The following is a 139,887-nucleotide window of genomic DNA, read 5'->3' as shown; positions in this document are numbered from 1 at the left end:
CTAAATTGAAATAAAGATTATAAATTTGATGATAACAATTGGTGAAAATTCTTCACAATTTTTTTTTATCTATAAGCGAATAGAGTTTCGTGTTTAATAGAAGAAACATGACTTTGATGAACGCTAAATATGAAAGAATATAATAACTTATTTTTTGTGCTTCGTGCTTCTGTTTTATTTTTTGTTTTTTATTTTTATTATCAAAATTTTGAGCTTTGATTTTAATTATAGATTTGATTATTTTATTAGATGATAGAAACATTTTTTATTTTTGTTCTTTTATTTAAACTTATAATATTTTTTAATAAATGAATGTGTTGACAACAAGACTCTAAAATTCATATAATATGATCCCAAAATAAAGAATTATGTTTTTTTTGGTATAAAACCGAATAAACCGAAAACCGACGGTATATAAACCGAACCGAACCGAAGTAAATATGGATTTAGAATGGTAGTTATATTTTACAAACCGAAATACCGAAAAAACCGAACCGAAACCGAACCGATATCCGGATTGAACACCCCTTGCACATTTACGAAAGAGCCAACCATCAACCAAAAATGCCGATTGTTCACCCAAATAAAACCAAATTGACTTGTTTTAAAAATAATATTATCATTGGTTTTTGAATGACGATTGATTTGCCATTAATGGGCCTTCACCAATCTCAACTTCAAGCTCTCCATGACAATGGCATGCCACCTAATTGAAAAGATGTTCCGATATTTTGTGCTGCACTCTTTAAAACTTTAGTTTATAAGGTTTATTTTTCTGGTTGTAGTTTCATACACTTTCAAGCTCCCGGAAGAGAAGAAAGAGACCGATCCTAATTTACAATGTCAGCCAACATAATCTACTTAGTTACTTATATTAACCTAGGGATATTATTTACGTGTCACTCTTTTCAACTACAATCTTATTACTAGTTACTCATATTAACCTAGGGATATTAACTTGTACATTGCAAATAACAACTAGTACAATCTTTTTTTTAATATTAGGAGGTTCAGGGCCGAAGCCTGTAATCTCCTAAATCCGAAATCACAGCATGTTATATTAATTTTGTCTCAGCGGTCATTCGAACTAGTGACTTCTGACACAATGATCAATAAACTACGGCATGTATTTCAGTAAACCGAGAAGAAAATAAATAACATTGGTTTGATTATAAATTCGTGTAGTTTCGGACCATAAACTTTGTATAAATGCAATTTTTTCTCAAGATACTTGGCAAAGTAATTAATTAAATTTATTTGAATAATAATCCTACCTTTCATTTTTACTCAAGCCAATATATAAAAATGAATACAGTTCAAAATTTCTGGAGATTCACGATACGCTCTAGCTAAAAAAGTAGGAATATAAAACTCTTTTGAATTCAAACTATAGTAATAACAATAATTAAACTAACATTGTCTTTTCCAACAAATTCGAGTGGCCACTTAGATGATGCTAAAAGCAGCCAATACAACATTTTTTATTCACAAAACCAAATCTTTTCTTTTCATGGCCATATTGATTTACATTAATATTTTATTGTAGTTGCTTCGGCCTCTTATTTCGATTTTTTTTATTTAACTAATTAGACAAAAAAACACACAAGGTGGTGGTGAATAGTGATCTAGTGGTAGGCGGACTTCGAGTGCTAAGCAATCTGAGTTTGAAGGCACTCCATTACAGTTTACCATGTGATCACACGGATATGAAGTTATACTTTAGACCTCATTTGAATATCCAGAGTGTAGTATTTTTAAAACCGGACCGGATATTTATTTGGGTTATGGTTAAATATGGTTCGATAAGATCAAATCTGGTTCAATAATATGATTTAATATATTATTAGTGTGTAATCAAATTTAAAAGTAATATTAGTATATATAATACATTATCAAAATATAAATGAATATAGAACATAAAATATTATAAATATAAACTATTTGTTTACATGGATGATTTATAGATTTTGATAGTTTTAATGATTTTTATCAGTTTAATAATTTTGAGATCCATTTTGTGACCGGTTTATGGTCGAACCAGTTATTAGACTCAACCCAACTATGTAACCGATTCATGATCGAATCCGATCCAACCATCGGATCGGTCCGATTTTGAAAACATTGCCGGAGTAAAAATCCATGGACCGCACTATTTATCTGGAGATTAGTTTTTATCTGAGATGCCCCCCCCAAAAAAAAAACTAATTAGGCAAAAACCATTAACCTAGACGATAAGCGAACATGATCCGATATGTGGACCGTCTGCGATACAAAAGAGATTGCGTACACTATTCTACAAAGAGACACGTAATAATATAACATTAGTGGAATTAGATTCAGCCAACTATGGCATCATCAGCATCCTCAAATTTCTAACTCAATTAGTCTCTCATTTTTTATTGGTCTTTATACATACTAGATGATTCTAGAATGCATTTTAAAATTTTAAATATACAACATTTTTTGTAAATTACATGTAAGACAATGGTTAACGGTTTATATATTAATTGACACTTCCTGAAACTTAATTGAATGGAAATATCTTATGTTATATATACATTAATTTTCGTTGTAAGAAACTATATATACATTTTCAAGTTTAAGCAATTTTTAATCACACGTTCAAGCTTCTATCAGAGGTTCAATTATATTCAAAGAAAAAAAGAAGAGAGAAGGCTACAGGCATGTATTGGAAGTTGTACTCGAACTATAAAACCATGTTCTGAACTAAATAAGAGGCATCCTTTACAAATTATCTCATATATCGTGTGATGTACTGACATATGCTTCTTGCCTGTTATATACTGACTTGCGATCCTATAGTTAAGCTCAACGACGATGAAATAAATAAATCCGATAACATTCTCCTAATTATAAAACAATTATAGTTTCGATCAGATATAACTTTTAATCAGTATAATATCGCACATGTATTACTCATTCGTATGAAGTTCATATCACGAACCATATAAAAATCCAAAAGCTAAATTTGTAAAATAAATTAACTATTGTTTACATCACAAACAGATATGTACAATATTTTTAAAATACATACAGACCGGTAGTATGTGAGCTGTGGATATACACATCGATAACCATTTACAAATATATATATCACTTCACCTTTAAAAATCAATCGATAAAATCCAAATCACAGAAAAATAAAAAAGTTGAATCATCGAAAAATCAAGCGTTAGGTGGAGAATACTCACAAACAACCTCCGTGTTGACCTCCTTCCGGTGAAAATTCCGGTGACAACCACAAGCGGCACATCTCAAAGAATCATCGGTTCCTTCAACGCCGGCGGCCATAAACTCACGGCAACCGTCGACGGCGTAACCTCCGATGTTAGCAGCGTGATTCTTCTGACACTCCACGTAACGGATGCTACTGGTCGCCGATGAAGAAGTAGTAGTCCAAGACGACGAGGTGTTGGAATTTCTTGATCTTTGCTTTATTACCACTTGTCTCTTCTTCATCACGATCTGTGAAACCCTAGTTTTTTCGATTTATTATTCTTGAAATTGGAAGTGGCTCCTTTATGAAAACGAAGTGAAGACTAGATGGTGTGTACCTGCCCCTTTTATAAACTAGTTAGGCCTGTTATATTATCTTAACCCTAGAGGGAGTGAAGACTCCAAGTCATTTTGCAATTATATTTATAATACAATTATATACAACTAATAAATATATTAATATATTTTTAGTGATTAGAAGAAGGTTATAAACTAATAAATATATTAATATATTTTTAGTGATTAGAAGAAGGTTATAAAATGTGGAATCCCCTTGGTCTAGTTCGAGTAAGGGTTCATTTATGCTTCTACATTAGGATGCCTGAGTTTCGAATCCCATCAAAGGCGGATTATGCAGATTTATGGAAAAAAACATACAGGAGATCTTCGGCATGGCGCAATGAGTACCGTCAGACATGGATATCATAAGACGGCTCAAGATGATGCAGTCAGACGTGAATCTTCATAAAACGGGTAAAATTGCTGGTGATAAAATCGTCCTGTAATATTTCATAGTTTGTAATAACATAATTAACCATCGACGAAAAAAGAAGAAGGTTATACACTTTTAGGCCAGACATTATAGGGCAAAGTTAAAACCACAAAAATTAACTTTTTAGAAGAAGAAAAAAAAAACATTTAAACGCGATTTAAGCTTATTGACTTTCAAGATTCATATAAAATAATATATGTTTTAACCAATCGACCAACTTGCGTTAGTTATATAGAAATCTATATAAGAGATTATATGTAAGACTTTTAAATTGGTTGAGAAAATCATTTATTGCACACTGTAGTGTATTGCTGTATAATTTTTGAAGCTATGTTTTATATTGAAATAAATGACATCGTATATGGTTAAGCCTACAGCGTACACTGTTACGATATTCTTTCTCTTCCATTATTTTCACCCAACTGACATGTACAAACGCGACATAATTTACATTGGTCTTCGTTGTCCGAATAATTGAAAACAATATTAACAGTGCTGGTGACATAGTGAGATATAAAAACAGGTGAAATAACACATTGATGTTCAAGTCCAAAATGATAATATCTGGAGTTGATTCATACACCACACAAGAAATCCTAAATGGAACAAAATATAACAAATTTAGTAGCCAGCCTTGATTTACCGTCAAGATCACGTGCAATGCATTATATATAGATAATTGATTAAATTATTCGAGTAAATAGAATTAAATGCGAATCCGACTCAGTCCAACGGACTTGCTCCCAGCAAGAGACAATGACAGGTTAACATTGGAATGCAATCACATTTCCCATCACCTTTTCTTTTATTCCAAACTTGCTGTATATGTATATTATGTTTGTAAATTACATGAATAAAAGAATAAATACTACGTCTATAGATATACATTGTTTAACACCATACACATACGATATCTAATGTTACCAGACTGTTTATTCTCTTTAGGAATTTGTTAAATTAATAAGACATATTCCAGAATTCTGACTACTATCCCTCCTGTGCTATGTTGAATTTTGTAAGAAAATATAGAAAATGGCTATTCAATTAAAAATGAACTAAATAATTAAGTAGCTTCGATTATGTAGACAAGTAAACGAAAAAATGTAAAATAAGAGATATTAGACCTTGATCTGCGCGCCAGCGCGGATATGAATATTCAATTTTTAATTATTTATTTTATTAAATGATATATTTGTAATATTCGTTCATATTATATTCATTATGTAAATATTTTTTTTTGCATCTTAAACTATCTATTTTTTTAAGAATGTGTGATATCATATAAAAAATAAAAAAAATAAGTATAGAGTTAATTAGAAAATTTTTAAAACAGAAATTTTTCTTTCGTGTGCGATATCATATAAATAATGATCCACCCAGTTAACAAAAATCATGATTATTTTATGTGTAATTTTTTTTATTTTGACAATTTTCTTAAAACTATATTTAATTTTACATATTTTAATTAGAATATTTTAAATATCTTTACCTATTTATTTGAAATGCAACTCAATATTTTTTTAACAATTATAAAAAAATATTTTAAAAATATTTTTAGAATTTGTTTGAAAAATATGAAAATTACATTTTAAATTAAAATTATCCTAAAATATGATAAGTTTTGATGTAAACGAAAACTCAAATTATGTCAATAATAATGATATTCAATGATAATAACAATTTTTAATTGATTATTTTTAAAAAAATACATTTACAAAAATATTGTTTGAAAGAAAATTCATTTATCTTTCAAATATAAAATGAAAATATTATAATTAAATAATAAAAAATATAAATAAAAAACCATAAATTTAGCAAATGACAACTGAGTTATATTATGCTAAAAATTTTCTTTCTAACAATTTATCAAATGACAAATGAGTTATGAGCAAATAATACCGTATAGTTTTTAAAAACATAGCCTTTCTTAAATATTTTTTGAATAAATAATTATTTTTAAATTTAATCAACTGAAAATAATATCCGTACAATTGTGTGAGTCAAATTCTAGTTTTATTGATGCATGTTATATATTAGTGCTGCATGTTATATATTAGTGCTGCATGTTTTAGGTAACATTTTAATGATGCACGTTTTTAAAAATCTCCATTATTAAAATTATGCACGTAAGGATAACTCATGAGTTTTTTTGGTTGATTAAATGACATTATGTCCAAATTTATTTAACGATATTTCATTAAGGTAACTGAAAAAAACAAACAATAAAATAGGAAGTTTAAATTCATTTAAGCATATTTCATTAATGTAACTGAAAAGACAAGTAATAAATTAGGCAGTTTTATTCGTTTTAGGATATTTCATAAATGCAAATGAAAAAGACAAACAAAAAAAAAAGGTTTAATTAATGAAGTAAGAACATTTTTAAATGGGTACTTCTCTTTTAATAATATAGATGATTTCCAAGACATATTTATGGTTTCTAATTGAATATTAAAACTTACTTAATTGGTCAAATTGACTTCTTTACAACGTGAGCCAACAAATATGGTTCCCACTTGACACACAAAAGTCAGTCGAGTGTGAGCATCACCTTTTGTTATTGGGCTTTTTGCAGAATTGACCTATAACTTAAAGTCAAACACAAAACTAACCAATTTTTTTTTTGAAAATTGGTTTTCCCCTATTCACCCCATAAGTTCATATAATTTACGAAAATGCCATCAATTTTTTTTTTCTTTTTTTCTTCGAAAATGACATTTTTACTCTCTCACCCTCATCATCTTCAAGTAATTACAAGATTGCCATTGTCATCAATACCACAACCACCATGAACAACCAATTTGAAGCTCTTAATGCTCCCAAAATCGATTTACCCTTCTTCTTTTTCCATTCTTGGGAACTAAACACAACATATCTCTCACTTTCTCTCCATAATGAGCTAAAAAAACCCAAGATTTTGATTCTACATTTTTTATGGTTCATAGAGTCATAGAAGCTAACGATTCTGGGTGGGTTACTTTCCTTTGTGATTCTGTGTGCTTGGAGAAGCCTTATGTATGCTAAGGAACTTATCTCACCAATTTAAGGTATGACATCGAATTTTTTTCAAGATCTGTTCGTCAGACGACTTACTTGGGAAGTCGTCTGGCTGTAGACAACTTACCTGGAAGTCGTCTGGTCAACGCAGAGGTTATTTTTGCAATTGACTTTGAAATCTGTAACCTGAGACGACTGAAAGTTAAGTCGTCTGTTTTTGTTTGGTTTCAAAAAAAATTCCAAAGAACCTAGACGACTTACATTTCAGTCGTCATAGGTTAGTTTTGCATTTGACTGGATAATTTCAGAAGTTTGACTTCCCCAGACGACTTACATTTCAGTCGTCTGGCGAAAATTAAAAAATAATAATATTTTTTAAAAGTAGACGACTTACAGTTAAGTCGTCATAGGTTAGTTTTGCAATTGAAAAAAAAAAAACTTCAAAATTTAATTATACACAGACGACTTATAATTCAGTCGTCCACGAGACGACTTACTTGTAAGTCGTCCAGGATTTTTTTCCGAGATTCTGGTCAAACCTCGTAAATCCTGGACGACTTACATTTCAGTCGTCTCGTGGACGACTGAATTATAAGTCGTCTGCATATAATTAAATCTTGAAGTTTTTTTTTTCAATTGAAAAACTAACCTATGACGACTTAACTGTAAGTCGTCTACTTTTAAAAAAATATTATTATTTTAATTTTCACTAGACGACTGAAATGTAAGTCGTCCAGAAAAGTCAAACTTCTGAAATAATCCAGTCAAATGCAAAACTAACCTATGACGACTGAAATGTAAGTCGTCTAGCTTTTTTGGAGTTTTTTTTTAGCCAAACAATAGTAGACGACTTATTTTTCAGTTGTCCGAAATAACAGATTTCAAAGTCAATTGCAAAAATAACCTCTGCGTTGACCAGACGACGTATAGTTTAGTCGTCTGGACAACTTAGATTGAAGTCGTCCGCGTCTTCTCCGCTAGTTTTTAAGTCTTCTACGTTAGTTTTTGAATAACTTGTATTTTTAAGAGTGATAAGTAACTTTAAGATATGTAAAACTCATATTTACAAAATATGTTCTCTCCCTTAGTTTTAGTAAATTTGACTAAGTTTTTCAACGCAAACTTATAATAAAATATGATATGCTTTGACTAGTTACTATTGTTTGTTTCCATCTCTTAAGTATTATTGTTATAGACAATAATGATGACTATTGTTATGAGTTGGAAGAAGGGTTAAAATGCTTCTTAAAATGTTGTATCAATATAAAGCTACCAACATTCTTGTTTATTAAGATGAGAAAAAGGCCATTGGAGTTTATTATTGCATATGAGAGATCCAAAGATAAGAAAAAGGCTACTGAAGTCTATGATTTCATTGATTTGTAAATGTGTAAACACATTGTTAGCACATTTAATACATCTTGGAAAACATTATTACTGATTTTACAAAAAATTCACAACTAAAAGAGTAGACATGCAATTCACAAAACAGACCATAAACAAAACTATTATAGATCATTCCTCTACAAAGACAAGCTTGGATTCCACTTGAGTAGACAAGACCACACGACTTTTAAGAAGTCCAGACGACTTCTAAGAAGTCCAGACGACTTCTAAGAAGTCCAGACGACTTCCAGGAAGTTCAGACGACTTCCAGGAAGTTCAGACGACTTTGTCAGAAGACTTTTAGGAAGTTCAGACGACTTCCAGACGACTTTACAGGAAGTCCAGACGACTTTACAGGAAGTCCAGACGACTTTGTCAGAAGACTTCCAAGAAGTCCAGACGACTTCCAGACGAGTTCCAGACGACTAACAGGTAAGTCGTCCCAGAAGTCTTCCAGATCTGAAAAACCTGCATATTAAATCCATATCTGAAAAACCTGCATATCCAAAAACGTTCAAATGGCTTAAAAACAGAAAAAATGAGTGAAAGATTAGATAAATCTACCTTTACAGAACACACAAAAATACATATCTAAAAATAATAGATCTACCTTTAAATTAGTGGAAGATGAGTACCATCTAATTAAAAATCTGCAAAAAAAATAGATTAGTAAGAAAGACATGAGACAAAACTGGAAAATTCATATAAAGTTTGGTGTTTTCAAGTCAAAGAGATTAAAGTAGGTTTGGAGAGTTTTAGTTTGGGAAAAAAAGTAAGAACTTTATACAACAAGAAGTTACCAAATGAAGAAAAATCAGACATAAGAACTTACCAAAACGCTCAGATCTATTATGAAAGGGAGACTTCGTCAGAAGACTTTCATGAAGTCCAGACGACTTCCTGGAAGTCCAGACGACTTCCTGGAAGTCCAGACGACTTCCTGGAAGTCCAGACGACTTTGTCAGAAGACTTCCAAGAAGTCCAGACGACTTCCAGACGACTTCCAGACGACTAACAGGTAAGTCGTCCAAGAAGTCTTCCAGATCTGAAAAACCTGCATATCAAATCCAGATCTGAAAAACTTGCATATTCAGAAACGTTCAAATGACTTAAAAATAGAGAAAATGAGTGGAAGAATAGATAAATCTACATTTATAGAACACACAAAAATACATATCTAAAATTAATAGATTTACCTTTAAATTAGTGGAATATGAGTACCATTTGATTTAAAACCTGCAAAAGAGATAGATTAGTAAGAAATACATGAGACAAAACTGAAAAATTCATATAAAGTTTGGTGTTTTCAAGTCAAAGAGATTAGAGAGAGGTTGGAGAGTTTTAGAATGATGAACATTATTTTTTTGTTGCAGCCATTTGAGAGGAGGAGAGAGAATGTGTAAATTTTTCTTTATATATGGAGACAAAAAATCCAATTAGGTTAAATATTTTTGACTCAGACGACTTCCTGGACGACTTACATTTCAGTCGTCTGGTGAAGAAATTAAAACAGACGACTTACATGTAAGTCGTCCAGAAGAGTTTAATATTTTTAGCGGGAAATTAAATATTTTTAGCGGAAAACTAAAATAGAAGACTTTCCAGACGACTTACTTGTAAGTCGTCTGGTTTAAATTATTTAAGCGGAAAAATAATTTTTAAAAAAAAAATTAGGCGGGAATATTTGGACGACTTACATGTAAGTCGTCTGTTTTAATTTCTTCACCAGATGACTGAAATGTAAATCGTCCGAGTAAATTATTCAACAGACGACTGAAATATACGTCGTCCGAGTAAATTATTCAACAGACGACTGAAATATAAGTCGTCCACACCCTAAACATAACCCCTAAACTTAATTATCTAATTAAAGACTTCATAAAATCAAATCAAACTTGAAAAGTGTTTACTATACACATAAATAAACACATATAGGTGAAACTAATTTTTGAAAAAAACATTTTAGTTTTCCAAAATCTAACCCTAACAATACATACAATACTACAACATATGTTTGCCAAACTCCTTAACCAAAGTATTTCATGATTCACTACTTCCACTCATCTATCTTCAAAACAAATCAATTTTATCATATCTTAATTTATATCACTTAAAACTGTTTATAATTACTTGATTTTTATTTTTCACACATCAAAATATTTTTTTACAAGATTTATAAATTATTTTTAAAATAAACCGGTACCAGACGACTTACACTTCAGTCGTCCAGACGACTTCCAACATCTCAGACGACTCAGACGATTTACTAGGGCTATATTCGTAAAAATGGCTTCTGTTTTTTTGTTTGGTCACAAGGGGCTGAGCTGTAATTTCACTAGGTTTTTAGGTTAGTTTTGCATTTGATTCAAGTTTGGGTATAGGTTTGGGGTTAAAATCAAGTTGTGGGTTAGTTTTGGCAAAAACCCCTTTGTTATTCCTCTTGCTCGTATTACAATATAAATATAGGTGAAAGTGTTACAATCTGAACAAATTACAAACTAAAAATAACAGAGACTTGAATCAAAATATTAGCTAAGAATCGAAAATGATATAACAAAAAATACAAATGAAATAGAAATTTTATTAATGATAACTGGTTATAATAATTTTAATTTATTAAAAGTTTCTGTAATAAATTTTATACAAATTTATGTGAGAGTATCCCATTAAAAAAAAACTGATTTCTCAAGAGGTGCACATAATCATTCTAGATGTCTTAAGTACAAATAAAAAAACAGATTTTCATTAATTTGGAGATTAATCTTGATTTCAGCTTGGAATTCATCCAACTAAATAGTTGGAATACGTATATACCTAAATTCAAGTCAATGTACAGTATTTTAGTTTGATAAGCTAGGAATTATAGTAAATTTTACTTAGTGACTTAAGAATTTTTTTTGCCACAATATGCTTTACAAATGCAGAAAAATATACCATAGAATTAATTCAACTGTAAGTAGTAAGTAACTATCGGAAACAAGTCGACAAAGATACTATCGGAATAATCTATTCAACTAGTTGTAGTGGATTATATGTGTAATGTGCCTAGTGTTAAATAATACAATTGAAAACGTAAAAGATGAATTAATTATAATTGTACACAGAATTATAGCTCAGTATACCTGATTTTTACCGTTAGAAATTTGGTTTCTACGTACCTTTGAATTATACCGTTAGTGTAAAACCATTTATCGCCCTGTACTCACCGACCACAGAAAACACAACAAGTATTAGATCAAGAAAATGTCATAATTACCGATTTATGCTACAAAGAAAAACATAATTGAGGTTGATTTGTGTTAAAAGCCGAAGATCACGGAAGAATGTCACGAAGTTGATTTGCCAAATGAATAGATAAAGTAAACAGTTCTTAATCAATCTTTGACGACCATTTTGGTGTTATTTTTCGCCTATTAATCAGGAAAATGTTTTTCATACTTCTACTATATTTCTGTATGAGGAAAAATAAACTATTGTGTAGTAAATTAATGCGAGAAAGAGATTGTTTATATCTCATAATTATGGAGCCCTTTATATATATAGGTAATTACAATAGACCGTCATAGGTAAGTGGAAAGTATACAAATCCTAAAGTGATTAGAAAAATAAAATTCTAAGCATACAAGGAAAATGAAATTGTCTAAGTAGAAAGAAAATATGTCTATTTGGTTATGACATTCACAAATCGGTTCATAACACTCCCCCTTGAATGTTATAACCATAAGAGCTCGTAATACGCTTTGGATGTTGCCTCATTAAAACTTTTCCAGGAAAACCTAGTGGGACAAAACCATGGATAAGGAAAAAGAGTACAACACGTATTACTCCCCCTGATTTGAACCTCACTGAAAGGTTGATGTTGGAAGGTTCTTGACGAATAGATCTTCTGACAGTTCTGAACTGTCACTTGAATGAACATGAAGTACTTGGACCCTTCTCGTCTTCTAGAACTCGTTGGTGAAGAAAACTTGGGTAGAATATGTTACTTAGCCGTCGATCATCCTATACTCTGATCGAATGGACCTTGACTACACGCGCCTATGGCTTGCCCCATGATAGTTGGTCTTTCTTTACCATCAGCCACAATCTGATCGAACATATTGAGTTATGGACCTCCAACCCTGCGGCCAAATATACTCACGAATTTCTTGGTTAATGTTGTTGTGATGGTTTGTTTCATAACCTGTCTGAGATCTGATAGATAACATGTATCAACAAAACCAATTAACCATTCTTTGGGCTGGTTAGTATAAAATAAATCAAAATATATGTCTAATCTCGTCCCAGTGCCTTTAGGTCAGATATGAGCTAAGTTTAGATAGTAAATACTCTGCAAAACATGTATCTGGCCTAGTGTAGCTTGCCAGATACATCAAAACTCCTATGGCACTGAGATATGGCATTTCGGGACCAAGAACTTCTTCATCCTCTCTCATTGGACCATGCACACAAATTTGTTCTTTATCAAATCTCTTGAGTACCTTTTCTGTATATGCCATTTGATGCACAAGGATTTCATTATTAATGTACTCAAACTGTAAACCCAAACAGAATTTCGTTCTGCCTAGGTTTTTCATCTCAAATCTTTCTTAAGATATTCCGTTGTTTGGGACATGTATCCAGAGGTTCAGATTATCAACATACACTGATATTTTCGAATTTCTTTATGCAATGTTGTTCGCGAGAACTTGTTTTACCTTTGAGCTCAATAACCTCTGGTACTTCTATCTTTTTATCCAGTGGACCATCTAATTTCCTTTCTTATATATATAGCCAGACTTATTAGAAATCTAAAAGTATTTGTATCCACCACAAGGGAGTATATTTCTTCATAACCTACTCCTGGTCTATTGTGAGAATCCTTGTGCAATAAGCCGTACTTTATATCTCACGATTTCTCATATTCATTTCTCTTACTCACAAAGACCCATTTTTATCCACTGGTTTATATCATAGCGTCTATATTATATGACCAAATACGCCTCTCTTCTTTAAATAGTCTAACTACACGTTTCCATTTAATCCAATCTATTCTTACGAGTGCGCACTCTTATATTGATGTGAGTTTGTGATCCTCGCTTATATCCATTAGTTCAAGTAGGGGTGGGTGTTCGGGTACCCGTTCGGGTTCGGGTCGGGTATTTTGGATTTTCAGGTATTTCGGTATAGAGGTATAGAACCCGTTCGGGTATTTCTGTACTTCTTGTCGGGTTCGGGTATTTCTTGTATTTAAAAAAAAATCAATTTTTCATTTCTCAAATTTCTTGTATTTAAAAATATAACTTTCACTTAACTATTTTTTTTATTTTTAATAGATTGAATGGTTAATAGATTTGGACATAACATTTTGAAACTAATAAAGATATTAATTTGGTTATTGTTTTTAAATTTTGGATGTAACTTTTTGTTAATTTTTGAAATAAAAAGTTTGACATGCAATTTTAAGTGTGTAGTAAATCATTTTCCCCGTAATTCTATATATATCATATGAACTTAAAGTATGTGTAGTATCAATGTAAATATTTTATATAAAATGAGAGATGTAAACTAGAAGTATATGGTTAATTATACATATGTTCGGTTATCTTCGGATATCCATTCGGGTTCGGATATTACCCGTTCGGGTTCGGATATCCAATCTCTCCTAATTCAATACCCGTTCGGATATTTTGCTACTTCGGTTCGGATTTCGGTTCGGATTTTTTGGATCGGGTTCGGGTGCGGCTTCGGATATCGGATAAAGTGCCCACCCCTAAGTTCAAGTGCTACCTTGTGTATAAATATATCATCTATGTGTCGACATTCTTATGTGTTCCATTATGTTCCAGACATGATATAATCAATTACAAACTCATTATTATCAGGACCATTAGTACCCTGAAGCGTGGCGTCCCAAGCCTCAGTGTTTGGTACCTTAGAGCTGGCCGGCTTTGTTTTCATGTCTAGGATGGTTTCCTCGACCTCGGATTTGTTTATCATTCTCTGCACCTTTCTTTTGTTTCCGAGGATTCTTATCTTTGGAACATATCGGTATACCACGTTTCAAACGTTGTCTAAACTCTGTAGCAACTTGATTATGTCCTTCTTGGACTTCATTTCGAATTGGTGCATTATAAGCTGGTATATATGACTTAGTCACTCTCTTTCGGGTCAGCAAATGAGTCTGGCAATTGATTAGCTAGCTTCTGTAAATGTATTATCTTTTGGACGTCTAATTCACATTATTTAGTCTGAGGATCTTGCCAAGACAATGATGGTTGATTCCATGTAATCTCTTTTACTCTTTTACCAGCTTATTACTTTCTCCCCCTAATCCGTATACCTGGCCTCAAACTGATCACCCATATTTGGCTCAAGGTACTTAATAATCGTGGGAGAATCATATCCAACATATATCCCCATCCTCCTTTGAGGTCTCATCTTAGTTCTCTGTGGTGGAGTAATTTATATATAGACGTCACATCCAAATGTCTTACGATGGGATATGTCTGGCTCTTGACCCGTTATCTAATCGATGGGGATATCTATGCTCACTAAATGGCCTCGTGCGTATTAACTTAGATGCATGTAAATTTCGCGTGGCCCAAGCTGTGACTGAGAGTTTTGACCTCATAAGTAATGGTCTAGCAATCTGCTGTATGCGTTTAATAAAAGATTTCGGCCAAGCCGTTCTTGGTATGGACATGTATCACAGAATTGTCCACACTTACCCCCATGGACATACCATAATCATTTAAATACTTGAGACATGTATTTACCAGTTTATTATTTACTTAGTCTCTTTGACTGGTGATGGCCTATCAATGAGTTTCCATTGTGTACATGCTACACACATGAGATTCTTTGGGATAACTCTTTCTTTCTTTCAATGTGTGCCCATTTGTATATCAATTTCGTATTATGTTTGAACCAGGATGGTCAATCCGGTTATGCCATAAAATGAATATTTTTCGCAGGCATTTAGCCTCTATCATCCTGATCTTGACATAGTAAAGACCAGTAGAGAATGCATATATAGTCTCGACCATTTTTCTATGGTCTTGGGCGAATTTTATATATCTAAATGGAAATTTTTATTTCCTTTGCCCATTGTTTCAATATGGAAACCACTCTTATATTTTTTAAACTCAATGGGCTTCTATGAGTGAATATAAATCATTAGATCTCTTTAGTCTGGCCATAGCCTATCATGAGAATGGCTATACCCGCAACTATATTTCTTATAAACTTATATATTTGAAAAATCATTCATTCCTTTTATTAAGTTCAGAGCAAACAAAGCAATAAAATAAATTCAAAGTGATAAAACAAAGAAAGTATAAAAGCCAAACAAACACAGAAGTCGAAATCAACATTATTCTTTTAGGCAATCATAAGTTTCATATTCCGTAGGATCATCTCTTTCATGATCAAAAATCATCTTTACCATCTTTATATACCAAGTGGGCTTCAGGATTCTTCCCTTTCAGACTCTCTTGATAGAGGTCACAAAGATGTTTGGGAGTCCTACATATCTTAGCCCAATGGCTCCCCTTTCCACATCTATGACCCACTGATTTGGTTGAGCTTTGTGGTTTAAAGGATATACCATGGTCTCTGCCTCGACCATGGCTCAAATTAGGTTGATACCCAGGGCCTTTTCCATAGTGGTTCCCGCGACCAAATGTATAATAGTGGCCATGCCACGTCCTTTCTACCCTCCACGGCCATGGCCGTGTGGTCTATCATCCTAGACGTGGTTAGATTCTTTGGATTCTTTCTTTTTCTTTGCGGCCTTATTGGCTTCAGGTAATGGGGTTGATCCAGAAGGTTTCAATTCATTGTTTCTTATTAGCTAGCAAGGCTCATCCACGGACTTGTAGTCCTGGATTCTAAGATTCCTCCATAGCTTTTGGTAATAACGCATTTCTTTGGTGATCATATCTCGATTTGAATTATGTCCAAAGGTCTAGAAGATTCTCAATTGTCAAATACTGATCTTTGAGACTCTCAATAAGATGATGGTGGATAATTATTATTGCCATGCATCAATTTTTCTCATTGGCATTATTGCCTTCTATGATACATTCACCAAGTCTTTTTGACTTTAGGATAATCTTTGTATCCAATGACCACCATAAATAATTATCTCCGGAGAGATTTAGGGCAGTAAAATCCAGGTTGATTTTCGACATTTTAAATCATATATCACTCAATATTTAGGTATAATTTTCATGCAGCCTTGCTCTTAAAAACAATCAATTCGGATTTCAATCTTGTGAGGACAATGAAAATATCAATTTTAAAGACATTTAATCAATCAGTCAATTTCTAGCAAGTATCAACAATACTATTTCTATGTGCTCATAATATTATGGTTTATCAAGACGAACAAAAACGGATTCAATTAATCATGAAATTAGGGTTTAACAATCAATGGATTTTAGCAAGACTAGTAAAAAGATTTTCTAATCACTCAATCAGTTTCAAGGCTGATTTTAGCAATACTATAATATAAATTTCAAGTATGAATTTCAATGAATCAGTTTCAAGGCTGATTGTTATTTACCATAAACCGTGTGTAAATAATCTATCTAGTATCTGAATTTATCAAACCTCAAAAACATATAATCAGATCAATCAATTTAATAGAACTCATAAGCATAATGAATTTAGGGTTTCAAGTTTCAGATATACGGATTAAGGTTAGGACTAGAATTAGGGTTTCATGATTTCTAATCAGATCAATCAATAAAATCGAACCTATCATACAATCTTAAACCTTAAGACATTAGATTTTATCGTGAATCTATCAACCTAGCATACGGATTCTCTATTCTCAAAGACATCCAAATTAGATCAATATAACCTATCATACGGATTATTTAGAGTTTCTATTTAAAACAGATCAAATTACAAAACTATCAATCCTAGCAGATGATATTAAACCTCAAGAATCATGCAATCAGATCATTCGGATTTTAAACAAGTAAACCTCAATCAATCTATCAACCTATCGGATTCAATCAATGTTTAACAGGTTGGTCGGTTTAAACAACTTTAAATCAGATGAACAATTAACCAAGTAGGATGAGAAAATAAATCTAGCAACTTAACGGTCAAACAATTCTAGCAACATAGCATCAGATTTAAAACCTCAATGATCAAAACCGAAAACAGTTTTGATTTCAAAAATATTCGATTAGAGTTTTAATATGTGATTTGATAATTATAATATAATTAATTTTGATACTTATAATATTTAAGGTTTATAGATATAAGGTTAGAGTTTATCGGATTTTAACTTGTAAAATCCGATTTGGGGTTTTAGTCATGTAGGAACATGATTTAGGGTTTATCGGATTATTAGAATCCGATTTGGAGTTTTAAAGTTTTAGGGTTTAGATGTTTACCTTAACCTCCAAACAGGTTGAACGGACCACCGAGAATCGAGAAGAACTTTGCGAGCTAGTACGTGCTGGATCGGATCGTCGGGTCGCGAAGAGCAGTCGGGATCGTCAGTCGGATCGTCAGTCGGATGCGCTATTGGAAACTCTTGGTCGTTGGTACGTCAGGATGCGAACAGATCGTCTAGTCGGGTACTTATCGGATCCACTGAGCTTCTATCGGGTCGTCGGATTGACTGGTCGTATCGGATGGTTTTATCGGATGAGAGGGTAACCGCCGAGAGAGAAAGAAAAATTAGGGTTTATGATGATCAAGGTTTCAAAACGAGAAAGAAAAGGAAAATAGTTTCTGGTCGATTTTAGAACTCAGGGAATTAGGGAGCTTCGTGCTGATAACGTGTTGTAAATTAATGGGAGAAAGAGATTGTCTATATCTCATAATTATGAAGCCCTTTATATATATAGGGAATTACAATAGACCGTCATAGATAAATAGAAAGTATACAAATCCTAAAGTGATTAGGAAAAGGAAATCCTAAACATACAAGGAAAAAGAAACTGTCTAAATAGAAAGGAAATATGCATATTTGGTTATGGCATTCACGAATCGGTTCATGACGTATTGTCTTTAGAGAAATCTTTATTAACCAGTACTAGACCTTGACCCGCGCGTCAGTGCGGGTATGAATTTTCAGTTTTTAATTATTTATTTTATTAAATGATGTATTTGTAATATTCTTTCATATTATATTCATTAAGTAAATATTTTTTTTTTTGCATCTTAAACTATCTATTTTTTTACGAATGTGTGATATCATATAAAAAATATAAAAAATGAGTATAGAGTTAATTAGATAATTTTAAAAACAGAAATTTTTCTTTCGTGTGCGATATCAAATTTTACCATTTCCTTAAAACTATATTAAATTTTACATATTTTAATTTGAATATTTTTAATATCTTTACCTTTTTATTTGAAATGCAACTCAATTATTTTTTAACAATTATAACAAAATATTTAAAAAATATTTTTAGAATTTTTTTGAAAAATATGAAAATTACATTTTAAATTAAAATTATCCTAAAATCTGATAAGTTTTGATGTAAACGAAAACTCAAATTATGTCAAAAATAATAATATTCAATGATACTAACAATTTTAATTGATTATTTTTTAAAAAATACATTTACAAAAATATTGTTTGAAAGAAAATTCATTTATCTTTCAAATATAAAATGAAAATATTATAATTAAATAATAAAAAATATAAATAAAAACCATAAATATAGCAAATGAGTTATATTATGCTAAAATTTTATTTCTAACAATTTATCTAATGACAAATGAGTTATGAGCAAATAATACCATATAATTTTTAAAAACATAGACATTCTTAAATATTTTTTGAATAAATAATTATTTTTAAATTTAATCAACTGAAAATAATATCCGTACAATTGTGTGAGTCAAATTCTAGTTTTATTGATGCATGTTATATATTAGTGTTGCATGTTTTAGGTAACATTTTAATGATGCACGTTTTTAAAAATCTCTGTTATTAAAATTATGCACGTAAGGATAACTCATGAGTTTTTTTGGTTGATTAAATGACATTATGTCCAAATTTATTTAAGGATATTTCATTATGGTAACTGAAAAAAACAAACAATAAAATAGGAAGTTTAATTCATTTAAGCATATTTCATTAATGTAACTGAAACGACAACTAATAAATTATGCAGTTTTATTCGTTTTAGGATATTTCATAAATGCAACTGTAAAAAACAAGCAAAAAAAATAGCAAGTTTAATTAATGAAATAATAACATTTTGAAATGAGTACTTTTCTTTTAATAATATAGATGAATTGAAGTTATGGTAACAATTAAAGTATGAAAATGATGTTTCCGCTATTCATTAAGTCAGGATCGTCCCGTGGAGCTGATTTAATAAATTAATTTGGAATTAGGATTTAGGACTGCCTTTTAAAAATGGAGTCATATAGATGAATTCAAGATAGAGAGGTGTTTGGGTTACGTTGAAAAGACTTTATGTTTCTCACCAACCGTGCCCTACTCGTGAAGTTAAGAATCATATAAACCCATAAAACCAGCTTATTTGATTAAACATCTTGTCTTTTTCTTCATAAGATTTTGATTAGTATCAAAGTGAGACTAACAAGTTATCTACACTTTTATGTTGGTTTTAGACTGCTTTTATTTTTCTCCGTATGTCACAATAGTTAACTACCAGCATCAATAAAACTTGAAAAACTATAAAACAAAAACCAATGAGTGTTATAAGAGTGTTAATGGTCAATATTCCCGCATATAAAATTGTATCACAATGTTTAGAGAATCTCAAATTTTATTATATTTTCTATTCTGAATGAAGTTTGGAGTAAAATGTTCTCTAACTCTATTTTATTTTTATTTTACAAAAAAGTACAAGCACAATTACTTTTAAAATATTTTTAATGTTTTATTTCTATATTATTGTTTTTTATTTTCAAATAGAATATAATTAAATAAATTCAACAATTATATTGATTATTTGATTTTAAAACAAAAAAAGAGTAATACATTAGCATTTTTTTAAGAATATGAATATTAAAGACAAATACATATAGGCTGCAACCGAATAGTATTTTTTGGAATGAAATCATGTGAAATACTTTGTTTCAGTAATTCGATAAAAAAAATACAATTTGTCTCTAATGAAATAGAATGTTTGTACCATCAATTCCATAAGAAAATAAATAAAATGCAAAAGAAATTATTTATTACTTTTTCCGTTTTGCAAAGAGTGTCAATTTGATACTTTTTACACATTAAAAATGATTTAAATGTATTTCTGTTTTTATTAATTATATCTTTTTAACTAATAATATTTAAGATAAATAAAATTATTTATAACATTAATATATTTTGTAAATAATATTAAGTTTAAAATAAATATAAATTGCATTGGACTTTTAAAATGATATTTTTTTATATAATACAAAGTATCAAAATAATGCTCTTTATAAAACAGAAAAAGTTACAATTTTGATCATAAATGAATAGAATAGACATATTTCATTTTTTATCTCACTAATTTTTTAATAGTGTTTTTTAACTAAAATTACTTACATTTAGAAACAGATGGAGTGTATACTATTTACAGCCATAATTCAAATTATGAATTGCTTCGATGTAATGTTAAAACTAGCTTCAGCAATGAAAAAATATCAGAAATTTAAAACGAATCAAAGAGAAGGCACACAATGATTATTAAACAACAAATTACGATTATTTAAAAACTAATTCTTATTTGGGAAACTAAACATCAAATCTACTTTTTCAGTGTCTCTTTGTCTGTCACTTGCTTCTATAGTCCCTTTCCTTAAAAATATAACAACCGTCTCTACAAGACAACCTATTCGATAGTCATTATTATATTCAAGAATAGCCTTATTTAATTCAAGAAAGAAAAAAGACTGTAACAACTATATCTTATCGAAATAAAATATGAAAAATCGCAAAACATCAAAATTTATTTAGTTGATTGTGTCACTTACGTTTTCCATGTCCTTCTGGTGGTGATATGGAATATGTTAGTCATGAGTTCAATTCACATTAGACACTAAACTATTGCTATTCGGCTAGTTTTGATTTGAGTTTCGGCTTAAGTAATTAATATGATAGGTTATAACAGACAATCGATCCACTCTTTAGTATTAGTCAGAAAATATTTAAACTTGAATCAAATAGTATTAAATGTGTTCCATAGTTAATAGGTTTATAAGAAAAATTGAAATAATGTTAAATGAGTATTGGGCTCTTAATGTTCTCTGACTATTCTTTCGGGCTTTTCCTTCAGAATTATGAACTTCTTGAAGTTGAACTTCGTATCACTTTGAGCTTGAGGCCTTGCCCATTCATTTGAGTGAAATTTGTATTAATTTTCTTGGTCATATATTTGGATATATATATACTATTATTGAAAGAATACATATATATTTTAAAAAGAGTTATAAACATTTCATACGCAAGAGAAATATCCAAATTAACACATACTTTTTATTTTTATTTTTGTTAAAGAACACATACTTTTTATAAACCCATATAGTTAGTTAATAAACAAATCCCAACAAGCCATATACGGCTCCATAATGTGATTGGTAAGTTCCACTAAATCTTTTATATTTTCTAAGCCATTCATACTTTTAAGTCGCACTCATATATGTGTGTGAATTATGCTAATATACTCATAATATTTGTGGTCTTTCTTTTCATAATTTTTCCTATAAAAGGTTTCATGGCCGGGACCACCGATTTTTTCTATTAAATCGATAGTCACGGTCCTGCCAAACAATGTGATGTCTGTTTATCGGTTACCAAACGTTATAGTGAAAAAGCTAACGAGTGCAGTAGTTCAGTTTTGGTGGAGCCCAGAAGGAAGCACAAAAGGTATGCATTGGAAATCATGGGATTATGTGTACATAAGGATAATGGTGGATTGGGCTTTAAGGATCTTACTAATTTTAACATGGTGATGCTTGGAAAGCAATTATGGCGGCTGATCGAGAAGCCAAATACTTTTTTTTCTAGAGTTTTCAAAAGAAGGTACTATAGGAATGCTTCACCTCTGGAACCAATCCGCTCATACTCCCCATCATATGGCTGGAGGAGTATTATATATGCTAGATCTCTTGTTTGTAAAGGACTAATTAAAAGGGTGGGAACATGGTCATCTATTTCGGTATGGAATGACCTTTGGATCTCATCCACTCGCCCGAGACTAGCAAACAAAAACCTTCATAATAGTTACCCGGACCTTACAGTAGATTCTCTCATTAACTCGGAATCCTGAACATGGAATCTGCCGGCAATTAGGACTTTGGTGGATCCCCACGATGTCAAAATTATTGAAAGTATCCCGTTGAATAGAAATCAGATGGAAGATAGGTATGGATGGCATTTCACTAATAATGGGAAATATACGGTACAATCATGGTATCAGGTGGAACAGGTCTATCCTGATAAGGAAAAACCACCAGAATTTTATGGACCCACAGTAGATATACTCAAAGCTTTTGCTGGAAAATGAGGTGTCCTCCAAAGTTAAGGCATTTCTTATGGCAGTTGCTCTCAGGTTGTATAGCGGTAATGAAAAATCTAAAAGCGAGAGGAATACAAGGAGATACATGTTGTGCACGGTGCGGAGATCCGGAGGAATCAATAAACCATGTGTTCTTTGAATATCCTCCAGCACGTCAAGTGTGGGCACTATCTAAGATACCATCGAATCTCAATATTTTTCCTATCAGTTCTTTTTTTGCCAATATGGACCATCTTTTTTTGTAGAGTCAACCCAAAGATGGATGACCTTCAGTTTGCATGGATATTATGGTATATTTGGAAAGGTCGGAATAACAAAGTGTTTAGCAACCTCGATATTAATCCGAGTGAAATGCTCAAACTAGCAGAATTGGAATCAACACTTTGGGCCGAGGCACATGTAATACATAAACAGAGGTTGGTACATGAAGTACAGACCAGACCCATCTTAGCGACTCCAGGAAGATGGTGCTTCACAGTCGGTTCCTGGAAAGACAAGGACCTATTTTCAGGGCAAAGCTTGTTAGCACTTTACCAGGTTTTGATTGTTTATTAGGGGCAAGGAATGTAAGAGCATGTCTATCACCTCTTCATTCGGAGATGGAGGCGTTAATTTGGGCAATGGAATGCATGAATAATTTAAGACAGTTTCAGGTTACATTTGCAATGGATTATTCTCAACTGGTGAAGATGGTTTCGGCACCAGAAGAATGGCCAACATTTGAAAGCTACCTGGAAAATATTAAGCTTTTGAGAAGAAGCTTCCTCAACTCAGAAATCGTTCATGTACCTAGGACGGAGAACCTAAGGACGGATAGCTTAGCACGCAGTGTTCGGAAATAAACGTCATACACATTGATGCAGAGTTACCGATCTGGTTAACAAAATCAACAATGAATCTGTGAATGTTTTTGCTGTCAAAAAAAAATTACATACAAAATTTTACAATTATAATTGCCCTATATGCCCATAAATGTCTCATAATTGCAGCTTTAAATCATAGAACGATAACATCTAATTATACACACCGCTACTAAAATTTCAAAACAAGGGCTATAGATACAATAATTATATCAGAAAATGAAAACATGTGAGAAAAGTCGTTAAAATTTGTTGTATGCATTAGATAGATTTGCCTCCAATGTGTGCACAACTGCTCATGGAATTTTTTTTTTTTTTTGCTAAAACGTAAATATCATTACGTTGTTAATGAAAAGTCTGATTCAAAGGACTTGCAATCTCTTCTGCTCTAAAACTAATCAGATACAAAGGCCGCAAAAAATATAAAAACCCGAAGTATCAACCTAAGATCAAAGCATTGATCAACAAGAACAACACTTCAATCTACAAAAATTGCCACAAGCGTCAGCAAAACCTCCCTACAAGAACTGCACATGGAGTTATACACAAAAGCTGCGTCTACCCTCCGTCCCTCTCAGTTTCTCCAATTAATGTCCACCTCTTAACCTGCATCATCTATATATCCACCTCTGAGATTCAGACACGTCACTCCTGCTCTACATCAAACGGGTTTCCTTGATGTCCTTGCTAATAGATAAGGCCTAAGGGGAAAGTTGGCATGAAGAGCCAAGCCGATATTTCTCATAGAGATCTCTTGTTGGTTGGTCCCAATCACTAGCAATGTAGATACAATTGCTCCTCCATGTTACCTCCTCTTTCTTTCACCTTTATAGCTTTCCTTTTCTTCAATTTAGCCTGTCACCAAATTTGACTTAGTCTGGACTCTGGAGTAATCTGATATGTCATGGAGAACTTATACAAGGAGGGAAAGGAAGAGGGTTCAGGACCAGGAGGTTGAGATTGATAGTTCAAGCCGTTAAACACGGTTTAGAGATGAGGCGCAGCAACACCAAGTATCATAAACCATGCATGTTCTTCTGCCAAAAGTGTTGTACTAAATGTCTTTGTGTTTATCCAGGCACTTTCGGCAACAAACAAGGTGGATCCATAAACAGAGAAAAACCAATCTATTATTTTAATTAATAACTTGAGCTTGACCCGCGCGGATATTTCTTTTTTATTTTATAATATATATTTGTTTTATATAAATGTAAATATATATTTTTAAATTTTAACTGTATTAAATAAATTTTAGCATTTTTAAACAAAATATTTTTATAATTAATAATTTTATTTTATTTTTTGGTCAGTCATTAGAATATGACCCATGTGTTCGTACTAATGTATTTTTTATGCATCAAAATTTTAATGTAAAAGAAAGTTGTTATCTAATTATATTTGATTTATACGATATAAAATTTATATCATTTACATTTTGTGTTTTATATTATGTATTTTATAATATAAACTTGTCTTTTGACATAGTTAATTATACCAAAATTAAAATTAACCAATCCATAATAACGTACATTTTTTATATTTTTGGCATTGATTAAATATAATTTAATGTTTAGCTAGATTATAAGAAGTATTTCAGAAATAAATGACATTTAATTTATTGTACTTCAATTTAGGAAAATGCATTAATAAAACAAAAAAGACAAATATTAAAATATATAATTTAATAATTAGTTAGTGGCATAAAAATGTAAATAAGTTTGAAAACTAAAGGACGATTTTAAATGATACTTCTCTTTTAATAATATAGATAGATAGTAGACCCTAAACAATAGTATGTTTTCCTTGTGACGCTAATGAGATTATAGTATTATCTGTTTGTATTATCTAATATATTAAAACAGAAATCACAACCTTGATTCATGTGTGATTTTTTAAAAAATGGATCTAATGGACCTATTCCTATAAAGTCATGTTTTAATATCTAATCTTATCATTTAAATTTTGGGTCTACCAGAAAATTTTATTGGGCTATCAATAATTGAATTTAAACAATAGATGATTCATTGGATATATAGATAGTATAAATGAAATAGATATAATATAATGTTATAATATTATACCTCTATATGCTAAATATTTAAATATTTGTCGATGTTAACTTTTAAAATTATAAAGATTTTTTTTAAATAACAAAAACCATATTATCTAACAATGATTAATCTTTATTACCTTAAACCAATGAAAACAAATTTTAAACTATATAGTTTATTTTAAAACTTATTCATCTTATATATTAAAACAGAAGTCACAACCTTGATTAATGTGTGGTTTTTTAAAAAATGGACCTAATAGGCCTATTACTAGAAAGTCATGTTACATTTGATATCTAACCTTATCATTTAAATTTTGGGCATACCAGAAATTTTTATTGGGCAATCAATAATTGGATTTAAACAATAGATGATCCATTGTATTTATAGATATTATAAATAAAATAGATAAAATTTAATATTGTAATACTATACCTCTATATGCTAAATAATTTAATATTTGTCGATGTTAACTTTTAAAATTATAAAAAAAAAAATTTAAACAACAAAAATCATATTATCTAACAATGATAAATCTTTACTACCATAAACTAATGAAACTTTTTAAACTATATATTTTATTTTAAAAATTAAACAAAAATTAAATATTTAATTATTTACTCGATAATATAAATCTATGAAGTGAAAAGTTTAATTTTTTAAAAACTTTCTAAATTTGTTAAATATTACAATATCTTTGAATATGACAATAAAAAAATATTTTACTAATCTTTATATATATATAGTTACAATTTTAATAATGAAACTAGATCTTGACCCACACAACCGTGCGGGTTTTTTTAATACTAAAATAATTTAGATTATGCAATAAAATATATCAATAAATTAATATAATTTGGCGTTATATATTATCTAATTTTATAATAATATTTGTGTGACGTATTATATTACTATTATAAAATTTATAAATTTTGTATTTTGTAGCAAAATTTATTTTGAAAACATTATTATGTACAAATACTGAGTTGCATAATTTTTGTTTTATTTCTAAATTTGAAACATATGTGGAAATTAAATTAAGTTGAACCTACATAATTGAGAATTTGGTATATAGTTATTAATTAAAACAATTTAGTATAGTTGTTTAAATAATAAACCCAATTGTTTTTTAAATCATGGGAGTATACAGACGTTAATAACAGTAGAGTAAAGTCTTACATATACGATATAAATAAAGTTCAAATGTTTCATCTATGAAAAAAGTGTAAATTAGTTAGTTAAATATGGTAAAATCATTTAAAGGTGTGACTTTTAAGTGGTCTAAATTTAAAAAATCACATATGAAATAAGTCATAATTTCTGTGGTAAATATATAAGAATTTTTATTTTTAAATTAGAAATAGAAATGAATATTTCTTTTTAAAAACATCTTTTAAAATACTTCTTAATTTAATGTTGAAAATTAAATAAATTTAAAATTGTTATTGTCATTAAAATATATTAAAAGTATTTTATATAATTAATAAAAAAATTACAATGAAAACTAAACTAAAATTTAGTTTTTAATTATACTTTGAGTTAACTAAAATTTTAATTAACTAATTTCGAAAATATATTTTAAAAAGATTCTAAAAGGTATTTGATAGATTTTCTTGGACATTTCCGTAAGATATTTATTTGTATTTCAAATAAAAAAAGATATTATAATTAAGTTATGTAAAATTTAATAAATTTTTAAGGATGGTCCAAATAAAAAAATCACACATGAAAAAAGTCATGACTTCTATTTTAATAGTATAGATAATAATCCGAAAATATATATATAGAAGAAGATACAAATACATGTGAAAGTTTGAAACAATCTATTCAATGAACAAAATATACAGTAAACTTATTATGTTTTAAAAATTGATAGACACATATATATTATAATATATACCAATTTAGAATTGAAAACAAAATATTTATATAAAAATGAATGAAAAAAAAAATCCACGCGGTTTCGCGGGTCGAGATCTAGTCTTATATACTAAAACAGAAGTCACAACTTTGATTAATGTTTGATTTGTTAAAAAAATAAAATTAATGAACTTATTACTAGAAAGTCATGTTACATTTAATCTCTAATCTTGTCATTATTATAGGTCTAACTAACTCACTTTCTAGATTATATGAACTAAATAAGATGTCTATAACAAAATTTTGCTACATTATAGGAACTAAATAACTATCAATCCTTTCCAAGCAAAAAAGTGATCTGGAAACTATGTTATCAATTTTTACTTCTATATTCTGTACTATCGTGTTTAAAATAAACTCCAAGGAGTAGAAATATTTCTCGAGACTTCTACACCTAATAAGGTACAGTTTTAAAATAAACCGATTTCACATTGATTTGTGTTTTGTATATAATTCATTTACAAAATATAATTATACACGAAGTTTTAAATTTAGATTTTGTTAATTTTCTTATTTTGTGAAATGTTTGATTATCTTTGGAGATGATAATATTTTAATATTTTTCAAATTCTATTTCTATTTATTTATTCAATAATGAAATACTAATCCAAATAACAAAAAAAAATAAGAAGAAACAAACATATGTGAAAGTTTGAAACAATTTATTTGATGGAGAAATGTATACTCTAATATTATTATGTTTGAACAACCTTAATATACTCGATAATATAAATCTACGAAGCTAAAAATTTAATTTTTTAATAACTTGTGAAAGTTTGAAATAACCAATTCAATAAAAAATATATGGTAAAATTATTATGCTTTAAAAAGTGATAAACACACCTTATATATATTATAATATATACCAATTAAGAATGGAAAACATAATGTTTATATAAAAATAAATGAAAACAAACAACCGCATAATTGCGCGGATCGAGATCTAGTCTATCATTAATTTCTTAGTTCTCATATAATTGTACGTATGTTTCTTTCCTATTTGTATTTTGCAAATTTGTTGCGTCACCAGACGAAAAAATCTATCAGACCAAGTTAAAAAAAAAAAAGAGTTTGAAAAAATATATATATAAAAAACAAAATTCCTTTATGGGACCTTCAAATTAAAAATATATGAAATTTTTATTTATCATATCTTTTTACTTTTTGAATAATAATTATTACAATGATTTTATATATAATCGTTTGAACACATGTTGAAAGAGATTCAAAATACATATCGTTTGATTAATCGTTTCTAAATATACAATCAAACCAAGAGAAACCCTAGTTTTCTATAATAAAATTAGCGATAATTATATTGGCTCCATGTAAAGAAATATATTTAAAACTAGGGTTTGGCCCGCCCTACGGGCGGGTGGTACTAAAAATTTTACATAATATATTATCAATTTTATTGAGTATTTCAAAATGATTAGTTTACTTTGGTTGGAAAGTAATTTCTATTTTCAATAGGAAGGATTTGTTTTTAGAAGTAAGGCTTACAATTATAATACAAAAAAAATACAATTATATATGCATTTCTAATTCTTAAAATTACAACTATACATTATGTTCCTGGATTCAAATCATCGACCAGATCCATTAGCGGCCCACCGCGTCTATTTTTATTAGTGGACCAGGCCACTCCTACATCTGCATGAACAAAGGAAGGACTGGTAACACCATGCCACACTTCCGTCAACACCTACAGCTGGAGAACACGTCTAAGACATGAGTCGTGCTGGGTGGCTTACTTCTCTTGGGAGCTTTTTCTTCAGCTGCAAGATTCAAGTGCCCTCCTATGATTCTCAGACGATCTTCTAAAGCAACCAAGACAGTAGAAACATATCACAGCCCGAGCACAAAACATTGACGTTCTTCCATGAAATTGTCTCCTCTTCCTGCAAACACACACATTTAGATATCACTGCAAAAAAAACAATTTTTACCTCCATATGACGCAGATGGTTTGAAACTTGAGAGATAGATACAGCTTTAAGATCATAGGTGAGAAAGAACACTCCATAACACTCTTTCTTTCTTGAATAGCAACATAAGCTTGACAACAATAAAGAAAAACAATAACAAATTTGGGAAATTGTAAACGTTGTGGGCAAAACTTAACTTGAAAAAATCTTGATACCTCAACAATGCACTAATTTAATCCAAAAGTTTCATCGGCTTGCCAACACCACTCTTTTTGCAAGTACCTTCTGTCAATAATTATATATGAATATCAGTCTATCGGAAGCTGCTATCAACAACCTCCTTGGATTTGCCATCAGAAACTTAAGGAAACCAAATCATATTTGACCTTACCAATCCATAAAACAATTAACATGTGAAAGAACATGTCCTACAACAATTAAACCCAGTTAAAACCCAGTTAATAAGTAATCGATCACCTATAAAAATTTGATTGTAATGTGTCTAATTTTCTCTCTATTTGATGCTTACTTTTCCTGTGATTGTGTTGTTGTGGATAATTAAGTTGGGAAGAAGGTAGTTTAGAGGCCAAAGTGGTTTGTTCTGCCTTGGAATGTTTGAACTTGTTCAACATTCTAAGTCAAATTCTTTCTAAGACTTGCCGTTAATTTTCCATCTACCCTAAAAGCATTATAAGTTATAACATCAGATTTTCATAAAATTGTCGGAGAAGAAGGTTAAGAACAAAACCTCAAAAAGCGAATCGCTTGAAGTATTGAAGTTTGTTTCTTTTTGAAGAGCCTGCATCAGATTTCATAAAATAATCAGAGTATGATGAAAGCAAAACCCTAAAAATCAATCTTCGATCTAGCCAGACCTTAAATACTGCCTCTTCCAATCAAACGATTCTTAAGCGGTATAGGAGTTGATATTGGGGCCGACAGCCTTTTCAGATCTGAAGCAAATCAAATGCTCACTGTATATAAATTTTTTTTGCAGATGATAAATGAGGAGAAAAGAGTTTATGAGACCTGATTTAAAGCTTGAGTTGATGGCTTATCGTGAATGCATGGAAGCTCGGTCGTCTACGGTTTCAGAGAAAGAAAAGAGATCGTTATGGTCGAAAGAAGTGAATAGAAAAGAGTTTTAGATGGTTACAGAGAGGACACGTGCCATTTTTTCCTTCTCCCTTCCTGACCTTCGGACACAGGAATTAGGGTTCAATTTCTTTCTCTCAACAAAACCGAAGCCCAATACCAATAAGGAAACTCAAGCCCAACACGAAGTATTAAAACTTAAGTGATACGGCGCGTTTGGAAGAAGTCGGACACGTGTCAGCCCCTCAGAGTTTGAGTTTCCAGCTGGATAACCTAGGAGTGAGGCAAACAATTTTATATATATATATATAGATTTTCAAATAAATTTACACTAAAACTCCTCTATTAAAGAATAGAAAATAAATAGCCTTTACCAAATTATCCGCCGGAAAAAAAAAGTCTTTTACCAAATTGTCCAGAACAGAGGAAAGGAGTCATTAGAAGATCTGTAGATCAAAAGACCCTGGAACTCCAAAGTCAACTGATTCCTGGATTGAAGCTGTCTGAATAGCATCAGATTATCCATGCATCAAAGTCTCTGTTCTCCTCCAATGGCGTAAAACCTCAGATGCCCTAGTTCATCCAGGTACTAATTCTTGTCTCTTGGTTGAAAGCTGAAACCTTTGTCTCCAAATCGATTAACCCCCAAGAACAACTTTGGTTCTGTCTGAATGATTTGAGGTTCGAAAGATGTCGGAAAAGAGCATGCTTTCCTCAAAACTCCTCTTTTACACGATAACAGTATCGACGCTGCTATTCATCGTCTCTTCTCTCTTCTTCCTCCAACGCAGCGACTCTTCTTTCACTTCAAGCTTAGTCCGCAAGCTGATTCTCCCAAGAACAGACATCAAGAACGAGAAAACCGATGCTAAACCGGTCTCGTGTGGTGTGTTAAAGGTGTTTATGTACGATCTCCCCTCTGAGTTTCACTTTGGGCTATTGAACTGGCACAAGAAAGGATCTGAGACTTGGCCTAGCGTCAAGAACGTTAGCACAGTCCCGTCTTATCCTGGCGGGTTGAATCGTCAGCACAGTGTGGAGTATTGGCTTACGCTTGACTTGTTAGCTTCAGAGACACCTGAGGTTAAGAGACCATGTAGTGCAATGAGAGTGAAGAGTTCGAAAGAAGCTGACATTGTCTTCGTTCCCTTCTTCTCCTCGTTGAGTTACAATAGGAAGTCTAAGCTCAGTGGAAACGAGACCACTAGTGTTGATAGATTGCTGCAGGAGAGATTAGTTGAGTTCTTGAAAAGTCGTGACGAGTGGAAAAGATTTGGTGGGAAAGATCATTTGATAGTAGCTCACCATCCTAATAGTTTGCTCTATGCAAGAAACTCGCTTGGCTCTGCAATGTTTGTTCTCTCGGACTTTGGAAGGTATCCATCCTCCATTGCTAATCTTGAGAAAGATGTCATTGCGCCTTACGTGCACGTTGTTAAGACTGTCTCTAACAATGAGTCAGCTCCGTTTGAGAAGCGTCCTGTGTTGGCTCACTTCCAAGGAGCAATCTACAGAAAAGATGTAAGTGATTTATTGTCCTAAAGTATTGTTGTATCCTTAGAACTAGGCCTGCTGGATCGGTTAGTTCGGTTTTTCCGGGTCGGGTCGGTAGTTCGAATTTGGTTAGTTCGATTCGGTCGAATTTCCGCCGAAATGAACCGTAAATGTTTGGTTCGGTTTTTGGTTTCAAAAATTTCTACCGAACTTAACTAAAGTTTTTTGAGTTCGGTTAAATTTTAGTTTAAATTGGTTAAAAATTTGGAAATTTTTTGTTAGGTTCAGTTACTTTAGTTCGGATTTTTGTTAGTTCGGTTAATTCAGATAGGAAATTTGGTTAAAATTGGTATAGTTTGGTTAATTGTTTTTTTTTTTTAAAACAGAAATAACCAATCACTGACCAAAAACCAAAATTTTCTTTTTAAGTTGCCGAATCGAACCGAACCGAACCTCCTAACTAAACTGATCCAAAAACCAAACTTTTCAGTTCGGTTCGGTTAATAATGGCTGAACACATCTCAATCATGTCAAATGATTTGTTGCAGGGTGGAACTATTCGCCAAGAACTGTATAACCTTCTTAAAGACGAGAAAGACATTCACTTTGCATTTGGAACCGTAAGAGGGAACGGGACTAAACAAACCGGTAAAGGCATGGCTTCCTCAAAGTTCTGTCTCAATATTGCAGGTGACACGCCTTCCTCTAACCGTCTTTTCGACTCTATCGTTAGCCATTGTGTTCCGGTTATCATCAGTGATCAGATTGAGCTTCCATTTGAAGACACTCTAGACTATTCTGGTTTCTCTGTGTTTGTGCACTCTTCTGAAGCTGTGAAGAAAGGGTTTTTGGTGAGTCTCCTAAGAGGGGTAACTGAGGATCAGTGGAAGAAGAAGTGGGAGAGACTCAAAGAGGTTGTTAGGTACTTCGAGTATCGGTTTCCTTCTCAGTCTGGAGACTCAGTGGATATGATTTGGTCTGCGGTTTCGCATAAGCTTGCTTCACTTCAGTTTGATGTCCATAGAAAGAATAGGTACCGTAGATCTGAAGTTTTTGATAGAAGTTTATCAACTTAAGATCATATATGTGAATGATGCTGTTTGAAGAAGACCCATTCTCTGTTCTTGCCTCATTTCTGTTTTGTTTTCTTGAAGTTGAAGATTAATGAATATAACTCAGTATAAGAAGCAAATCTGTAAAGACAGTAGTCTTGAGAACTAAGTTAGTTCGACCAAACGTGATTCAGTCTTAAGTTGCACTCTGCAGTTTTGTCTATGGCAATCTTCGAACTATGCTTTAGAAGATTTAAGAAGAAACGAGCACAGATGTAAATGATGAAGAGACTATTCATATAAACATCAAAATTAATCTTAAGAAAGTGATCAAAGTAATGTAACCATGAAACCAGAAGAACAAGTTAGAACAAGTTCCAACAGCTTGTGTTTGAACCATTTTCGGCTTAGGACACACTCACAATTGCATAAACTCCGCGGCCAACGGTAACACTTGGCCAACATAAGCACGCACAATCGCAGACTCAAAATCTATCTTTTAAAATATATACATGGTGCCATTCCTCATTTTGGCATTGTTGCTATTATATGCTACGTTTGACCTTTTCAAGTTCAGTCTGAGGATTTTCGACAGCAGGTGGTTCTTATAGACTGGCTTGAAGCTTTCCTGAAGCTGCGTTTGTGTTTCTCCAACTCAATAGGTGTCTGTACTTAGGAGCTTTGCAGCAGAAACTTTCACTGACACTCTTCTTGGTCTTCTTTGGTTGAGGAACTGGTTTCCAAAAGCAGGAGGCTGACCAGTTCTCTAACCAGAGTAAGTTTTGAATTTGGATGGAATCTTTCATATGGGGGCATGTACAAGTAGCAAGTAGTATCATCAGTCTTGGCGATGAAAAGAGAAGCTGAAACAAAAGTTTAGAGACTCCATGAAAGAAAATAACAAAACTCAAAATATGTCTCCTAATCATCTAATTCCTATGTACTCATTTCAAAGTTTAGAAGCATAGCTTCTGAGCGAGCAAAACCGTTGGCTGTTAATTACTTGGATTCCCAGGTAAGCATCTGTGCAAAGCTTGTTCTAGTTTAACAAGAAAAATAATGAGTTATTCTCTCAAGAACACCAACAAAAATATCTCTTTGGACTAAGGTTAACCTACAGAGAAGCAAAAGTATCAGTACCTGAAGCAGCTGCAATCTGAAATTTTTTTGAACTTGAACACCAACGTCAGAATTTCAATAGCTTGTCTCCTAACTAGGTGACCACGAGAGTAAGTGCTTGTAGCCTTGTTATGCCTTTGAGTGCCCCAAATAGTAACTTGAGATATTACCAAGTTAGCCTCTAAAGGCAGCCTGTACAGACGTTGCTTCATGCGATCTCTTGTTCGCTTCTCTCTGAATCAACAACCTAAAGAGAAAGAGTTCTCAGAGCCTTAACGCTCTCCCGAGAAGGGGAACACAGGGAGAGAGAGAAGAGAAAAAAAGGAAATCATTTTGCTAAAGAACATCTTAGCACCAACATGGGTTTATTATTTACCATATGCTCTGTTATTATTTTTGGTATCACATTCTCAAACTGTAACTGAATGCTTCATGCTGGGTGGATTACCAATTTATGTCACGACTTATATTCTTTATACAAAATGAATTGACATTGGTGGATTACCAATGTATGTCACGACTATATCTTTTAATACATATATATATACAAAAAAAATATGAATTGACACTTGTATGGATATTTGCTGGGCTATGTACGTAGTTTCTTTAACTTAATTGGCCTCTCTGGTAACAAATATAGGAACCTGAAGGCTTCAGGTGTTGAGGTTGTCTCTGACTTGCTTGTCAAAGTTTTCTTATGGCTGTCTACCACACAATGAGTATTTGCACGATAGTCTGTCAAAAAAAAAGCGCTTGTCTGATTTAGAAGGATAATGGATGGCAAGATAACAAACAGCATAACAACTCCTGAAGTTGCTTTTACTGGAGATACAACCATTGATTTTGTAGTTGATGAAAACGGTGCGTGATTCTTTACGATATCTTTTTGCCTGCTCCAAGTCTCATGGCTTTGTAATTAAAGATAAACTTTGTTCTCTCTCTCTTTCCTCTTGTGCAGAACACATTTCTTGATGATTCGGTGAGGTGAAGACATTTATCTGAGGTGAGGCTACTTGTGTCTTTGAAGTTGAGTAATTGTATACAAGATAAAACAATATTGTAAATATATATGTTATAATATATAAAATGTTGTTATCTAATCTATTAAAATAGGAGTACAAATAAAAATTGATCCTGAGTTTTCCTCAATAATTACAATCTAATGTCACTCATCTAAACACAATAATTTTATACTTTTGCTAACCCATAAATTTCGTACTACGTTATGCAAAAAAATATTCCCATTATGCCGGTAATTTCTATATTAATGCAGTTATGATAACTGCAATAAAGTAAAGTAATAAACGTAGTTAATACATCAAGCCAAGAAATATTCCCACTTAACTAATATGAAATATTGCGTTAGACCAAAAGCAGTTAACAATTATTTATTCAATGTGTATACCTTAGTGAATTTTATTTTGGTAATTGTTTAGATTTAGAAAAAAGGAATTTGGATAATATGTATCCGTAAATAACTGATTATGATTCTAAATTTAAAAATTTGCCGAAAATCAGTTGGCATTGTCAACTAAAAATCTGCAAATATATTGTTTATATATTTAAGTTCTTTAAAATATTTTATCCATAAATGACTATTCAATTATAGATTATATTTACACAATTACACAAAATGCTTTAAGAAATATGCATCCCCGGTTGAAGGCTCTTGGTACATACCTTGGCTGGTCTCTGAAAAATCAAAACAAAGAATGTAGCTTAGAAGAACCTAATCCTAAAAACTCAAGCAAACCTCAATCAAGAAACTCGAACCTTTATGCCAAAAGATGAAAGTTATCAATATATCTATCTTCTGGTCACCTTAGAGTGAAGACATTAACTTATTTTGATCGATCTTTTAGAAAGCATGCGTCAGACTTTTGTCGGCTGCGGAAAAAGAGACAAGAACAGAGAACTTTCGATGGAATGAGAAAAGTCGGTAGATGGGAAAGGTGTTTCTATTTTTTTCTGGAAAAAATAACATATGGGCTTGGATCATTGGAAAATATCTTTATTGATAATTATGGGTTATATCCACTACGTGATTGTAAATTATGGGCTTATATCCACTACATAATTGTAAATTATGATGTATCAGCTTTAAAGTCATAAAAAATGTCCCAATTTAATAACATAAATTAGGTTTGCAAAATAAAAAATTTAAAATCTGTTCTTATTTTTTATTTTTGACATTAAATATCTTCTTATTTTTGGATGTTTTTTTTGTAACTTGGTTTCATTATTTTTTTTGTCTAAATAATGTATTTGTTTAAAAAAATCAATAAAATATTTGAACATTATATTCAAAAATTTTAATAAATATTTATAATATAATTTAATAAAACTCACAAGTATACTTAAACCTTTAATACTTTACTGTTTATTTTACCAAATAAACTAAATAAAAGCACAAGAAAAGAAAAACACAATCTCATTTATAAATGAAGGTTAATCTCATTGAACAAGACAAACCAATGTCTACATAAATAACATCGAATCTATAATATAATAAGTATAAACAATTTAACTTATGTCATTTCCAGAAGTTAAAATATACAATTATGAAGAACGAAAACACGCGCGGGCATGCGGGTTAAAAGCTAGTTGTAAATTAAAAAATATATATTAATTTATTATTTCATACTTTATAATATTATATATGAATTACTGTTATTTACAGATAAAATTTTTACATTATTTTATTATTTAAACGGTTTAATCTGATATTCTTTCGAGAACTCATTGTTATATTCATCACTAAATGCAATAATAGAGTAAAAAGTATTCCACCACATCTTTTTTCTCATCTAAAATAGAGATTGCTATTTTTTATATTCATAGAGGAAAAAATCAGATAAAGTCATATTTTTTTATTTTCAAAACAGTCATATAACTTTCAAATTTTTATAATTATAACTAAAACAATTATTTTTACAGGGAAATGCAGTTTTTTATATAAAAAAAAATAGAATCACACTTTTTAGTTACCTAATAATATTTTAAGAAAACTAAACTAAGTCATATTTTTGAAAATCTTGTAAAAACTAAAATTAAATAAGGTTAATTTTCAACTTTTATAAATAAAATGTAATTATTTTAAAATTGGAATAGAATCTTTTTTAAAATATTCTTCTAAAAAGAAAAAATAGAGAATACTTTGGAGAAAAAACATCTCTATTGTAGAATCTCTATTTTACAGATAGAAATAAGTGAATATATTGGAGACGGTTTTACAAGGCTTCATGTCTATACACCGCTTAAACAACCATTTAAAATGCTTTTTAAATCTTTATAGTCGTAATGAATGCCCATATGAGTTATGAATATGATCGGTCTTCAGTTTTGCATTGTCTTTAGTTTTTTTTTTGTGTGATTTGCTTCATCACTCGATCAGCAGTAAGTTTGGTTTATGCCGCGTAAAGTGATAACAAATGAGCTACCTCTTTTTTTGGGTCAAACAAACGAGCTTAACTAATTCCATGCCAACCTCTTGTTTTTTTCGAACTATCCATAAATAGATTAGCATGTGGACAATTATATATTTGTTGTCAATAATGAATAATGGCTTGTTAATGTAACAACAATTAATAATTAAGTTTATTATGTTTACCAAAAAAATGTTTAAAATGGGAGTGTGAACATTTGAACTTTAGGTTTTAGTCTTACAGTAATGTTTATAGCCTTTGTTCTTGTGTTTGCTCCAAAAAAAGGCTTTGTTCTTGTGCTTTTTGTTCTTGTGCTTTTTGTTCTTCTGCTATCTCTTATTAATGTGTACATAATAAATAATTTTGACGTTTCCAAAAACGGTTTGCATCAAGTAAACGAGATATTGAACACATGCTTTCGACATTTTTATTAATGTGATTTGAACATTGTCAGACGCGTGATTTCGTGAGCTTGTCTAGCTTCTCAAACTTCGTTTAAAATTTCCAACTATAGCATGCGACGTTGAAATGCAACAACCATTCCAAGTCATAAATGATAGAAACAAAATGTGATCACCAGTGACCGCGTCCAACATTTCATGATCTATAAAGTCACACTATAATACAATATCGTAGGACTAGACCGTGTGTAGTTGCAGTTTCTTTAGATTAACATCCGCCAATGGTAGTTGAGTTATGGTTTGGTTTCATTATATTCTTATCTGAATGACTTGCTAATTTTTAATAGGTCGTCATGATAAATAACAATTTGACTTTTAAAGTCAAGTCACTTATAATCTAATAAATATATTTGTTTTGACCACGATGATTCAATTTGACAGAAAAAATATAATAGGTCTATCAAATAGCTGGTGAGCCATCGTAATCATCCTATGGACTTTGGACTAAAATGTGTGTCTTAGTTATTTCAGGGAAATTTTGGGGAAATTGCTACAAACTCCTATACTATTCAGTCTCCTCTCACTCTTGACGACATTATGATTTATTCAGAAATGAAAATGAATCTTTGTATTTTCAGTGTGTTTTCGTTTTACATTAAAAATGTTTGAATAATTTATAACCGGGACGTGAATTGATGATTTTTCAAAGAGCCACTTTCCTCGCAAAGAAGATGGTTAGACTGAATTGACTCCTTAAATAATATATGGGATTATACAGATAACAATAGATGGATTTATAACTTCGTTGTAGAAACAAGGTGGATATTTGTAGATTGGATTCATCATTTGCAAAGTAGAAAAATGGAAAAATATTAAAGATTGGTGTCAAAGTAAGAAAATATGAGAAAATGTGTCCATGCTGTAATTAATCTAGCTAAAATATGATAAACAAGGCACATAAGAATTTAATCTAAGATAAATCTTGGTTTTAACTTTTATTGGGATGACATGCTGTTGGAATATCTTTTGTCTGTTTTGGGGTCGATTTTAACTATGACCACATATTTTTGATTAATTATATCAATTATTCTAGAGGGATCCGAGTCTGTCAATTACGATCAGAAACTTTCATATTGGTTATGGTTTTCATTTTGTTTTGAACCGTTGATTTATGTCTTAATTTACAGTTGATTTCATATTGTCTCTATCTTTCATAGCTATTACCATCATATCCATCATTACCATCATATCCAACAAGTGCAACGAAATACAGCTATTACCATCATATCCATCACATGTGGTCAGTCAAAATGCCTTTTCTCTGTCATTTTTTTTTTTTGTCATTACAATCCATTTTATCTGTATATATTCTGAATCTTTATTTTGGTAAATCCTTGGAAAGGTAACCGAAAATACATGCACATATAATATCCATCAAGTCTCTCCACTCATGTGATCCAAGTCCAACAAAAGTTTGAAAAACACTTGTTTGTAACATTTTACATCAATAAACTCTGTGACATATTTTAGAGTTCTTAAATTTACATCAATAACATGTTACATTATATAGCTTTTAGCCTTTAAATCTATATATTTATTTCTTCTCATCTCGAACAACATTGTGTGCTTATTCATGTATATACTTTTTATGTTACGTAAACCACAATTTATTCTAATTCAGTTTATACTTCCGTACTTCATAGTCTTAGACCAACCAAAAACAAGTTTCTTTCTTTCTTTAGATTAAGAATATTAAATTGTTATGTGAATAAATAAAGATATAACGAAAGAAAAGTATGATCCAATTTCAAGTGAAGAAATTAAAATAAAAGAAAATTTCTGAGTAGTTTACTTAGCAATTCTGAGAAATTTAAGTGTGAAAATGAAATGAATTCTTCAATTTTTAAAATGGGGCCTAGCTACACCCGTCCCCTATTTATTGAGGGACGAATCCATAATCCATATCATCAAATATCTACTTGAACCAAAGAGAAAAACTATATAGTATATTCCTCCAAACAGAAAAAAAGAAATAAACAAAATATATAAACAAATCACTCACCATCTCTCTTTTGTTCGTTCTCTAAGCAATCTCCAATGGCCTCACTTCATCTTTCTTCTCGGTTTCTGGCCACAAACACTAAAAAACACGGCTCCATCTCCATCTCTCATCATTACTCTCCAACTCCATTCACCAGATTATTCTCCCGCAAGGTTTTTTTTTCTTTCTTTTGAGTTCTTGGCTTTTTTTTTTCCAAGAATGTAGTTACATTAACTGAGAAACCTTTTTGGACGGTTGCAGAAATTTATGTCCTGTTCGATGTCTATGAACGGATGCGAAGGGGATTTCAATACGCCACTTGGAACAGTGGAGACAAGGACTATGTCCACTGTTTTGTCTCCGACAGCCGCCACTGAGAGGCTAATCTCCGCCGTTTCCGAGCTCAAATCTCAACCTCCGCCGTTTTCCTCCGGCGTCGTCCGGTTACAGGTACATAGTATATAGACTATCCTCCTCTACTTTTTTTAATAGAGATAACCAGATTTCACGTCAGTGAAAGAATCCGATCATGCCATGTGGTTTCTTTGGATTGGTTTATGTTGATATCGCTCTCTGATTCGTTTCCTTGCCGTATCGTAAAGCCTAATTCATTTAAGTTTTGCTTCTTTTAGCAAGATCCGAATCATTTAGTGGGTTTAAAAAGAGAATCATTTACTAGACGAAAACATGCATATAAAGAGAGCTGATACAATTATTTAATACTCGTTAGAGCATCCCCAATGGTGTTGCCCAAAGAGGAATCTTTAGAAAAATTGTATTTTAATTTTTTAAGTATTATTATTTTTTTCTTTTTTCAGATAAAAAAAATATATCAATCAATCGCGGGTCGTTACATGTCATGGGGATCCGCAAATAGTGCAAGGATTTACTAAGAAAGAGTCCTTATTTAAGAATTTTAAAGATTGAATCTTTAGTTTTTGGTGGGATCCACTGATTATTTAATTATCTTTTCCTTAAAGCATAAATATAGTATATACTTAAGTGGATTTGTTAAAAAAAGTCATGCTGAAGGCTCCACAAAACAGATAAAATTGGTCATAAAAATCGCCAAAGAAAGATCGACTGTTTCTTGTACTATTTGCGGACCCCACTGAAACGTGGCGGTCCGCGATTGATTATTTTTTTTTTATTCAAAGAAAACAAAAATAAAATAACTTTTTTTTAAGAAATCCAAAAACAGTTTAGCGATAATCATGGCCTTATATTTCCAAAGGTCTTGCACACATACATCATTTTCTATGATTAAATTTTTGTATAGCTGTATCCCAGTGCTTATTATCATTGTTATAAAAGGTTAGTGCTTTTGGAATTGGTTGTGTAATCATAAACAAAAAAAGCTATGGCTAGTAATGACCAAGACATAAGAAGAAGAAGAAGATATGACTAATCTATCACTAGTACTATTATTATTAGTTTATGAATCATGCACATAGACGTATTGAGTCGTACAAGAATCTTTTTTTTTTTTGATCAACAGTCGTACAAGAATCTAATAATCGAATTATTCATAATGCCATGGACGTAAAAAAAAAAGAACAATTTTCTCTTGAGTCAATCTAAAGTTGACCAAGTTCAGAGTTGACCTAAACAGTCAGCGAAAGATTAATGAGTGGTTCTAACTAATCCACCGTTAATTAGATTTGATCATTTATTAAGAAAACTGTAGTGGATAATGATTTGAGTCTGTGGGCCCCAATAGAACCGAACATTTACCCGCGCAATTTTTCAAGAACCATAAATTTAATTTCGGTTTGGTTTGGTTTGGTTCGGTTTAGGTACCAATTGACCAGCAAATCGGAGCAATCGATTGGCTTCAAGCCCAGGACGAGATCCAGCCTCGCTGCTTCTTCTCCCGCCGCAGCGACGTCGGTCGTCCCGATCTCCTCCTCGACTTAGCGAACGACAACGAGAACGCGGACGGAAACGGACGAGGCGGCTCATCGGATCGTGATCTGGTTAGCGTCGCCGGTATCGGCTCCGCAGTGTTCTTCCGTGACCTTGACGCCTTCTCTCACGATGACTGGAGATCCATCCGAAGGTAAAGTAATAAGCTTTGCGAATAATATTCTCGTTTCGCTTCTAGGTGATCTGATTGTTGAGTGGTTTAACGTTTTTTGAAGGTTTCTTTCGTCCAAGTCGCCTCTGATTCGCGCCTATGGAGGCATGCGGTTTGATCCTAACGGCAAGATCTCTGTGGAGTGGGAGCCCTTTGGTGCATTTTACTTTGCAGTGCCTCAGGTAACCTTAAAGTTTTGATTTTTTTTTTATATAGAGGACGAGACTTGTTTTGACTAATTGGTTGATACACGCACAGGTTGAGTTTAATGAGTTTGGTGGAAGCTCAATGTTGGCTGCTACTCTTGCTTGGGACGATGAACTCTCTTGGACGCTGGAGAATGCTATTGAAGCACTTCAGGAGACTATGCTTCAGGTTTTAACATAGATCCTTTCTAGGAGTTATTGAATGGGACTCTTTATGCTAACGAGAGCTTTGTTTTGTGTGTCAGGTTTCTTCTGTTGTGGTGAGGTTACGAAGGGAGTCTCTTGGAGTATCTGTGCTTCGCAAGAATCATGTTCCTACAAAAGGGGCGTATGACCCTGCTGTCGAGAAGGCTTTGGAGATTATAAAAAGGAAGAGTTCTTCTCTCAGCAAGGTAGTTTAGTGACTTCGTGTTTGTATCTGTTATTACATAGTTATGGTTCCCGTTTTAACTGATTGTTTTCTGTTTGTGAAATCAGGTCGTGCTTGCTCGCAACAGCAGAGTTATAACAGATACCGACATTGATCCCATTGCTTGGCTTGCACAGTTACAGAGTGAAGGGCATGATGCGTATCAGTTCTGTCTTCAACCACCAGGTGCACCAGCTTTTATCGGAAACACGGTATGTTATAAGTAGTCTGTTGGTACATTTTATTTGTAGCTCACGTCTCTGGACGAAACAAGGCTGACATATCCGTGTGACATTAACAGCCTGAGAGACTTTTCCAAAGGAATCAGTTAGGTGTCTGCAGTGAAGCTTTGGCTGCAACTAGGCCTCGAGCTGCTTCAACGGCTCGTGATATGGAGATAGAGCGTGACTTACTAACCAGGTTAGTTTTTTTACTTTCCTCTTTTGAACGATGATAAAATCCATTTCTCTGATCTCATCCGTGTACTGACGTGATTTGCTAAACGCTGCAGCCCCAAAGACGACCTTGAGTTTTCTATTGTACGTGAGAACATAAGAGAAAAGTTAAACGTAAGTTCAGTCATCTTCTTCTGCAGCTTTCACTCTTTTCTGTTACGATATTAATCCTGAAATCTCTTCTTGTACTAGTTTCATTTATGGTTCTTATTATCCTTTCTTTTGCTATGCAGTCTATATGTGACAAGGTAGTTGTTAAGCCCCAGAAAACTGTGAGGAAGCTTGCAAGAGTGCAACACCTGTATTCTCAATTGGCAGGGAGACTTAGGAGGGAAGATGATGAGGTGAGAATATTATTCAAATAATTTTATCACATAATCAGATCACTTGAACTTAAGAGGTTTGACCTTTTGTCTTATGCAGTTTGACATCTTGGCTGCTCTGCATCCAACTCCAGCTGTTTGTGGGCTTCCAGCAGAAGAAGCTAGGCTTTTGATTAAGGAAATAGGTATAATATCTGTTCACTTCAGTTCTTGTTTCTGACATCTTATGCTTTGTGTTTTTTCCAAGTTTGCTTATTAAGACATTTCGCGTTTCGCAGAATCATTTGATAGAGGAATGTACGCTGGACCTATTGGTTTCTTTGGTGGCGAGGAGAGTGAATTTGCAGTTGGTATCAGATCAGCTCTAGTGGAGAAGGTGAGGATCTAATTTGCTCTAAAAAAACACTTCCCTAAGTTTAAGCAAACACGACTAAATCGTTTCTTTTGAATTGTTACAGGGTCTTGGAGCATTGATCTATGCGGGGACAGGGATTGTAGCTGGAAGCAACCCAACCTCAGAGTGGAATGAGCTTGATCTGAAGATATCTCAGGTTCGAGTTGTTAACAAAAATGTAACCTAACATTGCGCTTCCTTTGTTTCTGAAAACCCTTGTTTTATTCATTTGTGTGGTTGTCTCTTGCAGTTCACCAAGTCAATTGAGTCTGAGGCAACAACAACAACAACTCTGCAGCCAATTAATTGAAGATGAGTAACAACATTTGTTTATCTTTGTAGTGTCTACGTTGTAAATAGAAATAATAATTGTTGAAAGTTCATAGGGGTTTTTCTGATTATATCTTCCTTGATTGTAACTAGGCCAGGCCTAATCTGAATGTTAATAGGCTTAGCCTTTTATGATTGTTAATGGGATTCTTTAGTGTTCTCTCATCAGAAGCAGATGTTCTCATTGATCTAAAACTAAAAAATGCTGCTATGAAAAGTAAAAATTAAATCAAACCTTTACTTTCATTATCCAAAACACCTCTAAAACTTAATCGAAAACCAGAATTAAAATTATGACTGGTGATTATATTTTTATTGGAACAAAAACCAGAATTAGAATTAAAACTTTTACTTTTAATTTTGTTTTAGCTGTTGATGTAAAACTTTATTTCTTCTTTTGGTCGATTCATAGGATTTTAGTTTTATAAAATATGGATAAGTTTAATTTGTTTGTCGTAAAAAAGGACATAATAGGTAATAATAATACTGGTTTTAACTTTTAAGAAGTATTCTAAAAAGAATGTATATATAATATATATTGTATTAAACTTTATTCTCTATATTAGTAATACGAAAGCCGTTTCAACAAAAGGATGTCAATCAGCAAATATACTAATCTTACAAATAAACTTCAAAACAAATATAATAAACTAATCACTTCAACTAAAACTCAATGACACATACATCAAGTCAGCTAAACAAATACTCTATTGGAAAAGATGCTTACGAAAAAACGAAGACGACAACTAAAATCAGTGAAATCACATAAACGAAAAAGCAGAGTAATTTACAAACTAAATACAGTATAACCTCTTTAAATTAATACTCTATAAATTAATATACACTAAAAATCTCTATAAAATAATATAATTTTATAATCCCAAATCGAGTTTTTGGTTCAATTAGTATATCGATAAATTAATATCTCTATAAATTAATAAAAAAATATAGTTTTGGTGTAGTCTCAATATTATTAATTTATAGAGATTTCACTGTAAAACTAACAACGATTTTTGTTTATATATTATCTATCAAATAAAAGAAAAACAAACAAAGGCACACCAAGAGATACAAGAGACAATCCCAAAATTAATGTGTATATAAACACAACCACTATATATACAAAACGTATGATTAACATCATATTTTTATGTTATCAGATAGATCTCTTTATTATAAACAATTCCATGTTAATTAGTTTTTTTTCTTAGTTATAAAATAAAAAATTTCTTTTATTGGAACTAGGTGTTTTCCCTGCCATGTAGGCATAATCTTCTTACGAATACTTATTAGTTTATATTTAATTAATTTAAATGTTCTCCAAAATTTTAAATCAAACATCAAATTATTTATATATAATAAAAAATTCAACAAAAAAAAATATATGTTTATTATTGTGTTGAAATTTAAAAAACACTCACATATAGGAATAATTTAAAAAATATCTTTATGCAAATATTATAAATATTTTAAAAATATCTTTATACAAATATTTTTATTAGTATTTAAATATAATTTCTTATATCTTAATATTTAAATTTTATAATATAAATTTTATTTCTAGATAATAACACAAAATATTATAAGAATTATCTTAATTTTTAAATATGTTTGTATTTTTCATTTTTTTTATTTTTCTATCTTAATATTTTAAATTTTATAATATAATATTATTTATAGATAATAATACAAAATATATATACAAATTATCTTGCTTTTTAATATGTTTTTATTTTCGTTTATAATTAGATATAAGTTATAAATATAAATTTATTAAATGTAACATAGATTTTAACCAGTATAACATTTAATGTAAGGGTTCTATCGCAAAACATTAAGTAGATATTTCGATCTCTCGATATATATACTTTTCAATATGCGAGTTACATTACTACTGTCCTCAACATTGATTTTAATTTTTAAGACTAACCCTTTGCTATAGAATATTGAATTTAAGATGGCTGGGATACTCGGTTCACATCTAAGATCATCTTCATCGCTGGTTTATAAGGGGTTTATAAGCAAGTCTCTTACCCGTTTTTGATTTAATAAGTAATATAATTAAGTGGAATGGTTAGAGGTGCCTCTTAATTAACAATTTTAAGGGGTGAGCTCTAAAGTACGTGGCAAGTGGAAATATTCGTGCATTTCTCCTAGTTTCGTTTAGTGAAAAAAAAAGAATCATTCGACGCGAGAGAATTAAAAAAAAAAACACCGACGGCGATTATTTGGCGACTCAGGATCGTCTTTGTTCTTAGGTAAATCAATACGAAAATCGATTCTCCGAGAGCCGTCGATTTATGGATTGCTACTTGTTCGATGTTGTTTTCCTGTCAATTTTGTGTTCGGTTTTGATTAACAAATCGAATTGGGGATCGATTTGAAATTAGGGTTTTCGTCAGGGTTCAAAGACGATTTGGGATTTGGGGCTTTCGTCTTCGTTTGTGTTTGTTTTCGATTAGATTAGGTTTTCAAATCGATACAGGGTTTGTTTTCAAATTATGTTTTCAAATTAGATTTTGGATTTGGTGCTTTCGTCTTCCGTCTTCGTTTGTTTGTTTTCGTCTTTGTTTGGGTTTGCTTTCGTCTTTGTTTATTTCTTGTTACTGATGCCCCAATCTGTTTTTGACAGTATTGGAGGTTAGCTCATGGATCCTAATGAAGAGAGGAGATCTATGAAGGCGCATAAGGCCCACTTCGATACCCTACATTTTGTAACAGACTTGATGCAAGGAATTCAAAAACGGTGTGTATGTGGGCAACACTTAGTGCGCGAGAGAGCTCCAGCAGAAGTGTTTGACTACCTACCAGGGAAGAGGTTCTTCACCTGCAAGGAGTACAAAGTAAGTGAACTACCTGTTCTATTTCTATCTGTCCAGTTTTCTTAGAAAATGTAATCATAGTTGTTATATTTATGTAGGGTGATGGGATGCATTACAGGCAGCCGTGGGTCTGTGCAGTCGAGGAAGAGCTAGGTTTCATGAAAACGAGGCTGGAAAAATGTGAAGAGTATAAATCCCTGGTGGTAAAGCTGGAAGTCGAGAATCAGGAGTTGAAGGTGAGTTGCCTTCTATCTTTTCTTAACGATTTAGGTTATGTGTCTGGTATTCTTCAAAATCTTGACACACATTTTAAAATTCTTGCAGGCAGGGGTGGAGAAGCTCTTAGCCCAAGTGTCTCAGCTTGAGTATGCCGCATAAGGTGAGTTCATAAAACATTTTAAAGTTTTTTTACGATATCTAATTATCTAGTTTGAACATTTAAACATTATTTCAAACTTTGAAGTTTTTAAACATTAACTTCCACTTCATTTCAAACATTTTTTGTTTTTAAACATTAACTTCGTATGTGAGTCCAAAGTTATCTGAGTCTTATTAATGGTGGTATGACTGGTTTTAATTGTTTCTTCCTAACTGCATTGAGTTGATTGGTCTTTAAAGTTCTATGTTAACTTTCGAAGGGTGGTGGTTAGGATTAGGTTAGATAGTAAATACATCATTTAACGAAGAACACTAGTTAAATAGACCTAGACACACAGAGTTTTACCAACCACAGATAGTAACCAAAATCCACAAACTTAGAAAATGGCATCGTATTCTCCAGGGTTTGTTAGCTTTTTAACAAGCCAAACCGGATAATTTAGCACTCCAGGGTTTGTGAACCTCTCAGGTTCTGAATCCATAGACTTCGAGTCACCTGATCTTCCAGCTTTTAGCAGCCACTCCTCAGAAGCATCTACTGTCAAGGAGAGGAGGAAATGGTCTCCGAAGGAGGATGTTATTCTCATAAGTGCTTGGCTCAACACCAGCAAGGATCCAACAGTAGGAAATGAGCAAAATTTGGGAACTTTCTGGTCAAGGATCCATAATTACTACAACTCAAGTGTTCAACATGTTGGGTTGGACACTAGGGAGCTAGGTCAGTGCAAGCAAAGGTGGGGAAGGCTTAATGACCTAGTCTGCAAATTCTGTAGTTGCTATGATGCGGCATTGAGGGACCAATCAAGCGGTGAGAATGACAATGATGTGATGAAGAAAGCACTAGACATGTTCTTCAATGACCATGGTTGTAAGTTCCCTCTAGAACATGCTTGGAGAGAGCTTAGGCATGACCAGAAATGGTGCTTTGCGTATAAGGCTAAGGATAGTTCTAAAGTGAAGCGGAAGACGGTTGGTGGTGATGTTCAAGGCGATGAGGAGGTTAGTGGTGCTAGGCCTCCGGATATCAAGGCTGCTAAAGCGGCTAAGAAAAAGAAGGGTGTTCAAGAGGAATCTAATCACACAGAGTTAAAAACAGTGTTGGAGATGAAAGACAAACTAAACAAGCAGAAGTTGCTGGAGAAGTTGCTTGAGAAGCCTGACCCTCTTTCTGCGATGGAAATGTCACTAAAACTTAAATTGATGTCAGAAATGTTAGGATAAGTTTGAGTTTGTTGTGTTCTTAGGTAAATCGGTAATAGGCTTGAGTTAGTTATCCTGTGTTGAATTGTTTAGCACAGAGGAGTCTAATCTCTTATTGTTTTCTGTCACAGGTGGAATAGATGACCACGGGAGCAAAGCACGAGAGCAGAGCACGGGAGCACAGCACTGCTATCTTTTGTTGTTGTATGTCATGTGAACTTTGATATGTCTTGTTGTTTTATGTCATGTGAACCTTTTTTTTATTTTAGTTGTCATGTGAACTACTCTTTGTCTTCATGTGAACCTTTCTTGTGTTTGTTGATCTCAATTTAAACTTGTATTTCTTTATCATCTTTCTGGTTCTTGTCTACCTTCCATTGCATTTATGGTTCAGTATAAGCAAACGAGAGTTCAACTATATCATCCAGTTCTTTTTGTAAGTGGTGTTGCTATACCTCTTCTTTTTGGTTCTTGCTATTCATCTTTCTGGTTCTTGCTATATCTCTTCTTCACTTGATACTACTATTACTATATATGTAAGCTTGTGTTTAGTGTTTTCATTAGAAACACCAAACGAACATGAAAAGCAACAACACAACCATAGATAATTTAGTTCATTATTGGTTTACAATAATATTGTTTGGTCTTTCTTTTATTACAGGGATTTAAAAGTTTTATTAAGAGTTTAACATGGCATCTTCATCCAACGACGAAGAACAAAATTTAGAAAACATGTTTGAAGATTATTTCGAACAACAAATCGAAGTAATGTACAACAACATAGTGGACTATCAACCGACAGTACCGAGGAGACGAGCATACATAGAAAGAAACCGCGAGGAAGGGCACAACCGCTTGTGGAATGACTATTTCAGTGAGGAGCCGACATATCCACCTCACTATTTTAGGCGTTGTTTCCTAATGAACCGATCATTATTCACGGGGATTGTTAATTGTTTCTCCATTGAAGTTCCTTATTTTCAACATAGAAGAGATGCAGTTGGCCGGTTCGAGCTATCTCCACTACAAAAGTGTACTGCAGCAATTTGTATGTTGGCCTATGGTTGTGCAGGTGATATGGTGGACAGATATCTCCGCATGGGTGAGACCACTGCCTTATTGTGTTTGGAAAAAATTACTGAAGGAATCATAGATTTATATGGAGAGGAGTATTTATGAAGACCCACACCTGAAGATCATCAACGACTACTTGATATCGGAGAGGTACGCGGTTTCCCTGGAATGATAGGAATCATTGACTGTATGCATTGGGAATGGAAAAATTGTCCACACTCTTGGAAAGGTCAATATACACGTGGTGCAGGGAAGCCAACAATTGTTCTAGAGACTGTAGTTTGAACGATATTAACGTCCTTGATCGGTCTCCGGTTTTTGATGACATTATCTATGGTCGAGCTCTAAGAGTTGAATTCACCGTCAACGGTCACAAGTATCATAGGGCCTACTACCTAACCGACAGTATATATCCAAAGTGGCCTACCTTTATCCAATCCATCTCTATTCCTCAAGGTCCAAAGGACGTGTTATTTGCAGAACGTCAAGAAGCCGCCAGAAAAGATGTTGAGCGTGCATTTGGAGTCATGCAAGCTCGTCTTGCAATTGTTAGAAACCCGGCTCTTCTTTGGGAGAAGGAAAAAAACAACAACATTATCAGAGCATGTATCATACTACACAATATGATAGTGGAAGAAGAACGAGATGGATACACTCGGTACAATATATCAGAATTCGTAGAAGGAGAAACAAGCAGAAGTTCAGAGGTAGATTTCTCGTTCTCTACAAACATGCCTTCAAATCTCGGTAATGCCATTCGGAGTGAACTTCGCGACCAAAAGAAACATGAACGATTGATTGAAGACCGATTTAATTGAGAATATATTTGTAAAATTTGGTAACCAACAATCATAATTATTGTATGTTTTATATTTTTTTCAATAAACATAACTTTTTTTCATAAATTAAATAATATTAGTTTATTCCTAAGAACTCCACTTTGGAGTTCACCAATCGACAACCAAAAAATTGAAAATCCTTAACTTTACAAAATTAATTAAAAAAAAAATTTTTTTTGCTAAGAACCTCTCTTAAAAGGTTCACCAATGGAGTTGCTCTAATAGAGGGCTTGTGTGATAAAGAAAATAAAACTTCAAATCTTTAATGAAAACGGTGATGCTTTTTTCAATTTCATGAAAACGATGTTTGAAACATGTGCTATACTGTTTGGAAAAGTATAATATTCATTCATTTCTTTGTGTTTTGTCCACAGAAAAACCGGGTCGGTAACTAACCGATTATGGTTGTGATTATAACCAAACCGGGATATTTCACAACAAACACACATAAAAGGTGGTATGGAAATAAACAAAGGTTATGGCAATGACGAGAGCACGAGGGAACAAAATTCTTTATCGTATAGTGTGTGGGATACAAAATCAAGGATCATAATGGTCCCTACCCACTTCACTCCTCACATTAAATGGTAGTATTCATATCATATAATGCAATAAAAACAAGATTTTCTTGGTTTTTCCTTCATAAAATAAGAAACCCACTGCATAGTAATTATGTGAAAGTCCCATAACATTTATTGATCCTCTCAAGTCACAACTCACAAGTATTGATCATTTTTCTGTGACTTAAAATGAAAAGAACAATCTATATTCATATCATATAATGCAATAAAAACAAGATTTTCTTGGTTTTTCCTTCATAAAATAAGAAACCCACTGCTTAGTAATTATGTGAAAGTCCCATAACATTTATTGATCCTCTCAAGTCACAACTCACAAGTATTGATCATTTTTCTGTGACTTAAAATGAAAAGAACAATCTATAGCAATGACCTTGATTTTACCAAATAAAACAAAACCGGGCGGAAGTTTGGGCCTTAAATGATGGTATGGATTTCGTTAGTCGAGTCCGTTGCTCAAACGGTAAGTGGCATCTTTATAAAACATTCCGAACTTTAAAAGGGAAAACATTAATAATCTTTGAGATAATTGTCCTTTTCGTAGATTAAGAAACTTGTGTGTTTATTAATAACTAAAAATTCCATCCAACAGACTTGGTTGCCAAATCTTTCATGTAATATTGTAATGGCGACTTTAATAAAAAAATGAAGAATTAAGAAGAAATAAAATAAACAAATGAGAGAGTACAATAATAAAATCAGAGAACACGTAAAAAGGGAAGAATAAAACGAAGGCTTGGCGATAGAGAATGGAATCAGATTTCCCCATTACCTAACGCCAAATATTCTTTCCCTCTTTATGCCTTTCACCATAATTAGGTTCATATGTATATAATATATTCTTATTAATTCAACCAATCAATTCAAATCTATATTTTATTTTTTTTAACTTACTCCAGTTTTCTTAGCTATAACATTAGATGAGTTTTTATCATTCAAATATATAAGATATAAAATGAGATGATTTTCTTAAAATGAAAACTAAGAAAACATGAAAAGTGAAAAGTGAAAACTCTTGAACATATTAAAATGAAAACTAAAAAAACATGAAAAGGGAAAAGTGAAAACTCTTGAAAATTAGTTTTCTTAAATAATTTTAATATTTTAATGATTTTAAGTAGAATTACACAATTAAATTATATTAAAATATTACTATTTAGAAAATGTTTACATTAGTTTTCTTAAATAATGATGATTTTACATACTCCATTTAGGTTAAAATTCAGTTTGTCAAACTTACAAAAGTTGGCGAGATTCATTGAATTATTTGGGTCTTTAAACACTAGAAGTAATTAAGTTGATAAAAAAACACACTGAAGTAATTTCTTTATACATTTGTAAAACACATCAACTGCTAGTTCACAAGTTTAGTTAGCAGTATTTCAAATACAATACAGCAAAAAAATCCATAAAAGTATTTTTTTTCGACCGTACAGAGTTTATGTGATTCATGCTAAGTACTTAATTTCAAGAATTGGTATTAACAGAAACTAAATTACTTATACAAAACAAGCAAGAAAAAAACAATTACAAGAAGAAATGGCTTTAAAGAAAGAACAAAGAAGAACATATTCAAATAAATAAGTATAGCCTCGAAAAAACACACTTTCTCCTCTCTCTCTCTCTCTCTCTCTTCCGCGATTACCGTCTGTCTCTGTGACAAAGGTTCGAAACGCTATCCCTCTCTCTCTCTTTCCACGATGAACACGACGCCGTTTCAATCAGATCCTCCCCCATCGAGGATGCAGCGAAAACTCGTCGTCGAAGTAGTCGAAGCCCGCAACCTCCTCCCGAAAGACGGCCAAGGAAGCTCAAGCGCCTACGTCGTCGTCGATTTCGACGCTCAGAAGAAACGAACCTCCACTAAGTTCCGCGACCTGAACCCTATCTGGAACGAGATGCTCGATTTCGCCGTCAACGACCCTCAGAACATGGACTACGACGAGCTCGACATCGAGGTCTACAACGACAAACGCTTCGGCAACGGCGGCGGCCGGAAAAACCATTTCCTCGGTAGGGTTAAGATCTACGGAAGCCAGTTCTCTAGACGCGGCGACGAAGGCCTTGTCTACTTCCCTCTGGAGAAGAAGAGCGTCTTCAGCTGGATTCGCGGCGAGATTGGGCTCAAGATTTATTACTACGACGAAGTCGCCGACGAAACCATGGACATCGGTGGCCACCACCAACAACAACCACCGCCGCCGCAACCGCAAGAAGCTGATGAACAGTTTATTCCTCCTCCGCCGCAGCAGATGCATAATCTACCTCCGGAGAAACCGTCTTTCGAGTCGGCGCAGAGTCATAGCTATCAAGAACCTCAGCAACCGCCGGTGGTTATCGTCGAGGAATCTCCGCCGCAGGAGGTAATGCAAGGTCCTAGCGATAACCATCCTCCGCGACCGCCGTCTCCGCCGCACGAGGTGCACCGTTATCCGCCGGAGGTGAGGAAGATGCAGGTGGGGAGACCTCCCGGCGGAGACAGAATCAGAGTCGCCGCGGCGAAACGGCCTAACGGAGATTTCTCGCCTAGGGTTATCAACAGCAAGATCGGAGGAGCCTCGGAAGCGACGATGGATAAGAAGACTCATCACCCTTACAACCTCGTCGAGCCAATGCAGTATCTCTTCGTCAGGATCGTGAAGGCGCGTGGACTACCGCCGAACGAGAGCGCGTACGTTAAAGTGCGGACGTCTAACCATTTCGTCAGGTCTAAACCGGCTGTTAACCGGCCTGGCGAACCAACGGATTCTCCGGAGTGGAATCAGGTTTTCGCGCTGGGACATAACCGAACAGACTCCGCCGCGTCCGGCGCGACTCTCGAAATCTCCGCGTGGGACGCTTCGTCGGAGAGTTTCCTCGGCGGCGTTTGTTTCGATCTCTCCGAGGTTCCGGTTCGCGACCCGCCGGATAGTCCGCTTGCTCCTCAGTGGTACCGCCTCGAAGGCTCAGCTGCCGATCAGAACTCCGGGAGAGTCTCCGGCGATATTCAGCTCTCTGTATGGATCGGCACTCAGGTAGACGAGGCTTTCCCGGAGGCGTGGAGCTCCGACGCTCCACACGTGGCGCACACTCGCTCCAAGGTGTACCAGTCGCCGAAGCTTTGGTACTTGAGAGTGACGGTTCTCGAGGCGCAGGATCTCCACATTGCTCCGAATCTTCCGCCGCTGACGGCGCCTGAGGTCCGTGTGAAAGCTCAGTTAGGGTTTCAGTCGGCGAGGACAAGACGAGGCTCGATGAATAATCACAGTGGCTCGTTTCATTGGCATGAAGATATGATCTTTGTCGCTGGAGAGCCGTTAGAAGACTGCTTGATGCTGATGGTTGAAGATAGGACGAGTAAAGAGCCAATGGTTCTAGGGCACGCGATGATCCCAGTGAGCTCCATTGAGCAGAGAATCGATGAGCGCTTTGTGCCGTCTAAATGGCATGCTTTGGAAGGAGAAGGTGGTGGTGGTGGTGGTGGTGGAGGACCTTACTGTGGAAGGATAAGCTTAAGACTGTGTCTTGAAGGTGGGTATCACGTGCTTGAAGAGGCGGCGCACGTGTGTAGCGACTTCCGTCCCACGGCTAAGCAGCTATGGAAACCACCGATCGGAGTACTTGAGCTGGGGATACTCGGAGCTCGTGGGTTGTTACCGATGAAGGCTAAAAACGGAGGGAAAGGCTCCACTGATGCGTACTGTGTAGCTAAGTACGGCAAGAAATGGGTTCGGACACGAACCATAACTGACAGTTTCGACCCGAGATGGCACGAGCAGTACACGTGGCAGGTTTACGATCCCTGCACTGTCCTAACCGTTGGGGTGTTCGACAACTGGAGAATGTTCTCAGACGTCTCCGATGATAGACCTGATACTCGGATAGGGAAGATACGGATACGAGTCTCGACGTTAGAGAGCAACAAAGTGTACACCAACTCGTATCCTCTACTGGTTCTGTTACCCAGCGGTCTGAAAAAGATGGGTGAAATCGAAGTGGCGGTCCGGTTTGCTTGCCCGTCGCTGCTACCTGATGTTTGCTCGGCGTACGGACAACCACTTCTACCTCGGATGCACTATATAAGACCTCTAGGTGTAGCACAACAAGATGCATTGAGAGGAGCGGCGACGAAAATGGTTGCAGCGTGGCTGGCTCGAGCAGAACCACCGTTGGGACCAGAGGTGGTTCGGTACATGTTGGATGCAGATTCACATTCGTGGAGCATGAGGAAGAGCAAAGCGAATTGGTATAGGATCGTTGGGGTTTTAGCTTGGGCGGTGGGTTTAGCTAAATGGTTAGATAATATCCGGCGGTGGAGGAATCCAGTGACGACGGTGCTAGTCCACATTCTATATCTGGTTCTTGTGTGGTACCCTGATTTGGTCGTCCCGACAGCGTTCTTGTATGTGGTTATGATCGGAGTTTGGTACTACCGGTTTAGACCCAAGATACCGGCTGGCATGGATATCCGGTTATCACAAGCCGAAACTGTTGATCCTGATGAGCTAGACGAAGAGTTCGACACCATACCAAGCTCAAGGCGACCGGAAGTGATCAGAGCTAGGTATGATCGGTTAAGGATATTAGCGGTGAGGGTTCAGACTATTCTAGGGGATTTTGCAGCGCAGGGGGAACGGATTCAAGCGTTGGTTAGCTGGAGAGATCCGAGAGCAACTAAGTTGTTCATAACAATATGTTTGGTGATCACGATAGTTCTGTATGTGGTTCCGGCGAAAATGGTGGCGGTGGCTCTTGGGTTTTACTATCTTAGGCATCCGATGTTTAGGGACACAATGCCTACGGCGACTCTCAGTTTTTTCCGGCGGTTGCCAAGCTTGTCTGATCGGCTCATCTAAGGGTGTGTTTTTTTGAGTGTCCAGGTCTCGTATGATACTTGAGTTGAGGAAGAGAATAGAATAAAGATTCATTTTGTGTTAAGATTTAAAAGCTATGATTTATATCATATTAATATTATGATTCGTTATTTTATTAGTCGGATTCTGTTGGAGGTTATAATCAGATTGTACCAGGTTGAGACCTGACTGTAATATTTTGAACCAAACGAGATGTTTCTGTACTTACTCTGTAATCTGAAATGATTTATTAATTGCTCACACTTGAATAAATGATTCATAGTCAGCCGTGAAATCACCAGCTGTCGTCTCAGGGGAGAAGACTGCTGGTAATCACATTTCTCAACATCTCTTCTACTCCTTTCCATTACATGTTTAAGCTCTGAGTTCTTCTACTACTTCTACTCTTGTATGTGTTAGCTTTGACCATAGAAAAGAAAGAAGTTCTGAGCTCTTCAGGCCTTTTCACGAGTCACTTATTAAAGCTGCATAATGTTCCATAACATAGTAGGAGAGATGACCTACATAAAGATACATGTGTTACATCTTAATATAGCTGGTCTAGCAAGAAAATACAAAATGGGCTGGTTGGAGTAACTAACAGATACAAAAACCAATTATATTTTCTCAGCATAAACGAAATGCTTGGAATAGAACATACAAAGCCTAAAGGCAAATGATCTCATAATCATGGGCTTACCTTATTACAAATCTAAAAAAAGAAGAAAAACACAAATCTATATTATTTTTAGAGTTTATATTATATTACCATAAATCAACGGACTAAAATCTCTAATTCCACAATATATTTGTCTCATCATTTCCATATATTCTATAGGATTTTTTTAACATATTTAGTGATCAAGAACGTTCTACAAATCTAAATCAAGGAAGCGGCGGATATTTAGTTTTTGTAACGAATCATATCCACTAAATCTCGCAACTCTTTACTAACCTAACAAAGCTGTCGTATTCAAAAAATGAAGCCACGTATACAAACGATATTTGGGGAGGGCAACAATGAAACGTTGCACAAAGGGGAACAAAGAGTAAAAGACCGTTTTTATAGCTAAATCCCCCATATAATCTTTTTTTTATTCTCACAAATCAACCCCACAAACTTGTAAATTACCATTTTGGCCCAACATTGGTTACTTAAGAGTTAAGACCTAACAGGGAAGTCGATTGATAATAAATTAATATTTTACTAATGAATATCTCTTTTTAACGATTAATAAGCTTTAAATAACACGGATATTGTTATGGTATCGATCAGATTAAAATGCGAATGGCCTGTTTTGTTTTCAATAAAAACATTTATCGTAGTGTTATAGACTAATATAAAAAGTAAAAACATAGGGGTGTAACTGAAAAATCGAGGTAGGTTAAAGAAAACATTATAATTAAAAAAAGACAATAATAATAAAAGGCATAATAATAAAGTCGAGACCTTTGCAAGGTCAGCCTTTGCTCAATTTTGCTTGGAGAGCAAAGCAAAACACAAAAGCTTGAAGCTTTCACATTTGACGGCTGCAGAGGGAGAAAGATAAACTCGATTTCTTCTCTCCTTTTGGGTCATCAGGGGAACACGAAGCAAGACGAAGGAAGTCAAACTCCACACCATTTTCGAAGGTGAGAGAGACTTTTGCTAGTCTCGTTGATCTCGCTTCCCTCTCTCTTTCATTTTCCGATGGAAATCTCGCTTCTTTCTTAGCAATAGACACGGTTCAGATTCATGGGTTTCTCTGTGTTGTAGCGTTCCCTTAGATTAAAACGTATTCAAAACGTTTTGACTCTAGTTTTAGGAAGTTGTGCAATTTTATTTTGGGGAGTTGAATCAACTATTTTAAGGATTTGAATGTGGAATCAGATGGTGGATATTCTAACAGTGCCTCATTTTTCACTGTGGTGAATTTGCACAGTGATTTTGAGCAACTTGCGAAAATGCGGAGGCTCAAAAAGTATTGTTGTTGTATATTCTTGGTTTGGTGTGTTAAAGGATGATACTTTATGGAGAAGCTTAAAGAAAAATGGAAGGACTCAGTTTTTTTTTTTTTTTGTTTTGCTTCCGTTGAATGATACAAGACAAAGGGTGACTTGGGATAAATGATGTACAGAGTTTCTTGGTTTCATGTGAACTGTTAAGGGTCAGAGAGGTAGAGATGTATACAGCTTTATGTGTGGGAGGAGAGAGCTACGTGTATTTTGTTTTAACTTATACCTTAATTTCTACGTTGGTGGCTCCGTTTGCATATGGTGAGAGATATATCAGGTAGTGTGTAATAATAGGTTGCCAACAATATAACTCAAAGGATTACTCTCTTTGTTTGGGGCTATGTTTGAATCTTTTGAGCCTCTCTGATCGAGCTTGTGATTCATCTTCTTCTTTTTTTTTCATTTTCTGCAGACAATGATTCGTGCCAAGCAGATTAGTAATCTTTCCAGTACAGCGAGATCCTTTTTCCTTGGTGGAACAAGATCTGGTGCAGCTGATGGGAACTCTTGTACATCCGCCGACGATGAAAGCTCCGTCTTGAGACGCCAGCAAAACAGAAATGAAGCTGTACTGACTGGGAAAAGAGCTTCGACTTTAGCAGCTGGACTAGCGGGGAATCTATTACCAGTAGAGGCAAAGGCTGAACATTTCCACCGACCATCTCTTCTTCCCCAGCATGCTTCTTCTCCTGTTTTGCCTGTGAAACCAGATTCTGTAAATCATGTTTCCGTTGTCATTGAAGAAGACGCGGTGGCACCTATTGGTATTGGAACTGTGAACTTCCTGTCGGATATAGCAAACTATAAGATCCCTTTATCAGATGGAGCTGAAGCCGTTGGTTTGTCTAAAAGCTGTATGGCTGCTGACTCTTCTCGGCCTATTACAAGTGTGAAGTCTTCAAATGTGAAAGTCATCAGAAGAGAGGATCTCTCTAAAGACTACCCTAAGGAAGCTGAAAGATCTGGCTTAAGGCAAGCTTCAAATGATGTGGCAGGGAAGCCTTATGAACCTCAGGATTTACAGACAACAACTAATGTCTCTGGAAAGAGGAAAAGCATGCCGCAAAGAGCCAACGTTGATTCTGGTGGTTGTGACTTTAACAACGTGCATTCTTCTGATGACAGGATCATGAAATTTCCAGCTGAAGGTTTCAGTAAACCCTCAAGGGAAATGATGAGAGTGACAACACCTAGGCAGCAGCAGCATTGCAACTCTGGATACGTTGTAGAGAATGTTTCTAACATATTGCGGAGATTCAAATGGGGACCTGCTGCTGAAGAGGCCCTTCACAATGTTGGCTTGAGGGTGGATGCATACCAAGCAAACCAAGTTCTCAAGCAGATGGATAATTATACTAATGCGCTTGGTTTCTTCTATTGGCTCAAAAGACAACCCGGGTTTAAGCATGATGGCCATACTTACACCACAATGGTAGGCAACCTCGGTCGTGCAAAGCAGTTCGGTGAGATAAACAAGCTTCTCAATGAGATGGTTAGAGATGGATGTCAGCCAAATACCGTTACATATAACCGTCTTATCCACAGCTACGGCCGTGCGAATTACCTCAGAGAAGCTATGAATGTTTTCAACCAAATGCAAGAGGCTGGATGTGAGCCTGACCGTGTAACTTACTGTACTCTTATTGACATCCATGCTAAAGCTGGTTTTCTCGACATTGCCATGGACATGTATCAGAGAATGCAAGCGGCGGGGCTCTCTCCTGATACTTTCACTTACAGTGTGATAATAAACTGTCTTGGGAAGGCTGGGCATTTACCTGCTGCACATAGGCTCTTCTGTGAGATGGTTGGTCAAGGCTGTACTCCTAACTTGGTGACGTTCAACATCATGATAGCTTTGCACGCCAAGGCGAGGAACTATCAGAGTGCGTTGAAGCTCTACCGAGACATGAAAGGTGCCGGGTTTCAGCCTGATAAAGTGACTTACAGTATTGTCATGGAGGTGCTTGGGCACTGTGGGTATCTAGAGGAAGCAGAGGCTGTATTCACCGAGATGCAGCGTAAGAACTGGGTTCCTGATGAGCCGGTTTACGGTCTTTTGGTGGACTTGTGGGGAAAAGCTGGCAATGTGGACAAGGCTTGGCAGTGGTATCAAGCAATGCTTCACGCTGGTCTGAGACCTAATGTTCCTACATGCAATTCCCTTCTCAGTACTTTCCTTAGGGTCCACAGGCTGTCTGAAGCCTATAATTTATTGCAGAGCATGCTTGCGCTTGGTCTACAGTCTTCTCTGCAGACATACACCTTGCTCTTGAGCTGTTGCACAGATGCTAGGTCAAAGTTTGACTTGGGATTCTGCGGCCAGCTAATGGCGGTCTCAGGCCATCCGGCACACATGTTTCTCCTCAAGATGCCACCTGCAGGTACAGATGGCCAAAACGTTCGTGAACATGTCAGCAACTTCCTTGATTACATGCACAGCGAGGACAGAGAAAGTAAGAGAGGGCTCATGGATGCAGTAGTGGATTTTCTGCACAAGTCGGGTCTAAAAGAAGAGGCAGGCTCGGTCTGGGAAGTGGCTGCGTTCAAGAACGTGTATCCAGACGCGTTGAGGGAGAAAAGCTGTAGCTATTGGCTTATAAATCTCCATGTAATGTCGGAAGGAACTGCAGTGACTGCACTGTCTAGGACACTTGCGTGGTTCCGTAAGCAGATGTTGGTTTCAGGAGAATGTCCTTCAAGGATTGATATAGTAACTGGTTGGGGAAGAAGAAGCAGGGTAACAGGGACTTCAATGGTGAGACAAGCAGTTGAGGAACTGCTCAACATGTTCAACTTCCCGTTTTTCACTGAGAATGGGAACTCAGGCTGTTTTGTTGGGTGCGGAGAGCCTCTCAAGAAATGGTTGCTTGAATCATCTTATGTTGAGAGGATGCATTTGCTCTGAGTTGTAGATTAGTTGTTTTTGTTCTTCTTATTTTATAAAGCCTATTCAGTTATTAGACTTTGGCTAGTCTCAGTGGCTTGGTTTTTGTATGTCATAAGGTTCAAGGTTTATGGTTAGTGATGACTGGAGTTTTATCTCCAGAATTTTTTGTTATCATGTGGACATTATCTCCTCTTGCAATGGGTTGTAATGGGAGTATATAAATCAATCTTTCGGGGTGATAAGACCCATATTTATTAAATATTGGAATGTTTTGCTGTATGTTTTATGTTTGTTACAAAACCGTTTCCTCACCACCATGTCTTGATTCTACAATGATGTGAATGGAGAATGAAAACTGGAGATCTAAAGGAGCCTTGAATTGTGGAAACAAGAAGATGTGCATAGGAATCTGTCTTAAAAGTTAGCAACGTATCAGTTTTGCTGGTTGAATAGAGTCTGGATCCGTGGGGAAGAGCGATATCCTTTATATCTTGTTTAGTATAAAGCCGAGAAAGAGATTTTGCTAAGTGTCTATTTCAAAGTTCATTTTTCATGCATGTATACAATTAGAGATTATATAATGATGTAATGTGTTATTTAATGTTAAAAAAAATCAAACAGAACGTTTATATACACTCTGTGATACACAATTTTTTTACTTTAAAATGTTAATCTCACTAAGAGTTCATAGAACATAAACTAAACAACTCATAGTTGGAGCTAATTCTTGCATAAATACTCCTACACAAACAAACAAACAAAGTTTTTCACACATTAAACAATTATCAAGTCTGGCTAAAACCTCCAGTTCTTCTATCCCTTCCCAAATCATTAGTTTTGACCCAATACATAGGTCCACCTACTTGAACCAAACCTGACACATACCGTGCTGCATGAAAGCCATTCATGAAATTCTGATTCGCTTTCTCAGGAAGGGCTAGAAGTATAGTGCAACCCTTGTCTTTTAGATCCAACATTATGCTCTCAAAGTCAAAATCTGTTGTAATCAACATTACCACTTGCTGGCTTCTTGCCGAGAATGTTATGGCGTCGGTCATTATACATCAACTTATTGAGCAGAACATCATGAATCTCATCTTTACTCTTCCAAACATTTAAATCAACCCGATCACCAAAGTAACCATGACCAGATTTAGCCAAATTGGTACATTCACTGTACAAACAATACATTTCTGGTGCACTAATTGAAAACAACTCTACGTGCATAATGGAAAACAATACCTCTCTTGTATCAAATTGTGCGTTGATACACAATTTAGTCATATAAAACCTATTGAAAAAAAGAAAGCACTAATGTAAAATGAAATATACCATAGCTTATTCACGAAAACAACGTAACAAAACCTTATTCACAAAGGAGAAAACACAAAACTATTTGAATAAAGAAACCTAACCAAACTTATCATCACTATAATGAGAACATAAAATACCAGCATGTGTCCTATTCAAGCATGAATCAAGGGACATTAAACCATTGTGTATGTGTATGTGCATTGATCAATCATACTTTCCAAAATCGACATACTGAATCTTTGATTTCACCATCTTTGTGAGCTTGTTGAACAATCGGCATCACTGGTTGTGGTGCTATTGGTGCTACTCTAGGTTTAATGGAGCAGCATTGACATTTCAAATAAAGTAGCTAAATTCTACACAATAGTTTCATATTTCTCAAATGTGGTTTTTGCTAACTTTGAAAATAGCAAAACAACAAGAGTCATGGTACTATCTCATTCTAGACTACGCATTCATTACGATATATGGGCCGACGATCTTAATATTGTAAGCCCATTAAGAATTAATAGAAAATATATATTCTGTCAAATCCATTTTTTCGAATAATATCTTCCGTAACGTGTTCGCCTCGTCGACAAACTCTTTCCCCGGCGAGGGTAACTGGCGGCGATGGAGATCCTGAGGTCAAAATGGGTAGCCATGGCGGCTAGTATCTGGATACAGTGCACAAGCGGCGCTTCCTACACATTCGGAATCTACTCCGCCGCTCTAAAATCGACCCAATCCTACGATCAATCCACCCTCGACACCGTCTCCGTCTTCAAAGACATCGGAGCTAACGCCGGAGTTTTCTCCGGGCTTCTGTACACATACGTCACCTCCAATCGCCGCCGCGGACGTGGAGGCAACGGAGGTCCTTGGGTGGTGCTTGCTATAGGAGCGATACAGTGCTTCGCCGGTTACTTTCTCATGTGGGCTTCCGTTACTGGGCTTATCAGGAAGCCCCCTGTGCCGCTGATGTGCCTGTTTATGTTCATAGCTTCTCAATCGCAAACGTTCTTTAACACGGCTAATGTTGTGAGTGCCGTGGAGAATTTCGCTGACTATGGTGGTACAGCCGTTGGCATCATGAAGGTGAAGACTTTATTGTAGCTTTTGAGTTTCTCGTTGTGTATTGGGTCACGTGTTAGATTGTTTCCTCGAGAGTCGAGACCTGGACTATGATCATGGTTTATTACTTGGAACTTCAAAAATGGGGAAACTTTAGTAATAGTTGTGGGAGCTATGATCTTAATCAAGCTGGAAGCTTTTTGTGGTGTAGATGATTTTCTGTTGATTCCATCTTGGTGGGAATCTTAGATCTTGCAGAGATTGCTTTTTTGTTGATTCATCAGGATAAAGGTTACGTCTTGGATGGACTCTGTTCGGTAATAGCTGTGGGAGCTTATCTTATGCAAGGTGGAAGCTTTTTGTGGTTTAGATGATGTTTTGTTTGTTCCATCTTGGTGGGTATCTTAGATTTTGGCAGAAATTTGAAGAGATTGTTGGGTTATGTATTTTAGATGATTCATTAGAATAAAGGTTATGTCTTGGATGGACTCATAGTCTTTGCGCAAACTGTTTGGTTTGTTTATAGTGAAGCAGACAAGCTTATCTCTCCTTCTTAATTGGCAGGGTTTTCTCGGTCTAAGCGGAGCGATACTGATTCAACTGTACGAGACTCTGTGCGGTGGAGATCCGGCGAGTTTCATTCTTTTGCTGGCTGTAACACCAACAGTTCTCTCCCTCTTGGCCATGCCTTTGGTCAGGATCTATGAGACGAGTACTGCTGATGATAAAAAGCATCTAAATGGTCTTTCAGCTGTATCTCTTATCATTGCAGCTTATCTTATGATTTTGATCATTGTTAAGAACACTTTTGGTTTGTCGTCAGTGGCTAATGTTGTCACACTTGTATGTCTCGTCCTTCTCCTTGCCTTGCCTCTACTTATTGCGACAAGAGCACGTCGTGACCGCATGGAGAAAACAGCGTTGCCTGATAAATCCCCTCTTATAACCAGTCCAAAAGCAGCAACTTCTGTGAACCAAAGCTCTGTAGGCGACAGTCAAGCAGAAGCTGGTCTGAGCGAGAACCTGAATCTTCTGCAAGCTATGAAAAGCCTAAGCTTCTGGTTGTTGTTTCTCGCCATGATTTGTGGAATGGGGTCTGGACTTTCAACAATAAACAACATCCGACAAATAGGCGAGTCTTTACGGTACTCATCCGTTGAGATAAACTCACTGGTCTCCTTGTGGAGTATATGGAACTTTCTTGGTAGATTTGGAGCCGGTTACGCCTCAGATGCAATGCTTCACAAGAAAGGATGGCCTCGTCCATGGCTAATGGCTGCAACTCTTGGAACGATGACCATAGGCCATCTTATCATAGCCTCTGGTTTTCAAGGGAACCTTTATGTAGGTTCTGTTATAGTTGGCGTTTGTTATGGTTCACAGTGGTCCCTGATGCCTACAATCACCTCTGAGCTATTCGGAGTTCGCCACATGGGAACAATCTTCAACACCATATCCATCGCCAGTCCCATAGGTTCTTACGTCTTCTCTGTAAGATTGATCGGTTATATCTACGACAAGACTGCTTCTGGGGTAGGGAACAAATGTTTTGGCTCTCACTGCTTCAGACTGTCCTTTGTTATAATGGCGTCTGTCGCGTTCTTTGGGTTTCTTGTTGCTATAGTACTCTTCTTTCGAACAAAGACGCTCTATCGACAGATCCTTGTGAAGAGGCTGCATCGTCGATAGAATACTTGTGAATATGATACGAAAACGAATACAGAGCTTATGATATATAGAGGTACATCATTTACTTTACCTATATAAGTTGTCTGTAACTTATGTTTGTATCAATTGCCTGTATTTTTTGTGAAGTGTATAAACATCTTTTCCAATAAATGTTGAAATTACTCTTTAATGGAGAAGTTGAAGTTTCTCAACTACCTTAAAACATACTTTTGAAGCACTAGTAAGTTTCCTAGAAACCCAAAGCCTAGTTTGAATAGTTTGAAAACAATCTGCAAAAGAAGAATTGTGTTTTAAGTTTTCCCCTTTTCGGTGACTGTTGATGTTACAGAGATGCGATCCTTTTTCATCGGACTTATTTGAAGATAATTCAGATCAGCAGTCTGTTCCAGTCCTCCGTAACTCAACCAGTTCAGAAAATTCCACAAAGGACTTGGGAGGGATGTTTTGCAGTGCCTTTGGTGGAGCTAGCTCCAGTGAAACTGTTTGCTTCAGTGGCGAATTAGTTACTCTTCATGATACTACTCCAGTAAGAGCCGTTCCCAATATTCTCAAGGCATAGCACCCCCCCCCCCCCCCCCCCCTCCTGGTCTATGCCTTGAGAATATTGGGAACGGCTCTTACCTCAACATGGTTCCTCACCCTGATGGCTCTAACCGTGCGCTGTCTTGCCTGCACAGCGTGGATAGTATTCTTCTCTGGTAACCTGATCAGGATTCTGCGCTGTCTTGCCTGCACAGCGTGGATAGTATTCTTCTCTGGTAACCTGATCAGGATTCGGGTGGGGTATTTGACTGATCTGATACTGAATTAGGGATGATGTGTAGGGCTTTTCATCCAAAGTTTGCTCAAGATGGACGGCTTTTCGCTTCTTTCAACTGTGATAAGTCAAAGTGGCCAGGTCGTACCGTAAGATGCTCATGTAACTGTGATGTGAACTGTGATCCTTCCAGTAGAACTCCTGACAGTGGATCTCAATCAGGCCCAAACCGTTGAGTTGTCTGTAACTTATATGAGTTGTCTGTAACTTATGTTTGTATCGATTGTCTGTGTTGGGAAGGAAGAAGGCTGAGAGATTGTTGTCTCCCTTTTTTGTAGTTTCTTCCACAATTGTGAATCTTGTTTTGTGGAGTGTACGGACATTCCTTCCAATAAATGTTGAAATTTCTCTTTAACGGAGAACTTGGATACATTTAGTTCATAATGAAAACGTTTGCAGAATCTTTAGGCATACTGTACTTACAGCACAAAGGATTGACTTCACAACAGAAGCACAACCCTTTTTGGAAAATGTTCATTGCGTGAAATTGCCTGTTCAGATTGGAATGATCCTTAAGCATCCATTACATCAAGCTACAATAGCAAAACCATGAGAGGATGTGAAACTCACTTGAATCGGAACACAGAGGAGACCATGAAGAAAGTATGCTAAGCATGAGAGAAACAAGAAGAACGAACACAAGAGATCAATGACTGTTTTCCATGGAAGCTTGGTGGGTTTATTGGTGTGTCTCTGATTCTGATGGCTTTATTAGTGTAAATGGTTTCATAGGATGAAAGTTTTGAAATGGAGACAACTTATCTATTCATGAAGAATCCTTAAGAAGGTCACAAGGCACAAACTGTTTCTTGCTCTATGCCAATGTTGTCTAAGTCGACAGTCAAAGAGAACAAATTTTGATTTAGATTAAGAAATGGGTTTGTACATATGAAAATAAATTAATTGATTCACAAATAAAGTGAATAAACAGTATGACTATATGCTTCTTTCTCTACTCTTCTTTCCATTCTTCTACAGATTAGATGGCTTAAAGCTTGCAGACTAATCAAATCGAAGTCCAGAGTCTATGGTGAGCTTGCACAATTGGTTTTTCAACATGCCTAGTCTTTCTACAGCACGCCTAAATGAAAACGTGGCTGTTTCCCTCAATGATCATCTCATGTTACAACACTCTGGCTTGTTCTGTCTTAAGAGCTTGTCCCATAAGCATATCATCTGTCTAGGCGACTGGTAATGAGCTGTGTAGTAGTTCTCAACACAACCAAACTGACAAAATCTGAGACTGTGTCTGTAGTCCACTGGGTTTGATGTGTTTTTGAAATGCTCCACCCACATTCCCACACTCACATCCTCCATCTTGAACAGCTGGTGTATGCAACAATATTAGATAAGTCAAAAAGAGATGTGATACAATTAGTTATGATTCTCTCTCTTCTGCTTACCCGTAATCTGTGTCTCTCAAACTCTTCCACGATGAAGCGTGCAATGTCAGAAGACAGAACATATCCAGGTCCATTTGCATAGGGCGGATAGTCCTCCTCTGGCCATTCCTGATATATAACAAAACACTCAACACCATTTTACTACAACATGTAACACAGAGATGGAGTGTGTGATGCAGAAGAATGTATATACCTCGTATGTGACTGCCCATTTACCTCCACGGAGAGGTTTGTGGTAATAGTTCATGTTACCAATGTACAAACTTCTACCTTCGGGTACTTTCTTTACCTCGTTGATCACTGCGCCAAGTTTTACAAATGTATCATCGTCACACTTCATTATGTACTTTGCAGAGTATGCAAGAGCCTGCACCAATCAACTCCTCATCAGAAACATTTCATCAAGAACGATTATGAGGAAGCATCTAATAACTCACTCCGTGTTCACATATGGCAACAGTTTTCAGCACGACAAGATCATAGCTATCCATGTAAGGAACAAGTACAATGTCCCCAAAGTACTCTGCTTCTTTCTTCAGTTCCACATTCACCTCCTTCCTCCCATGCTGGTGAAATGCACATCACAGATACAAATAAGCCTTCATAACTTAACACGATATGAACAAATGTAAAAAACACACTTACGAGTGCCACAAAGAAACGAGCAACAACTTTTGAAGATGTAATAAGAACATGCTGCATCCACGACTTCCTCACAGCCATCCTTTCTCCGAAATGATTGCCTGCAGAAAGAATGCCAATAAAAAGCTCCACAGGCCCATCGGGAACCAAAGGCGCCTGCCATCTCTTTGACAACTCGAGGTGCCTTTGGGGAGCAAAGCTGGGATGTGATGTTGGCAGAGAGGCAACAACAACAGAGTGGACATCAATGTCTCCGTTCACGGTAAGCCCCGTTGCATCCTCTAGTGTGAAACCCTAACAGAACAAACCAACTCAATGCCATTGTATCTGAACACAATCATGTAGATATATATACTCACCGTGCGATAAGGGAATGATGTAACATGCTGTCCATCAACATTGATATGGTAACCTTCTAAACCAGCGCTAAGAGTGAGAACAAAGAGCTTCTCTTCCACAAAAGGGAACGGCCATTCTACTTTGACCCTCTTCCTCCTTCCTATAAGTCTATTCAACCACCATCTCGCTCTCGACCCTTCTGAGTAGTTATCATCATCACGGATCCACTTCTCACACTTCACATGACTATCAACTGCAAAACAACACTAACCTATTAATCATTTGCTAATAAGAGATTATACACTTAAACTAAACTAAACACTCACCAGTCTCCTCTTCATCTCTTGACCTCCATCCTTCACACCGTTGCGAAGATCCCCACTGCATTCTATAACAAGTGTTCTGCTCAATCACCGGCTTACGGCTCCAATCTCCTTTCAGCCTCGGGTTAAAATGCAAGATCCGAGGAGGATCCTCTCCATCAACGGTCTTCAAACCTTGAAGCTCAATCACAAACTGAGAAACCAACTTAGACCCATCACCTTCCTTGGGATGACCTTTCCTCGGCCTACCCACCAAAGTCACATGCGACCCCAACGTCAAACCACAGGGGAGCTCCATCAGCTGATTCTCCCGGGTCATAAACTCCGACCCGGTTAACGAAACAGAGTGTGGACACGTGTCGGATTTGTTCTTCTCAGGCTTCTCCACAGACTTCTCAAGCCTCCCTGACTCGAGCTCCTTCCACAGCTTCCTACCTAGCTGCCACGCCTCCTTAGCCGACTTGTGAAGCTCCACTGACCCGTCTTTGCTACTCGGGTCGAACGTTTCCGAATCGAATCGAAGGCTTGAGAGAAGGCCTCGGTGATGTTCGCGTACCGTCCGGTTCAGGGTCGGTTTAGACGATGGTGGGTTAGGGATTGTTTCGAATTGGGGCTCTTGCTGCTCTGTTTCGAGCTTCTCGAGCCGTGAGAGAGAATCGATGGAGGCGGAGCTGCTGGTGGAGGACCAGGATTTGAACACGAGAGGTATCTCGACGGTGACCATTAGGAGATAGAGACACCCTATCGCTATGATTACACGGAAAGGTCTCTGCTTCCATAGTGACGAGAAGAGATCGAGTTTGTCGATTTTTTCGGCTTTTGATGATTTGGGTTTCTTCATTTCCTTGGGATCCAAGCAAATGAAATAGAAAGAAGCTAACTTTGAATGGAGAGGGATCCGAGAGTAGTAGAAAGTTCGTAGCTTTGTTCGTAGAGTTATAATGAATAAAGAGAAGAAAAAATAAGCAGAGACGATGATGATGATGACGAGAGATGGAGGAGGAGAAAAGGAGATCTTGATTCCTTTTTTAAGGCGTATGTTAGTAGAATTATTAATCAATTTCCCTTTTTCAAATTTAAATATCTTAAACTTTTTATATTTATTTATCTTAATTAAATAGCCTTTTTCAGCAACGTTATAGCATCTATAATTGTTGTGTATAATACAAATTCTGAAATCTATATTATACAAATTGTCGTGACTTTTTCATCCTCTCTCTTCTGACCTCCAACTTCTCTCATCAAAAAAGAAGACCTTCGTATAAACAGTGTTCGGTCACGCCACCGGTTACCATCTTTAGTTTTTGTCTTTTTGTTGTAAATATTCTCTTCCGGTTAGCGGATCTTGCTTTCACTAGGTGATTTTGAAGTTTTCTCTGTGGCGATTTTTTGTGTTTTCAATCTCTAACAAAGCAAAACTTCATAGTTTTACGCTTGTTTCTTCGATGGATTTTGATGTTTTATATAATCCTCCTCCAAAGACAACGGCTTGAGCGAAAGATAAGAGTTAAGGGGAGTTCATAAATGTGTCCACAAAAAAGATGATGCAGATCGCCGTTTTGTGACGGAGTTGCATCTCAAACTTTCCATTCTCCGCGGTGGCGCGTATAGGCGCATGTCTTTGGTGATCATACAATAATAGGTGAAGACACGTGGCTGGGATATTTCTGTAATAGACGCGTGGAATGTCTGGTACATATCCAAAGAGTCTCGATGTAAAATCAAGTAAACTGGGCTTCATATTTGTTTACTTGTTAGTCGAGTTTCTTTATGTAATTGAAGCCATGTTCGTTTCTTAGACACCGCGGCAAAGATGAGCGTCTAAAAAATAACAAACGATTGAGAGAAATAACGACATGACAATTGCCGCCGTAACTGACGCTAAAGCTCTTTCATCCATTTTAATGGTCGCCGTAAAAAACAGCGACTTCGTTACTGCCAGCGGCGGCAATTGTTCCGTGTATAATTGAGTCGCAACATCTTCGCACAAGCTGTTTTTAATGAATTGCTGACGTGGCCTTTGATATTTTTGATCGCACGTTATTGACGCCGCGTCTAATAAACGAACAGGGCTTGAGTCTTACGTAACTCTCCTCTGTAATGCCCATTTAGACTCTCTCGTAAAAAGAGAATGTCTGACAAAAAAAATATATTATACAGATAGATGATAGAGATTCTTCCAAATTTCAAGGACGTGAATTTTATAAATCGAATTTATGTTTCATGTGACACGTGTGATATAAACCCATAAGAGTATTTTATTGAGGATATTTCAACGAACTTAATAGAATAGTAAAAGTAAATGAAATGGATTTTTTTTTCAAATAAAAACTCGTAAATTAAGATTTTTTCTGCTATACTTGACTTTGTTTCAGTGATTGATGTTTTACTTTGCGAATCAATGTTTTATATTTGGTAACAAATGTTTATTTTTGAAATGACATAAAACGGAAAATCTCCCATATATGTTGAGATTTTTATTGTGAAAAAAAAAACAAATAAAAAGACAGCTCATTTATTCATTTTTAAGGCAAACTCATACCAGATTACATTTTTTCAGTGGAAACACATAAACATATGTTTAATTAGCTAACTTAGTCCTGAGCATGTTGATTGTTTTACCATCAGTCTTGAAAATCTTCTTCAAAACAAAGTCTGGAATCGCTGGTTTCGCAAGAAACAAAGTGTGCGGCACAAGCACCTCGCTAGGCCACTCACTAGCCACCACAGTCAAAAGCCGAGCTTCCGTTTTCCCAACGTTCATCTCGTAGTGTATGAGCCCCGGAGGAATCACAAACATGTCACCAGGACCAGCAACCTTCGAGTACAACGTGTAGTTATTCGTCAAGAACCCAATCAAGACCAAGCCTTCGACCACGACCCCTGCCTCGGTCACACCAGGGTGGGAGTGAGGCGGGTTAGCTACTCCTGCGGCCACTGCAACGTTGTACATTGATATTCCCATCGTGTTTAATCCTGGAAACGTCATGAGGTTTGCTCTATTAGCGGCTACACCTTTAGGGTTTGAAGTGTTTAGCGGAGTGCTTAAGCCGGAGTAGAAGAAGTCTTCAGAGGTGACTTGTGACTTGCATGGGTAGCCAGTGTTGGATGGGGTAGCTTGGAGGTCAGCTACACAGAAGTCTTGTAAGGGGTTATTGTAGCCGGAGAGGGCTGGGTTGGTGAAGAGAGTGATGCAGAGTGCAAAGAGGACTGAAACTCTATAGATAAAAGTAGTTATTGCTAGGGAGTTATGATGAAGATAAGTCACCATGGTTACTGTTGATTATATAGCCTCAGGAATTTGGTATTTCTTGGACTGACCTTATAACGAGATAGAATAAGATAAGATTGGTTTAAGGCAAACACATGAAAGATTGAAACTTTATGAATGTTGGGTTCGTATTGGTGTAATATTTCTGTGGTTTTCATTTAGGTTTAAGTAAGTCAGGTTTAATTGTCTTGATGTACACGCAATCACAAATAGACTAAAAGAAAGACCAATCAAACCTATATTCCCTAACGAAATAATTGCTGTATTGTTTGGTTATAATAACGTAACTAATTAAATAGTTTCAGTTCGATAATTTTTTGTTTCTGCAATCCATCTTCAAGGATTGGTTTCATGAAGGAAGACTTTGTTTGCCACGAAAGTTAATGTTATCAAAGTGTTGGTGGGTCTAGTAGTAATGTAAGAAGTTGGTTCGGTTGTATCTCGGGTTCAAACCTATATTGATACGTTACTTTTTATATTGAAATTTTCAAAACTAATTTCAGACACTATGAATCTAAAGTGAAGAATTTTCAGGGTAATTAAAAAGATTAGGCTTTAGCGATCAGTTTTCTTTAAATTTTTAAATATATTTAAGAAAGTCACATATAAACTCAACAAACAAAATTGTGTTTTAACCAATGAGGTCCAAATATTTATTCAATGGAGCAAATCTGAAACATTTTAGCGACTAAGAATAAGAGAAATGTTTTGAATTTAAGACAAGGCGTTGGAAGCTTGCGTGTTCTCTAAGAAACAACAAAAGATGTATTACAAGTTCATGATTCTGAAGGCATAGCAACAAAACTACGAAGCATGTGCAAATTTTGAGTTATGTGCAATAGAATTGCTTCACCTTCACTAACATCTAAAACATCAGCAATATGTTTCAGCAGTTCACCATTTGATTGAAGAGCACTTAGCCTCTCTGTGATCTCTGAAAGCTCCTTTACTATACCTTCTTTGCTTTCAGCTCCTTTCATTTGCCCTAAGAATCTCGATTCTTCGGATTTACAAGACCCAGTTTGATCAATGTTTGCTCCATTGTCCTCATGATTTGAATAACAAACTACACTGGCACTGCCGTGTTCCTCAAGAAGCTCTTCTCTCACATCATCTTTATCCGTTAAACATCCATATCTCTCTCTGTAAGCCTCAAGTTCATCTTCAAGCTCCTTCATATCCTCTTCCCTCTTTGCCAATTCACTACTCAGAGACTGCAAAGCTTCTTGGTCATACTCTGCTTGTTCATCCATCATTCTCTGGCACTGCAAAGCCTCCATTTGAACAGCGGCTTTTTCGGCTTGTAGCTTTGTAATCATAGCCATAGCGTTGTTGGCTGCAACAGCTGAAGCACTTCTCTCTTCATCTAACTCCATATACAAATGCATCAGTGACTTCTTGTCCAAGCGAGCCTCTTTCTTGAGCTGATTAAGGATAGATTCACCGTCTGAATCAGCCAAGTCAGAAGTATTCTCTGTCTTATCCAAAGGAAGTTTTCTAAGAGGAGTCCCAAAGAACTTGCTACCTCCTCTTACAACACTCGGTGTTATGTCCACATCCAAAACCCTAAACTCAGATTCATTCTCAGATAGCTTGTTGTAGGGAACCCTAGGAGAAGGAGCAGGAGCAAGGAAAGAACCGTTGTTCTTCAATAAATCTCCGCAACAAGAGCAATGTTGTTTCAAGCTAATGTTGTTTGTCTTGTAATCCACCAGGTTTGTTGATGTCTGAACAAGGTTATCGTCTTTCTTGAGCGCCAAGGCAAGCTCTCTTTGGTCATCAATGAGAAGCTCAAGATCTTTATGCAAGATCCCAATGAGAGACTTATACGTGTCACAGTCAGATTCCTTCTGGGTGGCGAAAGAGAGAAGACAGCCTTCACACATATGTTTGATCTCAGAGAGTTTCTTGTGGACATGGCAATAAGCAAGGGAAGAGACTTTCTTCTTGTGAGAGTCGCAGATTGAGTCGTTGTAATAGAAATGAGGGTTTCTAGGGACAAGAACGTGGTCGATTCTGGTGCAGAGGAGGCAAGGAGTGTTGAGCTCGAAGAATCTTGCGTATTGGTTTGATAAGAAGGCGAGAGCCCCGTCTATGAAGAGGATGGTGATGAGAGTCAATTCAAGAAGGGTGTAGATGAGGAGCTGAGGGAAAGATCCGAGTTCTTGTTCAACAAAATTCTTGAAAGAACGTTTAAGCATGGTGACTTGTAAAAGAAGAAACAAGAACAAGAAGAAACAGAGCAATTGTATAATCATGTTAGATCAAATTGGCCAAAAGATCAACAAAAGAACATAGATCAGGATCTCTCTCTCTCTCTCACACTCTTGTGAGTTATGTGTTATGATTGTGTTTCTATTTATAGGTTTGGGGAAGTCTAAAACGGCCTAAATTAGTCAAAAAACAAAGGATAATATTTGGAATTGAAAAAATTTAGAGACAACAGATAGACAAAAAAAAAACACAAATGGGATTTGAGTAAATCTTTCCAGCTTAGACGTGAGGAGAACTTTGTCGTTGACGCTTAAACTGAATACCACCTTGCACGACCGAAACAAAGAACATGCCAACACACACATGACATCTACATATCTATATGATGTTGTTTGATTGGTTGATTAATCAATGGGAATTATGTTCTGTGATTGGAAGACGGTTGCTTGCAAAACAGGTTTTGTACCTAATCATAAAAGATAAATGACATTATTCTACCAATACTACAACATCCTCCTCAGATATATCTTACTATATAAAGTAAATATAATAATAAGTTTTGATAGATCCACACGAGTGTCTAGACAGTATTACAACAACCTTCCAACGTGGAAGGATTAAAAAAAAGATGATGATGAAACTCTAGAAACCCACTTAGTCCTATTCTCAAAAACTTAGCCAAATACATAAACTTAATTGTAGCAAAAACTTAGTAAGTGAAACCAGTTGAGTAGCTTAGCCAAAAGATCTGAGCACAATGTTCTGAATCCACCGCTCTGTTGAGCATGATTATTGGGGGTTCTTAGAGTGGAATTCTTAGCGGAATATAAGAATCCGTCGGGGGTTCTTAGAGTGGAGTTCTTAGCGGAATATAAGAACCGGTTCTTAACTTTTTTAGTTAAAAGTTAAGAGACAGATTCTTATATTTTGTTAAGAACCCCACCCTAAGAACCTCCAATAATCATGGTCTTACACAAATTGTTTTAAAGTGAAAGGTTTCTTAATATGGGGATATATTTGTTTTTATCTTAGTGACTGTGGCGGCTTTACTTGAGGATGAGCCAGGGCCGTGCCTGAGTAAAAGCCAATCAAGCATATGCTTGGGGCCTTGAAAAATTATATAAATATTAGGGGCCGAATCCTAACAGAAATAACTAAGTGGCTAGGTTGGTAATGTACTTATTAGAAGTATATAAGGTGCCCAGTTCGATTCTTCACCTAAACATTTTAAATTCTCATAGTTTTGGGGGGGCCAAATTAATAATTGGGCTTTAGGGCCTAAAATTCTCAGGCACGGCCATGGGATGAGCTCACCCTTTGTACTGCATCTTTCTTCTTATGAAACACAAGTGAAATCGTGCATGGCATTGAAGATCATGTACATATAGTTCGACGTTTACTTTTTTTTAATTTACACGTATACTTTTGTTTTTAGAAAAACAGTCATAAGATGAGAGAATCAGGATCTAAAAACTTGCATATATCAAAACATAACAACATCTTGGCTAATTGTAGTGTATTACTGAAAACAAAAGAAAGGAGTGGGAGAAAATACTCAAAGCTGCTCAATCATGAGCCCTAAGATTCTAGTTTCATTCGCTTGGAAGATGGAGTGTCATCATCCACAGAGGAAACATAATCATGAGACGATGATGATGAATCAGTGTTGTTTTGTAGGATTCTGTTAGGATAAGAGTGTTTGGCTTTATCTTCTTCTTGAGGTTCACCACTTCTCATTATAAGTTCTGTTAACCGCTTCACGTCTGCTAACTTCACCGGTTTTAGCAGGAAATCCTCTGCTCCCTCTGTCATACATCTACAAAAAAAAATACCCAAAATCAGATTACATAATAGTTGAGATTAATTGTTTCAGTTTGAACGATACTAATAACAATCACTTACTGTTCAATACGAGGTTGTATATTCTCAGAGGACATTATGACTACTGGTATCTCCCTAAATGCAGATGACTCCTGGTAATAAAATTAAACAACTTTGTTTCTGTGTAACTAAGCTTCATTCAAAAACAAAAACAAAAAACTCATAAATGAAAAGTTCTATATAAAAAAGAAAGGTAAACTGACTTTGATCTTCTTGAGTAGTTCATATCCTGTTAGTCCTGGCATAGAGTAATCTGTCACTATCAAGTTCACCTTCAAATCCTGTTTTATCAAAATTTAGCACAACTTTTCATATAGACCGCATCAAAAGCAAATCTTGATGATACACAAAGTCTAATGTTCGAGAAACTGACAACAAATCTTAGGTTTCTTGGGAGCCAAACCAGAAGAGAAAACAAGTCAAGTTTTCAAAATTTTTTTTTTTTTTTCGCAAGAAGGCTTTGAAGAAAGGAACAGTACCTTAAGAGCAGAAGATCCATTGTCTCCATCTAGGCCAAGGTACTGAAGAGCCCTTGTCCCACTCTCGACAGTCGTCACTGTATTTAGTAAACAAACCCCACAATCAAGAGACCAAAGCAAAGAGGAGCAAAAGAAACAGAATGAGAAACGGTTTTGCCTTATTATTTATTACCTTTACAAGCAGAGATCCTAAGCAACCTCTCTATAACCTTACGGTCAACAAAACTATCATCAACAGCGAGAACATGCAACTCCTGGGAGGAAGAAGAAGAAGAAGAAGAAGATAAATCTCCCACTGCCATTGTTCTCTCTTGTGAAACTGAAAGTAGAATGAAGAAGAGGGATGTTAGATATATAACGTCAAGGAAGGACACAAACATCAATGTGAGGGAAGACGATGAGTTGCATAAATAAGAGAGAGAGAAGAGAAGGGATGGTGGTGTGATATAAACACAGAGAAGAGAATCTGGAGGATCGGATCTTTTAGAGAGGAAATCAAATCTATATCGATCAATGATGTGTTTATGTCTTGTCAGATAACGTAACATTGTTGTGTCTTCAGTCTTCACGGTCATTATCTTTTGAGGGTCCCAATCTCTTTTGATTTTACAATCCTTTGTCTGCTCTCTTTTCACTCTTATCTGACAATGACAACTCTCCTCTGTAGATTTTTATTAGTCCTAGTAATCACAGTAACTACTGTCTATTAATGTTGATAGTAATGTGTTTATGTCTTGATCCTCCTTGTATAGGAGTTGGTGGCCTTTAATTCACCATGCTCAAAACATTCATGTCATTTTCTTTAGAGACATTGACAATGCCGTCTCAAATTGTTTTTTAGACCTTGTTTAGAAAAATATAAATGGTGCATTTAATGAAGTAATGATGTAATTTTTAAAAGTTAACAGTACTATCTTTATATATTTAGTGTTTCTTTTGAAGTTACAAGCATTAAATCTCAAAGTATACCTATAAAATTTTTAAAATGTAACTTTAAACTATACACTATCTTAAAAGAAAAATCTAAATTTTAGACGCGGACTATATGCTCTTCGACCGTTTGACTTGCATATGCTAAAAACAGCTATGGACATTGATACACTAGAGCTTCATGGGAAAAGACACAAGTGCTTTATTATCATATATCATGGGCCAAAATCCAGTGCATTTACAGTAGCTGTGACTCAGTATATATGGTGGAATCTGGTACAAATTTAAACAAAAGATTCATGTGAAATAATTCTCAAATACTTGCTTTTGTGATTTCTCCAGTGAACACTGAATCTCAGGGACATGATGGTATATGGATCCTCAAGGTTGGTTTCCTTTCTTGAGTTATAAGATGATCTCGTCTTGAACACTGACGTTGAGTGTCTTGTTTGGAAGAACAATACTGCTGGTCACCACAACCTCGTCTTCAACTGCAACCGAGTCTCCTGAAATCCATTTATGTTTCAGATTACCTTTATGTCTATAAGTAGAAGGAGAGACTCTTTAAGGAAGTGAATATAAAAAAAAACTTTACCGAGAATAGTAACTCCTAGTTTGGAGTTGTAGACTCCCTCAGCCTGTGATCAACAAAGTATAAGTTAAGGTTCATGATTGTGTAGGAAACAAGAAAGAAACATTTAAAGGTCAGACTCTTAAGAGATGAGGAGAAGAGAGAAACATGCCTGGACACGGGACCATCTCCCTATAGAAGATTTCCACCCAACAATTGCGTTAGTCACCACTGCATTTTCCTATGCAAGCAAAACAGTCACTAAAGAGAGTCGATCACAAGAGAAAACTTTGCTCGTTTTTCTCTTTAAGTCTCTGATATAGGAAAACATACCATGATCTCAACGTTGTCAAGGATGATACAGCTGATGAGCCTGACACCAGGCCCAACACGAGCATTTGCAGAGATTGATACGTTGGGACCAATCTGTTAATAGAGCAAACAGAATGTCTTTGTGATAAAAGTAAGAAGTTGCTTCAACAAGGGACACAACCAGAGGGAACTTACCTTTGCAGTTGGGTGTATTTTTGCAGAAGGATGTATGTAAACATCACCAATCACTATTGCGCTCTTTGTTCCATCACCACTAGCCAACACTTGCGGAGATGTCAACCGGAACTGAGAAAGATAGAGTCCCGAGCACCTCAGCGACATCCTGCTCAAAAGTCAACCAATAGGTAAGAGACGTAAACAATTGATAACCTGTTTCAGCTGTAAGAAATGAGATAAGGCAAAAGGCATACCCAGGAGATTTGATTTGTTCCCAGAAATCCAAAGTCTCGTAAGTATATAACTGCTTCTTCCCAGCTAGAGGTGAAAGTATGTCTTGATCCAGTCTTACAAAATCTGCTGGGATCCTATTTTAAAAAAAGGGTGAAAAACATATCAATCTTAAGAAGATTCAGTTCAAAGGCTATGAAGATACAGGCAGACAAACCTTGTTGCCGGTTGAAGAGCTTCAAAGCTGGAAACACGTCTCAGAATTGCTAAGACAAAAGAAAAAGGGAACAAGAATGAGAGGGACTTTGAAGATGTATAATAATAAGAGAAGAAAGCATATACACTATGTTTTAAGATCTTTGTTACTTGCTTTTACCTGTATCTTTCCTTTGAAAGGAAACATCTCTTATGGCAGTGAAAATGTCAGGTGTAAATACATAAACACCGCAGTTAATACGGTCACTGACCTGTGTTTCAAAAAAAACAAGTTAGAATCAAATCTTGGGGATGTTAAGGAGCTGATTATCATCTCAGTGATATGTACATACAAAAGTTTCGGGTTTCTCGGTGTAATGAAGCAGTTCATTAGTAACAGGATCTGCAACCAGTTCTCCAAATTGGTTTGCTGATTCAGGAGAGACCTAAACAACCAAAACTCAGAAATCAAACTTTGATAACATCAACCAGAAACAAAAACAAGACTAATCTTTGTAGAAGCCGGAAAACCGGACTGACATAAACGATAGAATAAAAACGATTTTAAGGAAATAAACGAATGTAAAAGACGAATACAAGAACAATAAGAAATCGTATTCGCAAAGAGACATGGAGTCGAGATATGATCTCTTTCCTTAACTCAAAATATTCGCTCCGTTAGTGAGACGGGACTGTACGAATATAGAGTCCCAGGATACAACCATGGCAGACGAATCACGCCTCACTCGTGATCGTCCTATCGAACTATAAACTCTACGACACACTCTCTAGACTTACGTTGAGGGATCTGGTGATTTTTTGTTGCGTAAAAACTTCAAGAAAAATGAAGGAGGAGACGAGTTTATAAAGAAGAGAAGACGAGCCATTTTCCGTAACTAATGCCGCACGTGCGCACGTTGGCGGAAATCTCATGAGGATCTCGGAAGCGAGGCGTTACAAAACTTCCTCCGCAAGATTCTCGTTTAAACTTATCGTCAAGAAGAGAGACAGCGTGTTGTTTATAAACGAATTTAAAATAAAATGCATGTCGTTTTTCGGGAATTAAATGGCAAAACGTTGAGCTTAACTTGGTCCAAAAAGAATATTCTTATCGGGTCGGAGGCCCTCCACCAAGACCCAAGACCCAAGACCCAAGACCACGCCCGAGCCCAAGCCGAGCCGAGCCGACCGGACGGCGGCGGCGCGCGCGCGTGGGGAGCTCTCTCTTCCTCTGAGCTGTTTAACCTCTCATGTCATGAAGACATATATATACTCCTCAAAATCAACTCTCCCAACCAATGTGGGATGTTGTTAACTTCATTTCATTAAAGCCAACAAGGCTTTTTATAAGAACCCATAGGCCCATTTCGTTTTCACATTTTGCCATATATTATTTGAGCCATTAGGCTTAATAATTAGGCCCAACAATCCCCCACATGAATAGAAATGACTCTTCTAAAACATATGCAGACTAAATGCAGACTCGATAGACTCTAAAAACTATACTTATTCTAATCTTTACTAGACTAGACAAACTTATCGAGAGTGTTTGCGAAAAATTCACTGTGTTTGAGTTGGTGGCATTTTTAAGCCTTGAACCACTCATAGTTAATATCTGTCGGGTTTACTTTACCAGAAGGTGAACATGATGTCTTGAACCAACCGGTGTTTTATGTAGACCGAGACAACAGGCATAACGCAGCTTCATTTTCTCGTAGAACTTAGTTCTCTATTGTGTTCATTGTGGCCCTGAACTATTCCTGGTTTTCATGAGTGAACTTAGAGAATATAGCCTTGCATTCATTCTCCTAGAAACGGCCCCATTTCACACTCATTAGGTGATTGACCATGAAAAGTATTGAGTAATACTCCGCTTAGAAGCTATGGAATCATTAAAAGCTTATGCTTATCCTTTACACATTTGTTAGCACTTTTCTCATCTTAGGAGCTGGGAAGAGACTACTTTGTCTCAAGTGCTTTGGTTAGATTCTGCTTGATTTTGTTTTCCCTTTGAACCTACGTCTTGGGATCTCCAGTCATGATAGGTAGGGTTGCAATCAAGCATCCTCATTCGTTATAGGCTTTAAACCCATTCCTTTTGATGATTTAGCAACAACATCTCGTGGCAAACCTTTAGTAAATGGATCGCGCTAGGTTGTCAGCCGATTTGATGTAGTCTATTGTGATTACACCAGTTGAGATAAGTTGTCTAATGGTTTTATGTCGTCTTCTGATGTGACGAGATTTACCATTGTAGAGATTATTCTGAGCCCGAGCTATTGCTGATTGACTATCACAATGTATGCGTATAGCTGGCACAGGTTTCTCCCACATAGGAATATCTTCCAAAAAATTTCTAAGCCATTCAGCTTCTTCTGCTGCTTTGTCTAAGGCTATGAACTCAGATTCCATGGTAGATCTGGCTAACACTGTTTGTTTGGTAGATTTCCATGATATTGCTGCTCCTCCTAGTGTAAAGACATATCCACTCGTGGATTTTGAGTTTTTAGAATCTGATATCCAGTTAGCATCACTGTATCCTTCTAAAACTGCTGGTTCTTTACCATAGTGAAGCCCAAAATCTTTGGTGTAGCGCAAGTAATTGAGTACCCTCGTTATAGCTTTCCAGTGTGTATGACCTGGATTACTTGTATATCGACTAAGTACGTTTACTGCATGCGCCAGATCCGGTCTAGTACAATTGGTCAAGTACATGAGACTTCCGATCACACGTGCATACTCGTTTTGTGAAACCGCTTCACCTGAATTCTTTGTCAAGTGCATTTGGGGATCTAACGGAGTTTTGCCGTACTATTAGAGTAATTTTTAAATCTCTCTAATATTGTTTGAGCATAATGAGATTGGGTTAAGATAATTCCGTTTGAATTTCTTGTGACTTTAACCCCGAGAATTACATCTACTAATCCCAAGTCTTTCATCTCAAATGTCCCTTTGAGCATGTTCTTTGTTTGATTGATAATGTCTTTATTGCTTCCAATAATGAGCATATCATCTACATATAGACATAGCAAAACATACGCATTTTTGGTAGTTTTGTAGTATATGCATTTGTCACATTCATTTATTTTGAAACCATTTGACATCATTGTATTGTCAAATTTTTCGTGCCATTGTTTAGGAGCTTGTTTAAGCCCATAAAGTGACTTTACAAGTCGACATACTTTGTCTTCCTGTCCGGGAATGACAAAACCTTCAGGTTGTTTCATGTAAATTTCCTCTTCTAAATCACCATTTAGAAAAGCAGTTTTTACATCCATTTGATGGATTTCTAGGTCTCTTAAGGCTGCGATTGCTATCATCAGTCTTATTGATGTTATTCTCGTCACTGGAGAATATGTATCAAAATAGTCAAGGCCTTCCTTTTGTCGGAATCCTTGAACTACAAGCCTAGACTTGTATTTTCCACCAGGTTTTCGTGTCATTATCCATTTATTCCCTAATGCTTTGCAGCCAGGTGGTAAATCCGTTATGTAATAAGTATAATTTTGCATGATCGAATCAAATTCACTCCTGACCGCTTCGTTCCAGAATGGAGCTTCTGGTGAAGCCATGGCTTCTGCCAAAGTTTTTGGAACATTTTCTACTAAAAATGCCATTAGGAAATCTTCTCCAAAAGATTTTTCTTTTCGAGCTCTTTTGCTCCTTCGAGGTTCATCTTTTTCTTCATTTTCTGAAATATCATTTATAGAAATCTCGACGTTTGTCTCAGTTTCTGAGTTTTTGTCATTGTCTCTTTCTTCTCGAGTTCGTTTTGAACCTTGTTTTTCCTTATATGGAAAAATATTTTCGAAGAAAGATGCATTTCTTGATTCCATGACTGTATTTTCATGAATGTCTGATATTTCAGATTTATGTACCAGAAATCGATAAGCATTACTGTTATGTGCATATCCGATGAAGATGCAATCCACTGTTTTAGGTCCAATAGTGACCTTCTTTGGTGGCGGTACTGCAACTTTTGCTAGGCACCCCCACACTTTGAGGTATTTATACGAAGGTAAATTACCTTTCCATAATTCATATGGAGTTTTGCCAGTTACTTTGTGTGGAATTTTGTTGAGGATATAATTAGTGGTAAGCAATGCTTCCCCCCACATGTTCTGGGGTAACCCAGATTCCTGCAACATTGCATTCATCATCTCTTTTAGAGTTCGATTTTTGCGTTCAGCAACTCCATTAGATTCTGGTGAGTAAGGAGCTGTAGTTTGATGGATTATTCCATGTTCTTTACAGAATGCATTGAATGGACCATCATACTCGCCTCCTCTGTCGCTTCTAACTACTTTAATAGTTGTTTTAAGCTGATTTTCGACCTCGAGTTTAAATTCTTTAAATTTTTCTAAGGTTTCGTCTTTGCTATGTAATAAATATACATAACAATATTTTGTGCAGTCATCTATGAAGGTCACAAAGTACTTTTTACCACCTCTAGTTTGTAAGTATTTTAAATCACATAAATCTGTGTGAATTAAATCTAGAGGTTTATTAGTTCTCTCAACATGAGGTGATGGCGTTTTCGTGAGCTTAGCCTGTACGCATACTTCACATTTTTGTTTACTTGTTTGCATTTAGGAATTAGATTTAAATTCATTAATCTTTGTATAGATTTGTAGTTTACATGGTCTAATCTTTCGTGCCATATATTAAAAGACTCAACCAAATAAGCAACTGGCTCTTTCTTATTCATTGAAACTTTTGAAGCTACAACTTTCGGAGGGACTGTCATTACATTCAACTTGACAAGTCCACCCTTAACATACCCTCTTCCCAAATACATCCCATTTTTCCTAATCACGAGCTTGTCCGCCTCAAAATTTGTGGCGAATCCATTCTTGCTGAGCAAGGTTCCCGAGACCAGGTTCTTCCTCATGTCAGGCACATGCTTCACATTCGTCAGAGTGACCTCATGTCCAGATGTCATCTTCAAAATCACATTGCCGCGTCCTTCAATCTTGGAGACTGCAGTGTTTCCCATCTTGAGCTTCTCCTCAGTCATGCTTTTCTGATAGGTGCTGAACATCGCCCTATCGGTGCAAATGTGGGTGGTTGCACCAGTGTCATACCACCATTCCTTGGGGTTGTTGCTTTCAACCATGTTGGCTTCAGTCACCACAGCAACGAGATCCTCCTCTGTGAGATTTGCCTGAGCCTTCTCATCCTTGATCTTTTTGCGACACTCAACAGTCTTGTGCCCCACTTTGTGGCAGTAGTGACATTTCCCCCTGAACTTCTCCACATTCGCATTCGCATTGATTTCAATGCCTTTGTTCTTGAAGTTTTTTCCAGAAGCCTTCAGGGCTGCAGCAGTTTTGGAAGGCTTGGCAGGAGAATGGGCGTGTGCCTTTCCTTTGCCTTTGTGCTCAGCCATGTTGACACTGTGCTCCTTAGCAGTGACCTTGTCAGCAATTCGGTTTCTGGATTCCATCTGAAGCCTCATGATGAGCTCCTCGAGCCCCATCTTCTTCTTCTTGTGCTTCAAGTAGTTCTTGAAATCCGCATAGCTTGGAGGAAGCTTTTCAATGAAGCTGAGAGTTGTGAATGTCTCGCAGATGGACATTCCTTCAGCAGCGATTTCATGGCAAATGAGCTGAAGCGCTTCCACCTGATCCATGATGGGTTTTGAATCCACCATTTTGAAGTCGTGGAACTTTGAGACCACATACTTCTGGCAGCCAGCGTCCTCACCTCTGTACTTCTTGTCCAGTGATCTCCATAGCTCTTTCGCCGTGGGGATCTCACAGTAGACACGGTACAATGGGTCAATGAGACGACCCAAAATGTAACCTTTACAGATGAAGTCGGAATGCACCCATATGTCAACAGTTGCAAGACTGTGGACATCATCAATCCCGTACGGAATCAGGGGCTTGTCCTCCTGGATGAACTTGTCCAGTTTCATCGTTGTCAGGAAGAACATCATCTTCTTCTGCCACGTTTTGAAGCCTTTGCCATCAAACTTGTCTGGCATCAGCCCTTGAGTGAACAAGCTAGGTACAGCCGGAGGAGTTTGAACTGCCACCGGACCACTTGCAGTTGCTGATACTGAACCCGTCTGATAAAGACCAGCACCGAATAGGCTACGGCGAGTGGTTTCATCAGCAGCATTTCCCGCAGGGAGGATAGTGCTCGTTGTTGCTGCAGCGGTTGTCACGCCAGTTGCATCAGTTGCTGCAGCGTTGAGTGGAGTCTGAATGACATCCGTGGTGTCAATGGGGGCGTTGTTATCGTTTGTCATTTTTTCTGTAGAGAAAACATGAAAAAACGGATTAGTACTCCATTCAACAAATAACATATTATTTTAAAGAAAATAATAGTCTAAAATCGATGTTCATTTTTGGTATTTGAACCAAATCATATCGATATAAGTCTGGAAAAAACGTTTTGCAAACTCGCTTAAAAGCGTTCGGAGAAACCATTTTTATAGACTTAGAATGTTTCACAAACTCACTTAAGAAAACGGTTACTGAAACGATTCATGTATACAACGTTTGAAGAATGTATCAACGTTTTGCGAAAATGCTAGAAAGCAATCCGCAAAGCGTAATGAAATAAACCAGAAACGTTTCGCGGAAGTGCTCTAAGGCAAATCGCAAAGTAGAAACGTTTCGCGGATAAGCGTATAGCAAATCGCAAACATCGTTGTGAGATAAGAACAAAACGTTTCGCAGAAATGCTAGAAAACAAATCGCAAACACGGTTCCAAAACCCGTTTCTATTAATCGTTTATCAACCCGATTAAAGCTTTAAACATAAAGCGATTTTGAGTTAAGATTGTAGAAGCCGGAAAACCGGACTGACATAAACGATAGAATAAAAGCGATGTTAAGGAAATAAACGAATGTAAAAGACGAATACAAGAACGATAAGAAATCGTATTCGCAAAGAGACATGGAGTCGAGATATGATCTCTTTCCTTAACTCAAAATATTCGCTCCGTTAGTGAGACGGGACTGTACGAATATAGAGTCCCAGGATACAACCATGGCAGACGAATCACGCCTCACTCGTGATCGCCCTATCGAACTATACACTCTACGAAACACTCTCTAGTCTTACGTTGAGGGATCTGGTGATTTTTTGTTGCGTAAAAACTTCAAAAAAAATGAAGGAGGAGACGAGTTATTTTCCGTAACCAAGACCAAGACCAAGACCACCACGCCGAGCCGAGCCGAGCCGAGCCGAGCCGGCCGGATGGCGGCGGCGCGCGTGTGGAGCTCTCTCTTCCTCTGAGCTGTTTAACCTCTCATGTCATGAAGACATATATATATACTCCTCAAAATCAACTCTCCCAACCAATGTGGGATGTTGTTAACTTCATTTCATTAAAGCCAACAAAGCTTTTTATAAGAACCCATAGGCCCATTTCGTTTTCACATTTTGCCATATATTATTTGAGCCATTAGGCTTAATAATTAGGCCCAACAATCTTATTGCTCAATGGCAAACCTTGATCACAAGAAGAGTTCCAATTCCACCATATTTCCTATGAGCCTCTGTGTAATAAAAGCATCAGAGAGTAAGAACGATCTTCAAAACCAAGAGATGAATCTGCGGATTAGAAAAGAAAGTAGATACCGAGCATTTCTGGCAAGGGGAAGCTGCAGCAAACATCACAGTTAAGCAGGAAGATATGAGACTGCAAGGACGTAGACACAAGAAGTCAGATGTCAGATCTAAACACCTAGTTCATAAAACAAGTAAGTAGAGGAATGATTCAGTATTGTTATAAGATCATTGGAGACTACTAACCGGGTCATCTTCCATGATTAGATTTCTGAACTGATACAACCCACCAGCTGAACCATGTGGCTTGTCTTCTCGCAGATATCTAATAATGCAGAAACCCAAAACAAAACAGAGAAACAAAGATCAAAGCCTACACAAATGAGCCACACTGATACTTCAAGAGGAGGAGAGAGTTTATCAAAACCTGACAGGAACTTTGAGTTCATTGGAAATGGCAGAGACATAAAGTGCAAACTCCCTTTCCTCATAGAAACCAACAAGATAGATTTGAGCCAAGTTTGGAATCTGCAGACAATAAAGGCTTGGCATCATCATCCATTGGTCTCAAGTTGAAACCAGGGTGGTGGAGTGGAGATATACCCTTTTACAAGCTGAGATAGGGTGATGCACCATTGGTTGTCCAGCAATAGGAAACAGAGGCTTTGGAATATTCAGGGACAATGGTCGAAATCGAGTACCTGTTTGGATCCCAAGATTCGACACAGAATCAGAACACATAAACTATTCAGACCAGTAACTGTCTGCAGAGACACCCGAATTAAATAACAATGAAACAACAAAGAAACGAATTGGATTCTGTTTGAGATCAAAGGAGATTTCTCAGGCATTTGCTATTGTGGAGGAATCTGAAAGAAAGAAAGAAACAAAAGCAAATATGTTTTGAGTGGATACCTTTGGTTGGACCACCGACCATGATCACAGCCACCACTTTCTCCTCCACTGCGCTCCCCATTTTTCTCAAAATTCAGACAATAACGAATCCCCAAACGCACAGATCTTTAAGCAGAGAGAGACCCACAAAACCTCAGAGTTCTTTCTTAAACACTAATATCACTAATGTTCTATACAAAGCAAGAAATGGGCACCGCAGGATCAGAATTCAGACAATAAAGAAAAGATCTAACGGTCGGAGAAAATGACAAAGAAAGGAGAGAAGATCTAATCGAAAGTGTCACCTAGTAAGTAAGTAGTGGTCTATCTCGAGATGAGATAGATCTAAGGAGAGCTGTACTGTTATGGTAATGGGTCCAAGTCACACTCTAAAAGGATAAGCACCAGAAAAACCCCACACACCTCTCTCTCTTCTTTATCCTTTTTTACCTTCTTCCCCTTTCAGATTTGTTTATATAAAACGCTTTTTCTAAGCAAATAGTCCGACTTTGAATTAAATATGCCATGTGAGTTTCAAACTTTGTTGCGACTTGAAGGTTACATAAAATGGTGCATGTTCTTGATATATGATATCTCTGCACCAGATCCCTAAAATGGTGCCTCAATGCACAACAAGCGAATCACCAAAGCTGACTTTATTCATATCGTCTTTACTTATACTCAAAAGGTTCCACAAATAGCAGACTGATAAAAAAGTACACAGATGGACAACACAGACAGCATTTGGTTTTCCGTTTTCATGACAGCGTATGCATCATTACTTAGCAAGGGGGTTTGTACCATCCCCACGGGTCGTTTGATGTGTAGAGAGTCACTTGCTTCACACTCAAGTAGTTATCGAGTCCCCTGAACAAACAAGAAACCAACCAAACCCAAGACTTGTTCAATACAACAAGCCATCAAGATTAAAGTCCTTAACAATAAGACTTGTGTCAGAATAAATAAGTTGGTACCATTCTCCTAATTCGCGTCCAAACCCACTGCGTTTGACTCCACCCCATGGAGCTTGAGTAAAGCAAGGCTGTGAGCAGTTAATCCACACAATCCCAGCTTCAAAGTCCTAACAAAAGTAGAACCCGAGTATTGATTTGTGTTACTAGATGGTATTGTAAGAGACTACAAAAGGATCTGAAAATGGTTTAAGAAACAAGCACTAACCTGGCTTACACGGTCACATCTTTCTGCATCATTAGATATTACTGCAGCTCCTAATCCATAACTGTCATTTATCAAAGATTTTGAGTCACAAAAATATCTTAATTAAGAAAGAAGATTAGTCTAGGACATGATCTTACTGGGAATCATTTGCTAGCTCAATTGCCTCATCCTCACTGGAGAATGTTTTAATGCAAAGAACAGGCCCAAAAACTTCTTCTCTCCAAATTTGCATTGAAGTGGTTACATCAGTTATGATGGTTGGTTCAATGAAGAAGCCCTTTTTCAGATGCTGAGAGATATATATGTGATGTAGAGGTCATCATCATAGCCTGGAAGAAAATGCATCAAGAATAGAAAAGAAATGGGGAGATATAATAATACCTCCGGTCGTGAACCACCATGTAAAATCGTTGCCCCTTCACTTTTAGCCGATGAGATAAACTTCAAGATTTTCTCGTACTGCAACATTCACATTTATCAGTTCATCCAGATCATATGATCACAGAAGTTGAAGTACATCTAATAAGCAAGAACATGAGTATCCTAGTGAAACATGATATGGAATTTGAATGATGCTCTAGAAGCAGAACAATTCAGATATTAACAGGAGGCAACAAATTAATCTCATATCTCTGAGGAAAAAACTTCTTATAAGACACTATCAATGATCTCTTCCTTGTGTTATCTGGTTCTAGTAGTGCATTTACGTTTGCAAAATAAAAAAAAAATATAGAAAGACAGAACAAACCAACACTGGGCTATTACCTGTCCTTCGCTGACAACAGGACCAAGCCTGCATCCTTCTTCCAAGGGGTCAGAAACTTTAATGTTCTTGCTCCATTTTACAAGCTTTTCTATGAATTCAGATGCGATGTTTTCCTACGATTCAAAATACAAAATTGAAATGTCATAAGACATATATTCATAAATTACACACAAGAATCGCCAATTGTATCCAGCAGTAACTTATTCCTGTTGGCAATAACCACCCAAAAGGTTTGATCTGAGATAAATATCATTGTCATGGACCTCTATCGAAACATCTTGTATAATTTAGACTATTCACTTCTTGAGCTACGGCATGTAGTTCGTCATGTTCACACAAAAAGCAAGCAGAAGATAATGAAACACATGGTTGGCACTTACATGAACAAGAAGGCGGGAAGTTGCACTGCAGATCTGACCATTTGTCCAGAAGCAACCGAAGAGAGCCCATTCAGCAGCTATTCAGATCATTTGCAGGGTGAAAACATAAAAAAAAAACCTTTTTATTTTAAAGCTTCACCAGATCCGAGTCATGTCTACTCATCATAAAAGCAATATATATCAATACCGTTAAATTACTTTTCGTGGCACTAACCTTTATCAAGATCAACGTCATCAAACACAATGAGAGGGCTCTTCCCACCCAATTCCATGGAAACAGGCTGCAAAAAAGGCCATAGAATGTTATTTTTTGATGAAGAGAATATAAAAATATAGCACAAATTTCAGAAACTTGAATTACCTTCACCAACTGAGCAGCAGCTGTCATGACCTTGCTTCCCGTGGCAAAGCTTCCGGTAAAAGCAATCTGCCAAGAAACAATGACTTCTGCATTTTAAGTTCTAAGAACCGCACACATTAAACTTAAATGATGGTATAATCAGTAGCCCTTTTAGTCAAATTCTGTTATGTTTGATGTATGTCCCAAAAGACCAATACCTTGTCCACACTAGGATGTGCTGCCAAAGGAGCACCAGCTTCAGAACCATATCCAGTAAGAACGTTGAGGACACCAGGAGGAAGACCAACTTCCCGACAGATATCAGCAAGCTCCAAACAAGTGCTGAAGTTAAAAAACCATAACACAGATAAGAGCTCAAAGAAGGACCAATGCAGAAGCATAACAACGAAAAAAAAAGACAAACTACACAGTTTACTTACACTGAAGCCAACTCTGATGGTTTTAGAACCGCAGTACATCCTGCAGCAAGTGAGGGAGCCACCTTCCAAACAGCCATCAGAAGGGGGTAATTCCTACAACATCAAACCAAGTTTAAGAGCATAGGTGATCCAAAACAGGTTAACCCACCACCAAAGAAAGGAAACTGATAGTTACCAAGGTGTGATGAGTCCCACAACTCCAATAGGTTGCTTGAGAACATAACTCTTAAAACTCTCCATGGGAAGAGAAACAGGCGCTTTCTGCTTAGCATCTAAGCCTTCAGCAAGGTCAGCATAAAACTCAAAACACCCAGCAACATCCTCCTGCAGCCACATCAAACAAAACCAAAATCAAGATAAACAAAGAAAAACCCCGACTTTAACCAAAAAAGAAGAGAGCAAAGAGTACCATATCCCAGACTGTCTCATCCAATGGTTTACCACTATCAAGCGACTCAAGCGTCGCCAGATGCGACTTCCTCTCAGTCACCTAAAAAAAAAAAACAGAGGCTTGAAAGATCTCTCAACAACATATACTGATAGAAATAGCATAATATATATATATATCATTACCTTAGCAGCAATAGCGCGTAGATACTTAGCACGAAGATCTCCTGGTGCTTTGGCCCAATCTTTACCTTTGTTCCTTGAGAAAGCCCTTCGAGCAGCGTTGACTGCAACCTCCACATCCTCCTTTGTAGCCGCGGGGATATGACCTTAACACACACATACACAAAGACGGATCTCTCGATAATCGAACTACACAAATCGTAACGGATCTAGGGTTTTGTTAATACCAATGACATCTTGGGTTGATGGATTGACAATGGGGATGCGATTCTTCAAGATTGGCTCTCTCCATTCGCCGTCGATGAAGAGCTGGCGAGTAGGCACAGGAGGAATCGCCATGATGTTATCTGGATCTCTCTTTCTAGTTCGTTCGTTCGTTCAGTGAAGATGGGAGACTCGATGTTGATGATGATGCTCTCTCTCTCTCTCTCTCTCTCTTACTTGCACGCACTTCTATACAATTTATTTATTTGTCTAAAGATACGTCTCCTCTCTTGTGGCTGACACATGATTCATTTCACTTGAACTTTCTATTTTTTTTAGTATTAGATTTGATTAAGACAGTGACAGAGCATCACAACAACTTACATTCAACCAGTTAATGCCCAAGTATCCAAATCAAATCTTTGTCACATGTTTTTGTTAAACCATCTACATAATAATTCTGTAGTTTTGTTTGATTTGCCCATGTTACCTACCATTCAAGTTGTCTTTACATGGTTGATGCTCTGTCACTGTCAAAATTTTCTACTTTTTTTCTAATGGCAAGTTAATTTTCATATAAAGCTATTACTGCCTTATTTCAGTTTGTTACCAAGTCTCTCCATTTGGAATTTGTCTGTTGCTGGTTGCTTAGCTGTATCAACAACAACCAGTCCTACACTGAATGGCAAAGTACGCAAATTAAATCTTGTAAAATTAATAACATGTTTTCTTAGAAGGTTTCTTATTTTTGTACCTTCTAATAATTCTGAGTTTTGATTTGCTCATGTACCACTAAACTTATCTTTAAATTGTTGCTGCTCTGTAAGTGTCAAAAGTCTCAACTTTCTTTCCAGTGAAATTAACTTTGATATTAAGTTACTACTACAGGGTACAGTTGGGTTTTGCAAACACACCATTAGAGGCTGAAGCTAAAGGACTTTTATCGGTCATCCAAAACATTTGTATTCGAGGCTTAAAATCTATCATATTTGAAGGGGACCGTACGTCTTCATCTTGTTCGGATGCTACACCAAAGGATTACTACTTTCAGATAGCTACTCTCTGTCAAGACATCAATGAATGGGCGCCAAGAATAGAAGCGGTTACTTTCACTCATGTATCACGCAATATCAACAAAGTCGCACATGTTTTAGCCCCTGTTCGGGAACGCGCTAGGCGCTAGTCGGGCGGTCGGGTTGGGCCTAGCGCCTAAAGAGAAAATCGGGATTAATCGGAAATTATGTGGGGCGGAATTTTTAGATGGTTTACTATGTTATAAAACATGTTAATCTTTAATTGTGTATAACATTAATACATTTTCATGTTTAAGATTGTATAAAACACACAAATAGAATATATAAACTTAATATAGTGTAATTTTCATCAAAATTATGAATATAAATGATATTTATAAAATTTTAGATCAATAAATAAATAAAAATATTATTAAAAAAAAAAAAAATATATATATATATATATAAAAAAAATAAAAAAATAGATTAGGCGGCCGCCTAGGCGGGTAGGCGGTCATTTAGGCGGCTAGGCGGTCATTTAGGCGGTCTAGGCGGAAAAAAATCGGATATCCGGTTTTTTAAACCGATTTGGCATAAATCGGGGCAGAAAAGTGACGCGTAACGCCTAGGCAGCCGCCTAGGCGGCTAGGCGGCCGAGTTTTAGAACAGGGGTTTTAGCACACGTAGATGCCAATCAATGGTTTCTTACTGGTACTTATATGGATACACCATTATGTACTCTGTTGGAACAGGATATTGTAAACATTTCAAATTCATAATCATAAGCTTTTTAGACGAAAAAAAATAAATAAGTAAAGTTAGTACTACCTAATTTGAGCTTCGACTGTTTGCTAAATGATCAAAGAAGTTGTTTAAATTAAACACTAGAGCTGAGATGCAAATGAATGAATGAGACTAAAGATTAGTCGTAAATATATTGGTTATACAAAAAAGACTACCTTTTGGAACTCGAGGAATGTGGTTTTAATTAACTTTGTGTTTGCTTCTTCTATCGACTCCTGCGACATTGAAACATCATATATATATACAGAAGCTTTTTAGTTAGTGCCCGCATAAAACTTCACGAGGAGCAGTACTGCAGTAATCAGTAGACATAAAATTGTGTATACGCTTCTGGTTCTCTGATAGACTCTCGATCTATGTAACTGAATAATACTGTACTTCTTATTGAATCAAAAGAGAGATACAACTTTGATTGTGAGAAGTACTCAAGCTCTCATAACGAACTAAGTACAAATCACCAGTCTCATAACGACTGTGAAGTAAAGACTCATAACGTCTAATACATTCAAGATCAAAGCATAATCCCCTCAGCTCAACTACAACTTCTATTTATACTTCTACTATTCACTCAATAACCATAACTGCAAAGACTCCACTTCAAATAGAAGTATTCCCTTCCTTTCTTTATTCTTAATCTTCACTTCAACACTTCTTCTCTTCCACGGCTAACACTTCTTTGCCTCTCTTCTTTCGATAATAAACCTTCTTGAGTCTATCAATACTTCTCCCAACGAAATCCAGCTTGCCCTCAAGCTGGTACGAAGGAAAACACGGCTTGAACTCCTCATAAGAGACCCACGAATCCTCCAAAGATGGTTTATCGAGCCAATGAACTAACAATTCCAACTCTCCTTTGCTTCTAAAACGTTTATCAAAATATCCTCTGGTATCACTACCTCTTCTGCCTCCATAATACAGTTAGGAGGAAGTGTATCACTCAAATCATGTTGCCCAACTGCCAACTTTAATTGAGAAATGCGAAAAACAGGATGAATACGAGCCGCTGATGGTAGTAACAACTTATAAGACGTTGCACCAATGCGTTCCACAACTCGATAAGGGCCATAGAACTTCGCAGCTAGCTTTTGACAGAAACGTCTGGCTGTCTTCTGTCGATAAGGTTGTAATTTCAAATACACCATATCTCCCACATTTAACACCACATCCCTTCTCTCTTTATCAGCCTGCGACTTCATTATCTCCTGAGCACGTAGAAGATTTTGTTTAAGTGACTCCAAGACCACATCTCTTTCCTGTAAACCCTTCTCCAATTCATAATTGGACGTTGAGCCAGCCTCGAATCTCAAGAGTGGAGGAGGATCACGCCCATATAACACCTTAAATGGGGTCGACTGAAGTGATTTATGGTATGTAGTGTTATACCATAGTTCAGCCCAAGCCAAATAAGTATGCCACGATCGCAGGTGTGAAGAGCTGAAGCATCTCAAATAGGTTTCTAAACATCGGTTAAGTACTTCTGATTGACCATCAGTCTGAGGGTGGAAAGCGGTACTATATTTCAATGTTGTGCCAGCCAAACGAAATACCTCCGTCCAGAAAGCGCTCAAAAAAATTTGAAATCTCTGTCAAACACGATGCTCTGGGGAAATCGTGCAACTTAACCACCTCGCCCACAAACTTCTTTGCAACATCAAAAGCCGTAAAAGGATGCTTAAGACTCACGAAATGAGCATATTTACTGAGGCGGTCAATCACTACCAAGATGACATTGAACCCATTCGAAGTAGGAAGTCCCTCTATGAAGTCCATATTGATGTCTTCCCACACACGCTCTGGAATAGGTAACGGTTGGAGAAGTCCAGCTGGAGACAGTGTTGAATGTTTGTGTGTCTGAAAAACCGCACAAGCTGCTACATACTGTTGAATCTGCTTATACATCCCCTTCCAGAAGAACGAACATTGAACTCGTTTTACTGTCTTCAAAACCCCTGAGTGACCTCCCATCTTACTGTCATGAGCCTCATGTAGAATCACTTGAATGAAATGAGATGACTTCGATATCACCAGACGATGTTTAGACCACAATTTTCCATCAATGACCTGAAACTTCTTTGAAATCAACTCCCTTGTCTGAATCTTTCGAATTGTTTCCTGAATTAACCCATCATCTACAATTTCTTTATACAAATCTTCCCATTGAAGCACTTTAGGGACCGTCAACGCCAACAATAGTGAAGATACCGACACAGATCTTGACAAACCGTCCGCTGCTTTATTCTCAGGGCCTGGTTTGTAGAATATTTCAAAGTTAAATCCCAAGATCTTAGTTAACCACTTCTGATACTCCATATTGACTTCTTTTTGTTCCAACAAAAACTTGAGACTGCGTTGATCTGTATGGACATGAAACTTGCGTCCAATCAGGTAATGTTTCCACTTCCTTATACCCATGACGATAGCCATGAGCTCCCTCTCATATGCTGGTTTTAGCTGTTCGCGTGGAGTGAGTGCATGACTGAAATACACTATTGGATGTTTGTTCTGCATCAAGACAGCTCCCAATCCGAAGCCTGACGCATCTGACTCCACCACAAAAACTTGCTCAAAGTCTGGTAAGGCTAATACCGGTGCATGAACCATTGCATACTTCAGTCGATCAAATGCTTCTTGTGATTCCTTGGACCAAGTGAAGTGATCCTTCTTCAATAATACTATCAATGGTCTAGCAATACTCCCATAATCTTTAACAAATTTTCGGTAATATCCTGTTGGACCCAAAAAAACCTGAAGTTGCTTAAATGTCTTTGGTAACGGCCACACGTTCATAGCTGTAATCTTCTCTGAATCAGTAGCTACCCCTTGAGCTGATATTATGTGACCCAAAATACTCAACCTTCTCCACTCCAAAAGTACATTTCTTTTGATTTGCAAACAAGCTTTGCTCTCTTAGTACTTGTAATACCAGACGAAGATGCTCCTCATGAGATTGTTGGTCTTTACTGTAGACCAATATGTCATCAAAAAACACCAAAACAAACTTCCGAAGAAACGGTTTGAAGACCAATATGTCTTCTTTCGATAATAAACCTTCTTGAGTCTATCATTCTCCAAGTTTTTCCGCCAAAATCCAAGTGCCAATCAATCCTAAGCTGAACAATCTTTCAGTCTTTTCTTCAAATGCTGTGAACTGTATTGAGGAAATTATCACTCATTAATATCACAACTTTTCTTCTCCTTTTTTATATCGGATAAGTTTTAGATTCTAGGTAAATAGTTTATTGAAGACATGACCAGATATGGATACAACCCAGTGAAATATTGGTCTCGTCTTCCAATTTTTTTGAAAGTTATACACATAGACATAAATTTCCAACTTATGAAAAAAGATCTTAATAAATGTACTTATAAATTTACTTATGTTTATGGTTTTCAAAATTTCAGACCGTGTCTTTCTTGAAAACGACAGCAGATAAATTTAAACTAGTCTACTTTTCGCTGCTGGTAGGACTCAAGCTCAAGACCTAGTCCTGCTCCTCCCATGAGCTTGACAAGGTCAACCGGTAGAATAACCATTACCGGGTTACTCATATCATTTGGTTTTTAAATGAAGCCAGCATCAACGATTATAGCAACACGTTTCATATATTCTTATCACTATCTTTTTGCTCTCAGTGTAGCTCTTTGCTATTCTTCTCCTACAATTTGCCATTACGAAAAAGTTAAAGAAAACAACGTCTCTTTTTTTTTTTCGCCATCTTATTTTATTAAAAGACCAAAGGCCACCCAGAACAAAGCCCACTCAAAAAACATACAACAGATACAAAGCTTAAACTATATGACAAAGTAAAAGAGATAATAGTTTGTCTAAGAGAGAATACAATCTCGTGCCGTTTTATTAATCCCACAAAAGGTTTATATACATTAGAGGGTAACCCCTCGTATCATCTCCATATAAGGAATATTCACATATTGAGACATATGATTAATATATTATACGATATTTATATATGAGTCCTTAATACTTCCCCTAAAGTTGGAGTATGAAGATCACAAATGCCCAACTTGTGACGCAAGTATGCGAATTGTTGTGAACCCAATGCTTTGGTCAAGATGTCAACAAGTTGCTCTGTCGTGCTGATATAAGCTGTAGCTAGTTTGCCCTCTTGAATAACATCTCGAACAAAATGACAATCTACCTCCATATGCTTAGTTCGTTCATGGAAAACCGGATTCGATGCTATGTGTAGTGCTGCCTTATTATCACAATGTAGACGCATCGGGTCCTTATGCTCGACATCAAGAGCTGCAAGTAGTTGCTTATCCTATAGTAATTCAAGTGTAGTAAAATCCATCGCTCGATACTCTGCCTCAGCAGATGAGCACGATATTGTTGGCTGCTTCTTTGTCTTCCACGCAATAGGCGAGTCTCCTAACAGAAAAACATAGACTGTGAGCGACCTGCGAGTTATAGGACATGCCGCCCAGTCTGAATCGCAGAATGCTTTGAGAGATAAGTCAGAGTCTGAGCTCAATAATATACCCTGGCCTGGACATCCTTTAAGATAGCATACAACCCGAATTGCAGCCTCTCAATGCTTAGTACGTGGGTGTTGCATAAACTGAGTTAAGATATGCACCGCATAAGACAGCTCTGGTCGAGTATAAGTCAGATAAACCAAACGACCCACTAATCTTCTATATCCCTCTGGATCATGAAAGAAAGATCCTTCACTTGTAGCTAACTTGTGATTTTGTTCCATTGGTGTCGCAGCCAGCTTACTCGCTAATAGACCACTCTCTGAAACAATGTCGAGAGCATATTTGCGCTGAGATAAGTAGATTCCTGCATCAGATCGAGCAACTTCGATTCCAAGAAAGTACTTCAGTGGCCCCAAGTCTTTCATGTGAAAGCATTGACTCAAGTATCCTTTAAACTTCTTAATCTCGCCTGAATCATTCCCTCCAATCAACAAATCATCCACATAGATAAGAACATATACTCGCATAGTTCCACGCGTTAACACAAACATTGAGTAATCAGACTTCTTCTGAACGAAGCCATACCCTTTTAAAGCTGCAGTAAGCTTAAAAAACCAGCAACGAGGAGATTGACGTAGTCCATATATTGACTTCTTCAGTTTACAGACTTTGTTCTTATCTTTCAAAGAAAGCCCCGGAGGTAACTTCATATATACGTCTTCCTCAATATCTCCATGGAGGAATGCATTATGAACATCCATTTGATAGACCTCCTATTTCTTGACAGCCGCTATTTAAAAAAACGTCCTCCATGTAGTCATCTTGATAACTGGTGCAAATGTCTCATCATAATCAACTCCCTCTTCTTGTCTATTTCCATACGCGGCCAACCTTGCTTTATATCTTTCAATCACACCATTTGCTTTGTATTTGATGGTAAAAACCCAGCGACATCCAATCGCCTTCTTTCCCGGTGGAAGGTCTGTAACAAACCATGTGTCCTTTGTCTCAAGAGCATCAACCTCACCTGAGATTGCATTGCGCCATCTTTTATGTTTCACTGCCTCAGCATACGATTTAGGTATATATTCTGTAACAGCTGCAAGGAATGCACTATGCGCAGCAGAGAATTTGTCACACGATACATAGTTAGAGATCGGATGTAGTACCGTACCTTGTCTCGAAGACGCTGTATTAGGTGGAGCAGGAGAGAGTGGAGAAGGGTCTATGGAGCATCGAGCATTATAAACCATGTAATCATTAAGGCGAGTCGGTTTCGTTTTCATACGATGACCTCTTCCCATATTCATACCTTCTACAGTAACTGGTGTAGTTTCAACAACCTCTTCTTCGTCTTCTACATTAACACAGGTTTCAACAATATGATCACTCCCCCTGTCCTCCACAGTAGGTGAAGATAAAACTCTCTGACTCTCCAACAAGTCTTCATCGTATACCACTGCTTGTGGAGGTGAGTGTGTTGTCAATGGAGTTGACTCATCTGAAGCTAGTGTAGCAAAAGGGAACTCCGATTCATTGAACACCACATCTCGAGAAACAATGGATTCTTTCTTTTGGATATCATACACACGCCATCCCTTCTATCCAAATGGATACCCAACGAACACACACCGACGACTCCTCTCTCCAAATTTATCTTTATCGAGAGACTTTTTATGGGCAAAGCACAAGCTTCCAAATACCCGTAACTGAGTAAAATCCGTGTCTTCCCATACAACATCTCGTACGGCGTCTTACCTTGAAGTAAGGTTGATGGAGTCATGTTAATAACATGACAAGCTGCCAAGACACACTCTCCCCAAAACCTTATCGGTATACTTGCCTGGAACATCAATGATCGTGCAACATTTAGAATATGTCGATGTTTTCTTTTGACACGTCCATTTTGTTGAGGCGTGTATACACAAGATGTCTGGTGTAGTATTCCCTCCTTAGCGAAATATGATTTCAAGCACATAAACTCGTCACAGTTGTCGCTGCGAAGCACTCTAACCTTCTTCTCAAATTGGCGCTCTACCATAGAGAAAAAAATTATGAGTGTTCCAGCAACTTCACTCTTCTCCTTAAGCAAATAAATCCATACAGCCCGAGAATAGTCATCGACTATTGTGAGGAAATAAGCTGATCCATTTGAGGACAATGTCCGATAAGCACCCCATATATCACAATGAATTAAGTCAAAAACACCATCAGCTTTATTATAACTTTCATGAAAAGAATCTCGGGTTTGTTTGGCCCTCAAACAAATATCACAACTCAAATCCGACTCAACTAGTTTTCCAACTTCAACAGTACTCGATAAATAAGATAAAACACGACTAGAAGGATGCCCGAGGCGGCGATGCCAAAGATTCTGAGATCTCGAACTCACTGCCTTGTGTATCCTTGTGCTGATTACTCCTCTAAAGACATATACCCCTCCACACTCTTCACCCGCTCCAATCAGCGTCTTCGTAGTATGGTCCTGCAATATACATAACTCATCAGTGAATGTAATTGATCCCTTAACAGCTTTAAGCAACTTTGCTACTGAGATCAAAGAACAAGTCAAGTCTTTAGAATATAAGACTCCTTTTAACCATAAATCTCCTCCAAGACACAAATCTCCCTGGTTTATGGCTAATGCACTCTTGCCATCCGGTAAACCAATATCACAAGGAGCAATATCAGTAACATTAGACAAATAACTCAGATTCCACCTCATATGGTGCGACGCACCAGTATCAATAATAAACTCTGCATATTCTTTTCAGTTTTTCAGTACTCTCTGCATTTTCTGATTTTTGAGAAGACAGAAAACCAAGAAGAGCAGTCCATTGATCATCATTAAGTTGCGGAAGAGAATGACGATCGTATGAACTTTCCTTCTTTGCTGAATTCGCTGCGACGTGAGGCATTTGTGCCATGTGAGCACGTCCATAGTTTCCTCGGCCTCCACTGCGGCCTGCTGCACCACCTCCACGTCCAAACCTTCCACGACCTTTGCCTCCTCTTCCTCTTTCACTGAAGTCTCTGCCTCTCTCACCCCAATACTTAGGATAGCCAACCAACTGATAACAATCTGACTTTGTGTGTCCAGTCTTTCAACAATGCCCACACACCATCTCTTTTGAGGCAAAGCGGTTCCCTGCATTTGCTGAAAATCCAACGACTTCAGCTGGAGTCTCCCTGTTCCGTGCTATGGTTTGTTGTCGCTCTTCGCGAACAATCCGCTGGTACACTTGTGTGAGCTTGGGAAGTGGCTCAATGCTTGTTATGGTAGAACGCATTGTCCCAAATCTCGTAGTATCCAAGCCATTCAAGAATGTATTTGTCCTCTCTTCATTCCTATCTTCCTCCAGTTGCTATGCAAGTTCTCCACAGCTACATGTCCTGATCGGTTTATAAACCGCTAGTTCATCCCACATCTTCTTCAGCTTTCCATAATATACCAAAACAGAGTCTCCATCCTGTCTACAGTTCGCTATCTCACCTCGAAGCTCACTGATACGAGGTCCGTTTCCAACAGAGAACTGCAGTTTAATATCCTCCCACAGAGAATATGCTTCATCCACCATTGAGATCGAACTTTTGAGTGTTGGTTCAACTGTATTCATGATCCATGCCACCAGCATCGAGTTTACTACCTCCCACTTCTCTATCTCATCCTCCTTTTCTGGTTTTCTTAGTGTTCCGTCAATGAAACCCAACTTTCTCTTGGTGCGCAAGGCGTTCCGCATATGCTTTGCCCAATCCTCGTAGTTTTCTCCCTTTAGTTGAACCGTCGTGATCGCGTTTCCTGGTCCATCTGATGGATGAAGGTAATACGGTGACAGAGTTTTCTTCTCCATCCCTTTCAACATACCGGCGCCGTCTTCCGCAAGCCCTCCGTCATCTGTCTTTGTCCCCATTGTTTCTTTCAGCAAAATTTTATTCTCTTTTTTTTCTGGTTAATGCTCTATGAACCCTTGTGGCTCTGATACCATGTCAAAGAGAGAATACAATCTCGTGCCGTCTTATTAATCCCACAAAAGGTTTATATACATTAGAGGGTAAGCCCTCGTATCATCTCCATATAAGGAATATTCACATATTAAGACATGATTAATATATTATATGATATTTATATATGAGTCCTCAATATAGTTGGGCTTCGAAGCCCAGTTATACTAAACCGTAATCAAACGTCAACACTCGACAAACATAGGTCGAAATTTTTATCGAGAATATGACACGTGGTTAGCCCTCAACCAAACGAGGTACATGCGTCACCCTAGAGAGCACACCGGAGAAACTAAACGGTGCCGGAAAACACACTGGAAACTCGAAACTGCATCACAACCCTTCAGTGCTTGGAATCCTTAAGCAGAGAGCATCATCGATCTGTTTGAGATCTCATCCACAGCCTCCAAGCCACCAGATCCGAGATTAGAACCAGAACCACAGATTAAAGAAATCAAGCAAAGGCCGATTAAACCCAGAAATAAAACCACCACCACCACCAACAGAAAAACTAAGTGCCGACAAACCATCACCGAAGAAGAAGGTGTAGTCTCCGGAGTCAAAGCCGGTCGTCCATCAAATGAAAGATGCAACACCGGAGCAGGGGCCGGACACACAATGCCGCCGGAGCCGTCCATGCCGAGGAGAGAACGCGAGAATCGAAAGTTGAGCATCGCCGTAAAACACTTTGGAAAAAGAAAACGATGCGTCTAAAAACAAATAGAAATAATACGTCATCAGATAATGCAAAAAGAGATGTGGAATAAATCACATGGAAAACAAGGAACAGAACAGACAGTGTTCCCGCGTGATCCACTTATGATCTGCCATGTGTACCTTCTTCACGCGCCAGTCAGCGCTGATCTCTTTCCTCCACTTCCCACTTCACTCCTAAAGTCCATCGTTTATAAAACCCACGCAGCCGCAAATTCGAATCAAATCAGATAACAGAAATAACTGCAAACTAAAACGAAGAGAGAAATTTATAACCGAAACAGAGTCCAAATCAAAATCAAACCGAATCGGTTGTGCACTTATATCTTCTTGTTCAAAATGGTGAAGAAAGCGATGAAGGAGGAGGAGGAAGAGAATCGAAACTCATCGATGCAGTCAAAGTACAGAGGCGTGAGGAAGAGGAAATGGGGGAAGTGGGTGTCGGAGATCAGACTTCCACGCAGCAGAGAACGCATCTGGTTAGGCTCTTACGACACTCCCGAGAAGGCGGCGCGTGCCTTCGACGCCGCTCAGTTTTGTCTCCGCGGCGGCGATTCCGCATTCAGTTTCCCCTATAACCCACCGTCGATCTCCGGCGGAAGGTCGTTGACGGCTCCGGAGATCCGAGAAGCTGCTGCTCGGTTCGCCAACGCTCAGGACAATATCATTAGTGTCCGGGGAGAAGAATCGGGTTTGTCCGAAATCCGACCGGAGTCTCCTTCAACCTCCGTGTCTGAAGTGGATACATCGTCGGCGACAACGCTGGATTGCGATCTGTCGTTATTCGATTTGCTTCCTGCAGACTTTGGGATGTTTCCAGGGTTTGATGACTTCTCCGACGGCTTCTCCGGTGATGGAATTACAGAGATTTTAACCATTGAAGATTACGGAGAAGAGATTTTGGATGGAACTTTTTTTCTTTGGGACTTTTAAATATCCAAAGAAAAAAAATTATCGTAAAGAGCGCGTTGTGTGTTTCTTCGGGCCAGGAGTAATCTGGAGATTTTTTTGTAAGACGGAACTCCGACAACCCGGAAACTTGATTCGTTTCGGATCTGTAATATGATGACGTGGATGATCATTCTTTCATACATTCCTATTTTTTATTTTTTGTTATTAATTAAAATATTTGGATAAATAACAAATTAAATGTTTTTTTTTCACTAGAAGTTTATTAAAGAGAAAAAGACAAAAATAACACTAAATGAAGTTTATGTTCCCAAACTAGCACACAAGGTCAAAAGTCACAAAAATAGCACTTAATGTTTTATCAAAAATCACAAACTTAGGGTTTAGAGTTAAAGGGTGGGGTTTATGATTTAGGGTTTAGGGTTTAGGGTTTAGAGTTTAGGGTTTAGGGTTTAGATTTTAGGGTTTAGGGTTTAGAGTTTAGGGTTTAGAGTTTAGGGTTTAGATTTTAGGGTTTAGGGTTTAGATTTTAGAGTTTAGGGTTTAGAGTTTAGGGTTTAGGGTTTATGGTTTAGGGTTTAAGGTTTAGAGTTTAGGGTTTAGGGTTTAGAGTTGAGAAATGAGGTTTTGGGGATAAGATTTCAAATTTTGAAAAATAAAAAAAATTAAAATTTTCAAAGGATAAACTTAAAAAGGTGTTATTTTGGTCATTTTAGTTTTTAAGTGCTATTTTTGTGATATAAACTTAGAAATGTGTTATTTTGGGGATTTGCCCTTTATTAAACTGTATAATACAAAGAAAATTCAAAAATGGACAAAACAAAAAAAGAACAACAAAATGCCTAACACGAATGCCCAAACTAAAGAAACTCTTGAGGCACGAAGCCCAACAAGAGAAAACCGTAGGGTAAGAGAGATTCATCACCCACCACGTGGACGTACGCCTTGCGTGCAAGAGACACGCGTCAAGGTAAAGGACTGTCATCTTCCTCTGGTGCCAAAGACGAGGCGCGACGACGGAGCTCCACCGAATAGGAGAGGCAAACCGAATAAGAAAATGCTCAAACCGAACAACTCTCACCGGAAATCATAGTCGATAAAGCTAATCTGACAGATCGAACGCTTCAGGAAAGAAAGCAATTGTCTTCAATCGATCTAAAAACAAACATCGATTTTCCTGCATGATTGATCGGACATTTTTAATGATACTGATAAGCTTGAAGATGAAACGGCCTCCTGAAGGGATATGAAAGAACAATCGATGGAGTAAATCAAGAGTTAGTCGAGACGGAGAATAACAGAAGCGGCGATCGAACGAAATCTTGGAGAAAAAACTTCAGAAGTAGCCGGTGAAAAAGATGCTATTGGAGCCATCACTTCCCAGAGTCAAAGCCGGCGATGAGATGCTATAGAGCAAGAGCCGATAGACGGGAGTCGTGGCCGGAGAGAACCGGCGAGCAAACAAAAACGAAAGCTTTCTCTCTTCTCTGTGAAAGGTTTTAGAGAGAGAACATAGATTAGAGAGAAAGCTCGATTTCAACTATACAAATTAAATGTTTCAATTACGTTGTCAAATTCTTGAATTTCCGTAATATTCTGAAGAGTATCCTATGCAATTCGAACCGATTATTCTGAAGATAATTATTATCCGGCCCAAAATATGATAGTTGGGCCTATGTCTTTAATCACTGTGAAGTCCCATTTTAAAAGTGGTTCTCGTGTTTTGCAGGCCCCAAGCGTAAATTAATGAAATGTACTGTGATCCCAGCATTATTATTAATGAAAAAACAATTTCAACATCAATAATTAAAAAAAAATTAAGGACTCTAATTAATTAACTAAAGAAGAGAGACGGTCGATAAAACAAATGTAAGTCGAGATAATAACTAGAAAAAATGATTTATGGAAACAACAAAAGAAAGTTGGGGATAAGATTCCACAATCACTTTCAAATTGCCACCTAATATTCGGCTTAAATTATAAAAAAAACAATCACTTTCAAAAAAAGAAGTAAAACCACTATCTGATTCAATATAAGAAACCACTATCTAAAATATTAATCAAGGTGCTGATAAATACTCTTTTCAAGTACATATGAATTGGTCTATAGATATAAAACGCAGTGGTTCAAAAAATAAAACTTACATAATACTCCCTCCGTTTCACAATGTAAGTAGTTTAGATTAAAAGCACTAATATTAAGAAAGTTGATATTTTAAGAAAAATAATATTTAATTAATTAGTTCAACCAATTATAAAAAAAATTGATATTATTTGATTGGTTACACTATATCCAATAAATGTAAAAGTTATCTAGATATTTGGAAACTAATTACATTTTGAAACAAAACTACTTACAGCAAAAAAAAAAAAAAAAAAAAAAAAAAGAGAGAAAAAGACGGAGGGAATATATATCAGGTAGATTATAACACATAATATTTTTTTAATTTCTCTTAGAAAAAGTCTCGGATTCCAAAGAATAAAAATAAATATCAGAAATGGACAGATGAATCTTGATGAAAAAGTGGGTCCTAGTGTCTTACTCACCAATGAAATAATAATAAAAAGAATAATTTCCTAAAATTAAATAAAATTCTGAGAAAAAAATAATGAGCCTGCTCATTCAATCAAATTCTGAGCCTGCTCATTTCAATAATGGTATAAAATACTACGTATAATGTCCATCAAAGTAACCAAACAAGATAAATAAATACAAAAGTCGACAAAAAGATAAAGAAATACAAAAACAATAATAATGATTATAAATAAATGGTGGGCCGTTCTGTAGACTTCAATCATTGATTATCTCACATAAAATTCCAAACTTCAAAGGAAACCAGTGAGCTCCAAGAAAAGTTTCTCTACCTTTCTCCATCTTTCTCTTCTTCTCTCAGATTATTTCCTATAAGCTCGCGTTTCCTGATTCTTGATTATGACACTAAGCAAGAGATCTCACCTAATGATCCGTAAGTTGTCGGAGATGTTGGTTCCGGGAAGAAGATCTGCTACCAAACGGGAAGATTCCTCGGCGAGTCCGAGAAGTCCGTTAGATATGAAATTTCCTTCGCCGGTTAACTCCAAACGGTACAGCTCTGGTGGTATCGGTTTAGGTATCGTTGCTGCGTTGGAGGAAGGAAACATTGGGAGTAACCGGTACGATCCGGTTTGCTACTCCGGGAGATTCCGTTGCCCTGAGATCGATCTGTCGGATGAGGAATACACTTACGTGACAAGCCCTGGTGGGCCGACCAAAGTGTATTACAGTGACGACGGGTTCGAATTGTTTGAAAATGGGTCGGAGTATGGTGATCGGAGAAAGCATAAACCGTTGGTTAACCCCGTTGAACCACCGGTTATTAAGAGAGAGGTTTTTAGGGAATCGACAGAGTTTCTGAGCGCGTGTTGCTTGTGTAAGAAGAGACTTCAAGGCAAAGACATATACATGTACAAGTAAGTGTCTCTTCGCACTATTGTAATAAAATTTACAATATGTGGTTTTCTTGAAATTAATTTTCCTTTTGGGTTGTGTGCAGAGGAGAGATGGGATTCTGCAGTGCAGAGTGCAGATCAGTGCAGATAATGCAGGACGAACAAAATGAGAAATGTAAATCGCCAGTCGACATTTTAAGCTCTCCTTGTGCCGGCGAGCAGAGTTTCTCCGCTGGGATATTCATATTTTAGGATGAGCACAATAATTCGAAGAGAAGTACATTAACATAAAAAAAAGTGGTCATTATTCAATAGTACCTTAAAAGAAAATAATTATAAGAAAAGAAAAAAAAGATTGAAAATTTTGGTTAGGTTAAAAGCAACTTGAATAGAAGCTTTGCTTTTGGGTTTGATTAAGGTTTATATGTATTAAAATAAATCAATAAAATGTTTGTTGGATCTAGATTAAGTATATGTATATTACCCAATCTTCACAAATTACTTATATACATAATACTTTAAGCAAGTAAAAATGTATGATTGCACAAGACTCGTGTCTATAACTTTGCGACTAGAGGACCTGGATAATTATACAATGAATCATTGTTCAAAAATACAAATTCCTATGGTTTATTTATAAGAAAATTTTTACCAGTCAAGATGTTTATATATTTAAATTATAAGCTTATAACTACTAATAATGTATTGCAATCTTTTTATTTAACAAACTTATAAGTTTATAACTAATAATGTATTGCAATCTTTTACATGAAAATCTCGTAATTTTATATTTTCACTTTCATCTTAATTCTAGATCAAAGTATCTAAAAAATAAAATATCGCGTCCTGTCTGTCAGATTCAAGTTGATGACGAAAGTAAACTAACCTTTTAATAAAATATAGACATGAAGAAACAACATAATAACTTTTTCATCATTCTGATTCATAGTGCAATTAATTCATATGGCCCCTTGGATGTGCAACTTGTTGAATCTGGGTCCCGTCGTCAAAAAGTAATTTGTATATATCTTTTTGCCTAAGGCTTCCAATGTTTACGACCGCCCAGTCCCGTACCGCAGTTAACAGTAACAAAAATCTCTACATATACCATATATCTATACGTTTTTATAACTGTTAAAATCGTACAGCAGTTGAACCACTTGTCCCGCACCGCTCAAACTGCAGTCACCGCCTGAAACTGAAAAAATGATTTTCGATAAATAAAGAATCCACCATCTGAACCTATGTTGTTGATAAGATGAAGTCGGGCCCGATTCTGCTCGATGCAACGTTTTGTTTGGTTCGTTCTAAACATTTGTTCAAGACCGAACCAATTAGCTATCGCCAGCCAGAGTCCCCATGGCCTACCAAGCCTGGTCTGATCTAATCCACCACTGTACTACATATAGTTTACAGTATAAAGCTAAAAGTAATATATTAAACCATTTCTAATGTATTTTTCTTTCTTTCCTTTAAAACAAAAGAATTCTATAATGAAAAGACTTTCATTTCAATTTATTTGTTAAATAGCATTTTCGATAAATATAAATAAATATCATTTCTTCCTTTAAATATAAAGAGAAATAGTAACCTGTTTTTTTTATCAAGAGAAATAGTAATCTCTAATTTCAAAAAAAAATAGAGATGTCTTGAAATAGATTTGTTTATAAATACTATTATATATATATATATATAAAAATATAAAGATGGATTGGAAACTCTTAGTACTTCTGTGATATTTATTTTCTTTTATACCAAAATATTCTGGTTTGTACATTTTCTTAATAATTGTCAAACCTAAAACACTAGTATAGTAACTAGTAGGTTCAAATGTCACAATCTAGACCTATGCGTAAATGAGTGTTAGTTTGATAAATAATATTCTATCTTTTTAGATTTCCACATTTTCAGATAAATTCTGGAATTCTCTTTTGTGGACTGAATTCAATGATCTAATTAATTTCTGCGAAGATAAACAAAAAAATTGTGCAAATTCCCCTAAATATCATAAAAAATAAAATTTATCCTAAAATAGTTAATAAAAGATAAAAGAAAATAATATTATTCATTAATAGTGAACAATTATTTTAATTTTAATTAATAATATATTTATTATACATAAATATTTTATATATATTTAAAAATGAAAGAAATAATATTATTTTAAATTTTCTATCTAAACCCTAAAACTTAGACCATAAAATCTAATTCCTAACCCCTAAACACCAACCTTAAAAATATAACCACTAGTTTTTAGCTCTTTAATCCTATATGAAGTATGAATATATCTATTTTGTTTTTTTCAATGACGTTATTTTCTCATTGTATTATGTTGTTTTGGAACAAAAACATAATTTAGGGCAATTTCAAAATATTTATTTTTTAAAAGAACACTTAGGTTAGTTAAACTGCATAGATGATATCAAGGCCGTAAAAAGAAAAACTGGTATTAAGAGTAAATTCATAGATATACCGAGTTATTGGCGGATTGAACAAAACAAGACTACTAGGCGTGAGACAAATTTATTTTATGAAAAACATGAATACGATAGCTTGATATCTGTAAAAGATGGAGCGTCAAGAGAGTCTTTTGAGATGATCTCTCATGTGGCTTCTGGATCCACACAAGTCTTAAAAGATTACTGCAAACCTAGCCAGGCTGTGTTCAGGCTTCGGTTGAACCTTCTTTCTGGTACGGTGCCTTTGATGTAATCCTGTTAAAGGTTACGAGTTGAATATCTAGAAACTTGCCTTAACAATTGGTGATTAAATAGTGGAGTAAGATGTTTTCACAAATATCCATTTACCTATCCTTTCTCTTCTCTAGGAATCGATGAAGGGAAGCTCTTCTAGCAATTGGGAGTTCTACAAAGTCAATAAGTAAGTTAGCCAAATGTGTATAACTTATAAGCCAAAAGGCCAGAGACTGAAACAAAGTGGCCTGGGAAAAAACTTACCGGAAGCTAAAGAGGACGTGTTGGTCTGGATTGGCTCTTGAGCTGCGGTTTTTACAGGACTAGGAACTGGCCTTGGGATAGAAGCAATCTCTTTTTGGTTCTTGGCTATGTTTTTAGTATAAGCACTCTGGTTATTGTTCAATTCAGCTGTGAAGCCGTTGGCACTTCCTTTGTTAGCCAAGTCAATGACTTGTTTGGCTTTCTCAGCAGGAAAATCATCAAACAACATAACTTGACCGCTGTAGAATAAGGTCAATGGAGCAGATTGAGGCTCTGGCTTCACAACTCTGTTCAAGATTAAAAGACAACCCACCAAAAAAACTAGTCAAATCTAGTATATTCAGATGATGCTTTATCACTATTTACAGATAACAAAACATACTTAGTCTCTGTGATCTTCACGACCTCTTCCTTGGCCCCAAAGGAAGAAGAAAAGCTTGATTGCGAAGGAAACATATCATTCTGTAGTTTAACATCTTGAGCAGCTTTAGAATTGATTCCTGTAGCTTCACAAAGGAAGAAATTCACCATCATGGTTTAAACTTAAACTTAGGATTATGTTTCAACCAAAACCAAAGTAAGATGATTTAGTTTCCGGTTAACATGTAACCGATTTTAAGTTGCTTGCTTCACAAGTCTTGATTTGTAGACTCCTAAAAAAACCTAGAGAATCAAACAGAACTAACCAGATCTACTCATCTAGTTAGAAAGAGAAGGGTTTGCTTACCATTAACGTCAGGCTTGCTTGTCATCGCGAAGCTCAGATCTCCAAAGCCACCCTTCTCCTTGAGATAACGACTCAATCGACTACAGGTCTGTGAGAAGCTTGGCTTCTCAGGTAACTTCGGACCAGAGAACTCCCAACACTCGGCAGAACTCGACATCTTTAAAGATCGTTCCAGATGTAAGAAAAAATAGAAGCAAAAGAATCTTTCTGCTTTCTTGAATTGCTATTCTGCCTTGTTCCCGAATATAAATATAACAAATGAGTCGATGACTATGAGAATGAGAATCTTTATTACTTTCTTAGGTGGTTGCAGATACCAAAATAAATAAATAAAATAACAATTATAATTCTATAATAAAGCATATAAAACACGTGTTAAAATTAAATGCCAATTATATTAACTGTAGGGAGCAGTGAGACTAGGGGTGGCGTTCGGGTTCGGGTCGGGTATTTCGGTATAGAGGTATAGAACCCGTTCGGATATTTTTGTACTTCGGGTCGGGTTTGGATATTTTTAGTTCGTGTTCGGTTATTTCGAATCGGGTTCGGATATTTAGATTTTGAAAAAAAAAATTAAATTTTTCATTTCTCAAATTTCTTGTATTTAAAAATATAACTTTCACTTAACTAATTTTTTATTTTTAATAGATTTGGACATAACATTTTGAAACTAAAAAAGACATTAATTTGGTTATTTTTTTTAAATTTTGGATGTAACTTTTTGTTAATTCTTGAAATAAAAAGTTTGACATGCATTTTTAAGTGAGTAGCAAATCATTTTCTCCGTAATTGTATGTATATCATATGAACTTAAAGTATGTGTAGTATCAATATAAACATTTTATATAAAATGAGAGATGTAAACTAGAAATATATGGTTAATTATACATATGTTAGGTTATCTTCGGATATCCATTCGGATTCGGATATTACCCGTTCGGGTTCGGATATCCAATCTCTCCTAATTCAATACCCGTTCGGATATTTTGCTACTTCGGTTCGGATTTCGGTTCGAATTTTTCGGATTGGGTTCGGGTGCGGCTTCGGATATCGGGTAAAGTGCCCACCCCTAAGTGAGACTATGGGACTGAGTGGTTTCTCCGCTACCACCCGCAAATGTAGCTTTTGCGGTAGGTAGCGGTTGTTGGCGTTTTGCAACCACTAACGCTTCAAACCGTTGCAAACCTTTTAAAATCAAAAGCTAGTTTCTACTATCGTTTGCGGTTGCAGACAGTTGCGGTTGGATAAATAAATATAAAAATATTTTCATTTTCCGATTTAAATTTTAAAATTGAAATATTATAAATAAATAAAAATATATATAAATTTTATATTTTAATTTAAATTCACTAATAGTATCTTCATTTATTTTTATAAAACTTTAAACCGAAACTATTCACTATAATTTTTTAACATTAATATATATATATATATATACATATATAAAAATATATATACATATATAAAAGAAACAAAATATTCTTTTAAAAGTTCTAATAAAAATCTTCAAAATAAATTATATTGAAAGTATAACTTTCATTTAAATTAAAAATACATAAATAAACATAATATTGTTATTAATTATATTATATTTATCATAATAGTATGTCTTTGATATTTTTATAATGTTAAAATGAGTTAATATTGAGAATTTATTATTAAACCATTGCAGTATCTGATAATCAACAAATCACAAATATCCTGCAAATGTATCAATTTCTAACCATTGTACCAGTCGTATAAATTTTTTAATAACGCTATAAACCACAAACAACCACATCCACATATTCCTGCAAGTGCATTTTGCGTTTCAAACATGCCCTAAATCGATGTATTTTGATTTTTTTTCTTTCAAAATAAAATGATTTTATAATTGAGATAATATCTAATCCAATATATTTATATTTATATTTAGAGTAAAAAATAGAAAATTGTTCTTTTAAAAATTAAACAATTATATTTAGAAAAAAACATACGTGAATTGGAATAGACTTACCTCTAATTATTATTATAAAGTTAATATAAAAATGTGTTGGAAATACTCTGAGTTTATAGTCCGTTGATTGGGGGTTTTAACTAGGCCTGAGACTTTTATCCGAGATCCGGATTCGATCCGAGATTTGATCCGAATTCCGATCCGAAAATTCGGATATCCGGAGGGGTCGAATCCGGATCTGGATAGTAAAATGTTGGATCCGTCAAAGCCGGATCCGGATCCGGATATTTGAATTTTTAAGTCCGGATATCCGGATCCGTAAGTTTTATTAATAAATATTTCAAAAATAGTAATATATATATATATATATAAATTAATTTTATTTAATATATTTTCATTTTTATAATAGTATATATAAGTTTTATGTAAATTTTGTGATACTATACATATAAATAATTAAAGACATTATATATATTTTTATTTTTAAATTATTGTTAATATTTTATATATATTAATATTATTTTTTATTTATTTAAGGATCCAAATCCGGATCCGGATATCCGCCGGATATTACAATTTTTAGAAGGATATCCGACACCCGGATATCCGAGAACTCTGGATCCGGATAATGATAGTAAAATTATGGATCTGCCGGATAAGGCTCCGAATCCGGATACCTTAAAATTGCCCGGATACCCAATCCGTCTCAGACCCAGTTTTAACCCAGCTTATAGTCCTTTGGTTAGAGGTTTTAACCTAATCTGTCCCTCAACCACTAAACACATGAGAAAAAGGAGAAGAATAATGTACTATTTAATAAAATGTTTTTAAAACAAAGATATCAACCTGCATACGTAAAATTGACTCACTTAACACAAAACCTCAGTTTAATTAAGTCTAGTATATGTCAAAAGGGGTTGATCATAGTTTAAAGTTCATAAAGTATCAGCTTTAATTTTTTTAATGTAATGGTTTATAGGTAAAATGTTTTAAGCGACCAACTACATAAAACCGGATCTGTTGAAGTCACTGTTATAGCCTGGCTTGTTGTATAAACTATTAAGTATTTAACTCTATGCATTTGATCGGAAGCGACCGATCTTTCAATGAACAAAAACATTGCATTTACGACATGAACTAAAGATATATTGCTAATCTCACCAAGTACGTAATTGGTTAGGACAACACGTAAAAGTTTTAACCTTGTTCTGAGAATTTGAGTCTGAAACACATTAAAAACATATCATAATGAACAATTTTTTGATGGCAAATCCAAACTCTCCTACGTTTGCTCCTCCTATCCAAGTTCTCTAGCACATCAAATCTTGATCCTAAGAAACTTAGCTTAGCTCTTGGCTGTGTTGATTCCCACCACAACATAACATGAGGGAGAGCTCTTGTAAAACACTGCACAGAATAATTACATGCTTCTAAAAACTCAGCTTCATCACTGTACAATGATGATTGCATCAGAGAATAATGGATGTTTAATGTTACCTTACAGCAAGTTATACAAGAAAACGACTTTTGCTTTTTTCACTTGTAAGGAGCAAAAATGATGCTGGAGTTATGGCCACCAAACCCAAATGAATTTGACAAGGCTGCTTTAATGCTCAATCTCTCCTTCTTAGGACCCACCAGCAAACTTGTATCCTGCTCCAGTTTCATCACATTAGGTAGTATCATTATTAACTCTCCCGCCCACATTTTTCTCAAGGACACACTAAATGGTCTTTGTGTAGTTTAATCATCTTGTAATAACAAAAAGCCAAAGAATAACTTAACATACCACTCCATTGTCTGGATTCTCGAGGTTGATATTTGGATGAACCCATCCTGTCCTTATTGCCTGTAGACAACAAAACAAATTTAGCATGAAAACAGGCAAAGATTTCACCCTATTTCATTCCTTGAGGATACATTGATCGGTTGTCTGATATTAAATGAGTTACCTGAATGGTTGCGACAGCTTCTACGGCCCCAGCAGCTCCCAGCAAGTGTCCGATCATAGATTTTGTAGAATTTACTTTTAGCTGCCAACATAGTTGTGAGACCAAGTAAGGAAAGCATACAAAACTGAACTTGAGGAGGTCTGGAGAAGAGAAAGCTAGCTACCTCAGGGTTTTGGCCAAAACAGTGAGCAAGGGCTTGGTACTCTTTAAGGTCCCCAGCTGGAGTTGAGGTTGCATGTGCGTTTATGTAGTTTATCTGCTCCTTGGAAATTCCAGCATCAGCTAATGCCCTCTCGATACAGAGAATGACACCAGCCCCTGTGGATATAATAAGACATGGGACAATGACGATAACTCTAGTACACAAACGAGATTTAAAAACTAACAGTTGATTAGAAACTGAGGAAGTACCATCAGGGCGAGGCTCAGTCATGTGGTAGGCATCACATGTGAAACTCCCACCAAGGAACTCTGCGTAGATTGTTGCTCCTCTTTTCTGCAAAAAAAGTAAGAATACATTTCTTACAACTTTTTTTCCATAGCAAGAATGAATAATAAAGCTTGGATGCGAAGTTTCATTTGTGATTAAAGAGCACATGGGAAACAAGGGAGGAGAACAAGAACCAATGAGCTATACTATATACCTTAGCATGCTCAAGTTCTTCCAAAAGCAGAACTCCAGCTCCTTCTCCCATCACAAAACCATCTCGGTTCTGTTATGCAATCAAGACCAAGTTTACCAAATTAGAAGATTTATCCAAACACTACACATGTTTTCTCACATTAAAATTCTTTCTAACATCCACATTGGTGATCAAGACTTGAAAGAAGAGATGACAAGAAATGGTTGAAGCTCACGCTATCCCAAGGGCGTGAAGCTTTTGTGGGATCATTATTCCTTTGTGAAAGAGCCCTGCACGCAACAAAACCTCCCAACCCTGCATATATAGGTACACATATGACTGAGAAACATGTAGCTTAGAGTTCAAGAACAGAGAGAACAATATACTACAGGACAACGAATATGCACCTATTGGAATGATAACTGCGTCTGAGCCACCACAGAGCATTACATCCTGAAAGATTTAGTGGAAAGTCCAGTAAAAGTAGAACCAAGAAGAAATCTACCAAACCGTTGAATTTCAAATTGGGTGGAGGATTCTTACAGCTTCACCTCTGATAATGTGGTTTGCTGAATTCAGAATGCAAAAGTTGCTTGTTGCACAAGCAGTTGAAATAGAATAGTTAGGCCCCATCCATCCCTAATAGTAATACATAACCACAAAAAGAAAGGTCAGTGCTAAACTGCTGGTGGTGGATCCATATAATATTTACATAAAACATACAAAATCTAATCAGACCAGATCCATAGCAAGCATAGCAGAACCCATGTTTGTTGTTGCGAAAGGTACACAGAAAGGATTCATCTTCTTGTAAGAGATCTTCAGCGCTTCAATAGCATCGTTAAACACCTGTATCAATATCAGATTGTTAGAGATTCAATATCTGACTTCAGTATTCATATGAAGGGAAAAAAATCAAGAAAGTACCTTCATGCCACCCATTGCAGAGCCAATCAAAACTCCACATTTGGCTTTGTTAAACTCTGCCATTACTTCATCAGTTACCCCACCATCAGCCAAAGCTTTCTTACCAGCAGTGAGAAGATAGAGCATGAACTTGTCCATCCTTTTAGAGAGTTTTGGAGCAACCCATCCTTCAGTTGAGAATGATTTGATCTCTCCCGCTATTCTCTTATCAAAGGTAAAAACAAAAACAAGGAAAGATATTCAAGTAAACTACAAAATCAAAAGGAGAAACTCGTGATATATAATATTTGCTTATTACCGTAGGAAACTCAGAACAATCAAAATTCTCAATCTGGCTAATACCACTGTTGCCTTGTAGCAAATTCTCATAAAAGGTGTTTGGGTCATGACCTAATGATGTTTCAACTCCCATTCCTGTCACTACAACACGACGCTGCTCCATAGGGGGTTTCTTGTCAACAGTGCCTTCCTTTTCCATACCCATTGCAACAGCCATGGCTCCACCTAAAACAACCACAAAAGATCATTAATAGTAGATGATAAATTAACTTAAACTAGCTACTACTATCCAGTAACCACATCTCCAATGGCAACTTCAAATTATAATATATATAATTTCACTGCCATTTGTTCAGGTCTCCAAACTCTTTATTAGGACTCACAAAAGATGTGCTTTTTCAAATAAACACATTGAATCAGAATAAAAATAAAAGAAAAGAATCCAACTTCACACTTTGCCCATTGACTATAACAACATAGTACTAAGACTTGTGTAATGAAACATAAAAGGAGAAACTTTATACACAAAAAACAAAGCTTGTCAGCTTGCAAACGATACCCAGAAACCAAGACTTGAGATTTTGGGAGAAGAATGTTTATACCGGAAGAAGAAGAAGTTGCTCGATTCAGTTTCCTCTGCTTTCGATTCAGAGAAAGGCTATTCGATCCGAGGAGAGGAAAGGCATTGCCTTTGTTGTTCTTGTTGTAGTGACTGCAAGGCTTAAACTCCAAACAAGAAGACACGAGAATGCTACCGGATCCAGAGCATTTGCCGAGCTGTTGTCTCCTTCGACGGCTCCGCCCAAAGGCTTGACGGGTATCACCGCCGCCGTGAGAGAGGGACATGCAAGCAGCAACGAAGAAGGTGCATAAGGGAGATGCGTAACAGGAAGACGCAGCAGCACCCACCATGGCAATGGCAAGAAGAAGAAGACGAAGAAGAAGAAAACAAAATGGAGAGGAGAGGAGAGGCGAGAAAACGGTGAAGAGAGAATCTAGCGGATTCACGAGAGAGGTTTAATTAAGATGATTCGATCTCTCTCTCTCTCTCTTTCAGGAGGCGTGCAGAGCGTAATGGAGGCTTAAAATCGTGCGTGGAGACGTCAAAGAAAACAAAACAAAACCTCCTGTTATTAACAACAAAACACACAGAGATAGCCAGAGAGAGAGATAAGACGTACATACATACAAACGTATCGATGTTCGATGACCAGAGTAAATTTGGGGAATTGGAGTCTGTATACATGAGAAAAGTAAAAATTAACTTCGTACCCTTAACTGGCTACCATATGTTATATATTGTTGCGTAAAGTGCCGTAGACATCAACGAGTGTCATTATATTGCAAATTGAAAAATTGTTTCTACTTTACAAACTCTTGCATACAACAAAGAAGGGAGATTTGAAGAGGGTGCGTGGTTTCGGTCGTGCGGCATAACTAGGATATTGAGAGTTAGGGTTTCAGTGGTTTTTTTCAATTTTACGGCGGCACAATTGAGTTTTCAAAGCCAACAAATCAAGGTAAGTTTGATTTGATTTCATAGCATCTGGGGATATAGTCTAAGTTTCAAACTGATCTCGTCTTATATCTGTGGGTGATTATATATGTCAGGTGTCTGGTTTGTTGGGTTGGAGATAGTGAAAACAGACGATAGATTGAATTGGGGAAGATGAACAATAATGTTGTGCAATGTACTCTATTTTATTGTATAATTACAGTATAGTATGTTACAATTCTTCTCCTCCTCTTCGGAAAAGTGTATCTCCTTCGCCTTATGATTCTTCTCCTTCACTACTCCATCAGCTCTGTTGTCTTATCCTTCAGCATTGTCACTAATATATAGCTTTCACCTAATTTATACATTGAATGGTAATGTGTATTTGCGTTTTGAAATTTCATGCTTTATAAATGGTATTATTTTGCTATTGTGTTGAATGAATGCTCTAAGTTAATGGAGATTCACATACATGTTTGTATTGATAGTTTATATAGCTTTCATACAATATTTGAATAAACATTACATTATAGTATACTAATCTATTCATCAAAATAATATAGTTTTCTCCTATGTCGTTTTCACTCTTACACTCCCTCCTACTCTTTCTCTCCTCCCCTCCCTTCCCCGATCTCTCTCTGTCTCTCTCTCTCTCCATTCTTCCTTCCTTTCCTCCATATTTCTATCTTTCCTCCTCCCTCCTCTTCTCCTCCTGCTCCTCACCTCTCCATTTTTCTCCTTTCCCCATTCATCAATATAGTAACTATCGTCAGTTGTCCTACTATTCTAAATGAAATATAGTATATCTTAGACCTTCAAGGTTAGGGTTTAGGTAGCTCCGTTATGAGCGATGATTTGGTTTTACAATTTGAGTTTAGGGTTTGGGTTAAGGGTTTAGAGTTTGGGTTTACGGGGTTTTGGGTTTAGGGTTTGGGTTTAGGGTCTACGGTTTGGGTTTAGGGTTTAGATCTTCAAGGTTAGGGTTTAGGTAGCTCCGTTATGGACGATGGTTTGGTTTTACAATTTGGGTTTAGGGTTTAGGTTAAGGGTTTACGGTTTGGGTTTAGGGTTTAGAATTTGGGTTTAGGGGGGTTTAGGGTTTAGGTAGCTCTGTTTGGGTCTATGGTTTGGGTTAAGAATTTATGTTTAGGGTTTGGATTTATGGTTTAGAGTTTTGGTTTAGGGTTTAGGTAGCTCCGTTATGGTTTACGGTTTGGGTTAATAATTTGAGTTTAGGGTTTGGGTTTAGGGTATACGGTTTGGGTTTAGGGTTTAAGGGTTGTCTTTTGAGACTATATTACATTTTATATAGTAGTATAGCATGTGCATTGGAGTCATTTGCACGCACACGCGCTTCGGAAGCTATTACGGACAATTTTAGGTGAACTTGTCACATCGATGGGTTTTTACTGTAGAATGACTATATTCTTCATTTTAGTGTTCGAATATTCAGCAAATTGTCCCAATAAATTTTTATTAGTTTATTTTTAATTCTGAATCTGAAGCAAATATATTATACTCCGTCTGTTCCTAAATATAAAATGTTTTAGGTAGTATACGCTTATTAAGAAAATTATTTTTTATCTAAAAAGTATCATTAAAATTATAAACTAAAAACTACTCAACCAATTACAAAATAGAACTATTAAATTTGGTTGACCACACAGTTTTTGATAAACTTAAAGTTAACTAGAAAGATGAGAACATTTTATATATTTGAACATAAAAATTCTTCTAAACATCTTATATTTCAGAATAGAGAGAGTAATTTTTTATTTAAATTAATGCTATGCAACTTTACTGTGTGTGTTTTTGTTGTTGGAAGTTAATACAGTAATTTATTTGTAAAGTAGTTTACACTTTTAAATTACACTCGATTCTGATTTCTAGAACAAGTAAATTATAACAATGAAAATGTAGTAAAATAATTTTTGTTCGCTTTGTTATGTTAATTTGAAATATATATTTTTATTTTACTATCATATCAGCAATTGAAAACAAAAAATTGTAGACAATTTTCGTCTCTTAGAAATTTATTATAAACAGTTTTAATTGTATTACTACGATAAAAAAATTTTAACAGGCAAAATCACATACTTCATTTGTTTCATTTTAGTCGATGTTAAATATTTTTGCAAGAAAATATAAAATTTTATGTAATTTATTTCCGTTACATAAAAGTAGTATTACATAAAACTAGCTTAATCAATAAAAATAGCATTTTGTAATTGGTAAAGTAAATTTTATGTAGAATAGTGAAAGCATCAATTATTTCGAAAAAAAAAAATCATTAAACACCAAATAAATTGAAAGAGAGAGAGAGTACTATAAAGAAGACCTGGAAGAAAATTTAGTTTCATTAATCTTATGTTTTCAAAGACTCCAGTCCTTGATATAAAACACTAATAACCCATTGGTCAATCACTAGTTTTTGCAGCGAGATTCCAAATCATTCATAAACCATTTTATAAAGCATAGCAATTAGCAATAATGTAGATTCATAATCGTATGCATATACTTACTTACAGGCAGATTTGGTGACATCGGTTTAATCGAAGAAAGGACACTTGGATACCAATATTTTACTTTTGTGTTACTCGTCGTATTGTGGCAGCGAAGTGTTGCAGGGAGGGGATAGTGATATGGCATAGATACGCAACTGTTTTAACTTATATATTCATAGATATATTCAGAAATACAACTATACATTAGGTGTGACGTACATACACTGACACACACTTCAGTTGTTCATAGAGAACCAAAAAAGAAATTTGAAGTGGTCCGGTGCTGGTAGCAGCTGACTATTAATAACGTAATAATTTCATTCGAAACTAGACCCCTCGAAATCATTAAATTGTTACTATTAATAATGTGGTGCAAGAAGCTCTCTTTCACTATGTTGATTCACTATCTCCCATTTGGCTTTCTGAACTGGTAGGATAGAAAAGGTTTTGTTAGCCTTGTTTTTTTTGTAGACGCTAGCGTTCGACGTCTTAAAAAATACACTTCATCTTGAATGAATCTTTCCTTTCACTGTTTATAGAATAAAACGTTAACAGCATGGCGACTTAAAATTGACGGAGAGTTGTGATGTTGTAAAATCCAGCGTCAGAAAATGCGGTTATTTTTTACAAAACGCAGCGATATCAATTAAATAAGGATGCCTAGGCCTGGGCATTTTACCCGATATCCGAAGCCGCACCCGAACCGATCCGAAAAACCCGAACCGAAATCCGAACCGAAGTAGCAAAATACCCGAACAAGTATTGAGTTGGGAGAGTTTGGATATCCGAACCCAAACGGGTAATATCCGAACCCGAATGGATATCCAAAGATAACCGAACATATGTATAATTAACCTTATATTTTTAGTTTACTTCTCTCATTTTATTCAAAATATTTATATTAATGCTACACATAGCTTAAGATCAGATAATATACATATAATTATGGATTGTCACTCAACTTGAAAAACTTTTCAAGCTTCTTGTTTTGTGCATTAACAAAAATTGTATCCAAAATTTCAAAACAATAACCAAATTAGTGTTTTTTAGTTTTAAAATTTGTATTCAAATATATTAATCATTTAATTTATTAGCTATGTTTGGAAGTAGAAACTCTTTTAGCTTGTTTCGGTTTGTTTGTTTAATCTATGAACTTTGTTGATGTTTTCACTATGTTTTTGGACGGATTACTGTTGTTTTGTTCTCATTTCATATGTTTTTAGACTATTTATATTATTAGGAATGATTTGAAGACATAACAGAACATTCATTTCATTTTTTTTTATGTCTCCAGTTCGGATATATCTGAAATTACTCGAGCCCGAAGTGAAAATATCCGAACCCGATCCGAAGTTAGAAAATATCTGAACGGGTTTTATACTCCAATATCGAAATACCCGAATATCTGAAATACCCGATCCGAACTCAAACGGGTACCCAAACGTCTACTCCTAAGAATGCCGTAAAAAAACTGTTTCCTTTATTATTTTTTTAACGCCGAACGCTGCGGTTGCGTCAAAAAAGAACAGGGGTGTTGTCAAAAAAAAATGTCTTTTTGACAATGCATGTAATCAATAAAATTTTAGGATCCTACCAATGGAAAAACACACACACCAAGTAGGTTTCTCTTTGTTAGTATTATATTGCATAAAAATCAAGTTGAGTGAAACTAATGGTTTAACACCCAAGAGTTCAGGTTGTGTTTGTTATTCTTTTTGTTATTTTCAAGTAATAGAATAACAAAAGTTATGAGGAGCTAGCGAAGGGAAGAACAAAATAAAAACAGAGGAAGCAGAAAAAAAGGCAGCAGGAGAAAATGCATGGAAAGAGTCAAAGTGGGTAAGCTCTCTCAGACCTAACATTCGCATCACCATTCTCAGCTAAACCAGCTTAATCTCCGGTTTTCATTTTCTGTATGCATCTGATCACTGTCTCACACGTGGCAAACCGTATGATGACAAGGAGACCAAGTCCAAAAAAAAGTGTTTCTTCTTTGACGATAATATATAGTTATATACACACAAGAGTGTGTGTGTTCCTCCAGATTTTCAGTTACCATTGAGATGATCTACAAACACACAATTATGTGTTTTCAACAATTTTGTGATTATTAATCCTAGCAGAGGTTACTGGGCCATGAATTATTGGGCCAGCGTCTTTTAGGGTTTGTTTGTGTCTTCAATTATATAAACGACGCACCTTTGGTGAATAAGAAAGGAAACTTAAATAGGGTTTTGAGTGGTTTGTTTGCAACTTGGAAACTATGACGACGATGTTGGATCTTCCCGATGACTTGCTAGATGAGATTTTCTCTAGGGTTCCCTTGGACTCTACAACAGCAGTACGATCAACATGCAAAGCTTGGAGTGAGTCTAGGATGATCGTGATGATGGATCATAATGTTTATCTAACGAGCGTAGTTGTCAACGAAAACGCATCAACAAAGCGTCTAGGTAAACTCACTTGCCTAACCCACGAACAAGTCAAGATATCTGAAGTCTTTCACTGTGATGGTTTGTTACTATTCATCTTGAAAGACGACAAGAGACTTGTGGTTTGGAACCCTTGTTTGGGGGAAACAAGGTGGATCGAAAAAGGACGACATGCTAACGTACGTGCCAAGTACAAGTACGCTTTCGGGTACAAGGTGCGTAAGAAGAAGGGGGAATCTTTTCGTCGTTACAAAATCTTGAGGTTTACGCTTCTTACAGTCTTGGACTCTCCATCGTATGAAACCTACGATTTTGGTTCTAGTTCATGGACGCACCAAGGTTATAATGCGTTCAAGGGTATAAATGAGTTTTGTGACCGTGGCGTTTCTCTCAAGGGAAACCCTTACTGGTGCGCTATAGACTCATGGGGACAGATCAGTCGCACGGTCTGTTTTGATTTCGCAAGTGTGGGATTTGGAGGGCATCAAGATTTACCATTCCGGGTTCCTTATCAGTTTCAACATCTTGTGAGACTGTCTTGTGTGAGAGATGAGAAGCTTACGGTTCTAGTTCAATCCAGGGAAACATTTGTGATAGATATATGGATCACGGATAAGATTGATGAACAAAAAGTGTCGTGGAGCAAGTTCGGGACCACTTACTGGCTTGATCAGGACAGATGGAGGTTTCTTTGTTGAAGAGGAGAAGAAACTCGCAATGGTTTTCGGTAAAGACGGAGACGAAAAATTAGACACAGTGAAAGTCTTTGGAGAGGATGGATACTTTAGAGAATTGGATCTTGGAGAGTCTTCAGACAAAAAGTGTTGGCCACTTGTGTGCCCTTATGTTCCAAGTTTCGTGCAAAACAAGCCACACAAAAGCTATCCAGAGAAGCGTTGATATGATGGGAACATGTTGAGATATGATAATAAGCGAATCAAGCACAAGGATATGATCGATCGTCTGAACAAGATTTCTTCTTATTATAATAAATTTTATTCAATCTCATTTTCAAGAAAACTTGTAAGAGAGAATTTATCACAATTTATAAGTGCATACAAGGCACAAACATAAAAAAGGAAGTGGAGGCAATATAAGTGTATTAGAACAGTTGACAATCCAATAATAATAATAATATAAAAGCATGTTATATACACACACACTGACACAAGTGTATGTTATATACACACACTGACACAAGTGTGTGTTCCTCTAAATTTTCAGTTAGATTATGTATATTGGTTACATGTTTACAACAATCTATTTTCAGTCCACATCATTTTCACTATCTTATATATCATTTTTTTAATTTTCACATCACAATCCAACACTCATTTAATTTTTATTCTCTAAAATAATTTTGTTTAAAAAAAATTACAACATCCTATCTCACCAATTTTAGTCATACTTTATTTTATTTTATGTTTTTTTTGTGATTACATATTATTAATACAAATTATCGTTTTAAATTAAAACAAATAATTAAGAAATAAATACATTTATAAATACTTTTTATTTTCGAGTTTATTTTATATATTAATTTTTTTTAAAAAAATTGCAAGTGGGGGATAATAGCAAAAATATAGTAAAAAAGATGGGGTTTTTGTGTCTAAATGAAATGAAACACGTCTCTATTTATAGAATATCAAAATGATGAATTTTGATATAAAACTTTTATATATATATATAGTTATAGTTATAGTTATTATGATATAATTGATGTTAAATAATTGAGATAAAAAGTTATAAAATATGAGTATCCAATCAATTTCGTACACCTGTCTTCATTCATCTATTTGCGTTGCAATTAAAATCCGAGAGACAAACTTAATATTTTGGTCCAATAAACCTTTGTTACGTCATATAAAAAAGACTCGTGTTGTTTTTTCAACGCTGTGATAAGTTTCAACACTAAATTGCAACATCATGTATTTTTCTTTTAGAACAAACCATTGTAAAACTTATCAACAATTATTAATATTTATTTACAGTCGATAAATCTTCCATTGTAAGTAGTCTTATATCAATATACGAAACACAATTCTGTATATATTTGTTAGGAATGATTGATCGATTGATTGCTTAATTTTTTAACATATAGAATTTTATCACCGAATTTCAAACCTTTAGCTGGTACGTCTCGGGTAGGATCCGTCTCATGCAACTTCCACTATCAATCGAATGGGGTTTACACAAACACTAAACGCTTTTCTTGTATAAAACATGACACCAAATGAAGACAAAGTAAATAAAAAGATCTAAGCAACTTCATCGCACAAAGACATGACTCGAACAATGTTTCTTCTGTTAAGTTTCGAAAGCATGTTTATTTATACTACACCCTCACCCAAGACTCTTTTCAAATCTGATGTAGATTCTTACTTGGATCTCTTATCTCCATTGATGTTGAAAACAACTCTCATATATCCCATTCCTAAGAGCATCCCATTTGATATAACCCTAGATCTGTGAGTCCTTGGAATATGTTTTCAACCCATTCTTCAACACCCCTTCTGAACATACTTTCTAGCTGCAGCAAGAAAAACCAAGACACGTCCAGCCTGAATTCTTAGTAAAAATGTTGAATTTTCTATTGTTTAAATTTGTCTTGTGATTGCACGGAAAAACAGTCTTAAAGCCTCCAAATCTTGAACCTCCATGAATCGGTCAGGTTTTCTTTTGATTTTTCTTTCAACCTTGGAGACAAATGGATTGTACTTGACATCGAAGAACATATGTATCAGATCTTTCTCTATGAATTCCTCAAGCTTCTTATGTCTCTTATACCAGTAATCAGAACTCGGATTTGTTATGATATCACTTGTTAGGCTTTTCAAACACATGTCCAACTCATCGATTAATAATTCATTATATGGCTTATATACTATAAAATGTTAGAAATTATTGAGTTGGACATTACTTATATACTAGACATTATTTGTCTAAACTTCCAATGTGAAATTTTAATTGATTTCACAAGAGTAGTCCTTTGATGTTCATGTTCCTCTTTCAAAAGAACTTAAAAGTTTTACAGCTAGAGAGCCTAGAGGCATGTGCATAGTCAGTCTATCACCGCACTAGAAGTGCGAGTTCTTATCAGGCCCATGTATTATTAGCCCAGCTTCATTTAGGGTCTTTTGTGTCTTCAATTATATAAACGATGATGCACCTTGGTTAATATAAGAACGGAAACGCAAATAGGGTTTTGAAGGGTTTGTTCCAGCTCGAAAACTATGACGACGATGTTGGATCTTCCAGACGAATTGATAGATGATATTTTCTCTAGGGTTCCCTCAGAATCTGTGAGAGCAGCACGATCAACGTGCAAAGCTTGGAACGCTTTATTTTATCGATGGTTTGCAAAGAAGATGGAACATAATGTTAAAGTAACATGGAAGAAGCAAGGGAGTCAGGTGAGTCTAGGATGATCATGATAATGGATCATAATGTTTATCTAAACATCATCGTCGTCAACAAAAACCCATCAACAAAGCGTCTAGGCAAACTTACTTTCCCAACCCACAAGGTATCTCAAGTCTTTATCACTGCGATGGTTTGTTACTATGCATCTTGAAAGACAAAAAAGGTGGATCGAGACTTTTGGTTTGGAACCCTTGTCTGGGAAGATTCGAAAACGCGCCTCACGCGCTTGACTCTTTTCTCTCCCAAGATGCGAAGCCTTTTGTTTTCCCTTCACCGTCGCCGATCTCGGCGGTGGCTCCCACCCGCCCTCATGGCAAAAAAGAAACCCCCGAAAAAGCAACCCTCCGGTCGTCTTCCCACTGGAACGACCAACCCCTCCTCTAGCAAGCAACCCTCGTCGGCGCCTGATTCATCCTCAGCCGCTAAATCAAAGAAACCCTCTGTCTCCGCTCTGGCTGGATCCCCCACCCAGACGACTCAGACCCCCATCCCTGCCCAGGAAGTCTTTATCCCTATTCTGGCCATAGACACCGAAACCCCCAAATCCAAAACCCTAGCTACAGTAAATCCTATTGTACCTGGTTCCGCAACCCATTCTTTGGCTCCTCCGGAGACTGGAAAACCCACCACAATAGACAAAGCTCCACCTCCTATCGCGGCTCAACAGTCACCGGCGGACCTCTGGAAAGGCTCTGTAAAAGAAGCTTCTGTGAAGCTCTTTCCAAAGGAGACTCCTTACACGCTAGATTCGGGTGAGAAATGTGTAACGATTCCAAATGCAGTGGTTGAGAAAAACAAGAAAGCTTGGGAGTGTTTCATCCTGGGCCAGTTCTATGAAGAAGCCCCTGCTCGTGGAGCTGTTCATGCTATCGTGAATGGAATCTGGAGTCGTCAAAGATGGGACATAACAGTCAACAAGATGGACGGAAATGCTTACCTTTTCCGTGTACCCTGCCCCAACGTTCGGCGCCGTATCCTCAGCCAGAACCTGTGGCAAATTGATGGCCAAACCATGTTTGTTGCCAAATGGTTCCCGGGAATCCAGCAAATTAAACCTGAGTTGGAAATGGTTCCTGTCTGGCTTGAGCTCACTGGTGTTCCTCTACAGTTCTTCAACAAAGACGCCCTTCAGGAGATTGCAGGGCTTGTTGGGCATCCTGTGTGCTTACACCCGGCAACGGAAAACCTCACTAACATTGAGGTTGCAAAAGTCTATACTGTCATTGATCCTCGTGAGCCTCTACCGGAATTCGTAAGCACGGTTTGAAGGAGGTGACACAAGGAGAATAGTTGTTTCTTGTCCATGGCTTCCCTCTCGCTATGAGTCTTGCAAGAAATTTGGGCACACCATTTCAAGATGCAAATCTGCTCCCCGAACCTGTGAAACTTGCAACTCGGTGAAGCACACTACCGCTGCCTTCCCGAGAACAAACCACCTTCCTCCTGACCTCAGGAAACAGAAGGGCAAGGCACCTATAAAAAGTCTGCTCCCAATTGTGGGTCAGCCAGAGACAGCTCGGAAAGCGGAAGGAACTAAACCTGTGGAGACGTTCGAAACTGTGGCTTCAAACTATGAGGGCACATGACCTCAGAAGAACTCAGCTGCTGTCCGCTCCTCTAGTGAGCAAAGTGATCACACGGTTTCTACCCACCATGATTTGAGCAAATGAAGTCTATATGTGGACTTATCAGCTGATGGTAAACTACCTAAACAGCGATCTAGCTCTACCTCCTCGTCCGATACATCTCTCTCAGGGGATGAGGATGATCCAGATGATGACAGTGATGAGTTCATTGAGTTCTTCTCCAAAAGCTATCAGAAGCGGGCGAAGTTGAAAGCTAGGGCTAGAGGCTCTTAAACCCTCTAACCCCCCCCCCCCCCCCCCCTTTTTTTATGGATTTCTTTTCTTGGAATGTAAGAGGAATAAATAATTCTGTAAAGCAGCGTAGCTTTCGGAAATGGATTCGTAAGTATAATCTTTTTTTTGGTTGCCTCGTTGAGACTCATGTACAACAGCTTAATGCGGTCTCTACGATTAATAATATCTTGCCTGGCTGGGTTTCTGAGGAGAATTATTAGTTTTCTGATCTTGGGAAGCTCTGGGTTGTCTGGAAGCCTTCAATGCAGATGAAAATAATATCTAAGTCCCTCCAAATGTTCACCTGTCTTGTCAAACTGCTATTTCAGTCGTGTGAGTTCGGAGTTTCTTTTGTCTACGGTTCAAATTGCAGAAAAGAACGAAGACTATTATGGGGCGAGCTTGAAACCACTTCTTGCTTACCTCAGCTTTACGGTCTTCCTTGGATTGTTACGGGTGATTTCAACGAGATCATCTCACCTTCAGAACACTCCCGCGCTGATCAATCAACCTCCTCAAGGGGTATGCGAGACTTCAGGGAATGCCTTCAAAGGTGCTCCCTTTCTGATCTCCAGTTCAGTGGTACTAGTTTTACCTGGTCCAACTCATCAGTCTCCAAAAAGCTTGATCGTCTCCTTTGTAATGAAGAATGGTTGGAACAGTCTCCTGAATCTATTACAGTTTTTGGGGAACCAGGAATGTCTGATCACAGTCCTTGTTGTGTTCCTTGATCAACTGAAGCCTCTGCAGAACCGGTCCTTCAGATTCTTTGCCCACTTGAACCTGCACCCTGACTTTGCAGAGCTTATCAAAACAACTTGGAACTCTTTGTCTTTTCATGGTTCAAAGCAGCTTTGTGTGTCTAAAAAGCTAAAGCACCTGAAGCCTCTTATTCGTTCATTCCATAAAGAAAACTACTCGGACTTGGAGAAGCGAGTCCAAGAAGCTTTTGATCAACTCACCCGATGCCAACACCTGTCTCTAACCTCCCCAAGCTCTACGACCTATGAAGCAGAGCGGGAAGCCCATTCCAAATGGTTTGAATTAGCACGAGCTGAAGACAAATTCCTCAGGCAACGTTCTCGGATCCAATGGACAGTGGATGGGGATGCAAACACAACCTTCTATCACCGGGTTATAAGGGTCAGACAGAATCAGAACCACATCCACTTCCTCATTGATGACGATGACACGGTGATTGATACTCTTGATGGAGTTAAGCAGCATGCTGTAGCATATTTCCAACGGCTGCTTGGTGGTTCTACCGCGCCAACAACCTCTACGCCAGAGGACATTGCTTCTCTCATGCAAGTTAAATGCTCTCAGGATGCTATCACTGCTCTATCAGCTCCCTTCACTGACATGGACATTTAGGATGCCTTCATGTCTCTTCCAAGGAATAAATCCTCTGGACCGGATGGTTACCCTGCCGAGTTCTTCATCGGAAATTGGAAAGCTGTTGGCCGGGACATGATAGGTGCAGTCAGAGAATTCTTGAACACAGGGGAGCTTTTACAGCAATAGAATGCGACCCTTATCACTCTGGTCCCTAAGAAGGTCAATGCCAACAAGATTACTGAGTTCAGACCTATCTCATGTTGCAATACAGTCTACAAAGTGGCCTCAAAGCTCCTTGCCAACAGACTAAAGGTACATTTGCCGACCCTAATCTCAAGCTCTTAGTCGGCTTTTGTTCCAGGTCGCCTGCTCGTTGAGAATGTTCTTCTGGCTACAAAACTTGTCTCGGGTTACAACTGGAAAAAAATCTCAAAGCGTTGCATGCTAAAGGTTGATCTCCAAAAAGCATTTGATACCCTTGACTGAGACTTCATTCTCCATACCCTGGAAGCACTTGATTTCCCTCCAGTATTCAGAAACCTTATGAAGAAATTCTTGACAACAACTCAGTTCTCAGTGGCTATAAATGGCGAGTCTTGTGGCTACTTCAAAGGAACAAGGGGTCTCCGCCAAGGTGATCCACTCTCTCCTTACCTATTTGTCCTTGCTTTGGAAGTGTTCTCTCAGCAACTAAAACAGAAGTACTTAGATGGATCTATTGGGTACCATCAAAAAACGTCTACTCTCAAGGTCACACATCTCTCCTTTGCTGATGACCTAATGATTTTCACTGATGGAACATCCCGCTCTGTACAATGCATTGCTGATACTATGGAGGAATTTGCCTTATGGTCGGGTCTGAGAATGAATAGGGCAAAGACTGAACTCTTCACTGCTGGTCTGAACGATGCAGAGACTCTTGACATCTCTAGGCTTGGATTCAACATGGGTTCAATGCCAATCAGGTATCTTGGGCTGCCATTGATGTATAGAACGCTGAGGATATCAGATTACAGATCACTGTTGGAAAAGATCTCTTCAAACTTCAACTGCTGGTCTGCTAAGGCATTATCCTTTGCTGGCAGGAGACAGCTCCTATCTTCTGTCATCTATGGATCCATAAACTTCTGAACGTCTGCTTTCATTCTGCCTAAAGGATGCATAAAGAAAATTGAAAGCATGTGCTCTCAATTCCTATGGAGTGGAACTGAAACGAAGAAATGCATTGCTAAAGTTTCGTGGCAAACTGTTTGTCTCCCTAAGCGTGAAGGTGGCCTGGGGTTAAGAGATATCAGTCTTTGGAATAAGACTTTGTGTTTAAAGCTGTTCTGGAAACTATTCTCTAAAAGTGACTCCCTTTAGACTAGCTGGGTGAAAGAATACCGAATGAAGGACGAGAACCTCTGGTCCCTTGATGCAGAGAAAACCACATCTTCGACTTGGAAAGCGCTGGTGTCGTTGAGGGGCCTAGCAGCTCAGTTCATCAGAGCTAAAATTGGGAATGGTCAGCGGATAAGCTTTTGGTTTGATCACTGGACTCCTTTAGGACCACTCATCCACAGATTTGGTGACTTGGGGCCAAGGGAACTATCTATCTCTCTCTCCGCTACCGTCTCTGAAGCTTGTACTCAATCTGGCTGGCTTCTTCGTGGTGCTCGATCCCCAGCAGCAGAGGAGCTACAGATTTATCTCACATCTATCCCACTTCCTGCTGTCTCCCCAAAAGACGATTACTATGCCTGGGAGATTGAAGGAACCGAGCTGAATACTTTCTCTACTCGTAAGACATGGAACGTGGTTCGAAATAGAGAAGAGGAGAAAGACTGGACTCGAAATATCTGGTTCAAGGGTCATGTTCCCCGTCAGGCTTTCATGGCGTGGATAGCTCACCAAGACCGCCTCCCTACCAGGACGAGATTGATAAGTTGGGGTATGAATATATCATCTTCTTGCTGTCTCTGTAACAGGGTGGATGAAACCAGAACACATTTATTCCTGCAATGTGAAATCAGTGAGGAAATTTGGGCTTTGGTTCTGCGGAGACTTGGGCATTCTCATCGCGCGTTCCACACTTGGATAGCTTTTGCAGAATGGACAGCGTTGAACGACTCTGTAACAAGTAGAACCCTTAAGAGGCTGGTCTCACAAGCTACAATTTCAAGCATCTGGACTGAGAGGAATAAGCGCCTTCATGACTCCGAATCCCGAACTCCAGCAGCTATTTTCAAGGTGATTGATCGCTTCATCAGAGATGTCCTCCTAGGAAAAAGGAAGCTCAAACGCTTTCAACCCCTGATGCAGCTTTGGTTACGATATGAGTAGCAATCTTGATCTCTTTACTGTCAACTTAGCCTTGTTTTTATTTTTTGCCTTAGCTAACTTGACCTAGTTTAAACCCCTTTTGTATAGTTACAAACTCTTCTCATATTTATATGAAATTCACATTTTGGCAAAAAAAAAAACCCTTGTCCGGGACAAACAAGGTGGATCGAAAGAGGACGACATGCTGACGTACGTGCCGAGTACAAGTACGCTATAGGGTACGAGGGAGATTCTTGTCATCGTCGACACTACAAAATCTTGAGGTTTATAGATGCTAAAATCCAAGAAGACTTTTTATTATATGAAACGACCGATTTTGGCTCTAGTTCATGGATGCGTCAACGTTTTAATGGGTTTAGAGGTATAAAGTTTTTCGGCCGTGGTGTTTCTCTCAAAGGAAACACTTACTGGTGCGCTACAGACTCACTAAAACAGATCGCTCATACGGTTTGTTTTGATTTCACAAGAATGAGATTCAGAGGGCTTCAAACTCTACCGTTCCCTCATCGGTTTGAACATCTCGTGATTCTGTCTTGTGTGAGAGATGAGAAGCTTTCGGTTTTACTTCAGTCTAGGGAATCACTTGTGGTTGATATATGGATCAGTGATACGCTTGATGAACAAAAGGTGTTGTGGAGCAAGTTCTTGAGAGTGTGTATGTTCAGTACCTTTTTTTTTAACACTGAATATATCATAATATTGAGGTCCAAAAGGACAAGTTTGGGAGCACCCCTGAGTTATAACACGAAGAAATAGAGAAGACAGAGGTACTAAAAAAAAGAAGACGACATAAGAAGAAAAAGGGAGGAGGTACCAGTAGGTACTTGTAAGAGCTTAATGCTCAATACTATCAGAAAAGGTTATGAAGGACTTGAGGCAGAAGCCAGTAACCTTAGATCCCTTTATCTTTACCACACCAGAAGACATGTGTTTGACGCATCCTCTTGTATCATCTGATGGAGGTTTATCTTTACCGCACCAGAAAACATGTTCAGTACCTTTATCAGGAAGATCTCAGATGGGGGTTTCTTTGTTGAAGAGGAGAAGAAACTCGCAATGAGTTTTGGTAAAGATAGAGACAAAAAATTAGACACAGTAAAAATCTTTGGAGTGAAAATTTTTGGTGCAAATCAAGCCACAAAAAACCAGTTTAGAAAAGCGTAGATATGATGAGAGAACCATCAGACAAAGAGTGTTCGCCACTTGTGTGCCCTTATGTGCCAAGTTTCGTGCAGATCAAGCCACACAAAAGTAGTTCAGAGAAGCGTCGATATGATAATAAGCAAATCAGACACAAGGATATGATCATTTGAACAAGATTTTTAGTTATTTTCAATCAGAAAGAACTGTACTATATATGTTATAATGAATTTTACAAAGGGAAAGTTTCTAGAAAATGCTAGATTTTCGAGTCGAGACAACAGCCGAGCCGACCAGTTAGCTACCGAGTTTCGTACTGGTTTTTCTATTTTAGTTTAGTTTTCTAGACTACTTCAAGTTTAATTAATAAAATGATGACTTTTTGATGTAAAAAAATGAATTAGGCTTTGCATTGTATTCAATCTAAATAGAGATTGGTTCATCAACACATGAAGATAAAAAGAAAGTGGAGGCAAAGGAGTGTGTACCAGAAGAGTTGATGATCCAACAATAATACAAAACAAAGCTTCTTTTAACGCTTCGAGAATTGTGGTGCCTTACGAGCCTTCTTGAGCCCAACCTTCTTTCTTTCAACCACTCTTGCGTCACTAGTGAGCAAACCTTCCTTCTTCAGAGGCGATCTACACTATATAATCGAAAAAAATCCGACTAAATCCAAACCGAACTCTAAGATAACTAAGAATATTCAAATGGAACTAAATTTCATACCTAAAAAGACGATTATATTGAACCGAACCCTAATTGGATATCCGAACATCTATACCTAGCTAGAGGCATTTCTATACCTATCATTATACTAGAAGTGTGAGCTTTCAAGCCCATGTATTGTTGGGCCAGCTTTTTGTAGGTTTCTTTTTATGTTTTTAAACGATTAGAGCTTGATCTGCGCATTTGCGGGGTTATTTGTTTTTGCTTAGCTTAGCAAAAAAAATATTTATCTTATATAAATGGTAATATACATTTTAAAAATTTATATATATTAAATAATTATTTAATATATTTCTAAACACAATCATTTTATCATTTATAATGAATAATTTTATTTTATTTTTTAATCTATCAACTGGTACAACCATATTTTTAAAATATAACTCGTGTGTTCGTGCAAATGTACTAGCGACGCTACGTTTTATATATCCATATGAAGAGATGCGGGGTGTATGGACTAGCTATATGCTATCATCGCATTGTTTGTGTTTGTGTGACGCGCTAGGCGTCGTGTGTGTTCATGTTAGAGCTAAACTTCCATAATGGGAGTTCTATTTACTCAAGTCAGTGGTTTGCGTGTTTAGCATCCCATACCTCACGGAGTAACTCCCATGTTACTCACCCCTCTTATTCCTTCCTCTTTCAGATGAGACTGACGAGCTGGAGTGATTGCTATCAGGCTGGTGCTTTGTGAGTTCTATTTCATTTCTTTTTCACACTTGCGGTTTTATGCTTTTATCGATATTTTCGGGATTTATTACGTTATTATGTTTATGGCTATTTATTAGATTTACGACTTCGGAGTTGACTTTTGAGAAGTAATAAATTGAGATTTCAGACTTTTTATTTATTTAAGTTATTTTGGAAAATACGGGTGTTACATTTTGGTATCAGAGCGGGGTTCCGTCCCGGCTCTGACCCGGGATGGCGATTTGTTGGGACATGGTTTTGACCCGGTTTTGACTCGGTCTTTATTCGGGTTTAATCGATTTTAAAAGATTTTTGAATCTGGGGATTTGGGAGTTTTAAAGAAAGAAAAATACAACACATTTCTGTTCAGTAACTTCTAACCCAAGTGTCTTTTTATTGACGATGAGTTTATCATCGTCATCCGCACTCTAGCTAATAGGGTTTCAACCAGATGTTCGAGATATGGATGATGTCACAGTTTGATAGATAACTCAGGTGTGTATCAGTTTCATCTGTCGTGTTCGGAGATTGTCCGCATGTGGATATGTGATGTTGTTGCCACCACCCAAATTTCAAGCCATCGCTCCACGAGTTTTTGTTATTGGAGATTATGTGGTATGAGATGTGAGCCATGAGTTGGCATGTGTTATTCGTGTGTATGAGTATATTTACTGCCTTGGAGGCATGGTTATTTTGTAGACTCGTGGGGATCGCTTTTGGATCGGGTGCGACAGCTTGCGTTGTGTGATATTGGAGTTATGCTTGGTATGTTTTCCAGTTTTTGGCAGTGTTGATCATTTCAGAGATGTGTCAGTTTGGACAGCTGACATAGAAACGTTGGGAGCTATTTATATTGACTGCGGTGTACCAGTTATGCTTGGAGGGCTGATTGGTTCAGAGACTCGTCAGAGATGGAGTTGTGTTTTGCGATATCATTCTTGGGATGGACTGGTTATCACGAAACCGAGTACTGTTGGATTGCCTGAGGGCAAGAGTTCATATTTCTGGAGCAGAGCAGATTTTATTTGCATACATGCTACATGCAGAGGAGTTATTGGATATGGGGAGTAAATGGATTTTTGGTGATCATTTTGATGGTCAACATGAGTTGCAGGATCTTCTAGTTATCTCAGAGTATGGAGATGTATTTGAGGCCTTTGGAAGGGCCGTCACCAGCCAGAGGAGATGTTCTTACGATTGAGTTGGAGTCAGGGACAGCACCGGTTTCACGAGTTTTATACCGATTAGCGCCAACAGAGATGGCTGAGCTGAAAGAACATATGGAAGATTCATCAGACAAGAGATTTATCAGGCCGAGTAATTCGCCTTGGGGAGCACCAGTGTTGTTTGTAAAGAAAAAAATGATGGGAGTTTCAGGCTTTGTATCGATTACATAGACTTGAACATGGTAACCATCATATTGATGAGTTGTTGAATTAGCTGCATGGAGGTTCATGGTTCTCGAAGGTTGTCTTGGCATCATGACATCATCAGATTGCTATAGTTGAGGAGTATGTACGGAATGTGGGTTTCCGTATACATTATGGATATTATGAGTTTTGGTGATATCATTTTGGATCGACGAATGCACCGATAGCATTTGAGAAGCTTATGAATGATGTCTTTCGCGAACACTTGGACAAGTGCGCGATTGTACTCATCCACGACCCCATTGAGTTATTCTTGGAGTAGAGGGAGCATGATGAGCATTTGCGGATTGTTTATTGATTCATGAGGATCAGATCATTCCATATACATTGCATCAGTTGAGACCTCACTGAGACCCACTACCCTATTCATGATTTGTAGTGACTGCAGTGGTATTTGCGTTATAGTTTTGGAGATTGTAATTCTACAGGAAGGAAGTTTAGATTCTCTGGGATCATTGGAGTCTGAAATCTATCTTCATTCATTAAAACTTGTACTCAGACAGTGCAGTTGGATTGAGTTGGTAGTAGGCTACAGTTTGGATATTGCATATCATCTGGTAAAGACAACCAGGTGACAAATGCCTTAGGTAGGCACATGAGCGATGTATCAGGAACCAATGGTTTTTGGTAAAGACATTGACCGAAAAATCAGACACAGTGAAAGTCTTTGGTGAGGATAGATACTTTAGGGAATTGGATCTTGGAGAGTCTTCAGACTAATTATGAGAAACATTACATAGAAGCGTAGACAGGCTAAGGGAAAGTTTCTAAAAATGCTAGATTTTCGAGTAATTTTGTATTGGTTGTTCTATTGCGATTTAGTTTCTAGACTGCTTCAAAGTTTGAGTAATAGAATAATTTTTTAACTTAAAAAAAAAAAAAATTCACTTTTGGCTTTGCGTTATATTTAATCAAAACAGAGAACGGTTCATCTACACATAAACTGAAATCCAACAAATAATACAAATAACAAAAGCTCTTTTAACGCTTGGAGAATTGTGGTGCCTTACGAGCCTTCTTGAGCCCAACCTTCTTTCTTTCAACGACTCTCGCGTCTCTAGTGAGCAAACCTTCTTTCTTCAGAGGAGATCTATGGTCTGCACTTACCTTCAGGAGGGCACGAGCAACTCCGAGAGTAATGGCTTGAGCTTGACCAGAGAGACCGCCTCCATGAGCTTTCACAAACACGTCGTAGCTGTTCTCGTAACCAAGTGTCACTAATGGCACTTTAACGTATTGAAGCCACAATGGGTTGCCCTGAAGGTACTCCTGAAAAAAAAAACAGGTTTTGCAAGGATAATCATCATTTTCAGCAATATATGTGGGATTGATTCAAAATAATTAATTCACATTCACAATACCCCATTAGAGCCTTTTACAATAATCTCTAAAACAGCACTTTAACATATTGTTACAAACTATGCTTCCAATTAAGCTTTTATAAGCGCTAGGCATTGAATCACTGGTCTAAACACAACCTAGGATTCATCAACGTAAGACCTACTTGTTCAGCCAATTTTAATAATAAGACTTATGTTATTCATTGCTACAAAAATTATACTACTAAATGCTTCAGACAAGAACACAACATAATGTCAGTCTAAAGCAAAACACACATCAGGAACAGTGTAATAAACGAATTAGAAAAGCAATGTAGGAGAAAAGATAAGTGTACCTTGGCATCGCGATAGTTAATAATAACCTTCCCGGTTCCTTCTTGGAGCACAACTCGAGCGATGGCGCACTTACGCCGTCCCGTGCCTATGATTTTCTGTGCTGCGAAACCTCCCGGAAGCCTAGATTTCACGTACTTCTTTAGCTCCATCGTATCATCCTCCGCTACCTCCGCGGGAGCAGCTACCGTGGCGGTTACAGAGAGAGAAGCGCGACGAGCGGATTTGGCCGGTAATGAGAACAACGAGTTCGTCCAGGAGAAGGAAAGTGTGTTTGGTCCCTGAGAAACTTGGGAAGAGAAAGAGAGGGACGAGAGAGAAGAAGCGAGGTTTGAAACCGATAAAGCCATTGTCGCTGGAGGAAGCTCGCACAAGGAAGAAGATAACGGGATGAGATTAGGCAGCGTCTCTCTCTCTCTCTCTCTCTATCGCCTCATGATCTCTCCAATTGATGTACTTAACGACTTATATGGGCTTTATAAGAGGATAACTAATGGGCTTGTGGCATTTCTGTAAACGTAACTTGTTCAACAAAATATTGAACTCCCTTAGATCAATTTGTATCTTATACAAAGCCATTAACAAACACACACAAAGATAAGTCATAATTTCTGGGTGACCAGTCGTGTGTTATTGTGTTTATACTTGATAGCTTCATCAGATCAACAACAATGGACCCATATGCCTTAAATCTCGTCGCTAGCATTAGTTTGGGAGATAGGATCACTTTCTATATGGCACAAGGAAGAACGTCTGATGGAAAAAATCAAATTGAAGAGACCTGATCACAACTTCGAATATGAAATTCAAAGGGATCTAATAGGAGGCACAGGCCAAGAGATCATAACAGTCAAATCCTCAACCGCAACAGAATCACTTCTGTAAGTTGACGAATCAGAGGGAGAGACCTCTGAACCTGATCAATCACATCCATCCTCATAAGGTTTGGTCTACTGTCACTTTTAATTACTTTTGGTCAATGATATCTTATAAATCAAATATTAATATCTACAAAAAGAAAGAACGTATCTTTAGTGGTTCTACTAATTTAATGATTCCAGTGTTATTTAGGACAAGAGACGGTAACCACTAGAGAAAAAAATTTCATATTAATATTCACACTTTTTTCTAATAAAAAAATCAATAAAAGTACGTACTTTTGGAACTATCTCCACATATAGGACTGAGACTTATTATCCGAGATCCGTTCCGGATCCCCTCTGAAAATAGAATATCCGGGGTGTCCGGATCCGAATCCGGATAGTAAAATCTTGAATCCGTCCAAACCGAATCCGAATCCGGATATCTTAATTTTTAGGTCCGGATATCCGGATCCGAATCCGTATTTTTAAAACACATTAAATTTTTAAATTTCATTAATATTTATATTTGATATATTAATATTTATACATGAATTAATCTTATAATATTATATTTTAGTTTTTACAATATTATAGACATATATAAATATATTTATAAATATTTGATTTATATATTATATTAAAAAAATAGTATTTTTTTAAAAAAATATTATTTTAATTATTTTTACGGATCCGGATCCGGATATCCGCGGGTAATAGAATATCGGGACGGATATCCGAAATTCGGATATCCGGAAACTATGAATCCGGATCCGGATATTAAGTTCACGGATTCGACGGATCCGGATCCGGATACCCTGAATTTCTCGGATATCCGGATCCGTCACAGGCCTATCCACATAGGCCTGGGCATAAAATCCGGAACCCGAAATCCGAACCGAACCCAAACCGAAAAATCCGACCCGTTATCCGATCTGAAACGTAAAAATACCCGAACCGGTTTTGTAGGGTGATACAAAAAATATCTGAACCCAAAGTATTATTAACCGAACCCGAACGGGTAACCCGAAAAATCCAAAATTAATAGTCAATATAAATATTTCGAAATATATATAAGTATTCCAATTATTAAATTCAATATTTGTGGTAATATTATATATAATAATAAATATTAAAATTCTAATAAATGCTTTAAGTACACAATTAGTTATAAATAAGTATTTTATAATTTGCTCACTAAAATAAAAAGTCTACTCTCTATAAGGCAATACATATTGTTTACAAATGATGTTTGTTTTCATGCTTGATTTAACATTTTATTGTTATTTTATCAATTTTATATGTGATAGATTAATTTTTATTTAATATATGTTTTTCCTTATGTTTTACTTAAAAAATTTTGTTTTTAACTTTGGTTATATCCGAACCGTACCAATATAACCCGAATCCGTACGATATATGATTACTTTATGAGTTTTATGATGCAATACAATTTTGAACCGAACCCGAAGTGTTATTATCCGAACCCGACCCGTACTAATAAAATTTTAGTATGGGACCTAGAAGCGTAAACCCGAAAATCCGAAAACCCGAAAAACCCGATCCGAATGCCAACGGGTACCCGAGCGCCCATGCCTACCTCCACATAAGGGAAGACGACCTATTTCCACACCAGAACTATCGTATAGTAATAAATGTACACAATGTTTCAACCTCGTCGTAATTGCACACCACAAAAGTATAACAACCACCTTCCACACGCAATGAAAGTTCGAAACTCGTTTCCACACAAACCGAGATTTGGATGGTTTATAACATGAACCGATAGTAAACCAGTTCATATCGGTTGGTACTGGTACAACCAGACCCATATAAGAATCCGACTAAGGATCGATTTAAACCCGACCCGAAACCTTCTAAAAACCCCCAAAATCGATTTCTCTTTCATTTTTTAGAACCCTAAAATCTAAAAGTTTAGAGAAGAGATTTCCTTTTCCAAACCCAGAAAATATCAGTCCATGGCTCCATAGTCGATTTCTGCAAAACAGAGAGACACTGAGTCAATACCAGAGAGAGACAGAACAATAACGACAGAGACAAAGAGAGATAGAG

The 139,887-nt window shown here is 36.4% G+C and overlaps 20 protein-coding genes and 1 long non-coding RNA gene across 29 annotated transcripts; 9 read left to right on the top strand and 12 right to left on the bottom strand.

The window, feature by feature from the left end:
- Positions 1–2,969: 2,969 nt before the first annotated feature.
- LOC106386349 (mini zinc finger protein 1) lies at positions 2,970–3,625 on the bottom strand. The gene has a single exon (XM_013826202.3). The coding sequence runs from the start codon at positions 3,478–3,480 to the stop codon at positions 3,187–3,189; it is 294 nt and encodes a 97-aa protein (XP_013681656.1). The 5' UTR covers positions 3,481–3,625; the 3' UTR covers positions 2,970–3,186.
- Positions 3,626–30,165: 26,540 nt separating this feature from the next.
- Positions 30,166–30,890, bottom strand: LOC111205458. Its single transcript, XR_002658063.2, has 3 exons — positions 30,516–30,890; positions 30,389–30,439; positions 30,166–30,319 (listed from the first exon to the last, which is right to left on the bottom strand). It is a non-coding gene; the product is annotated as an uncharacterized LOC111205458 (long non-coding RNA).
- Positions 30,891–31,115: 225 nt separating this feature from the next.
- On the top strand, positions 31,116–33,465 carry LOC106387234 (probable arabinosyltransferase ARAD1). 3 transcript variants are annotated; one of them, XM_013827052.3, is made up of 3 exons: positions 31,128–31,321; positions 31,417–32,256; positions 32,778–33,465. In XM_013827052.3, exons 2-3 carry the CDS (start codon positions 31,426–31,428, stop codon positions 33,303–33,305), a joined length of 1,359 nt encoding a protein of 452 aa, XP_013682506.1. In that variant the 5' UTR covers positions 31,128–31,321; positions 31,417–31,425; the 3' UTR covers positions 33,306–33,465. The 3 variants fall into 3 exon arrangements, with proteins under 3 accessions (XP_022556214.1, XP_013682506.1, XP_048615971.1); XM_048760014.1 differs by having other exon boundaries at positions 31,153–31,321; positions 31,426–32,256; XM_022700493.2 differs by having other exon boundaries at positions 31,116–32,256.
- A 6,715-nt stretch (positions 33,466–40,180) lies between these two features.
- LOC106387235 (isochorismate synthase 1, chloroplastic) lies at positions 40,181–44,626 on the top strand. The gene is made up of 14 exons (XM_013827053.3): positions 40,181–40,440; positions 40,529–40,717; positions 42,064–42,326; positions 42,409–42,526; positions 42,603–42,719; positions 42,796–42,942; positions 43,028–43,171; positions 43,261–43,379; positions 43,471–43,528; positions 43,648–43,758; positions 43,838–43,922; positions 44,016–44,113; positions 44,196–44,288; positions 44,382–44,626. The coding sequence occupies exons 1-14, from the start codon at positions 40,324–40,326 to the stop codon at positions 44,439–44,441; spliced, it is 1,719 nt and encodes a 572-aa protein (XP_013682507.1). The 5' UTR covers positions 40,181–40,323; the 3' UTR covers positions 44,442–44,626.
- An 8,281-nt stretch (positions 44,627–52,907) lies between these two features.
- LOC106383615 (protein QUIRKY-like) lies at positions 52,908–56,470 on the top strand. The gene has a single exon (XM_048760013.1). The coding sequence runs from the start codon at positions 53,053–53,055 to the stop codon at positions 56,185–56,187; it is 3,135 nt and encodes a 1,044-aa protein (XP_048615970.1). The 5' UTR covers positions 52,908–53,052; the 3' UTR covers positions 56,188–56,470.
- Positions 56,471–57,610: 1,140 nt separating this feature from the next.
- On the top strand, positions 57,611–61,348 carry LOC106387238 (pentatricopeptide repeat-containing protein At1g74750-like). 2 transcript variants are annotated; one of them, XM_013827056.3, is made up of 3 exons: positions 57,635–57,816; positions 58,107–58,456; positions 58,592–61,348. In XM_013827056.3, the coding sequence occupies exon 3, from the start codon at positions 58,595–58,597 to the stop codon at positions 61,085–61,087; it is 2,493 nt and encodes an 830-aa protein (XP_013682510.2). In that variant the 5' UTR covers positions 57,635–57,816; positions 58,107–58,456; positions 58,592–58,594; the 3' UTR covers positions 61,088–61,348. The 2 variants fall into 2 exon arrangements, with proteins under 2 accessions (XP_013682509.2, XP_013682510.2); XM_013827055.3 differs by lacking the exon at positions 58,107–58,456 and having other exon boundaries at positions 57,611–57,816.
- A 1,575-nt stretch (positions 61,349–62,923) lies between these two features.
- BNAC06G22780D lies at positions 62,924–65,294 on the top strand. The gene is made up of 2 exons (XM_013827057.3): positions 62,924–63,460; positions 64,001–65,294. The coding sequence occupies exons 1-2, from the start codon at positions 62,996–62,998 to the stop codon at positions 65,123–65,125; spliced, it is 1,590 nt and encodes a 529-aa protein (XP_013682511.1). The 5' UTR covers positions 62,924–62,995; the 3' UTR covers positions 65,126–65,294.
- A 1,489-nt stretch (positions 65,295–66,783) lies between these two features.
- Positions 66,784–69,667, bottom strand: LOC106387243 (hydroxyproline O-galactosyltransferase GALT5). The gene is made up of 7 exons (XM_013827061.3): positions 68,653–69,667; positions 68,347–68,579; positions 67,991–68,281; positions 67,783–67,911; positions 67,539–67,712; positions 67,346–67,453; positions 66,784–67,268 (listed from the first exon to the last, which is right to left on the bottom strand). Exons 1-7 carry the CDS (start codon positions 69,488–69,490, stop codon positions 67,056–67,058), a joined length of 1,986 nt encoding a protein of 661 aa, XP_013682515.1. The 5' UTR covers positions 69,491–69,667; the 3' UTR covers positions 66,784–67,055.
- Positions 69,668–69,873: 206 nt separating this feature from the next.
- On the bottom strand, positions 69,874–72,103 carry LOC106383616 (germin-like protein subfamily T member 3). Its single transcript, XM_048760012.1, has one exon. It carries the CDS (start codon positions 71,918–71,920, stop codon positions 71,231–71,233), a length of 690 nt encoding a protein of 229 aa, XP_048615969.1. The 5' UTR covers positions 71,921–72,103; the 3' UTR covers positions 69,874–71,230.
- A 261-nt stretch (positions 72,104–72,364) lies between these two features.
- LOC106385212 (probable myosin-binding protein 6) lies at positions 72,365–74,676 on the bottom strand. Its single transcript, XM_013825154.3, has one exon. The coding sequence runs from the start codon at positions 74,176–74,178 to the stop codon at positions 72,697–72,699; it is 1,482 nt and encodes a 493-aa protein (XP_013680608.1). The 5' UTR covers positions 74,179–74,676; the 3' UTR covers positions 72,365–72,696.
- Positions 74,677–75,593: 917 nt separating this feature from the next.
- On the bottom strand, positions 75,594–77,084 carry LOC106385213 (two-component response regulator ARR15). Its single transcript, XM_013825156.3, has 5 exons — positions 76,667–77,084; positions 76,495–76,571; positions 76,219–76,296; positions 76,037–76,107; positions 75,594–75,950 (listed from the first exon to the last, which is right to left on the bottom strand). Exons 1-5 carry the CDS (start codon positions 77,067–77,069, stop codon positions 75,713–75,715), a joined length of 867 nt encoding a protein of 288 aa, XP_013680610.2. The 5' UTR covers positions 77,070–77,084; the 3' UTR covers positions 75,594–75,712.
- A 518-nt stretch (positions 77,085–77,602) lies between these two features.
- On the bottom strand, positions 77,603–87,778 carry LOC106387245 (mannose-1-phosphate guanyltransferase alpha). 3 transcript variants are annotated; one of them, XM_013827062.3, is made up of 16 exons: positions 87,634–87,778; positions 87,350–87,519; positions 87,038–87,135; positions 86,862–86,962; positions 86,681–86,759; positions 86,507–86,567; positions 86,378–86,424; positions 79,264–79,356; positions 79,092–79,182; positions 78,933–78,981; positions 78,739–78,852; positions 78,503–78,650; positions 78,329–78,421; positions 78,168–78,236; positions 78,020–78,062; positions 77,603–77,930 (listed from the first exon to the last, which is right to left on the bottom strand). In XM_013827062.3, the coding sequence occupies exons 2-16, from the start codon at positions 87,408–87,410 to the stop codon at positions 77,830–77,832; spliced, it is 1,248 nt and encodes a 415-aa protein (XP_013682516.2). In that variant the 5' UTR covers positions 87,411–87,519; positions 87,634–87,778; the 3' UTR covers positions 77,603–77,829. The 3 variants fall into 3 exon arrangements, with proteins under 3 accessions (XP_013682516.2, XP_048615967.1, XP_048615968.1); XM_048760010.1 differs by having other exon boundaries at positions 87,350–87,659; XM_048760011.1 differs by lacking the exon at positions 87,634–87,778 and having other exon boundaries at positions 78,020–78,056; positions 78,164–78,236; positions 87,350–87,627.
- A 78-nt stretch (positions 87,779–87,856) lies between these two features.
- LOC106387246 (aminoaldehyde dehydrogenase ALDH10A8, chloroplastic) lies at positions 87,857–91,515 on the bottom strand. Its single transcript, XM_013827065.3, has 15 exons — positions 91,231–91,515; positions 91,007–91,149; positions 90,843–90,923; positions 90,609–90,757; positions 90,434–90,526; positions 90,212–90,335; positions 90,015–90,080; positions 89,868–89,934; positions 89,654–89,730; positions 89,273–89,386; positions 88,889–88,966; positions 88,645–88,796; positions 88,508–88,568; positions 88,303–88,409; positions 87,857–88,195 (listed from the first exon to the last, which is right to left on the bottom strand). Exons 1-15 carry the CDS (start codon positions 91,340–91,342, stop codon positions 88,111–88,113), a joined length of 1,509 nt encoding a protein of 502 aa, XP_013682519.1. The 5' UTR covers positions 91,343–91,515; the 3' UTR covers positions 87,857–88,110.
- An 8,142-nt stretch (positions 91,516–99,657) lies between these two features.
- LOC125588581 lies at positions 99,658–101,375 on the bottom strand. Its single transcript, XM_048760009.1, has one exon. It carries the CDS (start codon positions 101,373–101,375, stop codon positions 100,830–100,832), a length of 546 nt encoding a protein of 181 aa, XP_048615966.1. The 3' UTR covers positions 99,658–100,829.
- Positions 101,376–102,365: 990 nt separating this feature from the next.
- LOC106387248 (ethylene-responsive transcription factor ERF018) lies at positions 102,366–103,343 on the top strand. Its single transcript, XM_013827066.3, has one exon. It carries the CDS (start codon positions 102,520–102,522, stop codon positions 103,111–103,113), a length of 594 nt encoding a protein of 197 aa, XP_013682520.1. The 5' UTR covers positions 102,366–102,519; the 3' UTR covers positions 103,114–103,343.
- A 2,530-nt stretch (positions 103,344–105,873) lies between these two features.
- On the top strand, positions 105,874–106,981 carry BNAA07G21970D (FCS-Like Zinc finger 13). The gene is made up of 2 exons (XM_013793427.3): positions 105,874–106,539; positions 106,623–106,981. Exons 1-2 carry the CDS (start codon positions 106,022–106,024, stop codon positions 106,768–106,770), a joined length of 666 nt encoding a protein of 221 aa, XP_013648881.2. The 5' UTR covers positions 105,874–106,021; the 3' UTR covers positions 106,771–106,981.
- A 1,968-nt stretch (positions 106,982–108,949) lies between these two features.
- Positions 108,950–110,486, bottom strand: LOC106387250 (protein TIFY 10B-like). 2 transcript variants are annotated; one of them, XM_013827068.3, is made up of 5 exons: positions 110,203–110,486; positions 109,858–109,981; positions 109,476–109,762; positions 109,326–109,383; positions 108,950–109,232 (listed from the first exon to the last, which is right to left on the bottom strand). In XM_013827068.3, the coding sequence occupies exons 1-5, from the start codon at positions 110,357–110,359 to the stop codon at positions 109,184–109,186; spliced, it is 675 nt and encodes a 224-aa protein (XP_013682522.1). In that variant the 5' UTR covers positions 110,360–110,486; the 3' UTR covers positions 108,950–109,183. The 2 variants fall into 2 exon arrangements, with proteins under 2 accessions (XP_013682522.1, XP_013682524.1); XM_013827070.3 differs by having other exon boundaries at positions 109,858–109,975; positions 110,203–110,457.
- A 2,776-nt stretch (positions 110,487–113,262) lies between these two features.
- Positions 113,263–117,123, bottom strand: LOC106387251 (3-oxoacyl-[acyl-carrier-protein] synthase II, chloroplastic). Of its 3 annotated transcripts, XM_048760008.1 has the most exons (15): positions 117,105–117,123; positions 116,522–117,000; positions 115,939–116,144; positions 115,641–115,844; positions 115,452–115,562; positions 115,257–115,352; positions 115,121–115,166; positions 114,949–115,028; positions 114,735–114,803; positions 114,502–114,586; positions 114,254–114,408; positions 114,091–114,171; positions 113,928–113,987; positions 113,636–113,791; positions 113,263–113,545 (listed from the first exon to the last, which is right to left on the bottom strand). In XM_048760008.1, the coding sequence occupies exons 2-14, from the start codon at positions 116,829–116,831 to the stop codon at positions 113,675–113,677; spliced, it is 1,620 nt and encodes a 539-aa protein (XP_048615965.1). In that variant the 5' UTR covers positions 116,832–117,000; positions 117,105–117,123; the 3' UTR covers positions 113,263–113,545; positions 113,636–113,674. The 3 variants fall into 3 exon arrangements, with proteins under 3 accessions (XP_048615965.1, XP_022556216.1, XP_048615964.1); XM_022700495.2 differs by lacking the exon at positions 117,105–117,123 and having other exon boundaries at positions 116,522–117,079; XM_048760007.1 differs by lacking the exon at positions 117,105–117,123 and having other exon boundaries at positions 113,641–113,791; positions 116,522–117,079.
- A 5,058-nt stretch (positions 117,124–122,181) lies between these two features.
- LOC106383617 (putative F-box protein At3g22421) lies at positions 122,182–123,048 on the top strand. Its single transcript, XM_013823697.1, has one exon. It carries the CDS (start codon positions 122,182–122,184, stop codon positions 123,046–123,048), a length of 867 nt encoding a protein of 288 aa, XP_013679151.1.
- Positions 123,049–126,083: 3,035 nt separating this feature from the next.
- On the top strand, positions 126,084–127,632 carry LOC106383619. Its single transcript, XM_013823698.1, has 2 exons — positions 126,084–127,025; positions 127,489–127,632. Exons 1-2 carry the CDS (start codon positions 126,084–126,086, stop codon positions 127,630–127,632), a joined length of 1,086 nt encoding a protein of 361 aa, XP_013679152.1.
- Positions 127,633–136,169: 8,537 nt separating this feature from the next.
- On the bottom strand, positions 136,170–137,408 carry LOC106387252 (30S ribosomal protein S9, chloroplastic). The gene is made up of 2 exons (XM_013827074.3): positions 136,957–137,408; positions 136,170–136,550 (listed from the first exon to the last, which is right to left on the bottom strand). The coding sequence occupies exons 1-2, from the start codon at positions 137,302–137,304 to the stop codon at positions 136,263–136,265; spliced, it is 636 nt and encodes a 211-aa protein (XP_013682528.1). The 5' UTR covers positions 137,305–137,408; the 3' UTR covers positions 136,170–136,262.
- Between the last annotated feature and the right edge of the window lie 2,479 nt (positions 137,409–139,887).

This window comes from Brassica napus, chromosome C6, assembly GCF_020379485.1.
Source record: "Brassica napus cultivar Da-Ae chromosome C6, Da-Ae, whole genome shotgun sequence".
Lineage (NCBI taxonomy): Eukaryota > Viridiplantae > Streptophyta > Magnoliopsida > Brassicales > Brassicaceae > Brassica > Brassica napus.
The sequence above is the reverse complement of the archived record's forward strand: the minus strand, read 5'-3'. Positions and strand labels throughout refer to the sequence as shown.

Bases quoted from the DNA above. Each gene is read 5' to 3' on its own strand.
- LOC106385212 (XM_013825154.3), bottom strand. From the start codon at position 74,178: ATGATTATACAATTGCTCTGTTTCTTCTTGTTCTTGTTTCTTCTTTTA.
- BNAA07G21970D (XM_013793427.3), top strand. From the start codon at position 106,022: ATGACACTAAGCAAGAGATCTCACCTAATGATCCGTAAGTTGTCGGAG. The intron at 106,540-106,622 runs GTAAGTGTCTCT...GGTTGTGTGCAG, and splicing joins AAAGACATATACATGTACAA to AGGAGAGATGGGATTCTGCA.
- LOC106387252 (XM_013827074.3), bottom strand. From the start codon at position 137,304: ATGGCTTTATCGGTTTCAAACCTCGCTTCTTCTCTCTCGTCCCTCTCT. The intron at 136,551-136,956 runs GTACACTTATCT...TTTTTTTTTCAG, and splicing joins TTAACTATCGCGATGCCAAG to GAGTACCTTCAGGGCAACCC.
- LOC106387234 (XM_022700493.2), top strand. From the start codon at position 31,426: ATGTCGGAAAAGAGCATGCTTTCCTCAAAACTCCTCTTTTACACGATA. The intron at 32,257-32,777 runs GTAAGTGATTTA...GATTTGTTGCAG, and splicing joins GAGCAATCTACAGAAAAGAT to GGTGGAACTATTCGCCAAGA.
- LOC106385213 (XM_013825156.3), bottom strand. From the start codon at position 77,069: ATGACCGTGAAGACTGAAGACACAACAATGTTACGTTATCTGACAAGA. The intron at 76,572-76,666 runs GTAATAAATAAT...TACTAAATACAG, and splicing joins TAGGATCTCTGCTTGTAAAG to TGACGACTGTCGAGAGTGGG. The intron at 76,108-76,218 runs GTCAGTTTACCT...TTTTATTACCAG, and splicing joins AACTACTCAAGAAGATCAAA to GAGTCATCTGCATTTAGGGA.
- LOC106387251 (XM_048760008.1), bottom strand. From the start codon at position 116,831: ATGGTGGGTGCTGCTGCGTCTTCCTGTTACGCATCTCCCTTATGCACC. The intron at 115,167-115,256 runs GTAAGAATCCTC...TAAATCTTTCAG, and splicing joins ACATTATCAGAGGTGAAGCT to GATGTAATGCTCTGTGGTGG. The intron at 114,172-114,253 runs GTAGCTAGCTTT...CTATGTTGGCAG, and splicing joins GTTTTGGCCAAAACCCTGAG to CTAAAAGTAAATTCTACAAA.
- LOC106383617 (XM_013823697.1), top strand. From the start codon at position 122,182: ATGACGACGATGTTGGATCTTCCCGATGACTTGCTAGATGAGATTTTC.
- LOC106383616 (XM_048760012.1), bottom strand. From the start codon at position 71,920: ATGGTGACTTATCTTCATCATAACTCCCTAGCAATAACTACTTTTATC.
- LOC106387245 (XM_013827062.3), bottom strand. From the start codon at position 87,410: ATGGGGAGCGCAGTGGAGGAGAAAGTGGTGGCTGTGATCATGGTCGGT. The intron at 79,357-86,377 runs GTTTGCCATTGA...TTGGTTGTTTAG, and splicing joins GAACTCTTCTTGTGATCAAG to GTCTCTCCTGAATCAGCAAA. The intron at 78,063-78,167 runs GCATGTTTCTCT...TGTTGATCACAG, and splicing joins GGAGATGGTCCCGTGTCCAG to GCTGAGGGAGTCTACAACTC.
- LOC106383619 (XM_013823698.1), top strand. From the start codon at position 126,084: ATGGCAAAAAAGAAACCCCCGAAAAAGCAACCCTCCGGTCGTCTTCCC. The intron at 127,026-127,488 runs GTAAGCACGGTT...CTACCTAAACAG, and splicing joins GTGAGCCTCTACCGGAATTC to CGATCTAGCTCTACCTCCTC.
- LOC106387235 (XM_013827053.3), top strand. From the start codon at position 40,324: ATGGCCTCACTTCATCTTTCTTCTCGGTTTCTGGCCACAAACACTAAA. The intron at 42,327-42,408 runs GTAAAGTAATAA...CGTTTTTTGAAG, and splicing joins GACTGGAGATCCATCCGAAG to GTTTCTTTCGTCCAAGTCGC. The intron at 43,529-43,647 runs GTAAGTTCAGTC...TTTGCTATGCAG, and splicing joins ACATAAGAGAAAAGTTAAAC to TCTATATGTGACAAGGTAGT.
- LOC106387243 (XM_013827061.3), bottom strand. From the start codon at position 69,490: ATGAAGAAACCCAAATCATCAAAAGCCGAAAAAATCGACAAACTCGAT. The intron at 67,713-67,782 runs GTGAGTTATTAG...TGATTGGTGCAG, and splicing joins TTGCCATATGTGAACACGGA to GCTCTTGCATACTCTGCAAA. The intron at 67,269-67,345 runs GTAAGCAGAAGA...TGCATACACCAG, and splicing joins TTGAGAGACACAGATTACGG to CTGTTCAAGATGGAGGATGT.
- LOC106386349 (XM_013826202.3), bottom strand. From the start codon at position 3,480: ATGAAGAAGAGACAAGTGGTAATAAAGCAAAGATCAAGAAATTCCAAC.
- LOC106383615 (XM_048760013.1), top strand. From the start codon at position 53,053: ATGAACACGACGCCGTTTCAATCAGATCCTCCCCCATCGAGGATGCAG.
- LOC106387250 (XM_013827068.3), bottom strand. From the start codon at position 110,359: ATGTCGAGTTCTGCCGAGTGTTGGGAGTTCTCTGGTCCGAAGTTACCT. The intron at 109,384-109,475 runs GTAAGTTTTTTC...TTGACTTTGTAG, and splicing joins CACGTCCTCTTTAGCTTCCG to AACTCCCAATTGCTAGAAGA. The intron at 109,233-109,325 runs GTAAATGGATAT...AACCTTTAACAG, and splicing joins CTAGAGAAGAGAAAGGATAG to GATTACATCAAAGGCACCGT.
- LOC106387238 (XM_013827055.3), top strand. From the start codon at position 58,595: ATGATTCGTGCCAAGCAGATTAGTAATCTTTCCAGTACAGCGAGATCC.
- LOC125588581 (XM_048760009.1), bottom strand. From the start codon at position 101,375: ATGGGGACAAAGACAGATGACGGAGGGCTTGCGGAAGACGGCGCCGGT.
- BNAC06G22780D (XM_013827057.3), top strand. From the start codon at position 62,996: ATGGAGATCCTGAGGTCAAAATGGGTAGCCATGGCGGCTAGTATCTGG. The intron at 63,461-64,000 runs GTGAAGACTTTA...CTTAATTGGCAG, and splicing joins CAGCCGTTGGCATCATGAAG to GGTTTTCTCGGTCTAAGCGG.
- LOC106387246 (XM_013827065.3), bottom strand. From the start codon at position 91,342: ATGGCGATTCCTCCTGTGCCTACTCGCCAGCTCTTCATCGACGGCGAA. The intron at 89,731-89,867 runs GTTAGTGCCACG...TGATCTGAATAG, and splicing joins TGACGTTGATCTTGATAAAG to CTGCTGAATGGGCTCTCTTC. The intron at 88,410-88,507 runs GTTAGTGCTTGT...TACTTTTGTTAG, and splicing joins GATGTGACCGTGTAAGCCAG to GACTTTGAAGCTGGGATTGT.
- LOC106387248 (XM_013827066.3), top strand. From the start codon at position 102,520: ATGGTGAAGAAAGCGATGAAGGAGGAGGAGGAAGAGAATCGAAACTCA.